Source organism: Arvicanthis niloticus, chromosome 14 (genome assembly GCF_011762505.2).
Source record: "Arvicanthis niloticus isolate mArvNil1 chromosome 14, mArvNil1.pat.X, whole genome shotgun sequence".
NCBI lineage: Eukaryota > Metazoa > Chordata > Mammalia > Rodentia > Muridae > Arvicanthis > Arvicanthis niloticus.
Genome location: NC_047671.1, coordinates 44,602,958 through 44,716,723, shown reverse-complemented (window position 1 = coordinate 44,716,723; position 113,766 = coordinate 44,602,958). Strand labels below are relative to the sequence as shown.

Genomic DNA, 113,766 nt, shown 5'->3' with positions numbered 1-113,766 from the left:
TGTTTCTAGCCCATCCCCAGCACTGGGGTTATGGGTTTACAAGTTAGCCATACCTATTTTTTTAGTTGGGTATGGACATTGGAACTCAGGTCCTTTTACTTACACTGCAAGCTCTCTTACCCGTTGAACCATTTCCTAGTCTCCAAGAGTTTCAATATATTAGGCAAAATGGTTTTCCATGCACAAACGACTGGAGAACGATGATGGTAATTTTATAATTATTTTAATAACCAGGTTTACATTAACAGTCACTTGATGAGCCTTTTTTGTTTGTTTGTTTCTTTACTCTCAGCTAACTCAATACACAGTTTTCTTCACGGTTCAAACCAAACAGCTCTTCAATATCCGAGCTTCTTCACAGCTAGCACAGGTCACAGGGAGACTCACTGTCTGTCCATAGCCACCAGACACAGAAATGAACACCCACACACCATGTCTCAAAGGGGAATTATAAGGAATGCTGGCTACCTGGACCAGCACATGACTGCATCAGGACTCAAGCTGGGGCTGTCTAGGGGGGAAGATCTGGGAGGCTTGTGGCAGGAAGCAAAGTTGGGAAGCACTCGCCTCTTGGAAGGAACTTAGCAGAATGGAGTCCAGAGTTAGGTTTCAGGCCTTGGGAGATTGACCTCTGCATATCATGATAAAGAAATGACCCAAAGAACCAGTGGACTTTGAAGTTAGAGAAAGGCAATTTTGGGAGATGACTATAATCCTAATAGTTTAAAAAAAAAAAAAAAAAAAAAAAAAGAAAACCCAAAAAATGTTGGAAGTAACAAATTTCTCCACTGGGGAAGCTGATTTAAGTGCTCCAGAGAAACCTTCCTACCACTCAAGCCTGTGGCCCTTTCAGAAAAAATGTCAATAGATTGTCACTGGGGGCTCAGAAATAACTTGGAGATTGCAGGGTATTCTTAGAGGGGGCTTGGTGGAAAGCCCCGATGACAAAGGTCCTTAAGAGAAGATAGTACCCAGCATGCTCTCCCACCCTCGGAAGGGGCTGTGAAGCAGAACCAATTCGCATTGAAACTTGTAACTCAAGTAACATGTTGCTTAGAAAAATTCTCATGTTAAGAAAACAGTTTGGGGAGCTGCCAAGGAACTCTCAGGATTTACTATGCTTGGTCGCTACTAATAGTGAAGGAGAAAAGGGACTCATCCTGAGGTGGCGCCTGCTCACCTTGCGGACTTCAAGAAGCTGCTCCTTGCATAGGGAACGCTTGAGAGGAACATAAGGTTCGGCACAGCGGCACACTTTGGAAGTGCCAAGTGCAGTGCAGATGACCCAGAGAAGTTTGTTTTTCACAACCAGAGAGACTCTGGAGGATCTTACGCATGGGAAACCACACAGTTGCGGAGGCCCAGAATTACAGTTCGTTTACATGTCTCTTCCTCCATCTGGTGGCCACATATGGTACTACAATCTATGCTGCTGCCAAGTGTGGCTATTGAGGTATTTAGTATATATTCTTCAGATCTGGCAAACTCCCTTCGCCTATAAAAAGTCTTTCTGTTTTCCTGGATATATCCCCAAATTTGAATTGTAATTCCAAACTTCTTTCTACTTTTTTTTCTGCTAAAGTCTCCTTTAAAATGAAAGCACCATGAGAGCTTTAAAGAAACAAGGTTCCTATTATGAGGTGAAAAAGCCTTTTCTATTAGAACAGAAGCTAGCTTTCTCAGGGAAATCCCCTTCCTCTGCTATTTCCAAATCCTTACATATCCAAACTGTTCCTATTTCTCTAGTTCTCAGCTTTATTACAGCCCACAGTCAGGGTTGGGGGCAAGGCTGAAGCACAGTGGCATAGTTTGCAATTGAAAGGCCCTGGACTCAGTTGTCCAGCTTCACAGAATGAAACAAACAAAAATCCCCCACCTCAAAAAAAAAAAAAAAAAACCCAAATACAACAAAAACACAACACCTGCAGGCAGAGACGGCGGGGTTTCCCGTAAGTACTTAGAAGGTGTACGAGGCCTGCTCTGTTCTTCAGAGTACTTAATGCACAGTGTGATATTTCTCACCAAGTGGGCCCCTAGAGCACATAAGTCTGAGCCAAGTTTGCTACCATGTTTCTTGCAGGAGAGTATCTCGGCTTCTACAGACCCCTTGCTCTCAGAGTCTGGTCCACGATTGATTTTGGAAATGGTGTGATAGGAATGTGGACTTCCAGCTCTGACAGACAAAGGGGGATGCTAACATTGCTGCCCACTACCTTATGTGCTGCGTACCAAGAAAGCTACATCATATTGCTTCATATATATCACCCAGGAGATTTAAGCACTAAATACAAAGTGATTCCCCTGCCCTGGGGATCGGCTAACAGACAAGGACACAGTTGGCTTGGAATTGAAAACGTGATCATACAGTATGCTCCTGCCAATCAAGCCGGGCTTCCCTAAATCTCTGCTGTGCTCCCACAGAAGTGGAGATTATTACTGGGCGTAAAGTTTGGGAACAACCGAGAAAATCAGTTCTCCAAGAAGAAATAACATCAGGAATGTGCTTGGGTCTGAGGTGAAGAGATTAGCCATTCACCACGAGCAAAGGAAGCCCTTGACTCTATCTCTGCCATGGTCCCTAACTCAGCAGGCAGGAGCACGTGCCTTCCCTCAGCTTGCAGATGGTGGGGGTGCCTCCCCAAGGCTGAGAGGAAGGCTGTCTAAGCTTTACTTTCTTCCCCTAAGTAGAACTGGGGCTGCACTCTCTATGGCAGCCTTTGAAGAGCCCCAGAGAGGCTGAAGAGGAAGAGACCTGTCCATTTGTCCTCCGGAATAGAAGCCTAGAAAGTAACAGAAGAAAGAGGGCCAAGCAAACACTGGCATTATTCAACAAGTGGAAGAAATGTCCGGATTCTGTCATTCAATACATGATAAGAGAAACAAGATCTACGAGGAAAGGATATGACAAAGTCCAGAACCCAAAGGCCTCCTGCCTTCTCTGCAGATCCCAGGGGAACGTGATGGAGCATCCACTGCCTTATGTGGCCAGCTTCCATGGAAATTAACACACATCATAATACAACACACGATGTCCTTCTTTTCACCCTGCCCACCCACCTCCCCAGTACACGCCCTACCCCAGCCCCTTTGTGCCCTCCATCTTGTCCTGGGCTCCCACCACCCAAAAGACCCTTCGTGCCTTCATTCATTTTCAGGACATCCCAGCTTTGTCTGTCCCCTTGTCATAAGATGCAGTGCTACATACACTCTCAACACTATAATACGCAGAATCTACCTTAGTGGCCTGTCTGATTGCATGCATGTAAGTGGGGGTGGGGGTGGGGGGTCAAAGAAATCGAGAGTATGCATAAACAGAAATCAAAGCAATTCATAAAACTAGGCAAGCGAGCATTACATTGGGAAACATAAGGCTTGAGGCTTAGTGATTCTTTAGATCTCAACTGTTTGGATTCATGTTCCTTCTTAAATATCGGTGTACCATTTTGGCTTCAATTTTTTTTTTCTTCTTGCTTCTGCCTCCCTCTTTGGAAGGGCTTGCTTAACTCAGGGATGTGATGTTAGAACGGCCTCCAGGAGGCGCCACAATGCGTTTGCTGGCTGAGCGGACGCCCTCATCCACTTGGGTGCCTGCAGATGAAGAAACAAGGGGGAAAAGAGATGTATGGGGGTGGGGGGACAGAAAGTGAGTAATTTTAAGAGTGATCAACAGTAAGTACTTTCCTAGTGCACAAGAAACTTAACACCAAATCTTGAACTTTGCATATTCGTGACTCTCCCCGGACCCCAACTCCAGTCCTGGAAAAAGACTTTCTTAATAGGAACCACCAGATTTCTTTCTTGAGTCACTCTGGTGCTAAACTCATCAATACTATTAGTAAGAACACAGAGATGGCTGTTTATATGGACTGTTCTTTGTTTTAAAGTCCAACTACTGTGGTTTAGGAGAAAAATATTTCATTGTTCCATGACAGAGGGATGTTGTAGAGGTCACCTGCCCAAGGCCAGGAAGCTACAGGGGTTACAGTTGGTCCCCTGTTTACGCAGGTAGAAGAACTAATGTGTACTTGGTTCCATTGAGCTCTGGATGCATTAGGACGGATGCACTAGAAAGCCACAGACAAAGGTGAACACACTCCAAATTGCTTGAGTAAACTCAATTGCTTGGAAAAGGTACCTGGAAACATTGAGCCTCTCTTCCTCTGTTGCTCCCTGGGTCTCCCACAGCCTTTCCTCTGTGGTCTCTGCTCCTTCTGCTCCCCACGCCCCACCTCTGCTTTCTCTATATGCCGAAGTCTCACTTTTAAATGTCTTTCCTGTCTTGTTACCTTGCTTCCCTCGAGTGTATATTTTCCACTGTAGGAAAGTGCACCTGCATTTACCTTCTCCCACTTTAAGACAACTATGGAGCAATTAAACAATTATCCTCTACATTAAAGAGTTCTTCGGAAATAGATGAGGTCTATAACATGGTAAGCACGTGGCAAACATTCAATCAGCAGATGTTATCCCTGGCATCATTTTTACTGTGAAGGGGAAACTAGGCTCCAAGAAGCGGCTGTTAGGAGAACATGAAAACTGTCTGAGCTCTATTGTGTTGGGATTTGAACACATACACACCACACTTCTCACACGCTGATGCCGGAGACCATTATCAATTCATAGCAGAAATCAGCTCCATTGATCCACGCCCAGTTAGATTTGATCCCTAAGTAGAATTTGCTATCATTTGAACCTGACCTCTAACTTGAGGATGCCTTGTTTGACTTTCTTACCAGGACCACTTGCTGAGTAGGAAACCTTTATGTCCTCAGTTCTCATTACCTTCTTGAAGGGGACATAAACACTGGCTTGGGAAATGCATTTAACTTTATGTTGTAGCTCAGGGATGCTGGTCTTTTCCCCTTTCTCCCTCTTCCCTCCCTTGACCAGCTCATTCTGCTCACCTGACAGGCTAAATCCCGACTGATGGAGGTTCCTCACTGGTGGGTTTGGCCGAGTGGGAGAACCCCGGGTAGAGCCGGCTGGGGTGCCCCCCTTAGGGGTGGTGGTCAAGTCAAACACTGGTCCATCATACATGCCTCTTGGGACTGCATGCAGGTCTGCCATCTGCAGCCAGAGAAACAGATCACCATCATCCTTCCATTCAATGACCCAACAGTATAGAATGTGCTCTGTAAGGTGTAATCGTGTCAGTGAAGAGTGTGTGTGGAGAGGAATCCAGGAGAAAACAGAAGAAATGGATATGAAAGAAGAGATAGTGCCAGAGGAAACTGAGGGTAGAAGTCATCCAGGAAGGCTTCTGTAGACATGAGATTCCATCTAGAGCAGTGGTTCTCACCCTTCCTAACGCTGAGACCCTTTAATACAGTTTCCCATGATGTGGCAACCCCCACCCATAAAATAATTTTGTAATAACTGTAATTTTGCTACTGTTATAGGTCACAGTGTAAAATCTGTGTCTCCCAACGGTCTTAGGTGACCCCTGTGAAAGGATCATTTAACGCCCACAACACACACAAAGCAGTTGAGACCCACAGGTTGAGAACAACTTGTCTAGAGGATCAAATGGCTGAGGGAAGCTAATCATTGATGTGGATGTCAATACAGGCAGTGGGGGGATCGGCACGTACAGCTAGCTAGAAGTAGGAACATGACAAATGGAAGAACTATTCGGACAGCTGGAGTGGAGCCAGTAGAAAGGGCAGGAGTCTTAAGATGAGGTCACATACACTGTCATAATAAGACCCCATGGGAGACCCACCCAAAGCTTTTCAGGGCTTTTCTCAAGTTGTGGCTTCAAAGCCCTAAACTGAGTGTCCGTGGTCCGACCCATTGACCTTTGGCTGTGAACTTGCCTGGGGACTATGCAGTCACTCAGCAAATATCAATCAACTTTGTGTTTTGTGCTGGGATTATGCCAAGGGCTGGGGTTTATAGCCTTGTGAAATATGCCATGTCCCCTAGGGGCATTTATGGCCTATGAGACAAGCATGATGGGACCACCCAGGTGGTAGCGTCCCACATCAAAACCCTGACACATCACTGGTTATAGTGAGGCAGTGAGTATGTACATCCCTATGAGGCTGACATGGAAGGATGGTCCAAGGTGAGACCTCTGTCAAGCCACCAGGCACAGTGCCGCTGTCCTCATGGAATGAGGGCTGTGTCTGTAATCAGTACCCTTCATCCACTAACACTACAGCAGTGGCATTTCTTTGGTCCCAGAATCTAAGTCATAATAAGAAAATGTCTACACTGGGGAAGTTTGGCTTTTTGTCTCTTTTCTAGTAAGCCAAAAACTCAAGTAGGAAGCTCCAATCTTATACCAATATCCCAGTCTCAGGGTCTGGGATAACTCATCTGTGAAGAGTTCCAAGAACATCTGGAAGCTAGAGAGGGGAGAAAAAGAAGAACTCAGCAAAATAACGAGGCCCCATCTTTAAATCACTCAAACTACTCCAGGTGTGTGTGTGTGTGTGTGTGTGTGTGTGTGTTTGTGTGTGTGTGTGTGTGTGTGTGTGAGAGAGAGAGAGAGAGAGAGAGAGAGAGAGAGAGAGAGAGAGAGAGAGAGAGTCCACATGAAACACAGTAGTTAAAAGCTGTAAGCATTCTCCCAGTGGAGCACCTTGGGCAAGCTAGAAGAGAGACAGCTGGGTGTCAGTCAACTTGTTCTTGTTTTAAACCTTTGGGAACAATTTTTCTATGAAAATATACTATCATTATGTCAAATGTTTACTATTTTAAACTGAAGTACTATAAAAATGTGTAAGAATTATTTGGGGAAATGAGATGTTTCTTTGGCCAAACATTTTTAAAAGTCCTCTTGTCAGACTTTGAATTCTGCACATCATTGCGTCAGGGCCAAACCGTTGCTATGGCTTTGTCTGGGAGGGTCTGAGGAAGCCTAGTCCCCAGAATCCCAGGGACTGCATTCGGCTCCACACCCTTTCTAACTCCCATGCCTTATTGGTACTCACCTTCCTCCTTGCTTTAATGCGCTTATAGACATAGTCAGAGAATGGGCTGCAGGGAATGAAGCGGCCAGCCCCCTGGGTCACGTGCAGGTTGCCATCTTCCAGCATGATCTTGCCCTGGCAGATAACCACCAGAGGTGCCCCACGCAGCTCCATCCCTTCAAAGATGTTGTATTCGGCAACCTAGATCAAGGATGAGGACAAAGCCATGCCATGGGTGTAGAAAAAGAAGAAAGAGGAGTGGGGTTATCTTCTGTGTTGCAGACACTCCTTTAGTGTTATGGAACAGAGTCATGTAGTAAAGCCAATCAAAGCTCAGGACACACCTGCCTGCCTTGATCAAAAACAGGAGGCTGACACATCCTGGAGAAGAATGCCTCAAGCAAAGCAAAATGCTTTGCTTCTATTAAGATGTTTAATTGAAATTCTATTTCTATTGCTGGCCATATCAAACTCAGCTACAAGATGCCCAGGAATGTGGCACATGACACCTGTGCTTAGTGGCTTAGTGGTGAGTTCAGTGACACACAACCCTCTGGCCCCTGCAGGTATACAACTCCGTAACTCCTTGTGATTTAGATGTAAAGGTCATTACTACCCAGAATAGAATTCCTGTCTTCCTTCTTCTCTTGTTCAGCAGGAAGACAACACTGCATGGTTGGGGATACTGGTTGGTGCTAGGGTTTGAATACCACTGCCAGCTACATTAATCCTTTACTTCCTCTGTACTTCTAGAAACTAGGAGAAACTACAAAAAGAAGATAACAGAACCCACCCAAACAGTATCCACTGGTCATGAGATTCAGTGAATGGTGCAAGATGCTTGGCACATAACCACTTCAGATATTATTTTTATGACCAAGTAATTAGGACCTTTTTTACAGTACTGGGTTTAGGTTTCAATCTTTTAGGTGAATTGGAGTGGATACTGAGGACATTTAACTTTCTTTTCATTCAAAACTAAGTCTTTTTGAGCCTGTGCAATCCTAGAAGCATTCAGAGAGGCACTGCTTCTCTGTGTCTCCATCCCTAAATGACTAGGAAGAGCAGAGCTCCTCTGTTGACTACCTCACTCATGAAAACAGGGGAAAGAAATAAATAGTTTAAGGTCTTTTATGCCAATAACAGTTAGTATAAACTGGATATAGGAGTGCTTACTGTCACACCAGAACCTGGGAGGAGATATATATATATATATATGCAATTCAAATTCTAAGCCTGCCTGAGCACGAGACCTTGCTTTCAAAATAAAATGAATCACAGACAAAACAAAAAGCTCTTCAGGGCAAGATTATTACTGCAGTCCATCTGGGTCTCTGAGATTGGCCCACCCTATAAGCTTATTCCTGAGGCAGCTCTACACACACATTTTCCATCCCACCAGCCTGTGCCTCACCGACTGGTGGTTCTTGGCAGAGACAATCTTCACGGCATCTGGATCCCAGATGACAAGGTCGCTGTCAGAGCCCACAGCTATTCTCCCCTTGCGAGGGTACAGGTTGAATATCTTGGCAGCATTGGTGCTTGTCACAGCCACAAACTGGTTTTCATCCATCTTCCCTGTGGCCTATTGAAATACAAAGATTGCATAACTGTGCCTGTCTCCAGATCTATGGCAGCTCTACCTATCAGATGTAAGGCTTCTGAGCCCAGAGTAAAATGACTTCCAAGGCCCAGGAGTACAAAGGAGTACAGATTCCATCTTTTCAGGAGTGTCAGCTGGGCAGTCTGAACTTCACAGGGAAAATATGGAAATGAGTGGCTTAAGATTTCCCTAAAGAATGCACTTTTTCTAGCTAACTTCATGCTGTTTACTTAAGCATTTACTTCTACTAATTCCAAAAAGAATCAAAGAGAGTTTACAGTAAAAACCAATGTGAGTATGAACTCCTCCTTTAGGTATATGTGTATATTTGTATGCTCAAAGGATACATATGCAAGCCTTGCTTAGATAGTGACAGTGAACACATCCTTGTGTTACAGAATCATGAGGTTTTTAAAATGTATGTATTTGTCTGCTGTTTCTTTATTGAGAATGTATCATGTTACCAATTAAAAGACTAAAGGTATCATTGTTAAATGATAAGGATATTCTCTGAGAACTGTGTTGTGCTGATTTTGTTGTCCTATGACCATAACAAAGTTCTCTTATATAGTAAATCAACTATGATTATCACTAGTGACAATCTTAGGGGACCAGTTACAGGCTCCATATTGCAGCATATATGTTTTATACTAATTTTTAATAAATTAAGATAGGATTTGTAAGATTCATAAAGAAAGAGTGCTCACAAAAATAGACAAAAGCCAACCACATGAGAGAAGAGACAGAGAGGTTATAATTTCTCTTTTCTTAAAACAAACAGCCTGAGTATGGAAAGAATTAACTTTCAAACACAGCCTTTAAATTTCCAAAAACAAGGGGCTTACTGGATTGCCCATGTAGATGGAGGAAGCATTAGTTCAGAGACACTGCACTAGCACTGCACATAGGGAGGGGACTGGACAATGAATTTCTTTTTCTTTTTTTCTTTTTTTTTTTTTTTTTTTTTTTTGTTGTTGTTGTTGCTGTTGTTGTTTTTCGAGACAGGGTTTCTCTGTGAAGTACTGGCTGTCCTGGAACTCACTCTGTAGAGCAGGCTGGCCTCGAACTCAGAAATCCGCCTGTCTCTGCCTCCCAAGTGCTAGGATTAAAGGCGTGTGCCACCACTGCCAGCAACAATGAATTTCTTACGATTTTACTAAAATCTTCAGGAGTGTCTTTATTGATATGACTATTTCTTTCATCAGTCTTTATGATACAATCAGGGAAAATAAAAAACAGTTGCTACTTGGCCAACAGACACTGAGAGTCAATCTCTTTTATAGCCTGGGGTATTCAGGAGCCTTCAGTATGGGATGCTACTGCTGTGACTTTGTGACTTTAGGGACAGAGGAATTGTTAGCCTTTTCAAAGTATCATATCCAACATTTTCAAAAGAAATTATAAAGCTCTTCAGACACAAAGAATAGATTTACTATTCTTTTAAGCACAGATCATTCATGAGATCAGATGACAGAACAGTGTGTATGGAAGCTGTCTTAAGAGTTTCTAGATCTCAAAAATCATTCCTAGGAGGTGAATTCACAAGCAACGTGAATCACAAGGCTCACTGTGTAGTTTTATAACAAAATCTCAAACATTTGATTTTGTTAATGAAGATGTGGGATCCAAATGTTGAGGTGAAAGCCTGCTAACTCAGGGAGGCAGAAAAAGCACCCAGATGATCTTTGCTGACCTCATCCACAGCTGATGTCCCAAAACAAAGTTTTCCTTGTCCATGCCTTCTCAATAACCCTTCAAACCAAATGTCCCTCCTTTCTACTTCTTGTGTCTCTCTGTATTCATCCTCCTGACTTCCTCTTACTCTCTGTTATTTTTTTCCCCTATGTTCACTTCCTGTCTGGTTGCTTGCTCCACCTTTTGACCAATGGTTGACTTTATTTAACCAATAAACAGAAAGCTCTTGGATTAAAGTTGTATGCTAGGGTTGAGCCACACAACGAAAAACAGGTTTTTTCCAGTAAATAACACAATCTCGTTGTACACAGTGTGATCCTGCCATATACATGGACATCTCAGTAGGTGTAGACCTCACCTACACACTGAAACTACTCTTCAGGTTATTCTGAGGGGCAAGTTTTAGTTTGATTGGAGCCTGAGGCTTTGATTTGGTTCGTGGATAGTTCTCCCTGTGTATAGTCCCTTACCACAGCTTTGTCCCAGATGACAGACATTCGCTCTTCCACGCCATTGGTGCCCTCAGGGATGGCTGTGAAATTGTCCTTCCCAATGGCTTTCTGGGCAGTGCTAAAGGTACAGTGGGCACTTCCAGAGAGCTGCAGATCCCCGCTGGAAAAGGAGAAAGTTTCACATGTTTAGGAGAGATGGCTGGAAAATACTGGGGGTCCAGAATCATGTCTTCATTTGAAATTTCTCTATCCCCTACTAAGCTGTGTGAATAAGCTTCCTCCCCTCTCTGGGCTGTTACCCATCCATGAAGTGAGGAAGTAAAACCAGATCATGTCTTCTGTGGCAAATTACAAAGAATCAGATGAAGGCTGGAGAGCCGACTCAGTGGTTATGATCACTTGCCATTGCTGCAGAGGATCCAGGTTTGGTTCTCAGCAGCCATACCAGGTGACACACAACTGGTTCTAACCCCAGTTCCATGCTATCTTATACTTTCTTCTGGCCTCTGCAGGCATCTGCACACAAGGTGCACATAAAGATATGCAGGCAAGCGTATACATGCGTATAAACACACAAATAGAAACAAAGTTGAATCATGTAAAGACTCAAATGATCTGTGGCCTGTTTTTTTTAATGTCCCTGTAATTGCTGACTAAGTGTCATTATGACAAATGCTTTGAGTTCTGACAAATAGCTTTAAGTGTCTTGACCATCAGTTGCTTAATCTACAAAATGATGCCTCACTCACAAAATTGTTATGAGGGACAAGGGAGAGCTCAAGCCTGGCACAGTTAGGCATCAACTGCTAGGACCATTATTCACGCTGAAGCTGTGTCATCAATTAAACTGTGATGTAAAAAGAGCCAGTTTTCTGTACTCAAGACTTCTGGAGGATTTGATGCTGTAAATTCTCATCTACCACCTACACCATCACAGGTGGCCCCAAGATGATCCCACAAAACACATGGCATTCCTACACCAACCTGGCCAGCAAGGAGTTGATGTAGTCAGGTGTGGTTGGGTCAGGGCTCAGAGGTGGGGATGTCACGAATGCAGCTGCCTTGGCCCAGTTCTTACTCCAGTAATGAGTTCCATCTATTCCCAGGCTGGCAGTGATGGGCTCGCCAAAGACCACATTTCCTGGAAGGAATGAATATCAGGTTTGTAAGAGATATGTACTGCTCTGGTCCAGCATATCTAACCAGAACTATAACTTTGCTCAAGACTGTGTCTCTGGAGAGAGGCAACCCTGGGCTTCAAGTGTCTATTCTTAGTTTTGTTTTGTTTTGTTTTGTTTGTTTGATTTTTAGGTCTGCTTCTCCATCAAATGTGAACAATGTTTTGAATGATTGAGTGAATAAATGAATAAATGTTCACAATAATAAGCCACTAGTTGTAAGCTTTGGATGTAGACATCACACTTTGAGGCAATTTTAAGTTTGACATGAAGAAAATAAAACTATATACTGGTTATGCAGATTATAAGAGTCATGATCATTTTTAGAATATTAAAGTGGCAAAGCATTATGTCTTAGAACTGATGACACTGTTTACACTCCCAGACTTGTGACAGGGCTTAGCATACATAAAGGGTCTGGCCCATGGTAGATACTCAATAGATACGAATTGTGTGTGTGTGTGTGTGTGTGTGTGTGTGTGTGTGTGTGTGTGTACAAATCATTTGACTAGGTATTTATACATGTGTATACATGGGTGTAAAGGCCAGAGGCCAATGTTCACTGCCTTCTTTGTCGTCTATTTTACTTTTTGGGTAGTCTCTCACTGAACTGGCAGCTCACTGACTAGATAAGTTTAACTGTCCAGTGAGGTCCAGGGGTTCTCTTGTGTCCATCACCCTAGAGCTACGACCATAAGATGCCCAGATTGTTACTCAGGTCCTCATGCTTCCATGGCAGATGCTTAACAGATTGAGCCTTCTTTCTAGTTCTAACTCCTCTCCTGTCTACCCCTTTCCATTGTAGAGGCACAAAGCCCCGAGTGTTTCTCACATTGTTGGGGACTGCCAGCTCTTCCTGCTCCAAGGACAAGATTTGATACTACAGGGTAAAACCCATTCTGTAGGATAAGGGGCTCTTCTATGGTTTTGTTGCTGCTGTCTTACATATTAATCATGGTTTCCCTTGACTATGCATTTTTTTTCACTTTGATAAACAGTGACATGAAACTGGAAACCCAGCAATCTGAAATACACCAAGATGGAACTGGACCTTGGATGCTATATCAAGCTTATGCTATACTTTTTCAAAAGAGAGAGTGATTCAGAAGGAAATGCTTTTTCCTAAAGTTGGTTGGCCCCTCATTTCTTTACATCAGCATCTTGGGACAACCATATGATGATAAGCCTTAGGCATTTTTTGACTTTCATTTTTTTTCTGCCTTCTGCCTCCAGAGTTTGCATAATCATGTTCTATGAGGTTTCATGGCCAGAGCTATAAAGAGATTTTGCCTCTTTATAGTTGATTGTTTCAACTTCAATCAATTGTTAGCAATTCCCTGGAATATCAGGTAGGGGGAAATTCTAACAACTGTGTCTGGTTTCACTAGAAGATATCCATGATCGGTTAGTTGTGTCCACTACAGAAAAAAATATGAGAATAGCAGTGATTGACATATGCATCTTTGTCTTCAGGGGTGGTGTCAAAAGGGATTGACAAAAATATAGGAGCAGGAAGAAATGTAGAAGTGAAATTCAAGAAAAACACTCAGCAATTATAAGAAACATATCCTTAAGAGAGGACCTTGGGACTACATTTAGAATACAAGTTGGAGAAAGTAATGTTCTCCATTATATTTGAATTTTGATACTGAACTACCCAGGTGGTTGTATGAATTTCTTCATTCAAAACAGGGTGATAATGATGTACATATCACATGACATGAGAGTTGTTTGAGAATTATGCATTAATAATATTCATGTCAGTGCTTTACTACACTACACTGTGTGAGTGTGTGTTTGTGTGTGTGTGTAGAAAGAGACTGGCCCAGTTCTCTTTCACACAAGTGCACCCCCGGCCCTGCCAGCCTTAAGTTGTAGCTTCCTTATATTCATTATGAACACCTGAGGTCTTAAAGAGCATTGGTGATGGATGATGAGATCCTTTGGGAATTGAATAAGAACAAATTCATGAGGAAGTGAGGAAGCCATACTCCATCTCCCTGTTGGAAGTACTCTTGATTCTCCCTGTGAAAGGCTGTCCAAAAGATGTTCATAGCTTCAATATCTGCAGCCACTTTTTTTTTTGTCCCAGAATTATACATCCCATTAACCCTGGAAGAGCATCTGGGTGAGTTCTCCTTACCAGACAATCATAAGTCAGAAGGCTAATGGGAGGAGGTTTCTATTGTGAATATGAAGTAAGGGCAGCTTCCACTTGAAAACACACCATCCTTGGGGTTATTCTGAACATAGAGCTCATGTGGGATACACCAGCAGAGGGCATGAGATGTTAATGTACTGTGTAGAGAGAGTGAGTGTGGTGGTCTCTCCTGCTCTTCCTTTCTCCCTCCTTTTCCCTCTTCCTATCCAGACCCCACTTCTAATGAGGAGAATTGGACTGCTTTCTTGGTTCTCCCAAATGCCTCTTGTTCAGGAGAGTAGGATCATTAACTGCTGAGGGCTAAAACATCAGGTTTTCCATAAACATGGAGAAGTGGGAAATACCCTAGAACCTCACCACTAGGAAGACATTCGGACACTGAGAAAGATTCCTCTCCCACTGGAAAAGGGTCACCTTTCTTCAGAAAGCCCGAGAGCTGAAAAACACTGCCAGAAGTCAGCTGTGCTGCCCTAAGCACTATAGTCAGTCTGACATGAAAGTTCCTCAGGACCACTTAGCTGCTGAATCACTCATCTTAGGCCTCTCTGCTGGGAGATGGCTATCAGCACACAGCCATAGCCATACATGACTGCCTAGAGAATCTTCGTTCACAGTCAAGCACAGCCCACATCTCTAATGTCTCAAACACACTGAGCCCAAGAGCCTGTCACTAAGGAAGAGGCACAACATTAAAAAAAACTCAAAAACAAAGCTTTGAACAGGGAGTTGAAGACACTGCAAGCCCTAATTAAATTAACAGCAGTGGACAGCATAGTAGAGGGCAGAAGGTCCAGAAGACCACAGCATAAAAGCCATTCTACTCCTTTCTAAAATAACTTGTTCTGACCTGAATGATCAGGTGGAGTGACCACACCCTTGTGATGAGCTCTCAGGACTCACCAGATGATGCTCTCTCTGGGGCAGCCTTTGATTCAGGGATGTACACAGATCCAAAACAAGATAACAACAAATTCTTAGATGCTTGATTGAGCCACTTCTCCATGGTTTCCTTCACTGAGAACTCAGGACAATAGATGCCCCCTGATATTATCTATTCCTGTCACAGTTAATTCTGATTGTGAAACCACCAGGGACATAAAAGAACCAAAAAACAGTGGATGGCTAGATAATAATGTCATCGCTGAAACCACCGAGCTAACCATGCCCCTATTACAACCAATATTTTAGTTGTTGGTGGCTTGTTTAAGACAGCTTTGACCTTGATCTTTGATTTCTATATTCAGCATAATATTGACTGGAGTGTTTACTTATGAATCTCAGATCATGTGAACTGACATAGGACAGATGGAAAGTGAGTGGAAGATGTACCAAGTCTTGGAGAAATTAATTTGTGCTGTTATTTCGGGCAAATTGTTTAACTTTCCTGAGCCTCAGTTTACTCCCATGGCAGATGGAAGAAACCCCAGAACTCTAGTTGTAGACAGGGCTCCCTAGAGAGCATGGCAAGGAACAGAAGAGATGCCATTTCTATTACAGTGGACAGCCAGGAGAGGTGGGGAGAAGCCATGTGGTGCAGTGGGAGGATCACCCTCCTGGGAGCACGAATCACCTTTCTTCCTGGCTTGTGAGATGAGGTCAGCCGCGCTCTTGCTCATGACCTTGGTGACATAGAGGGGGCAGTTGGTCTGGCTGGCGACGGTGATGGCACGGAACACAGCCTCAGCTTCCAGCTACAAATAAAAGTACCAGAAATCAGCAAAACACAGCCCCTCACCCTTGCCACGTCCTGTCTCTATAGCAGGTGGTGATAAAGGGCTTTGATGAGGCTAAGAACCACCCAGGAGGATCTGAAATTACATGGCCTGAATCTGCTTCTGGGATTCATCGTCCCTGTTACATTCCTGAGCCTCCCTGTGTCTCTCTCCCTCAACAAATGAGGGAAATAGCACAGGTTGTGTCTAGGGCACCACCTGTCATTGTGCCATTGTACCTCTCTCCTCTCCAATAGTTAGCATAAAGCTGCCCCCCCAAAAAAAAAAAGCCTCTACTCCCCAATCTCAGGACAGAGTCTCTGAGAAAGCACAATCACATCATCAGCAGATGAAGACGATCAGGAACAAGAGGACATCAAGACATTTCCAGCAGCTATGGGGTCAGCAAAGGGTTAGTTCTCTGAATGATTTCTTATTAGAATAGTTCCTAAGCTTCCCAGCCCAGCCACTGTTTTTATTACTCATCTCTTCTAGCCTACTCCAGCGTAGAGTTCATGCTTCCAAGTATGCCAACTAAGCCAGCTGCACTTAATACATGAGGAATACTGATTAGTTTCCTCTCCCTTGATTAACCAAGCGAGATCTGGGAGCTCCGGCTCCCTTGGGTGACTGAGAGTAAATCCTGGTTCTGTTATGTACAAGCCAGGTAACCTCGGGTCAGTTTCACAATCTCTCAGTGCTGCTGCTTTCCTGCCTAAGTGGGAGAACCGAAGAGTCCTGACATCTGGAGCCGTTGTGAGGATGAAATGATTAAGCCCTTTGAGAAATTAGTGCCCGGAACAGTGGCTAGTGGTGTGACTGTTGGTCACAGTTTCTGACCAATGTGAAATCTGCTATTGCCCAAACCCTGAAGCAAGTCCAGCTCGGCCTGGAGTAGAGACACAGTGGTGATTCCTCATTGAATCAGCAGCCATTCCTTTTCATATGGATATGACTTTCTGGGTTAGCTTGCACAGACCAATACTTTAAAAAATATGCTTCAAATAGCTTACAGATGTCTAGTGGCTGCATAATGCAAACCAGTCACTCCATGGTGAATGTGGCTCAGTTGCCTTGCGGAACTGGGCTGGCTGAGCTGGCATGCTCCAGAAAGCTTTGGGGTGTAGGTAACACTCTTTAAGCACCCAGACATTGTACCCTGGAGAATACACTCTCTATGCCGGTTGCTCTGCCTTCTGAACAGTATCACTTGAGACTACATGTAGGTTGGCTTTGAACTGAAAAGGAGCTGACTTTTCCTATGCTCACCCCTCCCCCTTCAGACCTTTGTTGACCACTTCAGCAGCCCCATGACCTCAGCCCTTGACCCTTTGATCCCATTCCCTTCCAGTGCCAGCACAAAAAGGGTTTTTTTTTTTTTTTTTTTTTTTTTTTTTTTTTTTTTTGCATGTTGACTACGTGACTATCTTTAGAAAGTTACATCATGTTTCAACTTTACTCAAAAGAGCTTTGAGGGTTGGAGAGGTTTACAGCTAAGTGGACTTCTTACTAAAAAGGAGAAGGGACTGGGAAAGGTTGAGGTGGTGGTGGGGGTGGAGCAAAGTTGAAAAAACAAACCAAGGAACAAAAATAGTCTGCTGTGAAATCCCCTGGCTGTGTCTAAAGAAGTACGTCTTGCCAGCCTATCCCTCCAGAGAGCAGCATTTCGACTTTCACAAACAGTGCTGACCACTATGGTCAGCTAACACCATATAAATGATTTTCCAGTCCTTCAAATATGATCAGCTCATGGCTGACCTCTAACTTTCAGGTCCTTTACCCTCGCAATGCCAGTACCTTGAATGGCAGTAATAATACCTGAGAAAATGCATGAAATTAGCACTGTCAGGAACAAGTGTCTCTTACAAAGAGCCTGGAACCATTAGAGCACTTTTTTTTTTTTCAGGAATGTTGTATATGACTGAAATGTCCATCATTAATTTACAGTTAGCATCAACTGACGACATCTAGAAAGCTGACCATGTTCTATGTCCCTGTCTGAAAGCACCTGATACAAGTGTATTATTTAGCTTGCAAAATATATAGCCTCATTGTAATAGGAAACATTCCTTATATCTGTGTTACATTTAAATTTCTTGCAGGCTGTAGAAGAGATGAGGGAAGAACTAAATGTTTGGGTTCTGCTTCTTCAGTGGAGTTTGCCATAACAGGGTTGGCTTCATTGACGTGGGGAGCCTTGAGATCACTCAAGTTCAGAACAACCCTGCTCTCCGATTGGTGGGCAATTAATTCCAAGTTCTGAGCCCCGTGCCAGTGGCAGTTGCTGACATAAGAGACAAGACTCGCTAGTCATATTGACTATGAAAAGTCTATTTAACCTCCTTTCCACATTGTCAGTGTTTTCCAAGAGTCATTACAATATGAAAAAGTGCATACGAATTTCTCTAGAATTTGGGATGATTAGCAAAGACTTAGGCATACAGCTCTCCTACTGAAGAAGGCCTAGGGAGTGAAAGGCAACCACAACCGAAGGTCAGAGATGAAAATCTCCGTTACACTTTCTAGCCAGAAGAGGTCTCTGAGAGAAGTCTCCCAGCAATGATAGATTGAATCATAGATTCTGTCACATTTTCCCAGCAGGACTTGTGCCTAAACTTTGAGGATATGGCTCAGGTGGGGCCAAACAGAAACATTCCAGATGTAAAGTGAGTAGCACCCTAAAATTGTGACAACCAGTCACCGGAAAACACTGGCGAAAAGAACCCTTACTGCCATCTTGGCTTTTCGATGTGCGCCCCACTCCCGAACTCCCATAAAACCCACCTCTTCCGGTCTGCTCAGAACGTGGCCTTCTGGGCCGGTTATCCCCATTTCCAGCATCCGTGCCTGCTCCTAAAAATAAAAGAAACAAAATGGAGAACATTCTTAGATGACTGATGCCAATATTTGGGAAAATTATGTCTGTATGCTCTGGGCTAAAATGCATTCGGGAGTGGGGGAGAAAATAAAATTTATATGTTATACAAATATATAATTCTACATTTGGAGCAGCAAAGTTGAATCTTTAAAAAGTTAACTGGCTTCTATTATTTCTTCTTCTTCTTCTTCTTCTTCTTCTTCTTCTTCTTCTTCTTCTTCTTCTTCTTCTTATTATTATTATTATTATTATTATTAAAAGAAAGGAAGATAATTTGATAAGAATGTTCATGTTTTGACTACATTACCAATAAAATGTCACTTACTCTTCACCTCTTTCAGACCCAACTCGATGGAAACATCTCCTTGCCTGACTTGCTGGCAGTTCAATCTGTCCTTTGTTTCAATTCTATGAAAGGTGTTAAACATCAGGTCTGACTTAAGTACTGGGATTAAGGCCATGTAGCTTAAGGTTTAGGGCCAGATTCCCCAGCATCTGGTCACCTGCCTTCTCTATCAGATTCATTTTGGGCTCTTCTAGTCCAGGTGCAGATTTCCAACCCTGCCCTTGCCTAATGAGAAGCTACAGTTTCAAATTCTGACAACTCATGTTTTAATATCAGCCTCGCCTCTAGGTTTGTGGGTTTTTTGGTTTGTTTGTGTGTTTGTTTTGTTTTTCGAAACAGGGTTTCTCTGTGTAGCCCTGGCTGTCCTGGAACTCACTCTGTAGACCAGGCTGGCCTCGAACTCAGAAATCTGCCTGTCTCTGCCTCCCAAGTGCTGGGATTAAAGGCATGTGCCACCACTGCCCGGCGGTTTGTGTATTTTAAATACTTGGATTAGATGAATAAATTCAGAATTCAAGCAGGAAAAAAAAATGCCTCTCAACAGCATTACCTTAGTTTTGACAAAATTCCATTTACATTGTAGGTATGACAGAAAGGCCTGTTTCTTATGGCTGACTTATGATTTTCATATCTATGAACAAGGTTTATGGAGAAGCAGATGGCTGGTGAACACAGGTCGGGGTGGCAGAAACTCTAGGCTGCTATTGTCTGCAGTTGCACCCTGAAATTATTAAGGCTAGCTCCTAAGAACCTCTGCTCTAGGGATACTAGCCTTGTGGCCTGGGAGATCCTTGAAAAGCAAGAGAGTTGGCAGCTGAAACTAGCCTGTCTCACCTAGTAACTACAAGGTAGAGAGTTAGTGTAAAAGGATACTTAAGCCTCTTTTTTGTGTATGTTGTTGTTAGTAATTCAAATTAAGGGGGATGTTAAGGAAAGTCCCTGTATGTGGTAATTAACCTTGATAAATCTGTCTGCTGGAATCCAAGAGAAAAACAGAGAACACTGATCTCAGTCAGACAGGGTCAGTTTATTGAACATTTGCCCCAGAACTGATGGATAAGGGCCTCAGGTCAGACTGGGGAGCTGTGACCTTGAGTCAAAATTCTATAGGGCTTTTTAAGCCTGAGACCTACAAAGATCTGTGCCAAGTTATTCCACCAATCAGGATGTAGAGATAAGGGTCTTCCTTAGGAACAAGTCTCTGTTGTGCATTTGTCCTTTCTCATTGGTTGGGGTAGTCAACTGAAGCTGGGGAAATGCCTTGTCTAACATTTATGTCGTAACTTGTCAAACGGGATGGGACTTGTCTAATGTTCATGACTTGTCTAATGTTCATGACTTAACTTGCCAACCAGGATGTCAGTTACCCACATACATGTTTCTTTCTGCCAAGTGTGGTATCAGTTCCCAAGGAGGTCTTGGGAACTTAAACTTTATTCAATCCCTACTCAAAATGGAAATCTTATTCTAAATAGGTGCAGGTGTCTCTCTTATCTTGCAGTCCATCCTAGGGGCACCTTATAAAGGCAAATACCATGCAAGCTCATACACAGGTGCAGAAAGTACTGCTGAGTGGTTGGCTCAGGTCCAGGCTTATTGTGGCTGACTGTACAAAGCAGTTCTAACTGACTTCTCTTGTTATTGGCTTCCAAGAACACCAAAGCACAGAACATCCTAGTGACAGCAGTAACAACATGTGAGAAAGTTTCCTTATGGTATCAATGAGAGCACAAAATGGCAGGCTAGACAGGTAACAGTTACCTCAGCCTTAACATTCCACCTACAATTTGATTGAATTTGTGATCACCTAGGAGACTAGATTGGTGAGGCATACTTCTGGGTGTGTCTAGGGATTAACTGAGGGTGGGCCAAATTGTTCCAGATAATTAAATCAACCAACAGAAAGCCAAGGGCCCAGCACTTGGGAGGCAGAGGCAGGAGGCAGATGTCTGAGTTCAAGGCCAGCCTGGTCAGATGGAGTTCAAGGACAGCTAAAGCTATACAGAGAAACCCTGTCTCAGAAAAACAAGCAAAACACAACAAAGCTGGAGTGGAGATGGTGGGGGTGGACTGGCTGGGGAACACACAGGAGAAAGCCTGCAAAACTTACTACATCACATACTATGAAAAATTTTCTAAACACCTCAGAGGCTGATTTTTCTAATGAAAAATCACCACCCTCATTTTGTCTTCTGGCCATTCTCATTGATTGAATTCTAAACATATTTTCTTCCAGGCTCCAGTAAGAGTCCTCCCTGATGAGGCACATAAAGATTAAGGTTTCCAATTAAATATCTTCTGCCTTATATAAACCGTCTTTGGGTCACATGTGTTAACCCAGGATGGAGCCAGTTTATCAAGGTCAAACTCTGAACTCCATGAGTAAATCACATCGATAATGACTTCACTAGTCTGGTCACAGCATAGCTGTCGCTTGCTCCAGTGAGGAAATAGCCCTTGCTTTGTTTTTGCTCAGAACATAGTAGATACAGAGTAAATATGCTTCCTGTTTAATTTTTTGTTTATTTTAATTCAAATATGATTACATTACCTTCCCCCTTCCCTTTCTTCCTTCCAACCCCTCCCACGTGCCCACCCCTCACTCCCTCTCAAAAGCATAATCTGTTGGCCTGTTATTTTTTCATTATAATTTTATTATAATATGTAATATTATATATATGTAACATATATCAAACATAATCAACATAATCAACCTTTTGAGTTTTTTTGGAGGGGCTTGTATGCACATAATTTCAGTGCTAAATAATTTGTATTAGATAACCAGCTTGGGACTCAGCCTGGGAGAGGCTAACTCTCCTTTTCTCAACAGTCATTTGTTGCCTGAACTTCTTTACCTAGGGTTGAGGCCATGAGATGTTGTTCTTCTGGATTATTGTATCTATAAGTGTTCTTGCCTGGGTCCTGTTTTGGCAGCCATAAGGTAGTGATAACATGGTAGACGTTTTCCTGTTGTTTCTAAGAGACACAATGTCTCACAGCTGACTTCCTAGACCTGTGGTTCTTACGACCTTTCTGAGTCCTCTAATAGCCCTTGAGTCTTAAGCGGAGCCGTCCTGTAGGTGTATCCACAGAGGCAGCATCCTCTGTGTTTGACCCGGAGTGGTTTTCCATGATTGTCTCTGTCTACTGCAGAAAGAAGCTTCTTTAATGAAGAGGATACATTTCTCTGTGGGCTTAAGGTCACTGCTCAGTGTGTCATTTAAGAATGCTCAGCCTAGCTTGGCAATTTGGAAGATTTTGAAAATTGTCCTTGTTTGTACCCGAAGGAGATTTCATTTTGCTCTTACTTTTGTAGAAACATAGCAGGAAAACTCTGAGGGTGGCAGCTGCCTTCATTTAGATGACGTGATAGAGTCTTCAGCTCAAGCTGAATCTAATAAATACATACTAGAAACTCATCCAAATGGGAAAAAAAAATGCCCCAATTCTTCTTTATGAAGAACAGATCTTTCCAAGGTCAGGAAGAGGTGGGATGAAGAGGAGCCGGGAGCATCTGCACTGAGGAGTCACAGGGGGGACATTTTCGAACCAAGCAATGGTGCTGCAGGCCCTGTAGTAGCTACTAGCCTGAAATACAAGGAGAAGGCTGGATTCCATGGCAGCAGAGGAAGAGCTGGGGCCTCTGGCTGCCAGGGTGACAGGGAAAGAGGGGAGGGGTGACCGTTTCCCACATGGAAACAAGGGAGGGGTGACAGTTCTAGAACCCATGGGTCCATCTCCTGAAAACAAGGCAAACCGAGCCCTCTGTGTGAAAAGATTTCATTAAGTTTGGGTGTTGGGTATGGGGGAGACATGGAAAGAAAGCATATGACCACACTAATTAGCTTTCTTGGTCACAAGTCAGAGGGAGTTGCATACTTAGCTCACCTCCCCCACTCTCAAGGCATTGCTGAGACTCTGAAAGCACAACAGGTAGAGTCCTGTATTATAGGACATGAAGAGCAAAGGAGCCCCAGATACACTATCTCTGAGTAAAGATGCCTACTGGGGTATATCGATTTAAGAGATGAAATTTGCTTCTACATTATGATCTATAAGCCAGTGATAACATCCCATTGAGCCTGAAAATGAGTGGTTCATTTTTTTTAATTAATTATTTACTTCCCAAATGCCGGCCCTTTCCCAGTTACCCCCTCCCAGAATTCTTCATCAAGGTAAATAGTCAATTAATCTGGAGGCTGTATTTGGTTTTATCCCTATGTTAGTCCCCAATAAATACACAAAGAAACAAAGCTTTTTTTTTTTTTTTTAATTTATTTTATTTAAAATGGGCATGGTGATGACATTTTAAAAGTTTGGAAGTCAGCCAGGTCCAGTGACCCACACATTTAATTCCAGCACATGGGAGACAGTGGCAGACAGTTCTATCTCTGTGAGTTCAGGGATAGCCTAAGCTACATGGTAAGAATGGAAGAGGTCAAAGAAGAACACAAGAGCTTGCCTACTCCTGTATGCCTGGTGAGCAGCATAGTCACTGACCTCTGGTTATCTTCTGAAGGAGAGTAGTTCGTGAAGGTTGAGGTATTAGAAGCCTCTGCAGCCAAGTGCCTGGCACCAGGTGTTCAAAAGATGCCGAATGAAGGAACCGACGATGAGTGTATTTTGTAAAACATGTCTGTGCATCCATCCCATTAAGCAGCCTGGGAAATGGGAAGCGAACGAACGGCTTCACTTCCACAGTGCGGGCCTCGCAGCTCTTGATTTCATCATTCCTTCAGCAAGTTACTCAACATGGTTTCTAGGAGGCCAGTGGATCCCCACATGACCTAAATTCATTATTATCCAAGGCTCTAGATCTGCTGTCCTGGGTCAGATTTCTGGTTTTGAAGAAATGCTGCCTTAGCACAGACAAGAATGTCACGTATCTTTGGCTAACTCTCAAACTTTTTTTCTAATATGGCCTGTTTCCCTAGAAGGCCCAGTCCTCTCCCTGATGGTTTGTTGTTTTCATGATTTGCTTTACCCTTTTTGTTTCTGGTGTTTGTTTGTTTGTTGTTCTTCTTCAAACAGACTGGGAGGCCCAAGTGTTAATTTCACAGATGTTGTTTTCTAAGTCAGGGTCTCCCTATGTAGCAGTGGCTGGCCTTGAACTAACAACTTGTTTTTCTTTCTTGATACTCAAATCTTCATTGCCGAATGGGGTTAGGTTGATCCTGGACTAGGATGTTACTCCAGGGTTTCTCCAAAAACGTTAGGGAAAGATATTTTGGGTACCATCAGGGGTACATTTGAACATTTTGTAGGCTCTGATTTTTCCTGTACTTGGCTCTTCGAATCTTAAACCAATGGTGCACTTCAGATTTTCCCAGATACAGCTCCCTTGCGAGGTTTTTCTCCGTGATCGCTTTAGGGTACTGATCGTTTTGAAAAACTTCCTCCAGTTTGTTCAGCTGCCAGGATGTGAAACCTCTGCGGATCCGTGGTCGAGTGCGCCGGGGCTGGAGTTGTGGAACTCTGACAAGTAGGTTCTCTTTTCCCTCCAACTGTAGCTGTCTCGGACTTGGATGGCTCCCTTGGCTCGAGAAGGTGACATCACTACCAAAGTCGTTCAAGTTGACCACGTGGTTCATATCACCCTGTTGGTTCAGGATGCCCTCGAAGCCTGGAGCATGTTCATGGAAAACGCTGTTTTCTTCTGCAGTTCTTACCTCTTCTTGCTCATCTTCAATTTCCACTTCAATCTCCGCCACCTCCATGTTGTAGAAATTGGAATTAGAGTTTTGGGAAGGGAGTCCCATGTCTTGAACTCTGTAGAAATAATTTGCCTTCACAAATAAGGACATGGTAGTCCAACAGTGTCTTACTCTGGAGACGTTGACAATCCCGGAGTTGGTTCAGTGCACGAAGCTGGATTTCTCCACAGTTTCAATCTGACGCAGAAGACTGAAAGGAATCTATGTTCTGCAGTCTTCCGTCTTTGTTGAAATCGCAAAGAACTTTCAGTGAACGAGCACCGGCCGACCAGCAGGACAAGATAACCCAGCAGGACAAGGTAACTCGCCAGCAAGACCGAGAAACAAGTGGCCTAAAACCAAAAGCGGCCTTTTATCTGAGTTGTGCCAACAAGCGCCGCCCACATTTAGGGAGGGGTCTCACGTCAAATAGTACAGGAAAATCTGAGTAGCTGGGCATAGTAGGACACGCCTTTAATCCGTGCATTCAGGAGGTGGAGTCAAGGGATGGGGTGGGAAGAAGAGGTAGAGGTAAGGGAGGGGATAGACGGGAGGAGAGAGAGAGAGAGAGAGAGAGAGAGAGAGAGAGAGAGAGAGAGAGAGAGAGAGAGAGAGAGAGAGAGAGAGAGAGAGAGAGAGAGAGAGAGAAAAGAGAGGAGAGAGAGAGAGAGAGAGTTGGGCATGGAGTTACTCAGGAATTTGTTTTTGTTGATTCCAGATGCAATTAAAAGGACAACCAAGACCACAGTCATTCTCTTTTTTCTAGTCTGATCAAAAGTTTCTAGATGTAAACTCTTTTAGGGACAGAAGATTTACTTAGCAGGTTACTTTTAGACATTTCTGTCTTCACTTCATAACTAAATAAATATCTAAGTTGAAGTTCTGCCTCAAAATTAAAAACAAGTGGAGAAGGCATCAGGTAAACCATAAACAAAAGCTATACATTTAGTAACAGGATTTATGGTGACATTAACTTGAAGATTCTTTTTTTTTGTTTGTTTGGGTTTTGATTTTCTGAAACAGGGTCTTACTACATAGCTTTGGTTGTCCTAGAGTCGTGGCTTAGAAGTGAGACATATAAAAGGCGAGAGGTAGACAGGAGAGTTCAGAACAATTTGGAGTAACAGAGATTCAGACACTAGGAGTAGGAGTAGACATTAGACACTCAGAAGAGTACAACAGAGAGTACAACTTGGAACTAGGAATTAGGCATTGAGGAAGAAGAAACTTGGAGGCACTAGGGACTAGGAACTCAAGACTTGGGATTTGGACTAGGAAGAGAGAATGAAGAATAAACGGGATTGAATCACACTCTGCCTGGTCTCCATTCTTTGAATCCATCCTCACTCTCTCTTTTGCTGAACCCCGACCCACAGACTGGAGCAGCTTGGGGCAGTGCAGGCTCTAACAACTTAGTCCCCAAGGCTTTTGGCAGTGCAGGTCCAAACATTGACAGAACAGTTCGAGACATTTTGGACCCCAAACGTGGGGTAGAGCAGTTCTCAACATTTTTGGCCCTCAAATGTGGGGCAGCTCGGGCCGCAACAGACAAGTATGAAGTGTCCTTCCTTTTTTGGTAAGTTTTCATTGAAAGTCGATTTTATTCGATATTAGATCCTCAGCATGCAGAGAAAATGGTGGTATGGTAATTAGTGTGAGATAAGCCCTGTGTTAGGGACCAGACATAGGCAGATCCAGGAACCTTTCTGGCCAGCCTAGCTAGCCAAAATAGGAGCTTAAGGTTTGACATAGCATTACCTGAGGACCCAGCTATACCACTCCTGGGCATATACCCAGAAGATGCTCCAACATATAACAAGGACACATGCTCCACTATGTTCTTAGCAGCCTTATTTATAATAGCCAGAAGCTAGAAAGAACCCAGATGTCCTTCAACAGAGGAATGGATACAGAAAATGTGGTACATTTACACAATGGAGTACTACACAGCTATTAAAAACAATGAATTCAAGAAATTCTTAGGCAAATGGATAGAAGTAGAAAATATCATCCTGAGTGAGGTAACCCAGTCACAGAAGAACACACATGGTATGCACTCACTGATAATTGGATATTAGCCCAAAATCTCCGCAATACCCAGGATACAAGTCACAGACCACATGAAGCTCATGAACAAGGAAGACCAAAGTGTGGGCACCTCAGTCCTTCTTAGAAGGAGTATCAAAATACTCATGGGAGCAAATAGGGGGACAAAGTGTGGGTCAGAAACTGAAGGAGGGCCATCTGGAAACTGTTCCACCTGAGTATCCATCCCATGTGCAGTCACCAAAGGTAGACACTGATGTGGATGCCAGGAAGTGCATGCTGACAGGAGCCTGATATAGCTGTCTCCTTAGAGGTTTGCCAGAACCTGACATATACAGATGCTCACAGCTAACCATTGAAATGATCATGGGGTTCCCAATGGAGAAGTTAGAGAAAAGACTGAAGGAACTAAATGGGTTTGCAGCCCTATGGGGAGAGCAACAATATCAACCAACCAGAGCTCCCAGGGTCTAAACCACCAGCCTGGGAACAGATAGGGAGGGACCCATGGCTCCAGCTGTATATGTAGGGGAGGATGGCCTTGTCAGGCATAGGTGGGAGAGGAGATCGTTGGTCCCATGAAGGCTGGATGCCCAGTGTGGGGGAATTTGAGGGTGGGGAGGTGGGAGTGGGTGGGTGGGGCCACATCCTCATAGAAGCAGGAGGAGGGGGGATGGGATAGGGGGTTCCTGGGTGGCAGGAAATGGTGAAAGGGGATAACATCTGAAATGTAAATATATATATAAACACACAGCTTCCAGCCAGGAATAAAAAGCTTACTATCACATCTAATTGCCTTGAACTTCTGATGATCCTCCTTTTTCTGCAGACCCAATGTTGGAATTAAAGTGTGAGCCCAGAGCTGTAAGCTTTTTGAGCATGATTTTGTCTTTGGCAATGTGTTGATGGCAAAGTCATGAACACTTGGGCCATTCAAGTCATGCTGAAGAGAGGAAATGGATGGGAAGCAGACCCAAGCTCACACAAAATGCTCACTCCACGTGGTTACCTGGGCAATGATATCTCCATTCTCGGCATGAACTTGAGCGATGGCCCCCAGCTCTCCCAGGCAGGTGAAAATCTCATAGAGCTAAAACAGAAATGAACAGTATCACAGCCTCCTTTAGCAGTGTGACATAAAGGCCAGTTACCAAAACCAGGACTGAAACTGTCTTACAACAGAGAGAATGTAGTCCAAAGACATTTTAGGAGGCTTTGTCTTTATAAAAGATTTGTCAGGACTTATATACAATCCGGGCCAATTTCTAAGAAGCCTTTTCTTAGACATCTAGATCTAATGGAGTAATTTTCCATTGAGGTTAGACATGGTATCAGAATTCTTTTCAACAAGTGCTCCAAAAGCCCCCAAGAGCCTGATCAAAGCTAACGCACATATTCAAACTCTTACTCTCAGCTTTTCAAGACAAAATTACCCTTACTCTTCACCAAGAAGGTAAGAGTATTCATGTTTTGCATTTCTCATGATGGTTTCAGATCTATCAAAACTCATGTACATCCATGATTTCCTAAGAAAAGGCGAACTGATACAAATATGACAGCCAAGCCAGTATAACTGGCAGGAAGCCCCACCTGATTCTATAAAGCAGAGAACTCCACATTTCCATCAGGTTTATACGAGGTTTGGAGACAACAGCTTTCTTTTTCTTATTCTTTAAGACAACTGTTGGCAGCAGAAAGTCAAGCACCTCTCTGCTTTGCCATAGGTAGCCAACCCATAACCTCCTTTAAAATGTAGTATGGACTGCAAGGACTTCAATAAACACCCTGGCACAGTGGCCTCCCACAGTAACCACAGTGACTCATGTCCCAGTGGCAAGGTCATCAGCAACAATAGGAAACCCATGCAGACCATCCAAACCACACAGCCAAATGGGTTGTTACCTCTGTGTTGGACACTTGATATAAATCCTTGTAGGCCATGTAGACCATGAAGGAGTTAACACCTGCCAGACAAGAAAAGGGAAAAAAGTCAGGAAAGAGACATTATTAATTATCACCACCACCTTCTCATGTCTATCACACATCGCTTAGGTGGCTGTCCAATAGCAGGTGAAGACATTTGGAATGCTTTTATCTTATCATGCCCTTTCTTGTCCTGTAAAATCCATAGTTTGTAAGTAGTGTCTTGGCAGAATGGTGTCTCCCTTCTGTACCTTTTGCTAACTCTAATTCCCAGCATTGCAGAGTTTAGAAGATCGATAATTGATATTTTTGAGGAAGCAGATACCAGAGAAGTTGCACGAACATACCATCTGTCCACAGACCCTAGTAGATGTAGCACCTGAATGTACCACTACACCACAATCACCTAGGAATGCTTACCTTCTGGACTTCTGTTTCCTCCACCTGGAAATTGGAAAATAACTCCCACTTCATAAGGAAGTAGTTCACTATTAAAGGAGCCAATGCTTTAAAGGCTTTTAGTTTCTATGAGACAAGCATTTTGCCTCCATGGAGTGGGTTTATTTCACTATTTGGTGAATGACTGTTGTATACTAAGCTGCAGGCAGATGTGCCTAAGAGGAGAAAGAGGACAATAAAACTAACCTTAAAAACTACTTCTGGGCTAGGCCTGGTGATGGGACAAACTTCTAATCCTATTATTGGGGAGGCTGAGGCAGGAAGATTGCTATAAATTTTCCTTTCTATCCCTTGGTGCACCCCATGAATTTTGCCAGTAGATTGGGCCACATAAAAAGTATCTGGCTACCCAGTAAGGTTTTGTATCAAAATAAAATAAAAACCAAATCTCTGAAAGTCCTGTGTCCTCCCTAAAAATCTATTTCTAAGTTGTAGAAGGTATGTATTTACATGATATATTATTGTCTATCATGGAACCTATACTTTTGAATACACACATGCACAGCACATGTACACATGCATTCACATGTACATAACACACATGCACAATTTTTCTAAGTATACTATTTTCCCTTCATTCTCTACAATTTGTTTAAAGAATAAACCAGGTAGTGGTGGCACATGACTTTAACCCCATCACTCAGAAGGCAGAGACAGGCAACAATCTGAGAGTCCAAGGTCACCCTGGTCTACAGAGAAAGTTCCAGGACAGCCAAGGCTACACAGAAAAACCCTATCTCAGAAAGAAAACAAATCTAGTTTTTCATCCAAAACAACATGACTTTTATAATAAAGGGGTGCAGACTATATACTCAGTGTGGTGGTTTGGATAGGAATGCCTCCCATAGGCCCAATTATTTGAATGGTTATTAGGGAGTGGCAATACTTGACCAGAGATTAAAGTGAAGTAGCCTTGTTGAAGGAAATTTGTCACTGGGGTTGGGGTTTGGAGTTTCAGATTCAAGATTCAGTGTCTTTCTCTCTTCCTGCTACCCACTGATCCAAACGTTTAACTCTCATTCATCTACCTCTCCAGCCCCATGTCTGTCTGTGTGGTACCATGCTTCTCAGCTAATGATAAGGGAGTAAAGCTCTGAAACTGTAAGCTAGCCTCAGTGAAATGTTTCATTTTTATAAGAGTTGCTGTGGTCATGGTGTCTTCACAACAAAAGACCAGTGACTAAGACACTCAGTTTGAAGAATGACTCTTTCACACAACATTATCTAAATTTCAAATGTAGAAACAGAAAATAGATATAAAACCTGGCTTCAGTGAATTAACAGAGTGAACAGATAGCAATTTGTGCCTTGCATCTGTGCCTTGTACTTTCATAACTAAGTCCTCAGCATTATAGGAAAATATCTATTTGATTTTCACCCAAAATAAATAAGTAGGTGGGATGGTGGAACAGAAAATCATTTTGAGGAAAGAAAAATAATTTTGGTTTAACCATTAGGGTCAGTTTAGCCACAATCTCCCCAGCCAAAAAGTAGATTATAGTTCAAGAATGTCCCTACTCAGCGTAGGTCAGCTCAGGGAAGTTTTCCACAGTATTCCCACTTCCAAAAGCCTCCAAGTCATCCTTCGAATGACCCAGGTTCTGTGTTTTCCTTAAAGCCACTGAATTTTCTACTGCAGTTAAGATATTCTGTGTGACAGGCAACAGAAACAGGGGTAGGGGTGGGGTGGGGCTAATTGCTTATTTTGTGTTCTCAAGGATTGGGCAGGACTTATAGGGTGCAGCAAGGGATAGAAAGGAAAAAGCATCCTCTTAGGGACCATCCTCTCCCTCCAGCACAGACGCATGATGTTTCCCTGAACTTTCTGCACAGTGGCCAGACAGGTCTTGTGTTTTGAAGTATCCAGTCTGCTGCCTTTCCTTCAACTGCTCTCCTTTACGCTGGGCCTTCAGCAGAGGCTGTTGCTCATCCATCTCTGATGTCCTTGATTGCCTTACAAAGCTAAGCACATGGCACACATTTGCATAAGTATGTGTGTTCCAGTGGGTGTACAGTGGCTAATGACTAGAACATAAGAAGAGACCAGAAGAATCTAAGATGATAATGGAATCAAAAATCATCATTGCAATGAGAGCCCCCCTCCCAAACACACACACACACACACACACACACACACACACACACACACCCTGCATTTTTTTTTTTTCCATTACTAACTGTAGAATCAATCTATCCTTGATCCTGGCATGTCTTAGACTTTCTTAGGGATCTGTCATTATTATATAATACTAACATTTTGGTCTTATAAAACTGATAGAGGTTAGAAAACGTTGTTCTCAGATTTGTTAGAAATGTGACCTCAGGGAGGATTAGTCACCTTGTCTCAGTTTCTTTCTTTGTACAACTGGTATTGATGCTTCGTGCTGGTTTGTTTTATGTCAACTTGATTGAAGCTAGAGTCATTTTGGAAGAGGGAACCCCAACAGAGAAAATGTTTCTACCTGTGGTCAAGCCTGTACTACATTCTCTTGATTGATGGCTGATGTGGGAAGATCTAGGTCACTGTGGACAGAACCATCCATGGGATGGTAGTCCTAGGTGTTATAAGAGGCAGACTGAGCAAGCCAGTAAAAGATGCTTCTTCAAGCTCTGTACTTCAATTCTGACCTCCAGGTTGCTGTCCTGCTTGAGTTCATATCCTGACTCCCGTCAGTGATAGGCTACCAGCTATAGGAAGACATAAACCCTTTCCTCCTTGAGTTGCTTTTAGTCATGGTGTTTAATCAGAGCAATAAAAGATACCCATGAAGGTGAAGAGCATCATCTTTGTGTAGTCCTACTGCCTATTAAATGTCACCCTAGGCAGTTATCCTGATGCGCCGATTTTCCAGCTGCAAAGTGACTAACAATATCCATCCCATGAAGATCCTACAAAAAGTAAAGTTGCATAAATATAAAGTGCCTGGAACAAAGCCCCTCACACAGCCTTCATGCTTAAGGTACCAGATTCTAAACTAGAAGAGTGGGATGCTGTGGGACACACAGACAAGGTAGCAAAGAGACAAGGCTGGAGAGCTTGCTTTGGCTCACCTTTTTCCTTGCTGAGGTTCTGCACCTCCTGCTTGACGCTGTCATTCCAGTGGGTGATGTCCACGTGCAAAGCATAGTCACAGCAGCTCTTCCCGTCCGCCCACTCACGCCACTTTTCATAGGCCTCTGTCAGGCTAGACTCAGGTTCAGGTACCACATGGTCAACTGAAAGACAGAGGTCAAAATGGGTGACTCAGAAACAGCTTGGTCTCCCCACTCCCATTTCTGTTCCTTCCTGCTTAGCTAACTCCAGGACTTGGAACAAATTACTAGCTTTCTGAAACCTCGGTTTTCTCTTCTAAAACATGGGTGTTAAGTAGATGGGGAACATGTTATGATAGTATTTTCCATCTGAGTTTGCCATATGACTAAGTGAAAAACGCATATATAAGGCGTTTCACTGACACCTGGCGCATACTAAGTTTTCAGTAAGTGTTAACTCCTTGTGACTACCTGCTATTTTTATGTTGTGACTACTGGCTCTGAGTCACTCTTAATGGCCAAAGTTGTGTTCTCTTCCCTGGATAGAAGAAGTTCTAGATGTATAGCAAGCATGAGTTACTAAAGGCCATGAACTTGCTAAGAAGAATCAGTTTCTTTGAATTCAAACCCACTTTTCTTTGCAACCATCGGTGATAAATATTTTTAAATAATTGTGGGTGTATCAGAGTCTGTTTGAGTCACCTGCTGGGTAGAGCCTCTCAGACGACAGTCATGTTAGTCTCCTGTCTGAGGCATACCAGAGTATCATTAATAATGTCAGAGGTTGGTGCTTGTTCATGGGGTGGATCTTAAATTGGACTGGTTATTGGTTGGCCTCTCCCTCAGTCTCTGCTTCATCCCCAGTCCCTGCATTTCTTGTACACAGGATAAATTTGGGGTCTAGTGTTTGGTGGCTAGGTTGGTGTCCCTATCACTTCATTGGAAGGATTGTGAGAAGGGGTACCAAAAAAAAAAAAAAAAAGGTTAAAATAGTAATCGAGCCATGGTAGTAATCCCAACACTTGGGAGGCTCACTGGAAGCTCAAAACCAGCCTAACCTACATAGCAAGATCCTATCTCAAAACAAAACAAACAAAACACTAGTCCTAAATTAAGGTAAAATCTTATTTGTATGTTTAAAAAATAATGGCTGTTATAGTAGGGATAGGCAAAGGCTCCACTCTCATCCATGCCCTGTCGAGCAGCTGAGGTAAAGTGTAAAATTGGTTCAACTTTCGGGAGAAGGACATTGAGATATGTATCAAAAATCTGGACTTTTCCCAGATCAGACTGTATTTATTCTCATGGCTGAGCCTCGTACCTAGGAAAATAAGTTGTAGCTGTCAGCAGCATCTAGTATCTAGAGAGTACACTGATGCATTTACGTAAATGCAAAATGGGAAGTGACCGGAGTTGAAAAAAAAAAAATTGAGAAGCTTCGTTAAAAACATAGAGACATTTCCACAGAGTGATGAGACATCTATTTTAAAAGCTATGTTAGAATGTGAGCAACTGACTGACTGGAGCAACATTCACGATCCACCACTCGGTGAAAAAAAAAAAAAAATCACAGCTTTAAATATGGACCAGATACTAGGATCCTACTGTGAAACTGGAAACTGCCTAGTAACAAACTCTAACAGTGAAGGAGGGTTATGTGGATGCTTTGCTTTGCGCATATCTGGCGTTTCTAAGTTATCAATGAAGGGCAAGAATGCATCTGTGGCTCCTTGTACGTTTTCTTCTTCACCTAAACCTCTCATCTGTTCTCTGCTCCTTTGCTAATGTAGAAGACCAAGTACAAGAGATTTTACAAGCATGAAGAACAGGCCCAATTCCTGGTCCAGATGGCAGCCAGCCAAACCAAAGCAAGACCATGCATTTCCTTTGTCAACAGAGCCCAAGTGCACTGATCGGAAAATAGAATGCATCCAGCTACATTACTAATGTCTTCAAGGACACTAGGGCTTTCCTGGGCAGACAGCTGCTGAGAAGTCAGCTGGCTTCCTCCTATCAGCTGGGGGAAAAGGCCCAGGCCTCCCTGGACTACACCGTTTATGGCCTTGCTAAAGTTGAACCCTCCTAGTGGTTCAGTCAAAAGCAAGGTCAAGACAGACTATAATTCTGCCTCAGGTTGCTCTGTGACTGTGGGTGGAGGAATAGGCTGTTAAGTAAATAGTGCTGTGTCTCTGAGTTTGAGGCTAGCTCTGGGCCAGTACCCAATTCATTGAGATTCCTTGGAACAGGAAGAACTGCCTGAAATACTATCAGTTCTGTACTCCAATAACATGCAATTTCCCAAGTTTCTCTGGAATTAGTAGTTACCAGAAGCAAAACAAAAGAAAAATAAAGGAAACCACACACAGCTTTTCTAATCTTAAAGATATAAATTGGTCAAAATAATAGCAAAGACCAATAGCAGTGAATCCACCGAAGCCCACTAATCTCCCAAGAACTGTCAGTCTCAATGATCATTCTTTTGGACATCTTTCTCTTGGTTGTTTTCAGCTCATGGACCTTCTTTGGGTAATTACAGGAAGTTAGCACTTGTCCTATTTTTCCCACGCCCAGGGACATAGATTCCATAAACCAAATTGAGAGAAGTGTGTCTGGTTTCAGTATTTTCAGAGGGCAGGTATTTGACACCTTTGTTAAACACACAGGGCTGGACAGCAGGTGAGGACTTACTGATCATGGTGGTGCCTCCCGCTAAGGCAGCCTTTGTCCCTTGGAAGAAATCGTCCACTGTGGTCATTCCCTTGTAAGGCATCTGGAAGTGGGTATGGACATCAATGCCTCCAGGGATCACCATCTTCCCATTGGCTTCGATGGTCTTCACACCTCCGGGGACAATCAGGTTGTCTCCAATTTGCCTGGTGATACAGTAGAACAACTGGCAATTAAATGGAGCAATGCTCATGACAAGAATAGGATATAAGGATTTTAGACATTGGGGTCTTCAAAGTCACAAGCCCTTCAGCCTCTAAACAATGACAGATAGCTGTGTATACAAAACTACTGACACACAATCATCTGCATAGGGCAACGTGTTATGGTTTGTACTGAAATCTGTAGATTGTCAATGTCTGGAACATAGTGCGTGACTAATATTTTTATATAACTATTTTCACTATTTCCTTCACATTATTTTTTTCTCTCTAATGTTGTGGGATAACACTGGGGAAAGCTACAAGGAGTGTGAAATAAATGATTGTGAGGTGCAACAGAAGGTAATGGCTCAGTACAACAACAGATACAGGGACTATGCCATCTTCTAAGCAGGTTCTCTGTGCCCTAATCAAAGGCGTCTGCTTGAATCACCACCCACCTCACGTTTTACTCACTCCACGGTTCCCTGGTGCCTTGTTACAGATGCACAAGGACAGAGACAAACATGCAGCTCTCTCCCACACCCACTGCTCTTGTATGGTCAGTATTTTAATAGAGGCTTCGGACAAAGAAAGATGACTATGGAGACCCAGAAAGGCTCAGAGCATCCCAGGAAAGAGTAGAAGAAGAAGCTGGTTGAACAATCAAATGAGAGTTTCAAAGGTTCATCTCACAAGAATATGATAACTATTCCCCACAAGGCTGTTTGCAGGTCACTGGTTGTAACATTGCTAGATTTTTTTAAAAAATTTTTTAGCTTTGATTTAGGCATCTGGTCAAGTATGTCCCCCCAATATACCTAGGATTCACGGTTTATACTAACACTAAATACCTCCTACCTTGGGCATATGTGTGCCCCACTATTTGTGGCGTTGAGTACTTTCCCTTCTGTACATAGCCCCCAAAATTCTCCTGGGGTAGTAAAAAAGTTCACCACTGACCAGCAAACTGTAGGTTTACAGCCAATGTGTTCCTGACATGTCTAAGAGTTCAGCTTCACCACATCACCATGGGGCCATTCCGGGCCACCACAATTCAAAACATACTGTGAGGGGAAAAAAATGCAGCCTCTGACTGTAATTCTACTTTAGTCCAGAGACTGCCTAGTCCTGTTCCTGTTTTTCTTAGTTTTCTTCCAGGAGAAATTGAGAACCAAAAGGATGAAGAACTGATGGACCCATGTGGCATATGTTTATATACATTTATATACATTATCCACTCATTCTTATAACTAGTGTAATATTCTATCTGAAGCCTCATCTACTTTTCTCCAACACACTAAGAAAGACTACAGTGATCTCTAACATCTCAGCTCTGTCTCCTCATGTAATCATTTTTCTGCTGGCAGCCATGACTTACCTATGTAGATGTGCTCCAGATAGATGCTACCAGGATTCATGGTCTTGACTCTGTCAGTTACCAACCATAGCCAATTATTATTTAATCTCACTATGCCCCAATTCTTTTGGTTTTTAAAATGTAATAATTCCTTAGTAGAGTTGTGTAGGTTAAACGTTAATCCCTGCTAAGCCCAGAAAAATACTATTAAACATATTAGGGATCAATAAACATCAGCTGTTGTAATTAATGATTGCTCCCTCTAAATTTCATCTAGCCTGCTATTTGGTTCTGTTATTGATATTACCTGATAATATTGGATCCTCTGGTCTTTTAAAAGACTATAAGGTCCCAAGGACTGAGGAATGCTGACTGGAGTCTGCAATGCCCATTGTAAAATGTGACACAGCAAGTGTCCTCCACTTTACACAAATGCTTTGCCATTAGCAAGTAGCGCTACTAATGAGATGAATTGGGTACTTTAGACATATATGACATCTTATTAATAAGATGCTGTAGCTTGCTGTTCATGACATAATACCATGTTGATTAAATCCTGTTTTGAAATTCACTATTTAAAAAACTAATACATGAACATTAACTGCCTGTGCTTCTTCAGTAGCAAGTTATTTCAAGAATTTGTGGATTCCTGATAAATGTATTTGAAAAATACGCCCAAAATATATACTCTATTTGTATATGCTCTTTTAAGCCTTACCATTTTGTCAAGTTCATTTTTAAGTATTTTCTCTAATGTAAAGCCTCATAGATAAAAAAAAAAAAAAAAAAAAAAAAAAAAAAAAAAAAAGTCTGTGCATACCCTGATTTCACCTTAGAACCTATTACATATGCCTTGATATTTTCAGGATGCTATCACTCATGCACAAGTTTCAACACCCTTAAGGATCGGGATTACATCATTCAGTAGTCTATGACCCTTGGCATTCCCTTTAGTCGAACTAGAATACATCCTCAGAATTTATCCTTTTGACCAAATTCAGAGTTTTACTTTATAAAACTGAAACCTCTTCCTCAGCAGAAAGGAAGTAGAAAAGAAGTAGAAGGTTTCATGTACATACTTTATTAAGCCATCCTCCATGTAAATATCAGCATAAAAGGACTGATCATCGTTGACGATTCTCCCGCCCTTGATTAGAAGACGGTCACTCTGGAAAAGAAGGAAGACATGAGTCACAATCATAGTACCTCAGGGAAGGGTATGTTCACCTTTTGAGACATCTAGCAAGAACACACTTGGTAAATGCCTTCTGTGTGCTCAGTGAACTGCACATTTGTTGTGCTCATTGGTTGTTGCTCATTTGTTGCTCAGTGCTGCATTTGTTGGAGATCCAGTTGTAATTCAAGCTAATCTAGTGTTTCACTTCCTGTAACTGCAAGCTGTCATTGTCATAGGCCTTTAGGAATATTTATATTACCTATATTGTCTTAATGAAACACTCAGTTCATGTTACATCACAATTTTGTTAGCTGATGAAGTTGTAAAGTGTAAGAGAACCATTGTTGGAAAAGAGAAAAAATTTGCTGTATTTATTTAACATGGGGAGGGGGAGAAAGTATGGTTTAGATTGGCTTCATTATACTCAGTATCTCTCAAGCATCTTAAAGCATTTCCTTTTTTGATATCTACAATATGTAGTATTGAGTTTCATAAGAACATTTTCATATAACTAAATGATGCACTTTGACTATGAATGAATACACATTTTTATTGCTTTAATCATGAGAAAAATAAACTCTTTTTTAAATAGAAAAACTGCAACTTAGATGAAATTTAAGAGATATCCAACGTGGAACAATAAAAATATGCTCTATAGTTGGTCACAAAATACGTATGTATGTTCTGTATGTCAGAGGAATATAAATCAATGTCAGTACTGCAGATCACAGACTGCACTGAATGAATGGAGATGAGTACAAGGTTATGAGCTGTGCCTTTGTTGAGCCATGGACTAGAAAAATATTCCCAGAAGACTAGCTGAACAGAGCTATGGCATGGATAAAGATGATCATTTGATTGGATTTGATGAAGAATTTAACTTACAGACCTACATTTTACTTCATCCGTTCATCTGTCTGTCCATCCATCCATCCATCCATCCATCTCTCTGTCCATCCAGCCATCTGGCCACTGGCCCCTCACTGATTCAGCAAATAATTATTTACTATGATATAGATGGGGAACATGGAGCTGTATAAAAGACTCAGGAGGTCACTGCCTTCATGGAACATAAAGGGGGTGTTTAGTAATAGAGAGCTGATTCAAACCAATGTAGAATTGGATTCAGTCATAGGACACAGGGAAGTGGGATTAGTTCAGATACAAACTATGAAGGGTCTAGTAAGGGGAAAGAAGTCTACATGGGTGGCAGTATAGGATTTTTCAGAAGGGACAACATGTATTAAGGCCTCAAGGTAGAGGAAATACTTGTTTCTTTGAAAAGCTGTTTCTTTCTGCAAAAGCTTCATCTTTGAGGAGGTAAGTGGAATGAGATAAGGTTAGGGAGGCAGGGTGGCTACTCACACTGGAAATGTTAAGTGTTTAAGTTTGAATAAAAATACATTGAGACACATGGGATAGTTATAAGCAAAAGAATGAGGATCATGTGGAAAATGCAGTTTTACACTTCAGTGTTCAAAGATGATACTTGTATCCACTACACAGAACTTAGGCTATAGACCAGGCTCAAGGTCAGAACCATTTAACTCTACCCTTACTTTAATGTTTCTTCCCTGTCCCCTCCTGAAGAAGACAGCTTTCAAATAGGAGAGAGGTTCAGAGAAGAAAGTCCAGTTGATGGATGACTTTGAGATTCAGGAATGCAACTTGTGATCAAGACTAGAAAATGGGAGATGGCTTTGGGGTCCCATGTGGGATACAGAAAATTACCTCTTAATTTCTGCTTCTGGGTGTTGCGTGAGAATAAGAAGTTTCATCATGCCTTTATCACCCAGGGGAGCACATTTTGCAAACACACAGATTAATTATTTAGAAAAACTCTACATGTGCAGCAAAGAAGCAACATGGAGGTAAAAAAGGAGGCCCCACCACACATGACCTATACACCTCTGTTGTTCTGAGTTCTATCACCATGTCTGCCCTCCTTCTGCTTTAGCTTAGTGCTAAGAGTATAAACATGGGATTTGCATTATATATCAAACTCTGTGGCCCTTACAAATATGTCCTCAGTGCCTTATTCTAAGTTCATCTGCTAGTGACCATCTTTGTCACACTGATAGCTTAAATAATGCATTTGCCTGACTCTAAAGCAAATTTTACCAGCTTCTACTTCAATTAATTCTGCACAGTTCTCCAGAGGCTGATTTACTATCTCCTGTCCACGATGAGAACATGTGTCTTTTGATCCTTCAGTCTTCATTCTCCAGAGATGTTATAAGTTCATCGAATAAATGAAAAAAGGCTGAGACGTGGACAAGGATTCTATTTTGTTAATGCAGATAGAATAAGGTAGAAAGGCATCTACTGCACAAATTATATGACTTGACTATACTGTTTGACTTTAAAGAGAGAAATCCTGAGCCATGAGTGCTTTTAATTCTAGTGCCAGGGAACAAGAGGCAGGTAGATCTCTGTGAACTCAAGACCATCCCAGCTTCTACATAGCAGCTTCCAGGCCAACCAGAGAGATATAGTAAGATTGTCTCAAAATAAATGAAAGAATTTTAAAAATTTTATAATTTCAGCTTTTAACAACACTGCATAATTATGAGAAGGCTCTAGGTCTATGCTTCCAAACTATCATACACATGAGCAAATTATCCATGCCCTGACTCTGCCCTAATCTACAAATCTGTATTTTATGAGTTCTACACATGACTCTAACATAGCCGCCAGTTAGCCTGAAGCCAAGACACAGAGCAGTACCAGAGGGGGTTAGAAAAAAAAAAAAAAAAAAAAAAAAAAAAGCCCAGTTCTGTATGTAAATGAGGGCAATATTTCCTGTAGCAGCTGCCTGAAGAAGTAATCATCATGGTTAACTACACAAGTTCATCCCCATGTGGTGATCCAGTTTTTGGAAAGAAGCCACGTTCTACCTGAACTAAATTATGAAACAGGAATAACCTAAAGATCCTATGCCCTGAATCACTTTTCTGGACAAGCAGTGACAATCAGCAAAGGGGTAATTTTCTCTGGGTAGCCTTGATGTTCCACACAAGGAGAGCAGCAGTGGACCCAAGAGGAATCAACACTATTGGAATCACATCATTGGGTACTCTTCAAATGGTAATTAGATAAACCCTTTCTGGCTTAATGAGGAGGAATCTAAACAGAGTCCAAAGACAAATGGTAAATTTGGGGTTGGGGCAGCAGGACCCCTGATCCATGGCTTATAAGTGTTGTTATTGATACTATTGCTTGTTTCCATTATGCAGAGCAGAATATGAAAAGTTGAACCAACAGGTCACAAAAAAATATACATTCCCTAGAGACTCTTCAACTTGCTGTCCATTTCCCTCACAGCAACCCACTTGACTCATTTTATTCCCATATACAAGGGCTCCATTATGAAGAGAAGCCTAGGCAAACTATTAGACACTGAAAATTGGAAATTCAATTGAGATTGATACCAAGGGACTGTATGAGAGAGCTGTAAAGAATGGAACTACTGGTCACCCCCAAACGAGGTAAGAATAATTATCTTTGCACATACAAAACAATGTTTGTTATGAGTTCATGGACTAGCCTCAAAGATACACATACGACAGAATCAAAACCCAACAGTAAGAAAAAACCCAACATCTGTGATTGTAACTGTCAAAAAAGAATATACGGGTTGTGGGTTTTTATTTTTTATTCTTGGCACTGAATCATCTGAGCCACGACATTCTAGTTCAGAATGCCCAATCTTTGTCATATAATGCTAAACATAAAGAATTTCCAGAACTTTCTGAGGTAATTTGAATGGTACTCGTGGTGGTGGATTGAAAAATATCCATTGGAGACTCTGGGATTTGACCACCTGTTTTCCTGTTGGCGGTGCTGTTTGGGGATGTGCTCCAGACTTGTTGAAGGAAGTATGTCACTTGGGGTGGGCTTTCAGAATTTATAGCCTTGGCCTACTTCCACTTTGCTTTCTCTGCTTTGGGTCTGGTTTTGCAGATAGGATTTCTCAGTTTCTTGCTCTGCAGCCTGTTGCCATGCCTCACCCACCATTTTGGATTCTCCTTCCAGAATTGTAAGCCAAAATAAACTGTTTCCTCCATAAGTTGCTTTTGACCATGATGATTTATCACAAGCAACAAAAGAGTAACTACTTTAGTATCTATACTCAATGGAGTTTGACATCAGTAGCTGAACATATTACTTTGGAGCCTGCTTAGCCACCGTAGGCTAAGCTCCTCAGAGTCTTGCAGCCCAGCAGGAGTTCAGGCAACCGGTTGGTCAGCTTGGATCCAATTGTGTTTCTACTACTATTCTGAGAACAACAACAAACCAAAACAAAACAAAAACACTTCCACAGGTGTATGACTTTGAGTTAGAATTTACCCTCTCAGAGCCTCAGTTTTTCAGTTTGTTAGTTTGTTGTTTTCTTTCCTTAGCACAGAGTATAAAAATAATACCTATTTTTACTTCCTAGGGTTGGTGTCACGAATGAAAAGAACAGAAGAGAGAGCATCCCACTACATACCATAATACAGCTAATATCAGTCCTATTTATTCTTTTACTAGTATATCTATGTTAATTCCACTAAAAGTCTTTTTAAGTAACATATGTTAGAGACAGATTCAAGTTCCTGTTTTCCAGATAGGGAGTTACACACAGGGGTGATTTACTCTAAACAATAGAGTAAGGCAGTTATAGGTGCAAGCAAACGGAGTGGTCCCGGTTTGGCACAACACTGATCCTCACGCCAGGCTACTGTACCAAAAATATTCACATCTATGTCAAAGTCTCTTTGTGAAGGATTCTCTTCTTTGATACTGAATCTGAGTCTTGTGGGTGTTTAAACTGCTTACCAGTTCTCTGCGGTAGGTAACTTTAGGAATCCATTAACTTTCAGCCTCTGCTTATAAATCAGTGCATTAGACCTGCCCTTTATGGCCCAAAAGTGTTAATGCAGTTTATCAGGGAATTGATTTATGAGCCAGGGTAGTAAGGACTTTTAAAGTGTGGTAAAAGTCTTACTTTTTTTTTTTTTCTAGAGTTTAGTAATGATTAGAGAAACTAAAAATTCTAAGTTTGTGAGAGGACTTGCAAGTGACAGAAGACTAAATGAAGGAGGGGAAGGAAGGAAAAAATAATATTAAAAAACCCTTTAAAGTTGCTAAGGACAAGAATGAATGGAGAAATGGCTATTTCAAACTAGAATAGAGAAAGAGAGGGCTAAGTTTCTAACTCAAGGCTAATGGACCTACTGTTTGACAGCTTTCTCCTCTAGTCTTTAATGTACAGAGTGTCATGTGCTGCTTCTGTCTAAGGCAATGAAGACATATCCAGTTGAAGCCAGAGCCTTTCTCATAACTTATAACTTCTTTCCAGTCATTAGGTCAGCCAGAGAACAGTACTTAACTCTGTGTGTTCTATACTCTGCTGGCAGCCCAGCTGCTCAGAATATAAAGCTACAGCCCCAAGAAGAGAAAAGGAAAACTTAGGAAGAAAAATGAGTTTTCCAAAATCAAGTCTCTTGTGACCTGGACTCAAATCACAAACAGACTCAGATCCTTCGTGGAGATTCATGATTCTTTTACGATGTAGATGAAGGCACAGGTGGTTCTTTTAAATAAATTCCCATTTGGGCAATTAGATCTTACTTCCTAAAAACACGTTAACCCTGAAGAATAGATCAGGATGGGTGAAGTAGATGGATGAAATCTTGTTGATGTTCTTCCCCCAAGCAGCGTCATTCAAAGGAGAGAGAGAGAGAGAGAGAGAGAGAGAGAGAGAGAGAGAGAGAGCTGGTTTTCTAAGATAAAACTGTTGACTCATGGACGGTGGGTGGGGATGATTTCAGAAAAAGGTACCAGTGAGACTGTAAGCATTCAGAGTACTCAGCCTGCCTCTGAATACAGTTCCTTTAGAGAGGCTTAACACGGCCTGGGTTTGGACAAATTACTTTACCTCTCTGGGTTTCTTGGCACTTTGTCTGTAAAATAAGGACCATCAATGTCATTTTCTTGTAACTCTGGTAAGGACTGGGGGTGGGAGGGATACTCTGTGAAGTACTAACCCCTGCTTGAACACTAAATTCCTAGTGCGAGTAATTATCGCTCATATTATTGTTCACACTGCAAAGCTCCTGTCATAAAGAGTTGAACAAACATTTTTTTAATCAAAATATAACAGACCTTTCCATGTAGGGGATGATTTCAGAGTCTCTAGACCCTACCCTGCCCTCAGAAGCTGTTCTGTGTTCTTACCAAGGGCAGCCAAAGCTTCTCCTTCTAAACTCACCACCACAGGGCAAGTTTCCATGTTCCTTCCAGGTCATTCTTTCTATGCAAATAAGTCCTCATGAACATAGGACTCTATCCCCTATCTGCAGAAACTGGGAGTGGACAGTGAGGTATTGAAACTGGCTCATGCCCACGCTCTTTACCCAACACACGAATCTATTTCCAAGGCCCAGGGTGACAATCATGACTTTGAGACAGAGAGATTAAAAGCTCCACATGAAGACGGACAATCAGGGGCAATGTAAATTCTTAGCTCTGAGTCGTCCCTGAGATAGAGCACAGTTTGACACGGTAACCCATCCTAAACTCTTAAACTGGTAGGGATAAAGGTCTCAAAACCCACTTTCTTCCTCTTGTCATTTAAACACACAAAGGACCACAGAGACTTGCTGCATGCACATGAACTTGAGAGACTCCCTTCGAATGTAGCCCACTATGCAGAGTACACAATGTACAGAAAGCACCGTTTTCATTTATCATCTTGGGTTTGGCTCTGAATGGATAAAAGTGGGAAGAGAAGAAAATGGATGAAGAAGGCAATAGCTAGCAAGGGTATGGTAGCTGCCCCGAGAGCTAGATCATCAAAGCCAGCCATGTGCATTCTTCTCTCGCTAGAACTTCACGTCAACCATTCTGAAGATGTAATTATCAAAGGGCTTGATGAATGATGGGATCTGTCCCAGGTCATAGTGGACAGGGGAATGAACTCTAGACGGTCCTTTAATACCAGCTCTTTGATAACAGTCAATCTTCAATGGGAGTCTAGACATGGATAAACTCAAGTGGATGGTCAGGCAGGATAAAAAAGCCTGGAGGGAATGATGCTAGCACAGGACAGGAGGCCAGGAGGAATTCCCATTCTTGTAGATCAGCTGGATCTGCAATGGTCAGAGTAGTCATTTGCACCCCTCCTTCATGAGGCTTGACATATCCTTGTTGAAACTATGCTTTTATCTACTTATGTTATCCTTATAAAATGCCTTTAAGCCCAAATAGTAAACCTAGGAATACATGCAACTAAAACACTCCAAATTTATCTGTAATCAGCTGCCTTGAAGAGTGTTCAAAAAGATGACCTCAGTAGACTATTTCACTTCAAAGATTGCTAAGTGTATGGGAAGTGTTAAAAAAAGAGACAAGTACCAGACTGAAACTTTCCCCTTGATCTAAAAGGGAAATGATGTAACCACAAGAATTCTAAGCCTGGAGTTGGCACAATGGTCCCGTTAGTATAAATTTGCCACCAAGCCTGACATCCTGCATTCAATGCACATGGTGGATAGAGGATGAACTTTCTGAAATTATCCTCTGATTTCCATATATACATCATGGCATGTGCTCTTTCCTCACAAATATAACCCCCATATGCACATACAGATACATGAATAAATAAATGTGTTTTAATTAATTAATTAATTAATTAATTAATGTATTTATTTATGTTTTTTGAGACATGGTCTCTCTACATAGCCCTGGCTATCCTAGAACTCACTACATTAATCAGGCTGGCCTCTGCCTGCCTCTAACTCCAAAATGCTAGAGTTAAAGGTATGTACCACCACTGCCTGGCAATAAATTATATATATATATATATATATATATATATATATATAATATATTATATATATATAATATATATATATAATATATTATATATATTATATATTATAATATTATAATATATATTATATATATACTTTAGTGTGTATATATACACACACATATATATATATATATGTATATATACACATACACATATATGTATATATATACTATTGCTGCACAAAAACACAGGCCAGTCTAACACAGGTTGCATGAACTAAGATGTACCAATAAGAATATGTGTTAACATGGACCAGCAAGAGCAGGACCCAAAATAAAATGGAAGCGACTTCTCAGATATTAGGCATCTGTTTAGAGAGAAAGGATTATGGGGGAATCACCTTACAGTCAGCTTGAGGGTAAAAGGGTAAGGACAAGAATTAGGATTAAGTATAGTTTATCAGAAAATAAAGTATTTCAAGCAAGAAAGGAGAAACATGGTGTAGCCTTCACTGGGTGTTTGATTGGAGGAAACTGGAAAAATTGTTCTCTGGACACACACACAAATGGCACTTTACAGAGCTGCCCAGGACTTGGAGCTGAGAAGCAAAGGCTGCATTTGTATCCTGGCCACTATGTTGGTGTGTGAGTTTTAGACAAGGGCTTTAATCTGTCCCTGTGCCTTCAACTAATGGCTGGGAGAAGTCTATGCCTCTTTAAAAGCACATTCATAATCTACAGAGCACAGGTAAGAATGCTGTCATGGGCAGGAGAACTGATGGCATAAGAGAGGGCTGAGCAGACAAATGGAAGCTTTAGAAGTAGGATCACAGATACTGTCCTATGACTTCCACTTTATCATTTTCATTATGTAGATGTCGATGAAAGTTGTGCTGGTTAGTTTACTGTCCACTTGACAGAATCTATCATCTGGGAAGGGGGGACCTTAGTTGAGAAATGCCACCATCAGATTGGCCTATAGGCAAGCCTGTGTATGTGTGTGTCTGTGTGTATATAAATATACACACATATATGTATATATTTGATTGATGATTGATGCAGGAGGGTCCACTTCATGGTGCATGGTACCCTGCCTGGGATAACGATGCTGGGATGTATAAGAAAGATTGCTGAACTTGAACCTCAAGGAAGAACAAGTCAGAAAACAGCTTTCCTCCATGACTTCTGCCATGACTTCCCTCAATGATAGACTGTAAAGTGGAAGCATAAGCCAAACAAACCCTTTCCATCCCAAGATACTTTGGGTCATGGTGTTTATCACAGCCATAGAATGCAAAGTAGAACAAAAGCCAAACCCACAGAGAGTAGCACAACAATAAAGTAGCTGTTTTCACTATACTAAACCGTCTAACGAACATCGCTCTCAGAGCATACTGTGAAATCCAGGAAGGACCCAAAAAAGTCCAGAACTTTGATGACTGACTTCATACCATCTGCTCTGGATTTTGCATTGTCTCTTGTATTTTGTAATGATTAATTTTGAGGGTCAACTTCACAAGATCCGGAGTCAACTGAAAGATACATCTGAGTGTATCTTTGAGAATTACCAGCAATGATCAACTGAAAGTTTAACTAAAAGGAAAAGGTCCTCTTTCACAGGGAAGAGAGGGATGCACATTCTTGTGGACCACCCAGATATAAGGATGGCCAAGAAATCAGTCTTGCTTGCCTGCTGGACTTTGTTTCTTGCTGGTGAATACATCCTATGCTCCAATTAGACCCAGATTCTTCATCCTTCTAATGCAGACTGAAGAACAGAGACTCTTTTGGAATGTTCTAGGGAGATCAGGCTTCATGAATTGAACAGCTATGGGGGTTTCAGCTATTACCAAGTACAGATGGCCATTATTGGACAATCCAGCCCTTATTGTGTAAAAGCATTCTAGCACCACGCCCTTTTATACCATACACACATTCTACTGCTTCTGTTCTTCTAGAGAATTTTAAACCCACCCATGTACATGTACTATAAGTGACCCCCTCTCTCTCTCCTCTCTCTCTCTTTCTCTCTCTCTCTCTCTCTCTCTGTCTCTCTCTGTGTGTGTGTGTGTGTGTGTCTGTGTCTGTATGTGTTCTAAGTGTTCTAAGGAAGTGAGATTGAGCTGCTATTGAGCAGAATCCATGTCCTGTCAGCACTGTGCCTATGTCATCAGGAAATGAGCACAAAAATTTACCTTTGGCCTTGATTCTAAGGACAAACAAGCTTAAGAATTCAGTACTGAAACACTGGCTTCCACGACCATTATCAGGGTGTCAAGCATAGGCAGAAATGAAACAATAATTAAAGTAATTCAGGAGCACACATAAAAATGCCAAGTAAAACCCAAAAAGGGGTAAGACTGGAAAGAGTAAAAGTGAGTGGCAGTAGATAGGAGTGCAAGGGGCTGAGTGGGTAAAAGTGGCATATTGAGATTTTGCATGGTGGTCAAACTCTTTGGGGTGATGCTGCGATGACGGGAAACAATGTCACACATTCTGCAAAGGGAGGGATACTAGACAGAAACTGAACTGCTATCAACAAAAGTATCAATGGATGGGGAGGGAAACAGGGTAGGGGAGGGAGAAGAACATAGAGATGTGGTCAGAACAAATTCTGGTCAGTGTCGGGAAGTGCTGGTTTATAACAGTATTGATTACTGTGATTTACAACTTTTACTGGGAATTTGTTAGATGTTGAGATGGTTTTAAGTTTTATTCAAGAACACCTCAATAGAATGCTGACTTACATGCCTTCCTCATCTGATGGGGGTGACCTCACAGTCTGATGTCACAAAGCCGGTAAGTGGAGGGTCAGTTTCCAATGTAAAAAAAATGCATTTCAGTGGGAAACTGAGGACCTGCTGTGGATGCCTGATACCAAGAATATTCAAATATCGGCCAGAGATGGGAGGTAAACACTTAGGGAGTTCAAGTTTTATTCTGGGAATATTAGAAAACTCTTAGAAACATTTTTTTTTAAAGAAAGATGTATGAAATTTAATCCCAGATTTTAAAAAAAATGTAAAAATTATTAGGTTGACAGAATGATTATGCTGGAGATAAAGAAACTACTGGGGAAAATAGTAGCCAGCAGGAGGAGAAAAAGGACACTCTAAAAGTCACCTTAGCACTCAGGGAAAAGAGCAGGAACTGGAACTTAACATTGACCTTGAGTTATTGAGCAGAGTTTCATGATGAGATTGTCTGACACGGTGTGGACCTGGGTTAAGGACATTCACTGGACACCCACATCCAGGGCCTGCCAATGGCAAGAACTCAGAACTTGTAACTACTCAGCTTTGAAGGTCACAGAGGAGGAAGTGGCTCCTAGAACTGCGAAGGGTTGCTATGTGTTGATGCTGAGCTCTGAGTGGTAGAGGGCAGGGAAGGAGTACATTCAGCCACATCTGCCCGGCCGCAGGAAGTAATCAAGGAGGAAAAATACTCCTACTTCCCAGTCCCTGTCCCTCCAGACTCCTGTTGACACCATGTGAATGAAATGAATGAGATCCTGGAGGCAACAGAGACAATTAATGCAGGCCCTAAAGCCCAGGGCTTGGAGCAGGGTGGAAAAGGAGGAGAGGGAGAGAAGCAAGAGAATAAAGAACATCCAACAATGAGCCACCACTTAATAACTATGATAAAACTGTGGCATGAATTACTAGTAATAAAATACAATGTTATTAGTGGGAGATTTTGTCTGTTTTCTCAATACTGGGAACATCTCAAAAGTCTTCAGCATGCTATGTAAGTGACTAACCAGTGAACCGAACCCAATCTCCAAAGCTGTTTTACATTTATTTAGTGTGTGTGTGTGTGTGTGTGTGTGTGTGTGTGTGTGTGTCCATAGCATGATTGTGAAGGTCAGAGAGCAACTTTTGGGAGTTGCTTCTCTCCTTACACCATGTATCCAAGAGCTCAAACTCGGATGTCATGCAAACCAGCAAGCACTTTTATCCCAAGCCATTTCTCTGGCCCCAAATTATTTTTTTACATTTATTTCTTTTGTGTGCCAAAGCAAGTTAAATCTATATTTTGAGCCAAAAAAAAAAAAAAAAAACCCAGAAAAAACAAAAAACAAATAACCACACTACATTGGATGAGCAAAATGGGATGCAATTCTTGTCAAAATGCACAGAATAATTAAATCTACACATGAATAGGTACATGTTTAGGGTGAGGTTTCAGACCTCAAATGATCCAGATTTATTTAGGTCTTCCTTCCTCAAATAATTCAATAAAAAAAAAAAAAAAATCCCTTACAGGTGTGCCAGATGCTTGGGATTTAATTAGTCCCAGATGTAATCAAGTTAACAGCCAGGATTAGAGATCACAATTTGTTTATCGTGTTTTTGTGTGGACAGGAGGAAGATCTGGAAGGATAAAACATCAATTGCTATCTTGGTAGTATTATGGGATGCAGAAGGCAATATGAAGAATAGCAAAAACTCTCTACTTGCACTCTTTAGTTGCTAAATGTACACGGCACTTTATAACTTTCTGAAGAAATTTCATATGGCAAATTACAAAATGGATAAAGATCGAATTGATTGCTGACATGACAGGAAGAACATAGATTTTAAAAATGCCTAGCAAATTATCAAGGGCAATTTGATTCCTAAAGGGTGGAAGGAGAGGGAGTGGTGTATGAAAATTCACCACTGTTCAGCACAAGATTCTCATCAACAATGCAGAGGGGCAAGAGAGTAACAAAAGTGAGATACAAGACTGAATAACAGTTTTGAGGCACTGGACAACCAAAGAGACATGTAGCAAAGATGGTGTCCTGGGATTTAGGGAAATGATATTAATGGATAGACTTGAGTTAATAACACACTGGAAATTCCTAAGTCCGTAGAAAGACAACAAATGATGACATCGTTAGGAATCAAGAATAAACTTGGGGCCCCAGCAAGTGAAGTCTTGCCTCTGCTGCTGTGTGGATGAATGGACCCCACTGCCCTGTTAAGAGGCAATTCCCCTCTTTAATCATTTCTGACAGACAGCTAGCTTTGACTGGATCTTTACAATGTCAGGGAAGCCTAGTGAATTCTCACCCCATTGCTTTTCAGAAACAAGAAACCTTTTCACTAAATCTGAAAGCCAGCCAAACTGTAATTCCCAGAAGTGAAATGCAGACTTGGGCCTTGGAATATGTGAGTGGCACCTTCAAATGACAGGCGATTGCGCCCAGCAATTTGTAGAGGCCACAGGGATCCTTTTCCAAGTCTGAGATTATACTTTAAAAGTTGGTGGGGACTTCCTGGGAACTGTGGTTAAAAGCTTGCAACCACTGATTTATGCAACTCCCTAAAACTGTCCCATGGTGGACACGTTTATAGAAGGCACAGCTTGCAGTGTCCCGGCTCCCACCAGGGAGAGGGCCTGGAGGAAAGGGTCTTGGAGAAAGGCACAGTTTCAAAGACCAGAGATGGTCCCAAGCTTGCTGTAACTTGGAAGTCCAGACTTGATTCTTCTGAACAAGAGAACAAAGAAGGACTCCTCTTCCTCTGTGCAGTTCAAGAACCCAAGCCATGGGTCTATGCCAGGATAGCCTGACAGAAGAAGGAAGAAAGGCCTTCAAGAAAATGATTGTTGCCTTCAAAAGACCACCATGCTCTTAGATTCTTAGTACAGAAGACATTCAACAAATGTCCGTTCCTTTAAAAGTGAGAACCCACATCTCAAGATGAAGTCATCAATCTTGTTGTCTACCTGGCTCCCTTTCCTCTGTTCTGAAAAAAACAGTTTAACCTCTCACTTATTTTTTTTCTTTTTAAGTTTGGTTCAGCTTAGTGAAGAAATAAGCCTTAAAACCAAGGGCAGTTCTCTCTCTCTCTCTCTCTCTCTCTCTCTCTCTCTCTCTCTCTCTCTGTCTCTCTCTCTCTCTCTGTGTGTGTGTGTGCACACTGTCCACTTCCATTGATAGAATAACTTGTTGTGGAAGAAATATAAAAGCAAATATTTGCTTTCTGTTTTTGACAGTTCAAGTCCTTGTATTAGAGAAAAGCTAAGAGAAACTCAAAATTTGTCCTGGCTACAAGATGTGCAAGGATAAAGATGGAACAGAGATTAAGGGAATGGCTAACCAATAACTTTCCCAACTTGAGACCCATCCCATGAGAGAGAGCCAACCCCTGACACTATTAGTGATACTCTGTTATGCTTATAGACAGGAGTGTAGCATAACTATCCTCTGAGACTCCACCCAGCAGTTGATGGAAACAGATGCAGAGACCCACAGCTAAACATTAGGAGTAGCTTGGGGAGTCTTGTGGAAGAGTGGGCGAAGGATTGAGGGAGCTGGAGGGGTCAAGAATACCACAAGGAGAGCAACAGTGTCAACTAACCTGGGTTTTTGGGGGTTCACAGAGACTGAACCACCAACCAAAGAGCATAATTCTTAAAAAAAAAAAAAAAAAAAAAAAAAAAAAAAAAAAAAAAAACACCTTAGGGTGGGAAGTCAGACTATAATTTCTATAGTCCTTTCTTGACACACAAAGCATATTACAGTCATGAGTAATCTCTTGGTCACCATCTTCTATCTAGCTGAAAAACCTATATGTACCCACAGCCTTGCTTTCATCCGAAAGGGCCTATTAAAGCAACAGCTATTTTGACTCACTGGACCCAGACTTCCCAAAGTTATATTGACAGGGGAAATTACAAATGCTTTGAGAACAAGGAAGGCCTGGACTGAAATGAACTCTGGAAAGAAATACAAAGGAGGCCGCACTTAAAAATCATCCAAACTTATGACAACGCTTCCTTCATCTTCAACAAACTCCTCAGTCTCTAGGAACAAGGGGCAAAACCCAGGGCATTCAAGATTGCTTTCTATTGGCCAAGGGCATGCTAACATTACAGGATTATGTCCCCATATTTAAAGACAAGCTGACTTCATCCTTACCCACAAAGCCATGAAGCTATGCTCCCTCTTCTAGGTCATTACTTAACATTCTATTTTCCTAGCATGTGGGAGAACAACCTTTTGGAATTGTTCTGCAGTAAATTCTTGTGGTGCACATTTGGCCAGAAATGCTTCAAATTCAAGTTTACAGTTGCCCGCTTTTTATACCCAACAGATATACACTGTGAGGTGTATTAAATTGTGTCTAAAAAAAAATAGCCAAGTATGATTTAGACACACATCTGTTAGCACTCCCCGGCTCGCCTGCACTCAAGTCTTCCTCTTTCCTTCCTAATCTCACTCGTAAGGGTAGACCCAGAGGCCTTGCTTAGACAGCATGCAACATACTGTAGATATGGTCCCGTTATCACTGAAAAGATAGTCTAGTGGCCTTTTCTTATTACAATTAACTTTTGTTTTTTACATTACTAATGTGTTTCCTTATGGCATTTTCATACAGATGCTTCAGTATGCTTTATCCTAATTTGTTCCTCCCCTCCCACCATCCCTTCACTAACCACCCCCTACACACACACACACACACACACACACACACACACACACACACACACTGCTCTCCCTAGGCTCCTTGGCTGACTCTGGCTGTTTCCCTTCTCTAAATGGTCCCACGGTCTGTCTTAATATATCATTTTTTTTCCCTTGATGCCCTTGAACCAGTTAACCTGGGAGAGCACAACAGTTTAAAGCCAAGGTGCAGTGTGATGTTTTATTCATGCATGTACCTGTTCCTTTGTTTGATGTTTGCAAATGTATCTAGTGAGATGATAGCAAACAAAAAACAATCTGCCACTATGATGATTGAAAAAGGAAGGAAGAAACAAGGGTCTAGACAGACGTTATAATCTCAGCAGAGACCAGGGACATTTAGAAGACAGGAGACAGAGGAGCTGAGAGTGTAGAACTACTTTTGATTATTTTCCAAGAAGGTACATATACGAAGTTGTCAGTAAAGAAAGATTTGAACCGTGCAGTCTTAGAAAAAATCCTATGGTCACTTTGAGACAAGAGGAAATACAAACACTATAAACTAGAGGCAGGCACATGCCTAAGGAAGAGCAGGATAGGAGGCCAAGTTGCTGGAAGCCAGTGGCAGCAAGGGGCACATGTAGCCTGGGGAGCCAGGGCCTGGGTTTTATCTGTGGTACTACAGAAGACATTTCACCAAGACAGTCACTTGGCCTGGGCTATATGTTAAAGAGGTGTCATGATTAGACATGAAGGACAAATTTAGGGATGAGCATAATGGAGCACGGGGGGGGGGGGAGAGTGACTTCTTACTTCTTTCATTAAGATGAGGGCCTTGAGCTAGACTAGCAGCAGCATCTGGTTTAAAGATCTTGCAAAGCTGAGGCTTGCAGAGGTTAAGCCAACAAGCAGATTAAGCAAATTTAACACATCTAAGCAAGCATCTGTCTGCAGACTCCACAGTCACAAACCAAGAGGGAGCACTGGCTGTCCGGTTTCTACTTTCTTCTTGCTTTTCATTAATTGCATGTTCATCATCTTATTATTTCAATACAAGTAAAACAAGTCTTCAGTTTAATTGAAAGCATTCTAAACTATGTTATGGAAAAGTAGGGTTTCTCCTCATGATGTGTCCGTATGAATTTGGCTTGCTGCTTTAGCAAAGGTAATTAATTCTCTTTTGGAGGGTCAGATTTCTTCAGGGTCATGGATCTGTCACTAGGAATGCTAATTCTTTTACATGTAGATATGTATCCCCTAATTTTTTGAAAGTCTAAACTCTAGAGAAACCCAACTATATTGTCTGCTTATATTCCCCTACTTCAGTTTTTACTCGAAAATTAGAAGCTAAACTTGTCTAATCTCAGAATTGGCTTCAAGTTCACTGAGGCTCTGGGGTTGTTTACTTCTTCCTCCCAACATTAAAGCTCCTGGTTAAGGGTTCTCCACATCCTGGTGAGCATTGTCTCTGGAAAGGGGCACAACATATTAAGTGAAGACTTAAGGTCAGACAAGAAGGTAAAGTTGGGCCTCCTTCCATTAACAACCACAGGTCTTCGATCCCTGTTTGTGAAGTACTTATATCTAGGCATGCTACAAGGTTTGAATATCATTCCATCTCTGAATATAATTTCTTATAAATAATGATTCCTGTCACAAGATAAGAATTCAAGTGTTCTTATTCTCTGACTTGAACCTTCACCCTGTGTGGCCATGTGAGGACCTGCAGGTCTGAGGCTATGGGCTATCAGGTGTGGCTGCTGAGTTCCTGCATCACCTTCTCTTCTTCTGAGGCTCCCTCCCTCTTGCCTGTATATGTATATGTGTGTGGGACTGTGGTGAGATGGTGTGCCTGTATGTATAAGTTATTTTACTCATACTGAGTGGAGACTGGCTCGTAATGGCTTCTTTTGACTTGTTTCTCATTTTAACAATCCTGACTCCAAACAGAAACACATTTTAAGGACTGGTTCTCAGGAAGCCAATGTACGGATCTGTGTGGGTTAGGAATGGTTTAGCTTCTAACATTCTCCTCTCCCTTACCTAAAATAGTGTGAGAAAAGTCCCCAAATCCAGCAAGGGGAAATGCCACTTAATGGAAAAAAAGGGGAAAAAAATCTTATATGACCTTTGGCAAGTGGCATTACCTCTTACCCGAAGTGTATTAAGCCTATAAACAAAGGGGCTGAAATAACAGGACGTTCGTCTTCCTGCCTTTACCCGAGCAAATCACACCATCCTGTGAATTCTTGTAGCAAAAAGAATCTGTGATGAGATCAGGGAAGGACTGAAGCACAAAATGTATCTTCATTGGGTATAAGCCTGAAGGAAGCCTCTAGAAGCAGAACATTATATCCAATTGCTTTAAAATGGCTTGACGTTTCCCCCTCTCTATCAGGCCATAATTTAAGCCTGCCTTGTTGGATACAGCAGAAACCCATTTCTGAATTATCAACATATCAGACACAAAATGATTTCCTGAAGCTCTGGAGCACAAATCAGCCCTGAGGGAAAGGAGGGGATAATTTCAGATGTAGATTTCCTGGAAAGAATAAAGGAAAGAAACGTAAACCTAGAGAATGGAAACTGAAAACCAGCTTCCAAGCCTCCAGGTTAAGCCCGAGAGGAGAGGGGCAAGACAAAGCCAGTCAAAGTCTCTCTCCAGCCTTGTAACCTCAGCTTCCTGGACACTGTGCACTTCCAGAGATATCACCACTTTAAGAAAGATTCCAGGCAAGATTAAGATTCAGATCTAGCTTCCTGAGACCTCTGAGCTGAGTGACTAGACAAATTATTCTTCTCCTGACATGGTAGCTTTTCATTTGATCTCAAATATAAACCTAGAGTTTAAAATGAATGACATTTCAGTTTTTGTTACTAAAAAAATCTTAGAGAAAATTCGAACTAAAAAAAAAAAAACTGGATTAATTTAACTGGGTTCTTTAAGCAATGGAATAATATATTGAGCAGGTTAAAAACAATTTTATGGAAAAGTATTTAAAATAAGAAAAAAATGTAATAATATTGTAGAAAGACAAAGGGGACAGTAAAGAACATGAACCCACATGTGGTGCTGTTCTAATAAATAACGCACATGAGCCGGGTGGTGGTGGCGCACGCCTTTAATCCCAGCACTTGGGAGACAGAGGCAGGCGGATTTCTGAGTTTGAGGCCAGCCTGGTCTACAGAGTGAGTTCCAGGACAACCAGGGCTACACAGAGAAACCCTGTCTCAAAAAACCAAAAAAAAAAAAAAAAAAAAAAAAAAAAAAAAAACACACACACAAATCCTTATGGGACATGCTAATAAGGTTCCCAGTGGCTATTTCTTGCTAATTTCATTGGCACATATGCTTATTGCCTTTATTTTATTTATACCTTTCATAAATTCTTCTACAACTACTTTTTTATGGAAAAAAAAAGTTTAAGTTCAAATGCTCAATAATCTACCATGGGGAAAACCATTATTCAATTGAGTCTTTGTTTCCTCACCTATAAAGAAACACTGAGCTTTCAATGACAACTCTAGGGCTATTTTGACTCCACGAAATTTTCAGAGTCACATTAAACCAAACACCCCCGGAACCTTGGCTACAATGGTGTGGAGTGCAGGACTTCAGTGAGAAAGTGAAGTTCCCATTGCCAAGGAAAACCTCTAGCTGGCATGGTATTTTCTCTATTTTACTGCAGAGTAGCCTTGGGGATGAAACTGAGGTCCCGCTCCTTGCCAAGTTGTTCCTGTAAGACAGGTTGAGACTGGTTCTCTGAGTGTGAAGGGTGAAAAGCTTCTGGACACAGAGCAGTGACTACTGGACCAACCCCATGCTTGGGAGAGTTACCAACTAGCTGCTCTTCCTAGTTCTTGTACCAATTATGCCTCCTGGAAAACAAGAGAAGACACAGTGTGGACTTGAAAAGAGACGGAATTCTGTGTCTCCAGAAATGTGACATTTTCCTAACTGTAGTATGTGTACTGGCTGGGTTCCTGTGTCAACTTGTCACAGGCTGGAATTATCAGAGAGAAAGGAGCCTTCCTTGAGGAAATGCCTCCATGAGATCCAGCTGTAAGGCATTTTCTCAATTAGTGATCAAGGGTGGGAGGGCCCATTGTGGGTGGTACCATCCCTGGGCTGGTAGTCTTGGATTCTATAAGAAAGCAAGCTGAGCAAGCCAGTAAGTAACATCCCTCCATGGCCTCTGCATCAGCTCCTGCTTCCTGACCTGCTTGAGTTCCAGTCCTGACTTCCTTTGGTGATGAACAGCAATGTGGAAGTGTAAGCTGAGTAAACCCTTTTCTCCCCAATTTGCTTCTTGGTCGTGATGTTTTGTGTAGGAATACACACCCTGACTAAGACAGTATGCAAGTAAGGTGGTGGTGTTGTACAAGAGTTAAAAATGTGGATTCTGAGTTAGATAACTCAAATTTGACCTTGGTCACTTGAGGTTTATGTGCACTAAAGGGTTAATCTTTACATATTTGTTTTCAACAATAAAATAGAAAGATCTCTGCTGAGACTTTACCTAATCAAGCTCTTTTCAGGATTCAGTGAGGTACTAAATGAAATAGCTTAATATAAGGCACACTAAATATCAAATCTTCTAGGAAAACTAATGCTTTTTATATATTATCTACATTAGATGTTCCTGTGACAATCTTCACATAGCTAATGGCCAAGAAATACTAGTAATTCAACAAAAGAAAAATATCAAAATGTTTCTGTTTCATCTGCTTATATTATGAAGCCATCATCATAATCCATGGAGTACTTGAGACAAATGTTTTCAGTGTTCTAGGCCCATGGATACAGTGACTGCCCATGCTTTTCCTTATCCTGTAGAGCAAAGTGGTCCAATGACTACTATCACAATGAAAATACTCTGCCTTGAAATGTCCCTCATAGGCTCCTATGTGGGGTCACTGGCTTTGGGGAATTAAAAAGTGGTCCTGTCCCTTCCCATTCTCAGCTTCCTCTTCACTAGGTTGTGAAAAGGTGAGGAATCTCTCCCATCACTAGAGAGGCACCTGCTGCAATGCTGGTCCTTCATGATAGACTGGATCCCCTCAAACTGTGAGCCAAAATAAACACTTTGCTTTTTAGGTTGACTTTTAAAGATATTTTGTCACAAGCAAAAACAGACTTATTGCCACTGCATGGTTCATGCTGACATGAGCACCTTAAAATGTGCTTTAACTGACTGTACCCTGAAAATCAAAGAAGGAAGTGTGATGGTTAATCTAAATTACTAAGTTCTCTGGGTTTAAATTTATCAACAGGCACCTCTCAGCTTGTGTTTCCAGAGAGGTATAACTGGGAAGGCCCGGGCTGGATGTGTCCAGCACCATCCTATAGGCTCTTCCCGAATGAATACAACAGGGGACATGAAAAATCTTGATTTAGGCTGGCATTTCTCCCTCTCTACTTTCTGTTCTGCAAGGATGTGAGGAGGTATAATGTCCTAGCTTCAGGCTCTTACTGCCTGAAGCTGACTGGACCTGTCTGCCACTATCCCTCCCCTAAAAACATAGACTATGAACCTAACTCTGAACCAAAATAAACATTTCCTTTTCCAACAAGTTGCTTCTTCTTAGGCATTTGGTTACAGTGGTGAACCAAGTTAACTAATATATGAACTTTACTAAATAATCTAATGCCAAGAATAACTCCAAGTATAAACTCAAAAAAGATGACAATTGTCATAGGGCGAGACTCTGAAAATCTTTGAAAACACATGAGCAAACATAAAAACTTTCTATCTGCGTGTCCAACTCTAATGGGGAGTCGGGGAGCAATGAGCTGCTTCTTAGCCAGTATTTCTATAAGACAAAATTAGCTGTACATGTGCCAATGGACCTAATTGCTGCAGATAATCCTAATGACTTCATGGTTTATGTACAAAGGCGGATAGAGATATACATTAAGATTTATATTATATTCAAGTTCAAAGATTCATGTCGACAATTTCTTTTATCTGAAAGAAAAGTTAACAATCTGAATGAATTCTTTAAGTCATTTATAGTAAGAGAAATGATGTCTCTATTTACAACCAGAATTATTCAAGTTGACCCCTAAAACATGCTCAGAAAGGGTACACAGATTTTGAGAGGCATGGACCAGGAAAAAAAGAGGTGTAAACGCTGAAGGGTTTTCTGGCACATGTGCCCAGAGCAGGCTCAGTCCCATAGTAACCTGTTTGTTCTGCTAATGTGTCCCATTTCTCTTGGCTCAGTGACTTGATGCCAGTTTCTTACAATTGGACCTTATCTTGAAGTCTTAAGAATGAATATTCTCAAAAGTTGTCAGTGAAAGGGAGCCTGGTGTTCAGGAGCAAAAGCAAAGTCTTTCATGTCATCTTCCCCATTAAAGTTAATGCTGCAGGTCAAGGTTAAATGTATCTATTCAGTCAGCATTGCTCGTGGATTTTTATTTTCCCTTAAACAGAGGACCTAATGTGTGCTGATCAACGATTTAGGTGCAGGAGGCTTCCTGATAACCTCACACAAAGCCCATGCTATTACTGGGTATTTGAGAAGAGAGCTATTTCCATTGGACAGCAGCCATCATATTTAAAATTTCAGCACGGGCAGCCAAAAAGGCTCTGGCGAGCACAGTCTCAGAGCTGTTTTCTGTTTGCTTGTTTGTTTGTCTAGTCTAGATTTGGGGGCAATTGTCGCCTTTGTGCCTTTATCAATGGCAGCCTTCACTGGAGGAGACACAGCAGTGGCAGCAAATGAATCATGACATCACTTTAATAATGCTCGTTTTCATTGATCTAAAGCTCTGCTTAAAGAAAGGGGACCATCCCTTATTATGACTCCACTGTCCTCTCCTATAGTCTATTAGCTACGTCTACTCCCTAAATAAGAAAAAGGCAAAGACCTTAAGGGTGAAAAGCAACCAGAGTCCATTATATCCAACACAGATGTGGGCCGGTCCTGCCTAGCTGATGCCATCTCTCATGCATCCTCCTGCTCACGATTTCCTCGTGGGAGGAAAGAGCTTATAATTCTTCTACGTGAACAGAAGAGGAAAAGGCTTGCTCCTGGGGTCATTTGCATTAGCAGGGACCTCGGGGACCAGAGACTGCAAAGATCTGTTTGTCAGTGCAGATTCTGAGGTTGCCTAAAGTCTCAGGTAAATGAGAGGCAAGGGCAGACCCGAGGGTACTGCCTACCAGGGTCCTCTTGCACTGTGGTTACAACTGAGGTTCTTCAGACAGCTGAAGGAACCGTGTTAGAAGGGCATACGCTCAGCTGTTCTTCCTGAAGTTATGTTCTTCCTGCACTTGGCCAGCTCATCTCCAACTCCCCTCACACCCCACAGCAAACATTTGATATGTGAGCTACCAGGCCTAGAGGAGTAGAGGGGAGAAGAAAGGGACCAGTCACGTGTGTCCATGGAGCTAATGCTTTCTTGCCTAAGTAACTTGTCCCTCTGTGGAACAATCCCAGCACCTTTCTTTTTACCCAGGTGACTTTAGTTAAATGAGGTAATCTTTGTGATCCCTTCCCTTGGATGAACAATAGTGAACTGTAACTGTATGCACGTGAGTTCATATAGTGAATATTAGAATATTAGTGAGTTCATATAGTATGCATATTAGTTCATATAGTGAGCTACATGAACTAATCCGTGCATCTTTTGGTGAAGTGCATGTGACAATTCTAGGAGTTTGTGCTCAGTCACTTACTTAATGAGCTTTTTTTAACAGCTCCACTGTGATTAGCGTCACCTTGTTAGTTCAAAGGATGCCTCCCTCAAGAAAAGTCCTAGATCTACTCCATGAAAGGAGCGTGTCTCAAAATAAGGTGGAAGGACTCATCCTATTTCCCCAGATGAGCTTTTATTTTGGTATTAGCTCTATTGCATAGGTTGACACAGACATGTGCCAATTTGGTTTCATTAAACAGGGACTTCCCAGAAGACTCTGTTTTCCAAAGTCTTTGACTACACTTGTTTCTCATTGGCCTGAGGGAAGATGGAAGACAGGTGAAGCTGTGCATGGACCAAATGGGGGCTTCACCAGATGTAGGGGTGGTGGTTTCTGCTCATCTTTTCACATCATCTAGCAGCAGAAGATGCTTCCCATCTTCTTGTTCCCTGGCTGGATCAAACAGGCACACTTGTACCCTAGGGACACGTTCCTACTTTTGTTAACATTTTGCAGCCTTTAACTGTAATACGCAGATATAAATGGTTCTATAAAACACACCAATAGCTAAAGAACAAAGGGTTGTATAGGATATACGGCGGGGGTCTGCTCTTTTTCAACTTTAAGTTAATTTCTGTAACTTTAGAAGAAATGATAGAGAAAAATCCACTAGAAGTTGAGTTGTGAACAACCTGAAGGAAAGGCGATCTATCCTATGCGGCTCTAGATTGAGGCTGATTAGGACAGAAAATAGTAGAATGTAAATATATTTAGGAGGGTTCTGGGTCTGCCGAAAGGCAATCTGGTAGCCTCTTGTCTGGTTGTCAGAAATGAATGACAGGCACAATTCTATAGAGTGTTGTCACATAACTAAGGCAAGAAAAGCCAGCAACTGTATAATATCATTTTCATTTTTTTTTTCTGTTTAAAAACATATTTTAAAAGTCTCCCAGGACAAAATCTCTACCAGACTGTTGCCAAATGTTCCTTTATTAATGTCCACACTCAGAAGCAATTGTGATCCTATAAAGAAATATTTACTATCTTGAACACATCTGGGTGTTCACAGACCACTTTCAGAGGTCGAAGTTCATTTCCAACTGCTCAGTGAATGAAAAGGAAAGGTTTTTGTTTTTTTGTTTGTTTGTTTGTTTGTTTGTTTGTTTGGTTTGGTTTGCATTTGTTTGTTTCAAGCTGGTGATTGAAGCCAGGTAAGCTTCAAATTCTGTTAAGAAAACTCTCTGGAATTCCCCCTAAGTATTTTGCTGGTTTGGTCGTAGCAACTTGTACTCAAAGCCTGAGGCATTTTGCTTATTCTTCAGAAAGAGTAGCATGGCTAGGAATGGTAGCATACCTGCTCAGAATATAAAAGAACAAAACAGATACCCCAGGCATGACCTACATCAACATTTTCACAATCAGATAGCTCAAATGTTTCCCATTCCTAAGTGCTTAAGAGTTTTGGTCTGTCTTCCACTCTGGAATTTCCCTTCCTTGGTGCTCTACTTGGATAGGCTGGCTCCATCATTTGGTCTCCAAACTCTAATTCTTTACCTCCTAATACTTTCTTCCCATGAAGTGACACCTACTGAAGCACAAGGAATACAGAGGTGCAAGCATTTGGGGAGGGGCAGAGTGCACTGGCTCCTTCCTCAAAGTCAAGTCTAGTCCCCCAGCTCAAAGACCACAGGGCACTCTTCCTGTTTATTGGACACCCCCCCCCCCACTTGTTTAAAAGTAATTTATGGAATTACTACCATGGAACCTACAGCCTGACAATATTTCCTTTCTAACATGATCTGAGAGCTCAGGCTCCATGCTCCATATTAAAACTGGCAGCTGGTATTCTTAGATATGTAGCCCAGCAACGTCCAAAGATCACACAGGCGGTGAAACTTCTAGAAAACAGAGATGTAGTTATCTACAAGACACTATTTACAGAAATTCATTAGTCACTAGAAAAAGCCATCTCTCTATGATTGGCGAGAGAGAGAGAGAGAGAGAGAGAGAGAGAGAGAGAGAGAGAGGAGAGAGGGAGAGAGAGGAGAGAGGAGAGAGGGAGAGAGGGAGAGAGGGAGAGAGGGAGAGAGGGAGAGAGGGAGAGAGGGAGAGAGGGAGAGAGGAAAGGAGGCAGAGAGAAGGGGTGGGGAGAAAGGGAGGAGGAGGAGGAAGTGGAGGAGAGGAGAGGATGAATTCTGGGGCTCTTTATGTACCTCTGGAAGGCAGCAGCTGCATAAAAGTGACTTTGAAAGCCATCAGGCATGATTTCTAGCTTTTCCTCCCAACTCTCACTGTGTAACTCTGAATGACTGACTTGGTCTACCTACGTTTCCATGCTCTGTGGAACTATGGAGTGGTTTTCTGTCAATGCTCAGATAAGAAAATGCACAGGAAGTTCAGGGGTCTTCCCAATCCTGTAGTCAGTTTCAAGTTGGAGCTTATATCAGAGAAAGAAAATGGCTGACAGTTAACATAGAAAAGTGCCTACAAAATAAATATGGTAGATATCATTCCAAATGCTATATATTTATTTGAACATAATATATAAAAGAGATTTTAAATTTTTTAAAAATATGGATAAGTATACTATCAGGCTGTATTGATTCTAGGCTTGAATGGGAAAAGCATGCAGTATACACAGTCTTGGGACAAAATAATACCCAATTGATATTCCTTAAATATTATATACCCAACACAGTGTATATATAATATCCAACTGATAGTCCTTGGGTATTATATGCCCAACACTGTGTGAGACAGTGGAGCTAGAAGGTTGTACCTAATCTGTTGAGCAACCCAGAATGCCCAGTGTCTGAAACTGAGAATCAAGGGCTGTCGTTCAGATGGATAAGATGGTTCACTTGCTGCCCTGACAAGGCAAAGTAAGATCCAAGCCTGAACAACTCACAAGGAGAGCCCCTTCCAGATCCACCAGAGGCAGCAAACCCTCCTGACACCAGGAAACAAATGCACAATTGCCAGTAGAAGTGTTTTTACCTCAGAAGAACAGCCAGAGCAAGTGGAAGGAGAAAAGCAATAGAAACAAAAAACAAAAACCCTATTTCCAACCAAAAATGGTTGCAAAAGGCGCTGTCTAGAGAGACAAGTGGATCAGGCTCAGTGAAGACTGCCTCCTTCAGTCTACAGCCTATAGTGACACTTGAGCTACTGGGTGGGGCTGCCTTAACAGAAGAGAAGACAGGAACTAGGATATTTAATTAGAATTTTAGAAGGTTTGCATTTTTAAAAAATGAACCAGTATCAAGAGTAGGAAACACATGTTAGATTTATATCTTTAATCACATTTTCAATCTATGTAGAGCTGTGTCCATATTTTTATATTTTTACCTATGTTTGAGATCCTGACCGAGGAAAGGTATTTTAAATACTTGAAGTCTGAAGACAGTCATCTTCTATAGTCACACAAACACACAGAGATGTTTTATTCTAAGAAAGAATCCCTGTTCACAGGAATGCAAACACAAAGCATGAGAAAAATCTAGAAATGGATTCCTTATCCCCATAGACCAGCCCCGCCCCCTGCCATGCCCTCCTTGTCATCTGCCTGGTTCTAACAATGACTGCCAGAGAGCCTGGCTTGAAGAAATTCACACCCACTGTCCAGTCCAGCTGCCGGAGATGCAGCTCCAGCTTCCAGCACAGGCTGTATATAGCACCACGCCCATGCACAGAGAAAGAATGGGAGGCACACTGAAAAAGAACGAAGTACCCCACGGGAGAGCATCCAAGCAGAGACAAAAGGGAATCCCTTATAAACCCAGTCCTGAGAACAGGGCAGGGCACAATCACAGTCTCTGTGTATCTTCAGGCAGGCTCTGCTTCCTGAATGTCTTTATCATTCCTTAAAGGTGGCTTAAATGATACCTAGGGGAAAAAATGGGTGTGGTCCTCAATGCCATGTCACAGACTGGGTCTGTAAGAAGAATGACTGAAGCCTTTCAAAATTGGGAGGGGCAGGGGATGGTTCCCTGCCTGTCCCCAAAAGGAGATTTGGCAAGATTGCACATTAGGTGTAAACAAGTGGCCTGCAGACCTCCAGCTTCAGTATCAGGAAGGATGTGGTCCTAACCACTTCATTAAAGAAACCAATATAAAGATGAAGCTGGGATCCTGATTAGATTCTTTCTGGTGATACCTTCTATATCTCTTTGCAAAGACTACTGGCACCAGGCAAATACTGACACTGCTGAAACTGCGTATTGTTTTCTCAAGGATGGAGAGTCAATGTTCTCAGGTAGTGACACGGGAGTATATCCTTTAAGCCCAAAGCCTCTTAGGCAAAAGGATCCCCAGCCAGCTCAACTGTTCTCCCTGGGGAGTGTTTCTTCCCCGGGATCAGGTGGACAGCTGGTAGGGGTGGGGTGCAATTGTCACAAAGTAAAGTGAGGCTCAGGTGTCAGCTGAAGGTGAGATGCTGCAACAGGAATAAGTCACTTAACAATGCGGTGCCATAGGAACATGAAGAAGGTTCTTCACTGCAACTGCACGGGGCATTCCAAAACGGAAGAGGAGCAAGTGGGCAACTCAGGCTCCTGGCTAAATCTAGGCACATCCCCAAAGAGTTAAGTAGGTGGCAGGTAGAAGTCAGCCCTGGGGCAGCTGCAGAGCCTCCCAGAGGCCAGCTATCTCTTCCTTTGTTCCTCTTGCGAAGATGGAGTAGCCAGCCACCCATTCCTCTAACACACACACACACACACACACACACACACACACACACACACACACACACCACCCATCTTAATACAACCATACTGCGTCCTGCTAAACTACCAAATGCCATTGGCTCTTCCTTTTTTGTTTTAATGCTATCCCAGACTGCCATATGTTCCTACTATTCAGGACATTAAATCAACTCATCAGGGAGGAATCTCAGGCTGGGAGGTGTTTTGTCCAAGACAACACCTAGCTGGGAACTGGTGAAAAGGTTGCTTCCGAAGCTAATAAAGGCACGTCCCCACCCTAGTTGCACACTCTTACAGCATGACACTAGCCAGCCTGCGACGGTTCACTCTAGCACACAATGGCAGTTGGACACCGCATGCACTCGGCATCCGTGTGCAACTGCAAACTAAAACGTTTTCGGCAAACTCCGTTTTCTCTGGGAGAAGGAATAGAAATGGCATGAAAAAGGTCTGCAATCAAGGTGGAAATAAAGTTAATCATTTTTATTGCACGTTAGCTATTGAGTCTCGAATCTGACACACCCAAATCTATATGTGGGGAAGGAGGATACCCCCAGGACTCGTAGTCCAGGCACCCATAGCGCCCTCTCAGAGGCATTGGGATCAAAACTGTAAGGCCCGAGCAAGGAGAGGGGCGCGGTCCGGCTGCCAACTACCAGTGGAGAAAGGTGTTATCTCTCATACCCTACCAGATCTAAAAGACACACCAACAAAAAAAGCACACCTCCAGCTGCAGGAGAAATCCCCCGTCTCCAGCGAGGCTGGGTTCTACGGAGCCCCGTGAGCCATGCGCTCTCGGCAGTAGAAAAGGACAAACAACCCGAAGTTCTCCGCGTCAGTGTTTAAGGTTTTCCTCTTTGTTTTGATTTCCTCAAACCCCAGGGTCGCTGCACCAAGTGTGGCGCCGGCTGCGCCGGCTAGACTGACCGCTGCACTCCAGTACCCGGACCGCGCCGGGTCCCTATTTCCCCCGGGACCCGACCGGGCACGCCAATGGCAACCAAGCCACCCCGCCCGCGGCCGGCAAGGAGCCACCGGCGGACTTACCGTGATCCGCGGAATGTTCTTCTTGCCCTGGTAGGACATGGTGGCGATTCTGGCTGCAGGGGATGCCTGCCTCGCTGCTACTGCTGCTGCTCGCGCGCCTGGCTCAGCGCACAGCGCCCCAGATCAGGTGGAGCGAATGGTGCGCTGGCCGGTGCTGCCGCCTCCTCTCGCCTCCGCCCCCCTCCCGGGCTCCCGCGGCGGCTGCCAGAGACAATAGTAAATCTCCCCGGTCCCCCTTCGCCCCGACCCACCCCCCGCCACTCGCACCCTCCTCCACTGGCGTTCACGCCCGGCTTGGGGTTTCTTTCTTTTTTTTTTTTTCTTTTGTGGTGCCAGCTGGGACCCCGTAAGGCAGGAATGGCTGATCTGAGACTCCTCCCTCTTCTCTCTTATCCCTATTGATTTTCTTCTTTGCATCTGCCTCACCCACTTTTTCTTTTCTTTTTTTTTAACCGCCTCCCCATCCCACTCCACCCCTCCCTCTACTTGCTAGCTCCGCGGAGTCAGCCTACTTCTCGACCACCAGAGGGCGCGAGGGACTTTTCCGGACAAGGATGCTGTAGCCGGCAGCGAAGGCGCACTAGTGGTTCCCTAGCCTCCAGGGCCAAGCCCCTCTGAACACCTACGCCTTCCACCAACCCCTACACCAATCTCCCATCTTCCAAACTATGCTTTTAAAAAGGAAACAGCAGCAGACTCCCCTCTGGGGGTTGGCAGTCCTCCGCCACTAGCGGACCGAGCGTGGCGCCGCCGCCTTTGTTAGAACCAAAGACTGGGCGGCGCCTCTGCTGCACTTCGGATATTTGTAAAAGGCAGATACAGTCCCTTGGAAAGCGGAGACTTGGTCAGACTATATGCAATCTGACTCGGTGTCTGGTGCTCCTAGCCCATGAACGTATGCATTTAACAATATAAAGTAAATTCAACCCGGAAATGGGTGTGTGTGTGTGTGAGAGTCACGGTTTCTTGCGTGTACTCTGTATTTTGAAAATGCCCTCTGTCTGACTCTTGCAGGTCGAGGCATTGTGCTGCTCTGTAGGCACCAAGAAGAGTAGTGGAAGGTAGAAACCCTGCACGGTCTGATGTACAGTCAGGGATTTGTGAGAGGGATCTCTTTTGCAAATGTTGCAAAACATTTTTGGTTTGAGCAACCAGCCAGGTGTGCAGGGAGAAATTCCTAGTTTATTGTTGAAAAACACAATTTACAAGAGCGAAAGGTGGCTTTTGAAGCACTGGGATACATAATGTCCTTTAGCTACCTGAAAAGGCAAAGAAAAACCAGAGAGGCCACTGTGGGTAGGTGTCTAAACAGCAATGGGGTGGGGCTTTTTTTACAAAAAAAAAAAAAAAAAAAAAGTAACCCCAAACAATTTAAATAATATCCAACATTTTCCTTGCTATGCAAAAAATAGAAACTCTTAGGTCTCCTATCACCACCCCCCACTCTCCAATTCTCAGCCCAAATGTTCCACTAAACAGGAATTCTGTGTATGTCATTAAGTATGATTCAGTCTGTTAAGGATCTGACATTGACATTGCTATAGGCAGGCCCTCTACACTTCTTGACATCTTGTCATTAAATTGAAGATTTTCTTGCAACAGGACAGCTATAAAAGGCACCTACAGAAAGAGGGTTCCAAATGCCTCAACCTCTGTTTTCACCACCCGGAAATGAGGTAGCACGATCACATAATCAAAGGGCACACTGACTGCCTGAAACACTCCCTCTAGTAAATTAATCCAAAGGCTTCCGGTTAGTCACGGCAATTGGACCAAATGCACTTTTTAAAGGAAAAGTTGCAACAATTTCCAGTTTATTTCTGGCCAGGAGGAGGAATGCCAAGCAAAGGTCACCACCTTAAATTCTTTTGCAAGACACAAGAAAGAATAAAAAAGACAGGGAGAGAAAAGACTAGGTCAAAGAAACACCCGAAACATTTTGGTTTGCTCTTACATAGATGCTAAAACTACTAGACAGGAGTTGTGAGATCACAAAGCATTCTGGGACTGACATGCAAATGAGAAGGGTTATATTTAGAGTGGAGAGAGAATTAACTCCATGCTATAAAACTAACTCTCTCTCTCTCTCTCTCTCTCTCTCTCTCTCTCTCTCTCTCTCTCTCTCTCTGTGTGTGTGTGTGTGTACACACACGCGTGCCCACGTGCATGCGTTTCTGTTTCTGTCTCTGTCCCTCCTGGATTTTACTATCCCAAACTTAATTCTAACTGGAAGAGATCTTGATAAATTTGCTTAGGAAAAACAAAGGTGGATACGGAATGTCTACAATCTTAAACAAAACCTCCTCCTCCTATTCTTATTCTTTGCCTGAATTATGTATCCTTTGCCTTCCTCCTCCTTTTCCTCCTCCTCCTCCCTCTCCTTCTCCCTGACCTTCTCCCCTCCAGTCTTTACCAGATTCCCGCCACTTTTTTAAACCACTTGGTGATCATGTGTTATGTATGTGTGCTGCTTTAAATCACAGGAGTTGACTAAACCTGTTGAGGTCAAGATTATATGTAGGAGGCCAAGCTCTCGGTAGGAGCTGTGGTGTGTTCCTGGGGTCAGACTGCCTTGACAGTCCAGGCCCAGGAATGTATAATAACCAACTGATTGACTCAAGCTGTTGCCCTCAACAGAACCACACAACAAACAATTCTTCTGCTATGCTACCCCTTCAATCATCTTCTTCTTTCTTAAAAATAAAGCCTTCGGGATGAATTTGAAGAAGAAAGGCTTCCTTGGCTATTCCAGGAATATGAAAAGCAAGACAACCATCAATTCAGGCTGCCTCTGTGTCTGGCCAAGAAAGCAGTGGAATTATCGTGATGTTTTCCACAGAAGGATTCAGAATGCTATTCCTTGGACACACAGCAGGATTTGGCTTCAAGTATCTCAGGAAACCTTGAGACAGACACACTTGGACACAGAAATACAGACTTGGTGTAAGTCCCAGAGAAACTGAATTTGGGGCTCCAAACCTACCACACCCCGAAACTTTAGTCAGTGGTTACTCTAGTCTCATTGCTCGGATGGAAGGTTTGTCTTCATCCTTGGCCCCTCTTCATCAGTCATGTCTCAACACTTCATGTAAATCTTTAGCAAATCTGGTCAGTGTTTGCCTTTGAATACACCCAGACTATGATTCTTCTCTCTCTGTCAAGTCCTCATCTGCTCTATCAGCTTACAGGAACAACTCTTGGCAGAGCTCTTCCGCATCTCTTATTAACGCACCCCGTAAAACTCACACAATGTTTACCTTGTGCTTACTATAGACTGTCATCTTTCTAGATGATACAGTGAGCACGGTGAATGGCAACGCTGCCGTTTACAGAGTTCGCGTCCCACTTTCATTCAGAAGAATACTACCTGTCATTGCTAGCCCCGGTCTCTGACTTATCCTCCCTCCTAGTACTGTTTAACATGTGACATAAGAATGTTATGCTTGCCACTATTGCTGAGAAATAGCTCTCTTCCCCTCAAGAGAATGTAGACTCGCTGAGAGCAAGAAATGTGCCAATGTTGTTCAGTAAATGGCTCAAACAGGTCCCTGATCATTGAACTTTCTAAAAACTTGTGAATGTAAGAATTTTAAAATACATACTTTAAGAAGGACTACACATGTGGAAGAACTTTCCTGCAACTATTCTGATAGTAGGAATCTAGATTTTAAAGTATTAGTTTTGATTCTCTGTGGCTTATATTGGGGTTTCCTGATTTCAAGATTCAATTCAAGAAGGTGGAGAATCATTTTACAAACATGGTGGGACCCCAAATTTCCAAGGCAGCATATAGTCTGAAGAATAGCTGAATAGAATACACCTTGTCTTTGAATACTGATTAAGAGGCCATGGCTTTGAGAAAAGCTTACATCCTGGCTTACGGAGAAGATGAAGGGTTTGGTTGTGTGGTTTGAATGAGATGTCTCCCATAGAATCTTGCATTTAAATGCTTAATCCTCAGCTGGTGGTGATATTTAGGGAGGCTTGGGAGGAATGGCTTTGTTGAAGGAAGTCTGTCTCTGGTAGTGGGCCCAAATATATTTTTCCTATAAAATTTCTTTTGGCCATTGAATTTTATCACATCAATAGAAAAATTAAACACGGCTTTAATTAGAAATTTTGAAAAGTTTTGATATTGGATTCCAAGGAAAAAGCATGGGACCAGAAGGTTGTGTTGCTTAAAACCTGGACTTGGAAGCACAAGGAGATTGGGCCATAGGACAGTGGGCTGATTCCCTGTTTCTATGATCTTCACCACTTCACTTCTACTTTTTGAACCTTGATTTCCATGGTGGTTTGAATACAAATGCCTCCCATCAGCTCATATATTTGAATGCCTGGTGCACAGTTAGTGGAACTGTTGGGGAAGGATTAGGAGGTACAGCCATGTTGGAGGAGCTGTGTCACTGATAATGAGCTCTGAGGTTTCAAAATGCCAGGCCAGGTGCAGCGTTGTCTCTCTCTGCCTGCTGACTGTGGAAACGATACAAAGCTCTTAGGTATTCCTCCAGCACCATGCCCCAATGCTCTCCACCATAACGACGACATGGCTAACCTTTTGAAACTGTAAGTATCCAATTAAGTGATTTTTTAATAAGAGTTGCCTTTAATCATGGTGCTCCTTCGTAGCAATAGAGCCATAACCAGGACAATTTCCTATTCCTTAATTTAAAGATTGCATCACCCACCTGACAGTTAAGTGGCTTTGTGATGACTTATCATATCATTCAACCAATATTTAATGAATTTTAGTTGTGATTCCAAGGTAAGGGGAATACAAATATTGAAACAAACCAGATAAAAATCCCTTCTTTCATGAAGCTTGCGTTCTAAGGAGGTGAGTCAAGAATATAACATTTATATAGTATTTAAAATGGTTGCTGGAAGAATCTGACATGGGCTAAGGACAAGGAAATGGGCTGCTTGTCAGGAATATGGCTTTGGCCAAGGACACAGAAGTGGGCTTCAGGCAGGAATCTGACATTAGGCTAGAACAAAGAAGTAATTTTAGGCAGGAACCTAAATCTTAGGCTAGAACAAAGAAGTAATTTCAGGCAGGAATCTGAATCTTAGACTATAACAAGGAAATAGTCTTCAGACATGAAAATGACTCTGGGCTAGAATAGGGAGGTTGGCTCAGATACTTTGGTCATCCTGATACACCCTTAGAAACAGTGATGGATCATGGGAATGTTCACAGAATTTTGTTTACTGCCTTGCTTGTTCTTTGACTATCTGTGTTTATTGTCTTGCTTGTTCCTTGACTATTTACATCTATTGTATTGCTAGTTCCTCAAGCTAGAACTGACCTTAATACTTGCATGTAATTAAAATGGTATAAAAGTAAAAAGGAGGAGGAGAAGGAATGGGATAGGGAATTTCTAGGGCAGGGAAGTGGGGAAACAGGATGGCATATGAAATGTAAATAAATAAAATATCTAATAAAAAATAAAATGGTTGCTGGTACATTGGAGATGCATGACATTAGGAAGTGGAAGAGGAACTCATTTAAATTCATTCAGAATTGGGAGAAAAGTTTACATATAGGGGTCACCAGAGGTGCTATGAAATGTTAGTTAGCTTGTACCTAAATAACAGAGGAACAGAGAAATACAGACTCATATAGGGTGCCTTTTAAAGTAAAACCATCAATACTTGCTGGTAGATATGACCAGGTTATGAGAAAGGATTACACTTAATATTTTTCTTATTTGAGCAATTCAATGAAGGTGAAGATGCTGTTGGGGTTCAAAAAACTAGGTTCCAATGATGAATGCTTTGATGGATCAAGATATTTCAGGCCCGATCTCCAAAGAAAAGCCTTTGCTTCTTCCCTGTTGGCAAGGCTTGAAAAACGTTATGCAAAGTTTCCCATCTGCCGGAGCCAGCTAGTTTTACCATAGGAGAGAGAATTGCCTCATTCTCCTGACTAAAATTTTATTAACCAAAATGAAACTCTTATGCTAGGAAGAAACACTGAAGTCTGTCGTTATGCCCGGATGTTCTTGTTGCACACATGCCTATTTCAGTCCCAAAAGACATCCACCATCTACTCTGCACATCATACAGTCTTTGTCCTTAGCAATCATTATGTTCTTTCTAAACCCGTTTAGTTCTTCTAAAATTATTCACTAGTCACCTAAAAATGCGCTGCAATCCCTATTCTCTGCCACTCCTGTAGAACCAGGGTACACAAGTATGTGAATCACATAGAGCTCGTGCATGATTGCATCACGACTGCCTCTGTGCACAACATGAGTGTGCATGTCTCTTTTCCAATTAGCCTGTCAGTTGAGTCCTGTGAACCTCAGTGGGCAAAGCAAGGCAAAACAAAGCAAAAACTTTCCTTCACGTCCAGTCCAATCAAACAGATAAAATCAGCACTGGAAATTGGTGGAAAGAATGAGAGTGGGAGGGGAAAGTCAGAAATGTGTCTGTGAGCACAGCTATAAAATGTCCATGTGAAAGGCTGAGAAAGTGGGAGAACAGAGATGGCTCAGTGGTTTAGAGCACTGTCTCCTCTTCCAGAAGTCCTGAGTTCAATTCCCAACAACCACATGGTGGCTCACAATCATCTATAAAGGAATCTGATGCCCTCCTCTGGTATGCAAGTGTACATGTAATACATACGTACATACATACATACATACATACATACATACGTAAAATAAGTAAATCTTTTAAAAAAAGAATCTTAGGCATCTTTTAAAGCAACGATGCTCGAGGAGGTGAACCAATAAGTGTGTGTGAGAGAGTAAAGCCACTGTAAGGGTGTGATGTTCTGCATGTCACGGAAAAAAAGATGTGCTCTCTTTTAAAGGAAAGCTAAGTTATGGTAAACAGAAAATGAACTTCTCACTGGGAGAAAACACTTTGAAGATTACACTGACTTTGACCAGAGCAACTCTAACATGAGCATTTTACAGTCACCCTACAGTGTTATGGGGCAGTCAGTGTGGGCATGTACACATGAGATGTGTGTGTGTGTGTGTGTGTGTGTGTGAGAGAGAGAGAGAGAGAGAGAGAGAGAGAGAGAGAGAGAGAGAGAGATAGGTAATGATATAATAAGTTATTGAATGATTGTGTTGGTTAATTTACTGGTGAAGAAACCAGCCTAAAATGTGCACAGATCTAGGTCTAATTCCCAGCATTCCTTAAAAAGTTACTAAAGCAATATTTACTGGATACCTATATTGCCACAGCAGGATTTCGGTTGTTTTTGGATAAAACCTCCCTAGAGCCTTTTCAGGAGAAAATAAAGGTAGAATATGCAGATATCTAATACAGACAAGTATTTCAAATGACTTACGGTAAGCAGAGAGGAGAAAATGGAGGAGTAGCTAGCACATCAAGCAGATGACATTCAGCCAAGAAGAATGTATTTATATTTCAAATGGCAGAATCAATAAGGGGACACTAAAGAAATGAGAAAATAGCTTCATAAAATCCTTGATCAGACAGCACAGGTGACACCTAGTGTTCAACTTGAAGGCTTGTCCTAAGCTTGGAAGCAGATGGCTCATCCACAGTCACCGGAGAACAGGGTCACAGAGACAGGCAGCTAGGCAAATCTGAAGAGTTTGTTTACGGAAATTGTCTTGTTGCATGTACTTACTCTGCCATCCACTGAGACAGTCTACTAGAGGCAGTAGTGGAAGTAAGAGGAGAGTTGGAGGAGGAGGGATAGGGTTATTGTACAGCACAATGAGGTTTATCTACAGCAGATTGTCATGCGGATAGAGCCATTGCTCCATCAAATGGTGATTTTCTTTTTATTGGAAAGAGCAATCAAAAGCACTTTACACATTCTTGTTCTCAAATGTATAGTCTTAACCCCAGATTATACTTACTGTGTGTCTCTCTCCAACACAGTATGAATGATCCCGACTGCTGTATAACTTGAGCGTCTAAATGGTACAATTTATTGATGACATAATATAAATCTAACTAACTGAGTAAGTACATTGTTGGCTTTGGTAAGCTTAGGTGAACTCTAGAGACAGGAAGGTAGTTTCCAGTACATCCAGAGTAGAAGATGGATCATTGTACTGAGCAACATTGTCTTTTTGGGTTTTGCTGTTGTTGTTGTTGTTTTTAAGACTGGTAAACCTCCACAGGTTTTAGTGACCACATATTTCATTCCTAAAAATTATTAAAACCCACTCTTTCAAAAAAAAAGTTCTCCTTTGAATGGTGTGTCTAGAATAAGAACAGGCTCCATAGAATGATCTAGCTGCAATTTGAACTTGGCCTGATACTGTGGCAATGAGACCTAATGACTCCTATAGTATCAGGATGGTAGGAGATGCCACTTAGAGGCTATATGCCTTCTAGTAGGAGAATGATAATTTCTATTCTTCTGACTCTGTAACAGGAGAAATATACCTTAATGGAAACTTAAATCCTTGGATGGTATTAGCCATTGGTAAAGACAGAAGCTTTAGCAGAGACAGCAGACCATGAAGCCAGAAGCCCACCATGAAATAGGTTTCATCAGAGCAGAGACATCAAACAACTATTTAACTCCACAATCAACTCATTACCAATGGAAAGATATCCACTGGGCATGAGGAGAGCTGAAAGGCACAAGTCAGGCAAATGAACAGGTCATACTTTCTCATGCCATCCATTGGTATTCTTAAGCATCTTTCTGTCTGCAGGCTCTAGAGTCCCTCACAATGAGAACGTGGAGGAAGAAGACACATGGGTTTGTTTTATATATAGGTCATCTTAGCATGTGGGGAGAAAGGAAAATGGACATATGATGGCTCCATTTAGGGGTTGCCTGAAAGGCAATGAAAAGGAGATAGTTTCAGACTGTGAAGCTCATAGTCTACTCTGTATAGAGGGAAAAATACCTCAAGAGAATATATATATATATATATATATATATATATATATATATATATATATATATTAATGATCAGTGTTGACTGGGACCTAGAAAGAGAAAAATCAAAAGAATAAGGAACAGCCTTTGATATAAGCATATGGGTATGCCTATTTGTACGGGTACTCGGAGTGAAGGTCTATTATATGTTGGATGTTGTTATCTTTCAGAGAACATCCATTCAGAAAGAGGCACTAAACAGTAAGGTAGACAAAGTGATTGTCACTCGACATCAGCCGGACTGTCATTAGTCACATCAGTGTTAGAATAGGAACATCGGTGGAATAGACACAGTAATAGGGCTAGAATCTGCATGTAACCAGCAAGCACCCACTCATCATTACTAACCCAGTTACTGTTGCAATCAATGCTCACCTTGCCAGCAACAGAAAACAATACTGGTTGGGTCCCAAATATGCTACCATCTGGCAAAGACACAAGAGCCACTTGTTACAAGTTGAATACAACTGAAGATACAATGATTCATCGTTATGGAAATAAACCTTTTTTTTTTTTTTTTTAAATATGGACTTGGTTTTCATGTTCCTAGGGTATCACAGATACCACTACATGAGGATCTCAGTAATGACATATACTGGCGTGAAATCCCACGTAATATCACATCATAAGAAAGCATATGGATGATAGTAAACAACTTGCAAGAAAGGCCACATGGTCATGTGGTTTTTCCAATACCACATGACTATATTATTCTGAAATAATGTATTAAAAAGACAGGGCAATAACTCCTCGGAAACAATGCACATTTGATATTAATGTCCTTAAGTGATATTGAATCCATAAAGATGTCCAAAAAATGGTTTTGGGAACCAAAACAGAAAGAAGGTTTTGGTTACCTTTACTCCCAGAAGCCAAGTGAAAGATGCGTATTTCCTACTTTTGCAATTCTAGGTTATTAGTGTCTTTTCAGCAAAAGATATTTCCACCAGGGGGCAGAGCAAGGGTACTACTGAACCATAAGTTGAAACCTCTACTTGTGTTTTGTGCCAAAAAAAAAAAAAAAAAAAAAAGCCAAAATCATAGTAGCACCCTTTCAGGAAGAGATGGAGATTTCTGACTTCTGCTATACCCCAGGGGCTCACAAGTTGCCCAACTTTGATGGCACTATGGACAAGCAAGACATCTCAAAACATCTGATTTTTGACATCTGGTGAGACACTTGATCCAGCTAAGAGGGAGGAGAATCTGGAATGGTTGGTAGAAGACAACACTGGGCATCATTCTAGTCTAAGCCCAGCTGTAGAGGGGAAGCTAGGAGACTCTCCAGAGAGGAGACATCTAGAACCTGAAGTAGTTTCTTTCAGAATTTACACAAAGAAGTAAGTATTGGAGGCTGGGAGAACGGCTCACTCAGCAAAGCACTTGCCTTCCCTGACAGCTATAACAGGCATTTAAGCGCCTTCTAGTTCCTTCAGACTGAAAACATCCTACCAGAGGCAGCTCTCCACAGTCAGCTGTCAACCCTTTCTGGAAAGTGGCCTGTGTAAGTCATTTAAGACGTGCTCATCAAGAGCAGTTATTCCAAGGACTGACTGATAGAAGCACAGCAGGGGCGGCTCCTCCGCTCTGTTCCAGTTTTAGGCCTGCCCGTCTCTTCAGAGGAAGCTTTTAGTTAAGCTGTATTAAGGCTCAGCTTGTCCCTCTGCTCAGTTGCTCTTCCCTTCCTTCCTCTGTCCTTCAACACAGGATGACTCCAGGAAGACCTCTAATCAACTTCTTGAATATGCCTTTCAGAATCTGCTTCCTAGAAAATCTAACCAACTCCACAGCAGATTGACATCAGATGATTAAAATGAATGACACATTTTTTTTGATTTAGCAGTATTTTGAAATCTATATATTTTGTATTCAGATTCATATTTCTTTATTGATTTTGAATTTTTGTATTCTTTGGTGTAAGATCTCTCTATGCAGTCCAGGTTAGTCCCAAACGGAACAATCCTCCTGCTTCAGCCTCCCGAGTACTGGGACAAGAGGTATGTTATACCACTCCTGAAGTATTTAGAGATGTAAAAAATATAGAAACCTGGCAACTTGGATCTCACTGATAAATTAGCACCCATACACTACTTGCCACCCCCCGCCCCCCCGCCATCTGGTGTAGCAGATCTTCAATTAACTGGAATTTCTGATGGGGGGGGGGGTTCCTTTACAAAACTCTGCCTTCCATTTCTTTACACCACCTGCCTGGTTTGCTGTCATTTGAATTTCTGGCAGCAGACCATTTGTAGACCCTATATTGTTTTATTGCAAATGCTCTTTTAAACAGAAGCAAGTGGTCTGCATGCTGATGCCTCCTCCCCAGGACACCACACTCTACCCATGGGAGCCCTACATCACAAGACTGAATCTCTGAAGGATGCTGTCTTTTATCAGCCTATTTCATAAGATGTGCAGGAGCTGCTGCGTGCTCCATTGAATGAATTCAAGAGAGCGAATGGAAATCCAGTGAATGGACTAAGATCCCTCCACCCTCAGCACACAAAACAGTGCACTCCCAGATGAAGGCCATGAGTGTCACTCCTGAATGGAGACTCAGAATAGCAGACCAGGCAAAGCACAAGGCTGCAAACTCCAGTCTCCAGATTTCTTATCTGTCTCCAGGAAGGAACCTAAGTTCCGTGTTTTTTCTCTCATTTCCTGTACTCAGCTACAGTAAGTGTTCCAGCACTAAAAGCCCTGTCAGCCTCTGGCTCATTATCTTTAGAGAAGCAGAAGGGAGGAAACAGTTACTCCAGAGACAAGTGATGCTGAGAAAATTTCTAGGGAGCATGGAGTGAAAATCAGGCTTCGCTTGTGCATACATGCTTTATTAATAAATGATTACTTTATTACTGAGTTAGTTACCTCTGTGTTCTGATCCCCATAGAGACTTTTCTATATTCACAGCAGCAGCACGTCAGCAGTTTTAAAGATCTACTCACTACTTTTTCCTTAACTAAGTGGACACAAGAGGCAAAACCCAGGACATGTTTCTAAATTGTTGTCAACATTTTGCCATAGGAATCAACAACCTGAAAAGTCTTATAAGCCTACTTGTCTCATCTGCAAAATGGGTAGACTAGCTGAGTAGGTATTGCTGATGTAAGCATGAGACACCAGGCCTTGAAAACCAGAAAGATGTGTTGTTGCATCATTTAAAAGGAACAGACAATGTATAATGTTAGTTATATCAGAGAAGTATGGTGCTTTGAATGAGAGCTGTCCCTCTAGTCTCAGATACTTGGATTCTTGGTTCCCAGTTGGTGGTGCTGTTTGAGGAGGCTTAGGAGGTATCTTTGCTATAGAAAGCATATTTCTGGGGAGAGTATGGGTGGCTTTGAGAATTCATAACCTTGCCCTGGTTTCAGTTTGCTATTCTGCTTTGTGTTTGGGTTGAAATGTGACCTCTCAGACTCCTGCTCTTACCATCATGCCTGTTTGTTACCATGCCTCCACACCAAGACAGACTCTTGTCCTTTTGGAGGAGTCAGCCAAATAAACCTTTAATTTCTATAAATTGCCTTGGTCACTGTTTTTCTTTGCCACAGCCAAAGAATAAGTAATGCAGAAGCTATAACTAGAGAATAGACTTGAGAGCTTCAGCAATAGTGAGTGAATAGAAAATAGACCCCTGCCCTTCCTAGAGCCAGGCAAATCTTAATCTGTCTTCACAGCCACATGCGCACTTAGATAAGGAGGTTCTGTGTCTGGAGTACAAAGCATTACTACATCTTGTAAAAACTAACTAGACTGGATTTCTGCTATCTGATAGCTGCAAAAAAATATACAATAATCTCTTAACCAGCCCCAGGGCATGCAAACAATAGAAGCAATTGTTTGACAATAGGAACAATTGATTTGCTTCAGTCTGTCATGGGGATTATCTTGGTTTATTCCAGCTGCTGTTACAAAATATCTTATATTGGGTAATTTATGAACCACAGAATTTTCTCATGTTTCTTAAGGCCAGGTGTCCAAAATAAATATAATCTCTCAGAGTATGTTGGTAAGACACTTATTCTGTATCCTTCTGGGGTGGAATAGACAGGGCCACTAGCTCCCTTCAACTTCTTTTAACAGGGCATTAACCAAATGCCTTATGGTAGAACCGTCATAGTTTAATAATTTTCTACAAGGACCCAGCTTTGAGTACTATCACATGGAGTGTGGGGATTGCACAAGTACTTTTTGGAGGGACACTATTAGTCACACAGCAGCCAGGGGTACTCCCAGCATAAAGGAAAGTGATGCATAAAAAATGCTAATCTGTAGGATAATGATTCTGCCATATTGAGGGTTTTAACCAGAGCCACTGCTGGTTTAGAAAGAGAATTGGGAAGCCAATGAGTGTCTATACATTTACGATAAAATTTAAATTGAATCTATACTATATTTTGCCTCTATCAAGTTGAGTTTCTCTTTACGAATCTCTGATTTTTATAACAGCCGAATAACTTTAACTCAGCTTTCATTAAAATTAAACTTCACTTCACCACTTTACATTGTGTTCCTAAGCAAGCACTTTGCAAATCGCTTGTGTGATAGTTTTGAAAAAGGCACTGCTACAGGGCTGGTGAGATGGCTCGGATAAAAAAAGATTGCTTGCTACCAAGCCTGAAGACCTGAATTCCATCCCCAGGATCCACAGGGTGGAAGAAGGGAACAGATTCCTTCAAGTTGCCTTCCTATGTGCCCTACCTCCTCCCCTCTCCCCAACACACACACAAATAAATGCATAGATTCAGGACTGGATCAATGGCTCAGCAATTAAGAGCACTTGCTGCTTTTGCAGAGAACCTAAGTTTGGGTTCCAGTATCCACACTGGATAGGAGGGTCACAATGACCTGTAATTCTAGCTCCAGGGCATCCAGTATCTGGTTCTGGCATGTCTGGGCACCCACACTCATGTCTACAGATATGCACACAGATACATAGATGTAATATCTCTTTTAAAAGAAAACACCATCGTGCAGTTTTATGATGATTGTGCTCTTGGCAGTTTTCCTTTGTTTAGAAAGAGATTTGGGAAGACAATGAGTATCTACATTTACAATAAAATTTAAGTTGAATCTATACTTACTATTTTGCTACTACAAAGCTGAGTTTCTCTTTACACATCTCTGATTTCAGACAACTTTCTGTACTATTGATAGTGTTTTTTTTTTTTTAAAGTATGTCCAAGCTACATAAACACTTTTTAACTGTGAAAGTTTTCAGGAAAGAACTAGATAATCAGAGTGCTTGTTACAAAAGGACTTCCTCAGATTAAAGACAGAAACTCTGCTTGCCATAGAAAGTTAACTTCCTATCTCTCTGATGACTCCTTTATCACAACTTGTTAACTGAGTTTTGTAACTAGTAAGAAATCTGGATGTAGCAATGCATAGCTGTAATGCCAGGGCTGGAGAAGTGGAGACAAGCAGATTCCTGGAGCTCATTGACCAGGCCATCTAGCTGAACTGGTAAGTTCTGGGTTTAGTGAGCAACCCTGCCCCAATAAATAAAGTGTGGAGAAATGGAGGAAGACACCTGATGTCCTAGCCTGCCTGCACATGCAAACATGTGCACTCACATACATTTGCATACAAACATGTATGTAGCCCACAAATGCTTCCCCCACCACACACACACACACACACACACACACACACACACACACACAGAGAGAGAGAGAGAGAGAGAGAAACCTGATCGACAGAGCCAAGAGTATTCACATAAACTATAAAATTTATTTTTAAAAAGAAAAAAATAACCAGACAATTAGCATAATATAGAGTCTTTCTCTTTTCTATTACACCATCAACAAAACTGAACGGAGGTAGTCAATGACCTACCTCCAGAAGCAGGTAGTAAAACTCCCATGATGGCTGGGCCACTTTTAATCTAACAGCCTTGTGGTTCAGCCTTACAGTTCAGACTCTGGATCTATCTGTCCAGTGCCAAAAATCATCTTTCTCAGCAACACACTACATCACTGAAAGATGTCATGGGATGGTTTCAATAAAGTTCCTGGATAGAGCCTCTTTGTTTTCCTCCCTTCTTGGCAAGAAGCTATTTGTTGCCTTTATGGTCCATCATTATGGGGACACATGGTTTCCACCATGGAGCTCAGACATGAACTTTTACTCCACTGTTTAATTTCTACCCTTGCCTTGTGGTGACAGAGGTAGGAACCCAGATATGTTCTCTTCTGTAAAATGATGAGAACGTGGCTCGATGTATACCTGCTGTGAAGTGCAGGTAAATTAAAGGATAAGTTCTGACATCTTGTGGGTGCTTCCAGAAACTGACTAATTCCTTTAAATAATTAATAATTAATAATTGCATGATGTTGTTCAAGGTATAGTATCAGTGAGTGATCTTAAATAGAAGAAAACAAATACCCAGAAATCCCATGGGTATATATTTCAGCCCCATTGAGGGAACAGAGAAGGCTCTGCTTTTTATTTAGATCCTCAAAGGATGCATGAACCCCAAAAGGCCACACAGTCTCTCATCACTGATGTTATATTCAGAACATCCCTCTGCCCTGAGCTTCAGGCTGATTCATGTAACTACCTATGTAGTGTGTCCACTCGAATGAATACATGGATCCTAATTCAAACCAGGTGAGCCTCATGGTCCAGTGCTCAGATCTCCTTGGAGAATGAAGGGCTATCTTTTGACTACAAGGCTCTCCTCTGTTCTTAATCCCCCGCAGGACCAGCTGAGGCTCCATTCTACCCTTGTATAATTCTGCCTCCATCTTTTTCTTCCATTTCCTTACATTGATGTCAATTTTAAAGCACTTTTAAGTAGTGTCTTTTGCTTTCAAAAGTACTCGGAACACCCAACAAGTCTATCATAAGTTTCAGAGCTTTCCCTTGCATCTCCTTCCTGTAAAATTCAGCTGGTGGCATCTCCTCTCACTTGGCTGAATCAACTCAGAGAAAATCACTATACAAGATCTCATCATAAATGCCACATCCCAATTCACCCCTATGGCAGCTCTGTCAGGGTAAATCCAAGATCTTTAATAGGATATATGAGTTTCTATGTATGAACTACACTCATTTCTGAAGCTTTATCCCTCCACTCTTGAAGTGCGTGATGTTTTCCAGTAACCGCAGGAACTTCAAGCTCCTCTTTGACATCCTGCTGTTCTTGTTTAGGTACTTGCTCAAACGATAGCCTCTCTCTGGAATGATTATCGCCATTTTTGACTTATGAAATGCCAAACAAACCTTAGGTCTCAGATTCAGCACATCCCTTCTGAAAAGCTTTTCATACAATCTATAGTGTTCCCAGGGATTTCCAGAGTTGCTGTTGACCTCCAGAACTACAATTGTAAGGTGTGTTGTTGTTATATATTTTTATAAGCATCTTCTTTGAACTCCTTGGATGTTGTCTGCTTATACATCAGTCTAGTCACTGTATGCACTATAGAATCTAATATACTAATGTTTCCACCAATGTGATATTTGGTAAATAATATCTTTGAATAAGTATAAATGCATAGTGCTTTGGTGCAAGAATGAATACATACACACATACATACATACAATTAAAAATATACATATAGAATTTACTTGATTTCTGACTCAGGAAAGTTTTTGATTTATTTGTGTCTGTGTGTGTACATGTGGGATACATATATGTGAATGCCAGAAGAGGATATCAGTGTCCTGTTACAGCACTCTACCTTATTCCTTTGAGACAAGATCTTTCATTGAGCCCAGAGAGGTCTGAAACAAGTAAGCCCCACATATCCTCCTGTCTCATATCCCCAACTCCACAGCACCGGGGTTATGAGTTTGTGGAAACACAGCTTTTAATGTAGGTTCTAGGAGTCTAAGCCCCTCATTCTCGTGCAGCAAGCAGACCTAGCCACTGAGCCATGTCTGAAAAATATTTTATATGAACTTACTTGTGTATTAACAAGATGTGGGTTAATTAGTCAGTTGTTTTAATGACAACATCTTGTTAGAAAATGTTAAAAGTAACAGTCTCAGACAAATGGGGAAAAAAGCAGGACATAGAGAAAGATGCAAGCATGGATATCAACCAAGCTGAACTCAGTATCTGTCAGACTCAGTGTGTCCTTCATTCTCTGAGGCTCTCTCATGCTCTCTGCTTCTGTGTTTTTATTATCTACAATTCTTCTCTCCTTCCCCTCTACATTTGACAACTTTCTATTTCTTCATCCCATTCACATTCTGAAAAAATGAAATGAACATCTATCTCTTGGCTCCAATGCCATACTGTAAGGAATGTGATTGGTTGTATTCAGGTCAGTTAATGGGCAATCTTTAAGGGAGCAAGAATAAAGAGTCATTGTATAGGCACAGTTATCATGCTCTTACCCATACAGACCAACAGACATTTACCAGAGAATACAGAGGCATTATAACCTTGTGAGCACTTTGCACACACCACACACACATGCACACATACACACATACTCACACACGCACATATGAACCCACAGCAAGAAAAACAAAATGTTATTGTCAGAATTCAAAGACACTTAACACTCATTTTTAATCTGCTATTCTCAGAAAAGAAGAAATAGGTGGGTGTAGACACACACACATCATTCATTACTTATAGAACAAAATGTCAGAGCCACCCTTAAGAGAGGAATGCTCTAACAAGAACATAAGAAAATAGAAAGGAAATTAATTTTTAAAGGTTAAAAGAATGCTTAAAAGTGCCTATTTACCATAAGAAATGTTTTCTAGGAGAAAATTTATAATATACAGTCTTTCTCTCTCTCTTCCTGGGCCCTTTCAGGCTTCAGGGTCTTCATCTCTGACTATCTGCTTTCTGTAGAACTGTTCATTTTTTAGATTTTGGAAGAAACTGATCCTACATGATCAGTGACCTCACTCACTTAGCTCAACAACATGAGACTGAAAAAGACTCATGGTTTTCTTACCCCTTGCTACTCCAGTTGGTAGCATCATTATAAGGCTTGAACTTCAGACTCAAAGGCTATCAGTCTTGACATGTTGCCTTGCTTCATCCCAATGAGATAGGTGGGATGCAGGTGAGAGTATATTCCTGCCACACTCAAAAGTACAATAATGCCAAACTCAGTTTAACAGGAAATAAAACCATGAAACACCAGAAAGAGGTCAGTGCTGAATCACTGTGTGGAGATCCAGGGCGCAGTGGCAAGAAACCATGAAAAAAATGGGGAGTTAAGCAATTCAGATTTTAGTCCTGTGTTTTGGTAACAAAACCTTTAATTTTAAGCAACCCACTTAGCTTTTTCTTATTTCTTCAACTAAGAATTTATTCTTTTCCTTTGACCTTTCTGGGCTTATAATCAAATGAGAGCATGGAAATGAAGATGCTTAGAAAAATGTATCTTGAAAAACAACAACACACAAATACCAACTTTTAGTATTCTTTTCCCCCATTGTGTTACAAGCATGTCTGGGACCAATACTTACTCAAATGTCTATTTACCACTGCTGTTTTCCAAGTAGGAGCCTACTGCTAAGAAGAATGAAACTGATTTCCTTTGTTTGTTTGTTTGTTTTGTCCTATTCTGATTTGTTTGGGTTTTTAAAATCTCATTTAAAAATATTATTTTTTAGAATGCTTGCTTGTTTTCTAACTAGAGACAGAAAGGGTATAGATTCAGATGGTAGGAGAGGTGAGGAGGAACTCAGAGGAGTCAAGGGAAGGGAAACATAATCAGAATATATTGTATGGGAAAAAACCTTTTCATTAAAAGAAGAATAGAAAGAAAGAAATAAAGAGAAGTAAAAGAAAAAGATGAAAAAATTGAAGAAAGAAAGATAGGAGAGAGAGAGACAGAGAGATGGAGAGAACAAACCCTTCTGGTTTTTTTATCACGTCTTTCTCCAGATGCATGTTTCCAGCTTTCCGTGCTGGTCTCCTTTGTTCATTTCTTGACATTTCTTTAGCGTGCTCTGCACTGTCTCTTCCCAATTGGTGTCTACCACACCATCTTATTTACCTTCATCTGTGGATATAATTACCCTAATAGGTCTATGGCCTCCTTCCAAGCCATTACTTGCAATGCAAAATGAGACACATCTGAAGCTGGTCTCTGCAGCATCCTCCCGGAACTTGCAGATTACAGTTTGTCCTTCTCATGGAGCATCTCAGCCAATTTTAAGGTCACTTCTCATGCTTAAGAGAAGCCCCTGGTATAACCCAAGACTTTTTTTTTCCCCTTTTAACCAAATAGGAAACAGACCCTGTTTTTATTGCTCACAATAAAATAAACTAAGATAAATCACAGCATGCCAACACATGAAGCAGGGCACTTAGAGCTCTGAGAATAATCTAGTGGGCTGTCGTCCAGAGCGCTTCATTCATAATGCCCGCCACCAGTGAGACTGAGCAGTGTGATTCTGCCTCCCACATGAGTCCAGGATCAGAAAGACCTGATTTTCCAAATAAGCTTCCAAATCCTTGAGTTTTTTTTTTTTTTCCAGAAGAGACTTATAGCCAAGTTTTTCCATAAACCTGAGAAATGAGATGCATAACTTTTGAGGCTCACTACAAAGGAAGCAACTTTCCTTTGTTGTGTTTCTCAATAAACTGGCTGCTCTTACAGACCCCTTCGGCTCCGTTACAACACTTGACAGTTTCTAGAGAGAGAGAGTTTGAAGAAGAAAAAGAAAGAACACAAAGATGAACTCAAGAGTGATGAAACTGCAGAAATAGTTGTGTCCTATCATTGAAATTAAGTCTCTCGTTTTTCATTTCGAAGTTTCTTTATTCTGTTTATGTTTGAGTTGAGCTTGGCATGGAATACTGTTTTCTTCTAATATCTGAAAAATATTTCTTTGTTTCTTTCTGGACACTCTGAAAAATAAATTTTTCCAACTCTGGACTTGCCTATTTGCAAATTGTGATTCAACTTCTAAACAATGGCAAATCCTCAGGTTCCTTTCGCAATGACTGCATTAGGGATCTCCCCCATCGTTTCTCTCTCTCTGTCTCTCTCTCTCTCTCTCTCTCTCTCTCTCTCTCTCTCTCTCTCTGTCTCTCTCTGTCTCTCTCTGTCTCTGTCTCTCTCTCTCTCTCTCTCTCTCTCTCTCTCTCTCTCTCTCTCTCTCTCTCTCTCTCTCTGTGTGTGTGTGTGCCAGCCAGTCATAGATTTGCTTTGGAACTAAGAATAATATTGAAGTCCCAATCCTTTCCTCCACTTTCCATGTGCTGTTACTACATGTGTGTGCCAGATGTACGGCTGATATTTCCTTTTTATTATATATTATATTCTAAACAAAATAGTTGAAGTGTTAATATCTATTTCCCAAGTAAAGAGAGAAGAAAAGCTTTAAAAATTTTAATATCATGTTAATTATAATATTTCAAAAGGAGTCTCATATCAATCCCTTTTGTGTATGGAAGAGGAAAACCGTGAACTCCAGAGAACAGAAAGATCTATTTTTCTATCTTAGTTACATCAAATATTTGCTCTTTGAAAGTGGAAATTCTCCTAATTCATTTGAGATTGTTTCTTCTCTTATAAGATGAGGATAAATAGCAGACTTATCATGTGACTTTGTGTGCAGGAAATGTATAAATGTATGTGCACTAATGCAGTATCTGTGTGTAGTAGGAATCTCTAAGGGTCAGCTGCTTCTCGCTCTTCATGCATACAGTGCAAATCTGTCATCTTTTATTCATACTCATGGTTGAGTCTCTCATAACACTATTACCGTTCAATTACAAACTGCTAAGAGGAAAATGCCTTCATAAATTTAATAATGATAATGGCATTGCACAGTGTTCTAAGTGCTTCAAATCCATCATTTCAGGAACCCTCATACAAAACAGCAATCTCAACATTCTTATTTACACAACAAGTTCTGGAGGTCTTCATTGATTAAGTGACAAGCTAATTAGTGATGAGTTGAGATTTGAATTCAAGTAGTTTGGTGCTGAAACATTACTATGGTTAATGATATATACTGTGACCCAGTGTGACAGTGTTTATGATGACTGAGTTACATAATGCATGTCACATGGTAAATTTCTTACTACATTGCAAATTTTCTAAAGAAATGAGATATATTTTGCAATACAATTAAGTCTTCTCTCAAAGTAAACTTTTAAAATAACATCTTTATTGAGCTAAAATTACATAATCATATAATCCACCCCTTTAAATTCCTTAATTTACTGGGTATTAATGTATGCTCACAGAATTTTGCAATGAGTATTGTGACAGAAGTATAGAATATCTCAATACCCAAATGATTCTGTATTTTCATAGATTAAGTAATTAAAAGAAAATTATATATATTGAAATTATATATATGTATATATACATATACACACACATATATATGAAAATTACAATTTCTCTTACAATGTTAGTTGAATTGAAATTACAATAATATTCTTGGGTATTTTATTCCAGGGAAACAAAAAAGTTAAATTTGTAAAAAAAGTTCTGCAGAGAAAAAAGTGTTCATGTCAAGTCCGTTGATGATAGTGAAACACCAGATATGTTTATAAGTGGTTGGATAATTAAATTCTGATAATTAGACACAATGCAATAATAAAAAGTAATAAAAATTATCCATTTATAATAACAACTTCACAACTTCGCATTGCTTGCTAGTGTATGATTCTATTTAGGCAGCATCCTCAAAGTCAAACTGCTTCAAATAAAAATGAGTTCAGAGGCTCCACACAAAACTAAAAGTAGAACTATGTAATCCAGGTCCTCCACTTTTGTGTCTCCCTTCCCCTTCCCTCCTCCCCAAACTCCATGTGAGCATACTCAGAGACACCGCACATCAGTGTTTATTGCAGCACTGTTCACATTAACTAAGTTATAAAACCGACTTGTATGTTCATCAATTGAGCAATGGATAAAGAATGGTTTTATATTCACAACGGAGTTTTCCAGCCATGAATATGAATGACATTGTGGTATTTATAGGAAAATGGATGCAACTGGAGATGATCATATTATTTGAACTAAGTCAGTCTCGAAAAGACAAATACTGTGACTTTCCTCTCATTTGTTGATTCTAGGTTCTCTAGATGCATGAAATCACGTGTTAAAAATGACTTGCAAAACAGGAGCAAAGGGGAACAAAGAGAACTAATGGAAGAGGAGGGAGGAAGATGATAATAGACGGGTATGAGGGGACTGGCTCCAAGCCCATTATATAATTGAATGAAAATTGTATTTCTAAGTCAATATAATAAACCAAATAAATGAAATTGTAAACTATAATATACACAAATCATACTACACACACACACACACACACACACACACACACACACACCATAAAAGGTATGCTAGTAAAGGCAGAAAACCAGTACAACTAAAACAATATAAAAGCAATCCTATTCTCTAGTGTCATGAAAGTTACATGGTTAACTAACCATCATACTAACTATCATTTAATTGACTTTAAGGCCTGCTCTAATTCTCTTGTAACCCTGACCAAGAACCCATGACTAGAAAGGTCATAGGCCCTAAAGGAGAATCTAAAATTATTATTTTAAAAAGTTGTTAGAATATCAACCTGACTTCTAAATACCCATAGACTAGCTCTTAGCCCTTACCAGAGAAACTTCTTTAACAGTAAGTGGCATTGTTAATACAGAGTCAAAACTAGTCAAAGTATAAAGAATAGTTGTTGGTATTCAAAATGCAGAGAAAAAAATTATCTACGGAGTGTTCTCCGTCCTAAAGGAATACCTATATATGTCTTTTCACTGCAAGGCTCAGGTACTATCATAGAAAGGTGGTAGAGTCTTCATAAACCCAGAATTCAGGGAAGACCAGAGAAAAAGCAAGTGCCTTCTTGACATGATAGGGCCATAGCACTCAGAAACTCTGGCACTTGTGCTTGCCTGCAGATCAACTTAGTCAATTTTCCAGCCTGGACAGAGGAGGGTACATAGGCTAGATGTCTACTGGCAAGCTATTGGCAGTTGGTAGCTACTAGGAGAGGAAGTGTCATTTTTCCTCAGGAGTGTGGCCCTTGGCTGGATGCCTATTTTCTCATGAATGTCCCAGTGATATCAACAACTCTGCTTGGATTTTGTGGGTTTGAAATTAAAACAGGAAATGAAATCGGGAGTGGACTCTTTTTGGAAAGAGTGTAAGAGGAATTGGAGGGAGGTTGTAAGGAGAGCACCTGGTCAAACTGTATGCACCGATAATAGTCTCAAAAAATGAATGAGAACATTAAAATAACAAAAGGGAAAGCTAATCCCATTTCTTAAAGGTATTATCATACTGAGAAAGGTGGCTTAAACTCTTGACAACATTTTAAAATGTTTTGCAAGGGAGTTATTGTAAAAAAAATAACTGAAGAAGTTAATTTACTTCTGTTGTATAAATGATCACAAAGTCACAGTAATGCACACTTCCTCAAAAATGAAGACATGATTTTACCATTCTACAGATAACTATTTGTAAGAAATGAAGCTATTACTATTCAAAAGTAATAGTAGTGAAAAATAAATTATCCAGTACATAAATCTGGGAGCTTGTCTAAATGCTTTACATGTATCAACTTATTAAATTTTCCAAAGGCTACAGCTAATAGTATTATTAGGGCCATTTCTTAAATGAGAAAATTGAGGCACACTGATTTGATTTTTATTTTATTTAGTGTACAACAGGTTAGTGGTGGAGTTGCAATTAAAATTGATTAAGAACTAGGTGGCCATAGATTACATTTTAAATTCAAAATTAAATAAACTATACAAATTACTCTATAATTTAAAAATGGAAAACATAATCTTCAGTGCTAATGATTTCCTCAATCATCTAGTGATACAAGAAGAAACAAACCAGTTTTATTATAATGTACATAGAATATCAATTATCCAGGGTTCAAATGGAGGACAAATTATTATGAGTATAAAAAAATTAGTGTTAATCCTGATGAATTGAGTAGAAAGATGAGGTCCTTTTGTCCATAGTAAAACAGGAAGGATTGGAACAGAGGCTTTCATAGAAACTTGGTTTCTGGGAGGAGAAAAAAATTAAGCTAGAAAGATGTCATAAACACAAGGTGATGCTATGAAGATTTTTTAAAACTTGGTCCATGTTCTTTATGGAATGTAACGGGGGAAGTCCCTTCATAATGGATAACATGGGACAAATGCCCACTCAAAGTCAGGTGGTATTTATATCTCTAGAAATTTCTGAAGTAAAACATCAACATTAGCAATGGACAGGACAATGGCACCACTGGGTTACGTACCACAATGCAAAACAAAGGACCAGGAATCATTAGGATTTTTCAGGAAAAAATTCCATTTAATGTGAGTTCACAAGATTTATCAGGTATATTTAATACACTAAGTCCCTTAAAACTTCACAAAAGAAAACAAATGTGTGGATAAAGTCAAGGTACTTAAAGTGATGAAATCTCAATATATTTTCAGACACTGAGAGCCAATCCTCGGGGAAGAGGCTTCCAGGTCAATTTCAGCTTGATTTTTCCAAGTCCTGAAGTGTATATGGTGTGTCCCAAGTGTCTAAAGTATACAAGGTGTGTGGTGTGTGGTGTCGTCAGCAACAGAGTATTACGTCCAAGTTCTTAAGGACAATGCTAATAGCTTATATTGACCAACTACTCCAAGGAAGGTTTCTCCTGCTTGGCACAGGACTTTTCCTAGCTGATCTATGGCTTTTGAGGGGAAATATTATCACTCCATCTGGTATTGTGACTAATTCTTTCTCTCTCCACATAGGTAATTCATATATGAATTTTTATGAAAGCTGGCAAGCGAGAAAAACAAGCAATAATCCTACCTAGCTCTAAAGCCTGTAGACAACAGTGACCAGCCCCACAAGCTATCTCCAATGGTGCAATGGAAACTTACAACAGGATTATGCCTGGTACTATAAACTAGTCAACTACCCATAAATGCTATAGGATCACCTATGACTGACACTTTCCTAAGTCAGTATATTTTTAAATTATACACTAAATATGGGTCCTCAAGCACACAGATAAGTATAGCTCTCACCCACCATCAAAGAAACTTTCTTTCTTTTCTTTTTGTTTGTTTGGTTTTTTTTTCAGGAGAGTGAAACAATTACAGCCCATAACTGGTCAATATACAGAGAAGAGATACTCAACCTCACTTGAAACATATACAGTACAGCCCCTATATATAAGGATCAAAGAATGCCTTAGCTATGTTTTCTCTTGCTGTGGTTAACACCATCACCATAAACAATCTGGGGAGGAATGGCTGATTTTATTCATACTTCCACATTACAGTTTATTACTGAGGAAAGTCACAGCAGGAACTCAAACATCACAGGAACCTGGAGACAGGCACTGATGCAGAGGCCATGGAGGAGTGCTACCTGATTTGCTTGCTTCTCATAGGTCGTCACTTAGCCTGCTTTCTTACAGCTCCCAGGACCACCAGCCCTGGGGCAACAATGTCCACAGAGACCCTCTCACATCAAAACCTTCTCATGTCAAACAAGGGCATTTTGTTTTAAAAGGGTTAAACGGATGATTATATGTGTCTGAAGAGGGGATTTGTAAACTGAAATGGAAATACGACTAATTAAACCTCTCCATGGCAGAGACAGGAGTGGTGGAAAGATATGCTCATTAGAGAGAATGTTCATCATGAAGTCAAAGGATTTCCAAGCGGAGTGGAGAGGGGTTCAGAGATCACATAAGCCTATGACATTTCCTGAATTCTCAAATGTGTTGGATTCAGAGAGGAAAGCAAAAGACTTAACCCTTTACTAACATTGTGGAACTTTAAAGAAAAGCATGATATTAAAGGCTCTCTCAGAGCAAAATGAGGAATCATGTGCAAGGAATAATAATTTCCAAACCATATGAGGCTTTGAGAGACAACCAGTGACATCTTTAAGGAAATGCCAAACATTATGGAAAGCAAGGTCATGCTTAGCATATATAATTTGCTTAAAAAGTCACATGTAAATGGTTTCTCAGATCTTCTATGCATATCCATGTACTTTACAGTACATCAAAATGTCTTCCATGTGATGAGCTCAGTCCTAATTAAAATCCACTGTCTAGAAGATTTATGACCCAGAAAAAGTTAATCTTTCCATTTCATTTTCTTCATCTGTAAATAGGAGCTCTACTAGGTTACTATAAATTTTATGTGGTAAGTGAAATGACACTTATAAAATGTCTAAAACTGCTGGGCATACAAGAAGTAACACATGTCATCTACAACCACTGTTGTAGTTTATTGAGTGATCACAATGTCTCTGTGGACGAGGTGTTGTTTCTATTTTTCAGGGGACTGTCCTGTTTGATCGCTAACATCCTATCCACAATGACAATCAGGCCTTTAGACCTATGACCTGAACTTGTACCTCCTGAATCCTAGTATTCTGAGCTCTTTCTTTTCGTTACTCTTCTTATAAAAATTGCTTTTCAAAAAATGATTTATTGTAGGCTCTTTACTGCAATAGATAACATGTCTCTAGATCTCAGAGTTTCAAATTATCTTTTTATTCCCCAGTCTATTGGAAGGGATTCAGGAACCCTCATATGTACCCATGCTTTACTCTCAGCTACTCTCTGGACAGTATACACTAATGCTGGTTGGGATTTCTACTGGGTTGTGTGCATTGCTGTATTTGTAGGGGAGACTTGAAAATGTGGTTTTTAGTCTGGGTGTATTGTATCTCTCAGCAAAAGCAGGGATGGCTTGGTGAGAGAGGAGACACTTTATTATTGTTCAGATAAATGCCACAGAATAAATGAGGTGTGAGGTGGAAGCCAGGCAGCACCTTTGGAAGGAAGGCCACCAAGAACATCTAAATGACCCTGAACATAAGGTTCTGAAAATCTGGCTCTGGCTGACTTCTGGCTTTGTGCCTTCGGGTTCTTTTACTGATCTCTTCTTGGGACCCTGTTCACTCCCTTCCCTATAGCATGCATTCCTACCACCGTAGATCACACCCTATTTTTCAAGGCTATCTCACATGGGCAATGAGGTTATGAGTGAACTCCTTCTCTATCCCCAAAGTTCTGGTTTGAGCCTCCATCTGTCTACCAGTGGGCCTCTGGGTGCCACGGGCACCCTGCCATGACAATGTCTGCCTCATTGTGTTTTAAGCTTGTGTTATGGCCAGCCTTTCCTTCGCCTGCTCCCCAAACTGTTAGCACTTTAAAGGCAGAAAAGCTATTTTTATGAGGTTGGGCTTAAAGTGTGCTAATTTTTCTTCATCAGTTGTTTACACAGTATCTAGCATTTGTAGGAGAGCAGTAAATATTTGTGATATACATAAATTAATAAATTTTATTTTGAGCTTATTAAAAACTTGTTAAAAAAGAAAAAAAAAAGGTGTGTCGAGAGTGATTCCAGTCACTTTCTGGAGAACTTAAAAAGGCATGCTGAGTGTACAGGGGTACAAAGATTTTCTTTTCTTTTTCTATATTGTATAACTACTATAGTCATTTTACAGAAGACAAAAGCAAGGATCTCAGAGATGAAAAAGGAACTAAATAAAGAGCTGAGACTCAAAGATTACAACGGCTGTGCCTACTTTACAACTTACATCCATATTCTTCATGCTGGGGCTGATAACATGGCCCACATAGTTGTCTATCCTGGGGAAGCGTGCCACAGGGCTCCAGAGCTCAAGGCAGTTGCCTGGGAGAATGAATCTTTCTAATTCCGTGAGGGGTATTTTATCTTGTCGGAGGACAGAAGGAGATGAGAGAAAAGAAAGGAGAGGGGTTTTATTTTGAGAAGAAGAGGAAGCAGAAAGACAAATGAAATAAACCGAGAATCCCACATCAGAGCAAGCAGAGATCCCATCTAAGACAGGCATTTCATCCATCCTCACTGTTCTGACAAGCAACTAATTAAATCTCTCTGGGGAGAAGGTTTCCATCTTGACTCGGGGGGGGGGGGGGGCCAATGCTGAGGCCTAAGCCTGCTCAACACATGGGGCTTAGAAAGGACAGCTTCCCAGATGGTATGATAATCCCTCGGCAATCCTGACACCCAAGTCCCACTGGGAAATGAGCAGAGGCAGTGGATCATACAGAAAGCAAACAGCATAAGGAGAAACTCAAAGGCCTGCCTTGAGTGAGCACTTGAAATCAATCTCAAGAAACGGAGTGGTCATTTCATAGGCTCCTCTAAGAGAGTCTGATGGAGTAGGCATTATCCTGTTTACAGATAGGAGACCAGTTATAGCTAGCGACTGTGGATGCTCTGTGCCTGTCACTCAGCTCCAAGCCCATATTCCTTTCATCATTTGTGTTCGGCTCAAACTTTGCCACTGTATGACTCGGGATCATTAACCAGCCACTTCTCTATTAGCTTCCAAAACCAGAAGAGCCAACGTGTAGACTTGCAGGCCAAAGAAAAGGAAGCTAGATCCTCGGTTTCTTTGTCCTGGTATCATCAGCCTCGTATAAACGCTGTAGTCTCCACCTAGGATTCTCTCCTAGTTTTTCTCAGACCCACTCAGGAGGACCAGAGGCAGCTGGGTGGCTCAGCCTTTTCAGAAACCTGAGCACTCACCTCGCAAGGGCAGCTTTACTTCTGTGCTCACTCTACTGTGGGTGGCTGCTGCTTCCTCTGGTTGTACCTGTGCTGATCTGTGATTTCAGCTGTCTGTATTGAAGCCCCTCTGACTAAAGCTCCTGCATCTCTTTTATGACTGACACAGATCTATGAAACTTCCTGTTTTATGCTGTGTAGCCGGTGGCCATCAAGGTCACTACTAAATCTAGAGATTTCCATGTAAGTTGAGACAGACAGCTCTGCTGCAAGGAACAAGGACCATGCTCGATACACAATTGCTAAAATGAATCAGTGTCTATAGTTTTACTAAAATAGTAACATGTGTACCCTGCTTTGATCATAATTTCAATATCTGGAGAGGTAATATATTATAGGTATGGATGTAACTTTTCAGACAGAACAAGGTTAATCTTAGTTCTGCTGTGTAATAGCCACATAAAGTTTAGCAAGCTACTGAATCTTGCTGAGACTTGTTTTTCTATCTGTAAAATATGGTCCCTCAGAATGCTGTAATAACTTAGTTACTATACATCTCGAGAACTCTGTAGAGTTTAAAATTGTTTTACTACTTTATAGCCTAAAGGGTAGTTCATTATTATATCACAGATACTGGCAGAAAACAGGAGACTCATGGTTAGGGACACAGAACTTTCTCATTTAAGACAAAAGCATTAGCCAATACTTCCCATGGTGGACATTGGTTGTTCATGACTCCCAAGTCTCACAGGAGTCCCATCATAGATGTCCACATACATAATAAGTCTGCTACAGGAAGAGATCACTAAGTGGGAATTCACTACTTTTACAGTAAGAGGAAATAAGACTAAATACCTTATCTGGGAAAATGTCACCCTAGGCCACATGATTCATTTAATAAAAAATAAAACCATAAGAAGTAAGGGCTCTCAAGTCTTTTCATTTCTGAGGCAACCAGCAAGAGCATGCTAGGACACTTCTACATAATTTACCAACAGCTTATTAAGTATAGGAAATGGCAGCTGCCATCACAAAATTCAATCGCAAAATAACATCTTCCCTAATATATATATTTAGAAGCTGGCCAGAGAAGTGGATGGCTTATTCAAAGATACTGTTTGGGGACCTGATGGTTGTTGATTCAATAAATGAGGCATGAGGACCTTGGATTCTAAGTCTTTCCTCTCCACTAGGATGCCTATCTGTTGAGAAAAACTGTGTACATCATCAGTTTGGGCTGCTGAATGGGCTGTCAGTCCCAGTTCCAGTGTCTACACCACTCTTGAGCCTTAAACCAGTGACTTAAATATAATTTTTTTTTTCTGCTAGACAAAATGAGAACACACCAAGCTATGTGTTCTGGGGTCCATGTTTCCCAATGAACTTCCTCACAGGGCAAGAAGTCAGGGCTGGGATAGGGTATGTGAAGGAGGTGGCAGGAAGAGTTGTGGGGAGCTGACAGAAGGCGGCTATCATCCTTGCAGCCATCTTGAGCAATATACCCTGACAAGAGACAGAGACTTGTTTACAACAGCCTACAACAGCTGAGCACATTCTGATAACATCTTGTTTTAGATACCCAGGATTTTCCCTTGGGTGTGTGAGACTTAAAGGTGTGAGACTTAAAGGCGTGACTTAAAGGTGTGATTTAGGACAAGACTTAAGGGCGTGACTTAAAGGTGTGACTTAGAAGTGAGACATATAAAAGGCAAGAGGCAGACAGAAGAGAGTACTGGTAACTTGTAACTAGGCACTTGGAACTGGGAACTTGGAACTGGGAAAGAGACTAGCAATTTAGAACTGGGATTAAGACTTGAGATTTATTACAGCACTAACTAGGATTAGGACCAGAGACTTAGAATTTGGAACTAGGGACTTGGAGAGAAGAAGAGAGACTGAAGAATAAACAAGATTGAATCACACTCTGTCTGGTCTCCATTCTTCGAGCCTGTCCTCACGTCCTCACTCTCTCTCTCTTGCTGAACCCCCGACCTGCAGACCGGAGTAGCTTGGGGCAGTGCAGGCTCTAACAATCTAGCCCCCAAGGCTTTTGGCAGTGCAGGTTCCAACATTTGGCAGAACGGTCCCGACACTTTGGCCCCCACGCATGGGGCACAGCGGTCCGAGACAAAGGGTCTCCAACAAGGTACCTTCACATTCATTGAAATTATGCTATAAACTACCTCTGATAACTCTTTTAAAGGGAAGGAATGACCTGGGAAGAAAATGTGTGCTTACAGTCTCAAATAATCAGGCAGGAGAATCAGTTCAGCCCATGAATTTGAGATCTGCCTGGATAATTTCCTAAGACCCGAAGAACTAAAAACTGAGAGGTGTGCATCTATAGTGATCCCCTGCTAAACTCAACTAATTCTTTTTGCAAAGGGAGAAATGAAAATGAAAAGATTTGGCCAAGCTTACCCAGTTAGTAATACAACCACTTCTTCCCTGTTCTCCTGGATGTCAGACCCACAAGTGTTCTCTGCATATATACTGAGTTGCCCCCTCTAAAACCAAACAATATCAAGCTAAGGAAAGGAAGGCTTGTGCTTAGACTTGCCTAGCCAGACATGACAATGAACTCCTACCAGCTAAGGTAACATTGTGTCTATAACTAAAAAAGCTTAGTGTTACAATCTGATAGCAGCAAGTAATAAGCTGATTCATTCACTTTTCCATTAAAATATTTCTCGAAGGCTTGAACATACTAGACACTGTGTTAACTCTCACAGATACAGCTACACGGACAATCAATTTAATACATTAACTGGAATTTCTTATTCATTCCTTTATCAGAAGAATACATTGAGGACCATAGAGTCAACCATAACTTGGTGCTAAAGATGTTATACTCAAAGTTTCCTCTCCCAGGCTAGTGGGGATGGGGGGAGGGAACGTTAGCTAATATTTGTATTACACTATAGTCATTATTAAACAGATGCACCAAAGAACACTGACAGAGGTAATCCTCACCCAACTTTGGGGGTGTGGGAAAGAGGCCCTGAAAACAGTCAAAAGGGCAGGGAGCTCTAGAGAAGAGGGAGGGAGAACTGCCTGTCTCCTCACCTGTAAAACAGGAATAAGAACGCCTTGCCCTCAGGGATACTATGCAGGTGTGATGCGACAATCCTGTGAAAGGGCATCCCAGACAGATGCGAGCTCTTACACCCAACTCTCTATCTTTATACACACCAGGCTAACCAGGACATTAGGGCTCTCTCCCCTGTGGCTGGTGGACTGGGAGATCAGCAGCCCACAGAGGAATAATCCTTTGTCTGTAGCTTCCTTAGTACAGGGGCCTAGCAAGTAACCTACTCCAGACATTAGCCTTGGAGAGCCGCCCATACCATTAGCCATTTTACTGGGGGGGGGGGGAGGGGGGAGGAGGTTCACCCTGCGACTGCACCAAACACAATTCTTCTCCTAAAGTGATTTCCTCTCCCACCATCTCTTCCCCCACCAAGTGATTTATGGCTCACTTAGAGCCTTTTTCCTTATAACCCATCTGGCCTCCCTACCTCAGCCTGCAGGGAGGGTGGAAGTCTCTGTTTGTAGCTTTGCAGACGGTTTCTATGGAAATTATGACAATATTACAGCTATTGTGGAGCCACATCACTGCTGATTAAACAAGGAGATGTGACTTGAAAGGGGAAATAAATTTGAAATCAAACATCAACCAAGTCCTTGGAGACAATGAATAGTTTTCATGAAGTTGTTCCTATCAACAGCAACAATAACAAGCTAATATTGTTTTTGTATAAACACTGCAGAGGAGGGTTATTTCTCAAGGCCTTTGTAGAGGCTCCGCAGTACAGACAGAAGCAGGCCCCAGGCCAGTGCTCACTGCAGTAACCTGAAATAACTGCCGAGGATTTCTGGGTATGTGTCAAGAGGGTTGAGCTATATCATTTGAATAACTGAATGTCTCACTTTGCCAGCGTCACCCACCAGTGGACTATAAGCACGATTGGGCATGGTTTGTTAACTATCTTCTCAAATTAGCAGGGCAAACTGCAAAGTGGAAATGCTTATTTAGGGAGGAAGAATGGTCAGCACCTATTAATGAGCTCTCTCAAGTGTGGATATGGTAAGGAAACAACCCACAGACTGCATCTCCGGGCACAGACTCTGCCTTTCATGTTTCCTCAGTTCTCTGTGCCTGGCATGTGCGTTTTAGATTCCTACATCTTGTTGTGGCCCATGAGAGAGGTTTAATGTCTTCCTTTGTATTTATATAGATGTATTTATTTCTATTTTATGTGTATTAATGTTTGCCTGAATGCGTGTGTGCACCACATGTATTCAATGCCTTAAGATGCCAGAAGAGGACGTCATATCCTCTGGAATTAGAGTTGTAGGTGGTTGTGAGCCCCTCTAGGTACATGCTGGGAATTGAACCTGGGTCCACTAGAGGAGCAGGCAGTGCTCTTAACCTCTGAGCCATCTCTCCAGCCACTGTGTTTCTTTTCCTTTCACAAAAAGAAGTTTATTGCTTTTTAATCTAAATTAATTTAATGATACTATTTTTGTTTGTGTCTCTTTCTGTTTCTCTCTGATATATATATATATATATATATATATATATATATATATATATATATATATTGTGTGTGTGTGTGTGTGTGTGTCAAGAGTTGTCTCTGAAGAAGACAAAGAGTAGCACGTGACATGTCTCACTGCAGAATAAGCTGGGGGAAACTGGAAATAGCACTCATTGAGAAGAAGAAAATTTAGATCAAAATTCCGTCCTTTAGAGATATTTCCCACTAACTGTGTAAGCTGATACACCACAAGCTTTCCACCATGAGGGAGACATTGACCTGATGTCTCTTCCTTTATATGTGAAGTGGGATAACTATGGTGGTTCCCTCTGAGACTGTGTGTGTATACAACTAAGTTAAATTAATAAATAAACAGAACTTTACAAAGTGCCTGAAACAAGGCTATTTATGATGAGTAAAATGTGAAAAGGATGGAGTGTCCACAGTAGATAAATAATCTCTGCCATACACCTATGGTAGGACATTATCAGCTTCCCCAAAATAGATACTGATTTGTCACAGAACATAGACTATGAAAATATTACATCAAATGAAAGAAAGCAAACAGCAATATACATATCATTCAATCCATTAATGCAAAATATCCCGGATAATTAAATTCATAGCAAGGGAAAGTATTGTAGTTGTTGGAGGCTAAAAGGAAGAAAGAATGGAGAGAGAATGTAGAAGCATTCTTTTGGGGATCATTAGAAACTTCTAGAACTAATTATTTGTCATGATTGTACAATCTTATATGCCTTGTATCACTCAAAGGAAATTGGACATTGTATGTATTTTATCACAGTGAAAACACAGAGTGCTCACATATAGTAAGCACTTACTTTTACTTTCATCCTTATCCCTCTATTGTGATTTTCTTTTATCTACATGTAAACTGAGAGAGAGCAGAACTGAACTTTTAGATTGAATTTTAAAAATTGTTTCTAGTCGAGAACCCACAGGAGAATCTGCTTCATGGTGTCTATCTTTCTGCAGTTATCAGTCTTCTGACTTGCCATCTTGTGACCTGAAGGCTCCTCTGAGCCTTCCTATGTGAATGTGCCTTTGGCTATAAAGTCTCTTAAAGAACTTCATAGACTGGTGACTGACCCATGTAGGGGCAAATGACAGGAGCTCAGTCAAATCTGATGGGACCACGAACAGGCCAAAGGAAAAGTGTGGAGGGAGAGGGAGAGCCATCTATTTCCACTGTATATCTCCAGGAGTCAGTCTCATCTCAGGCTGAATTTCTGATCTAGGACAAGTTTGCTGAAGAGTGAGCACATATCTTCTAATGTGTAAGCATCTATCTCACTCTCCCAAGGAGACCCTCCCTATAAAGTCTGAACCACATGCTTCAAGAGTAAATTATTTCAGCTCCCCAAACAACACTTATTTACTCAGTTGACATGTCTTAGGTGTCAGTGAGCCTACCCTAGTCCCCATCCACTTCATGATATCATGCAGCATTCCCAACTCCAAGAGAGTTTCTTCCCATGATCCTCTTCTCCATGTAGCCACAGATATTTATAGCCTTCCCACCTATCCCTTTTCTAGCAAGGCTGGTGAAGCTTTGTCCTTCTTAGTCATCGGGCTTCCTTCATTTGTTTCTTTCCCTCTGTGCTACAGATTGTCCTCCTCACCTCCCCCATTCTCCCGCCTTTGTTTCTCAACAAACTTAGTTTCACTTCATAAATCTGCATTCTCTGAATGTCTTGCATTTTTCCTCTTCAATTCTACGAATGCATTTAGTTTTTAATTTCCCTCTCCAATCTCAGGCATCTGAAAGGTGAACAAGTACCTTTCAGATTCCCTTGCTCAGTTGCAATGTTTACCTCAGAGGTCTAAATCCTTTCTTTAAAAAATTTGTTAGGGTTTGCTTTGCCTTTACAATAGAGTGTGAGCATGCTTGCTTTAGCATGTGTGCAAAACACACACACACACACAGAAGTATATAGAACTATAAACCACTCTGTGAATAATGCACCATTCGCATATAGTTTGTGTATGTGTGTGCTCCTTGTTTATGAATATTTTTGCTAAACACAATTGAATGGTTGAGCAAATATGTTATCGCTTAGAAAGGCTTGAATACTTACTATCTGGTTTTTATGGAGAAAGTTCACAGACTTCTCTTCCACACAAATGAGAGACATCTTTTGTTTACGAAGCCTTAGCTTATAGCATGTATATTGGGTGCACTGTCTTCATTTAAGACCCCTCATACCCAATGCAAATTCTCCATTCCCACTCCTTGTCCAGTAAGACTGAAGTCTCACTGAAAAGATTTTATAGTGTACCACAAATCGACTTCATAACTCCCCTTTGGGTAGTGTATAGAAGAAAACTTCATTCCTAACAAACTTATGATATATTGTCATTCATCAGCTACATTTTTTCTTCTCAAGCCATATCCATTTATCTCACAGCTTTCCATTTCATTGGTTTTACTTATTACAATCTAAGTGCTAGGAAGTGGGAATATTACCCAGAGGAAAAGAACCCCTCCTAAGCACACTTCTAACCCAGCACAAGCATGGCATGGTTACTCATTAGAATACTTTAGTTTCTTGGAAATAAACCAAATGGTTCTGCTTTCATTAGAGATCATTTACAATAACAGCGTGTGGGACCCTGGGTCCTGTGGACTTGGATTAAGCCCCATCTCTGGCACCATTCTTTGAGTAATAGCTACCCTTAGTGGATGCATTCAATCAATAAAATGCACCAGAAAGTCACGAAGCCCAATGACAATTGACAATGCTCACCAGGAAGCTTGGATATAGAATGATACCTGTATGCTCTTTTTTCATTTCTCTTTACCTTTGCTCTAGGTTTCAGTTTCTCTGAATCTTAGAGACTCTGTAATTTTCCCTTCTGCTTTAGATACAATGACTTCCTTTGGGATTTGATGAAATTCTGTTTCCCTATTGATCTTAGTACAAACTGCTAGGTATGCCATTTTCAATATTCATCATATGCTAGTGTCACGTGTTGGTTTCCATTCAACTCCAATGCTTTGCTGACTCCATACCAGAGGAGTATAAAGATATATAGAAAGCAACAGACATCATTAGAGAGCTCATGGGTTTTGAAAGATTAATAAACAGTTATTATGAACAAGAATTTTGATAGTTTAGATGAAAGGAACCAGTTCCCCTGAAAAGCAAAATTTTCAAACTCACACCAGAAGAAATAGAAATTCTAAGAAAGTAGACCTCTATTTATTAAACAAGTTGTGTTAATAACTAATAACCTCAGACCCAAAGTGCAAAGACTATATGGATCCACTGATGCATTTTCCAGACATTTAGAGAAGAAATTATATTAATACTCCACTAGCCAGTATAAAAACATACATTTCCTAACTCATTATGGCCAAAATTATCATGATACTAAAGCCACGGGAATAGACCATATAATAAAAGAAAAAAAGAGAAACCTACCATCTAATATTTTTGCAGATATAATTGAAAATCTTCAACAAAAATTAGTAAATCAAATCCAATAATAAATGTAAATAATAATTATATACCACAATCAAGTGAAATTTCCATCAAATGTGCATGGCTTCTTTAACATTTGAAAGTCACTCAATGTAATACATAATTACAACAGGGTATACAACAAAAAATCAGTAAATTATATGGATGAGTGCATGCAAAGCAATTTACTAAATCTAGTATCATGCATGATCAAAAAAAACCCTGGAAAAGTCACAAAAGAGGAATTGTAGCCTCAGCTTGAGAAAGACTTGTGTACAAAAACAAAACAAAACAAAACAAAACAAAACAAAAACTACAGCTAACATCACACTTAATGGAAAGGAAAGCAAAGCCTTAGCTCAGGAATAAGGCATGTTATATAGGAAAATATACCCTCTCACCAGTTATATTAATCAGTATAGTGGAATTCCTAGAAAATGAAATTAGATAAGGAAATACAGGTACACAGATTGGGAATAAAGAAACTGAGGTGGTGACACAATAAAATAAGAAACTAATCCTGGTTGTCATTTACCCAAGAGTAAGAAACTTTTGTCTTAATCTTTTACAGGAGTTTCATAAAGAGAGAATTTTGTAACTATATAGACTCAGCACACAGCACACATAACTAAATATTATCAGTCCATACCCACATGTGGCTTTCAACATTTGGAGATATCTCGCTTTCAATGCCTTGCTACATAGGTCTAGTCACCATACCTTACACACACATACATCTCTATGAGTCAAAGACATGAATGGGCCATGAAGAAGAAATGGGGAACATGGAAAAATCACAGGTATGCACACAGCTTAGCTCTAGTAGGAGTAAATTACATTGCAACCAAAGTATGGTAAGATTCATAACATTATTTTTCTTAAAGGTCAGTTAATTTTAAATGGCTGGGTATAAAATATGTAAGCAGAATGAATATGTAGTTATAAATGATCTCAAAACACAATATTGATTTTGTTACATGTTGGCTGAAAGACTGATTTGTAAAGAAAAGCTACAAGCAGCACTATTCAGAAGTCATTCCCACAGAAATAACCCATATTTTTCCATAAATAACAATCATTTATGTAGAAAATAAAACATAATTGATGCTCAAAAAGTCTTCCTAGGACTAGTGATTATATAAAGAATACAGAACTCAAGATTTATGTACAGAAGTCAAGATTTATGTATAAAAGTCAATTGTTTTCTTATATAACATTGTTGGACAGCTGAACTTGAATAAAAAACTATTATTTACAATAGCACTCTAGGAACAAAATATTATTATAAATCTAATAAAATATGTATACGATGTATAGGAGGAAAGGTAATAAAAATATGAAGTAAGAGATAAATGAATGGAAAATAATACATCTTCATAGATATAAAGACTCAATGTTGTCAAATTTTAAGTTGAATCTTACAACTGCAGATTCAATACATGTATAAATTTCAGACAATTATTTTGTGGATATTGTTAAAATTACTGTAAAGTTTGTATGGAAGTACAAAAGACCCAGAATAACCAACACAATGTTGAATGATAAGACTAAAATTAAAGAAATTGATGCTATAGAGCTTTCAAACATAGTACAAAACTACAGTTATCAAGACAGTGTGGTATTGACAAAAGAGTAAATACATGGATCATGGATCCAATCAGTAGCCTAGAATTATTTACATTTTGAATAACAATCCATCCGATGTGTCTTTTGGAAATATTTTCTCCCATTGACTTTTTTTCTTCTCTTGATATTATCATTCAGAGGACAAGTTCTTAGAGCCAATGAATCCCATCTTACCAAGTTAGTTCTTTCATGAATTGCAAAGTCAGTATTGTTTCTAAAGCACCATCTGGTTCCCAAGGTCATCTGTGTTTTCTCTTGTGTTAACTTGGAGTTTTAGAGTTTTTCATTTCACATTCATGCCTGTTATTTTTCAAATGAATTTATATGAATGAAATAAAGATTGTATATATTTTTCACGTGGGTGTTCTGTAGGTTTAGCACCATTTATTGAAAAGACACTTACTTTGATTCTTTGTACTGTTTTTTTCCTCTTTGGAACAATCATTTGACTGTGTGTCATATGTAGTTTTCAGACTTTGTAACTACTCTTACTTCTTCCAGAGGTAAAACAAATAACGTATGATATGGCCAAACAAGAGAATATTATTCAGTACTAAAAAGAAATGAGCTACCAAGCATGAAGAGATACAGAGGAAACTAACATTTGTATAATTCTCTGAAAAAAAAAAGAATCCCAGCTTATATGGAAAGGATGAATAGTATTTTATCCTAATTACACCAGCTTCCTGAATTTATTAGTCTCCTACCAATGAATAGGAAGAACAGACTTAAGGGACTGGAATACCCATACATGCTAGTATACAGGTGATCCTAGAGCTATTTTCCCCAGGGAGTTTGGAGGTGGCTTGTATCTGAAATCCTAGGAAGGTGAAGACTAAATCAAACAATGTTTAGTGGTTGTAAGAGGCCATGGGAAAGTAGGTACAGCACAAAGACATTTTTAGGGCAGTGCAACTACTCTGTAAGATGCTAAAATGGTAGAGAAATGTTGGTCAGTTTGTCTGAATCTATGGAATGTATAATACTGACAGTAAATCCTACTGTGAACTGCAGACCTTAGGTGCTAATGATGTGTCAGGATAACTTTATCAATTATGGAAAATATAACACTCTCCTGTAGGGTAATGCTAGTAAAGACTGTTGTGTGTGCATGGGGACAGAAGTGCAGTAAAATTCTGTGTTTCCACCTGTCTTCACTCTAAGGATTTGTTAGGGTTTTGTTGTTTCTGCAATTTGTTTTGTTTTCTTTATTTGTGAGTAACTTAGTCACATCCCTCTACTGTAACACAGCACTACAACTATGTGGCATGTAAACAACAGAACTTCAGTTCTTATACATAAGTAGAGAATCAAGGCAGATTCCTTGTCTGGCAAAGGCAAGCTTTTTGGCTTACAGATGGAGCCTTCTTGCATTGTCACGTGATGGAAAGGCCAAAGCAGCTTTCAGGATCTTTTTCATAAAGACAGCAAATTCTGCTCATTCACACGAGCTGTGCTCTGAGGACCCAGGTTTCCTAAAGGCCTTACTTCCTAACAGCCATTGCACTGAAGGTGTGGGTTTTACAGACTGGGGTGTGGGCAACGACATTCAGACTCTGGTGTGTGGGAAAAAGGAACCTGATCACAGAAATATCACATCTTTCCATTTAGTTTGGAATGCATGTGGTGTGTGTGGGTGGGTGTTGCAAAGGTAGACACCAGGGCTTGTAATTGAGATATCTTCTTCAAGTGCTCACTACCTTATATTTTGAGACAACATCTCTGTTTGAACCTGGAACTCTCTGTTTTGAATAGCTGGCTTGCCAGACATTCCCTAAAATGTCCTTGTCTCTGTGTCTCAGTGCTGGAGTTACAGGCACATGCCCCACACCTGGATTTGATGTGTGCACAGTGAGCACTTTATCCATTTGAGTCCTCTCTGCTGCACACAACACTCTTATAGTTCACATTGTTGCTTGCATTTTTAGCTTCTCATACTCTACAACTATGGGATTTTTGCATGTAATGTGTTTATGTGCATATATGCATCTATTGGTATATATAAATATATGTGGACATATCAATCATGTACAAATATTTTAGATAAGACCTTTCTTCGGAATCAGAAAAGTTTATGCACCATTACCATAGTAACCACATCTGGACCAGCCCTCTCATTTCAGGAAGGAGGAAACTATAGCTAAGAGAGTTGGCAAAGCTACAGCTGGTAAATTTGTTGGGGCTGGAAGCTGAGATAGCTAATAATGTTTCTGGTTTTGTTTTCTCTCCCTATCTTTTTTTTTTTTTTATTGTTCTCTGATGAAGGTGAAGTGTCTTTCAAAATTCTACAAGAACACATAAAGAACACAGATATATCTTGACTTTTTTTTTTCCTAGAAGTTTAATCTAGAAAGTTTAATCAGGCCAAGCAGAAGTGGAAATTCAGCTCATATTCCTCTCAGTCAGCTTCCTACTCTTGATAAGTTTTGTCTCATCTCACAGGGGCATTTTTTACAGAGTGATCCCCAGCAGAAATAAATCGTGACCAGTATCAGCTACAGGAGTCGCTGACGGAAATTCTGACAGCACTCCAACCATCTTAGACATTACTAGAGCAGTCAGCAAAATCAGGTTCTCAGGGAGCATTAGTTTGAGGGAACTCTGCCAATTGCAGCATTACTTAGAAGACACGTTTTGCATGTTCCTCAAAACCCACTGTCAAACTTAACCAGAGTGCTGAGAGTTTTCACATACTTCAAGTTTGAGTCCAGGAACACAGGACTCAAGCCTATCCTGTCAGTTGGGATAGCAGTATCACTTTTCCCCAAACAACATCTACCCTCTCCTTTGTTAGAGTACCCACATTTTGCACTTGCTGGGTCCCGATAGCAAGAGGACTTTGTAGGTCTGGGCTTCTATTTCCAGTGGCCATCCTTTATGTGGGGCAAGGAAGGGCACAGCAACCAAATTCGAACACTTAAAACTCAGGATGACAAAGTTATGGGTTCACATCTTATTCTGTTCAAATTCTCCCTTCTACCCGCAGAGTTGTGGCTGTCTTCATAGAAGAAATATCGTACACAGAAGAGCTGCATGTGGGAAGCAGCAATGAGCCAAGATCCCTGGAACTGAGTCACTAGCAAACCCATGCAATCAAACACCATGGCTTTGTTTTCCTAGATGACAAAGCCTTTGAGGTATCATTTGTTCTCCCAGGACTCTGTGTCATAATTCTGCTCCTCTTCATAATTTTCATGTTGCCTTGAACATTAAACATGGGTGGAAAAAAATAGCTTAAGAAATTATTAAAACACACACTTTTTTTTTTTTTTTTTTTTTTTTTTTTTTTTTTACTGAAAATTGCTCTCCTATGCACTTAGTGTCATTTTATGAGTATTAGTCAATTTTGGTAGACTTTGGCAGTGTGAGTATCTATCATGAGAAAAAAACCTAAGCACCTGACGAAGATAGTCATTTGTACCTAGCTTTAGAATCACAAAATTGGCTTATAGTGATGGCTGAAACTGAGACTTTGACATTCCCTGTACAATGTAGAAAGAGTTTTACATTTTTATTCTGCCAAACACTTGTTCATGAACCTATTCATAATTTCATAAATATACACATTCCCTTAAGAAGGGTGTGGTAATTATTACGTCAGAGGTAAAAATGTATCTGTTTTTTATCAGCATACTTTTCGATGATCCTTTAATAGATTTAGATGGACTTAGACAAATAAGGATCATGTACCAATTGTGATCATGGGCTGAGCAACCCATTTCAAAGTTCTCTAGGTAATGAGCGAGAGACAGGGTAGCAGAGGTTTTGGTAGCGTTGATGAAAAATCTGTTCTTGCTTGGTTTTATCTTGACATGTCAGGAGCTAGCATGATACTTAGACTGCTGAAATTAAAATAATAATATCACTCACTGCCTAAAAAAAAAGCACTTATCAGAGAAGTCAAGGGTTTGGGTTCTGATCAATTAGAGGAGGGAGCTAAGATAATGGAAAATCTACAAGGAAGGAAATAAGATCCTATAGTTTGTTTTTCTTTTAATCCACCTGAACCATCATTAAATGGGCTGTTTCAGCAGCAGAGGAGCTTATGAGAAAGAGTTTCTGAAAGCTTGAGTAACAAGGAGCTTACTATGGAGACAATAAGACACAGATAATTAATCACTAGCTGTAATCTTGTACAACACAAGCATATGCTGCATGTAAATCCAGGAAATTAAGCAGCCTAATGCACTTTGCTATGGCTGCATCCCATCTGGAGCTCCAGATTCAGCTTGTAAGCCAAGGCACTGTCTTTTCAGAAGAAAATGTATACAGTGCAGCATAGCCTGAGAAAGAAGTCACAACACTAGAATGCACCTATGGGAGGAAGGCAAGGACAAGGATGCTGTGGATAACAAGACTGATAAGGATAAGCTACTTATATCCAAGCACTCAGTCGGCAGAGGCAGGAAGGTCATCACATGTTTAAGGACTTCAACTACAAAATGAGTTCCTACCTACCCTGAGCTATACAACAAGACCTCAGAGAAAGCCTTCAGAGGTAGAGAAAGAGGCAGAAACAGACAGATAAAGTACATGTGTGTATGTATTTGTGTGTGTGTGTGTGTGTGTGTGTATACACACAGACAGAGATTGCCTACAAACATATAAAGATAAATGAAGTTGAATAGTAATATAATAATAATATATGCTAAGTTCTAATTATAAACAAAGTAGTCAGTGTAATTATCATTTTGTAGATGAGAAACTTAGACCTAGAGCCCAAGGAGTCTTGGTTACAGGCTTCAGTTATATATTTGGTGAAGAGATGAAGTCAACCTTTCCTCTCAATAGTACATCCCTAGTTTTTTGGAAGATACTAGAGTTGTTTAAAAGTTATTCCCAGCCTTACAGGATAGTGATAAGCATGTATTCCTCTAGTCCCTCTGAAGTCATGTGTTTGTTTTAACCAATGAAAAGTAAGCTTCCGTCCTATTCATTACTTCTTCAAGAAAGTTCCCGTGTCTGTGTGCAGCATGTTAGTTAGACCGTTCCCATTATTGCTGATGTGTGGAAATGGTCCCTGAAGAACAATAATGAATACAGTTCTGATAAATACAGAACTTCCCTTGTGACCCTGTAGACAACTGGCATGGGCCAAAAAGTGGTTGTTATTGTTTTGTTAAACCACAGAAGCTTAGGTCTTCTTACCATGCCCTTATCCAATTTTGTTTGTAGACAGACATGAGAGTCAAACCCATATACTTAAAATCTCTTTAAATGTCTCTGAATAGGGAAATGTTTATTTTCTTAGGAATAAACTGCAGATACTACATAGGTAGGCAGATTTGTAAGATGTCCAGAACTTGCTTCATGAGGTAGTGAGTAGTAGACAGCAGATATTTAGAGCAGTGCAGATGCCATTTTTACACCAGTCTAACAAAACAGATGTTTCAAATAAGGAATTTTAATATCGAACATGTCTTAAACACCTCCAGTGTGCCAGGCATCCCAGGTCCAGAGATAAACCCAAACACACAGTCTTTAGCCTCAAGGGAATAACCATAAATACAGAACTAGATAACCTCTGTGTATATGTGTGGTTTTTTTTTTTAAGCAGTGTGATTAAAGAAAATTAGAGATAATAACATGGCCTGCAAGAAGCAGACAGCAAGCCTGAACTTAAAACCCATGTAGCTCTAGAAACCCTGCTGATGTCTAAGTCGTATTATTATTTTTCAATTAAGAGCCAAAAAGTATAGAGTTTGTGAAAGGGAACAAAAAAACGAGAGAATTGCTGGATTTAAAGGAAGACCATTTTTCCTTTCTCTAGTTACCATGCTCCAATCTTGCAAACCAAGCATATTATCTGGCTTACATCAGGGGTGTTCCAGCGAGGGGAATATACTGACTGACTCACAGTAATTGTTCTGGCCTTTTCCACTCCCTCTTTTCCCCTTTATGCCAGGAAAGGAGCATTTTAAGAGTCATGAAGTTAGACATGTAGAGGAGCAATGAGCTTTCTGTAGAGGGCTATTCTTCTGTTGAGGAATCTCCCCAAACCTTTCTCATATACCAGAAGCGTTTCTTAAAAGGCCTACAGGAGTCTTATACTCAGAGGAAGATGTGAACATCATGAAGCAGATAGGTAATTCCTAGGCATACTGACATTGTCTTACAAAGGATCCCTCTACGCAGGACTAGCTTCGGGTCTTGCTTACCCTGGTTAGAAACAAAACTTAAAAGTTTGTTTAAAAAAAAAAAAAACTATCAAAACTCGAGCCAGGGAGAGATAAGCTGTCCTTTTACCACCTCATTGCATTTTAATGGAAAAACAGCTCAAAGCAGGATGAGTATTAACTGTAATCACGGTGAAGCAGACATTTCCATTGCAGGATATTATTCATGATGGCATTAGGGAGGAATAATACATGGGGGATGGACAGTACAGACATTGCCTAGACCAGGGTGAGGTCATCTGATTACTACTGTTCCCCAACTCAAACCCTATGAGCTGAACTTCTTCTACTTCCCCAGATCTACACCGACTCTGAATTTTCTAAATCATGCCTCTGACTTTTTTTTTTTTTTAATGAGATAAACACATAAATCATCGCAGTAAGCTCAGGCAGTTCAGTACGGCGTGAGTTTCTCTAAAACACACACAGAAAAAACTAGCTTTGATACATGTAAGAGCAGCGGAGGGCTGGCAGCTCATGCTAGTTTAATATGCACTTTAATGCCCCTGTCTATTTTCAAATATGTAATATATTTTTTTTTTTACAAAGACAGCTGCATCCCTTGAGACCCAGGCTCGTGCCAAGCTATGTACACAAATACACTCTTAATAAACACAGATGTGAAGCGTCATGCTACAACAGAAGTGAGGCATGGAGATTCCAATGTTTAGTGGCCCCACACCCAAAAGTTTCAGAAGAGTCAGAGAGTCATCCCATTTTCTTAGCTTCGGTCTGTCCTCTGCTCTGGTGACCTAGATTAAGTTTTAATCCGGGGCTAAGGGGAACCAAGACAATTGTGCTGTTGGTTCATCAGAAGTAAAGGAAGTCTGGGAATCACTAAGCCTTCCCAGACCAGGGTTGACACACCCACCCAGAACTAACAGGCCAGGATGCAGGTGGGTGACTGGGATAACGACCCAGACCCGAGACCCTTGCAGTACACACAAGAAGATGCCACAGTTGGGGACACGTGGGATCCCTGGGCCTGTGGAGGATGCCCCTTTTTTCAGCCCAGCTGCCCATCCTCTTGTAAAGAGTGAGCAAGAAAGTTGTACCCACGCCATGGCGGCTGAGGCTGGGAAGTGGGCCAGTGCCAGCGGGGAGAAGACCCTGGGCTCCCTTACCTTGTCCTTGGGACCGAGGTTCTGCAAGACCTCCTTGCCGGTGGCGCTCCGGATCTCTACCCCGGCGGGCTTGGGCGACTCAGGCGCGGGCTCCCTGCTCTCCTCCCGGCCCGGGCCCCTGCGAGCGTCCCCTTCCACCACGGGCCGGTTCCCCGTGCCGCGGCCGCTGCCCTGGCTGCTCCGGGGAGTCTTGGCGCCGCGCTGTCCCACGCTGAGGGCATCGAAATCCAACGTCTTACTCTCAAAGGCGCCCTCCACGTTGCAGAACATGCCACCGTACTTCTGCCGTGGGACCTGATCTGTGGTGCCCGGCCGGGCCAAGTACACAGGCAGGTCGTCCTCGTGGGAGCTGTCCCAACCCCTTCGTCCCGAAGCCATGGTTCAAGCGACAGTGGCTCAGGGGCTTTCTTCTTCAGAGGCTGGAGAGAGCAGCGGCCGGCAGCGCGCACAGAGCCACAGTGATGGGGCGGGAGGAGGCGCCAGAGCCTTCGCGCCAGAGGCGGCAGTGCTGCTCCGGTTCCTGCCTGTCCCCCACCAGCCAAGCTAGTGATCCGCAGCCCCGGCTAGGATCACCCCCGGAACCGCCTGCCTGCTCCAGCCTCAACTCCTCGATCACCCCCAGCCCCACTGCTGCCTCAGCTCCCGTCAGAGGTCGAAATCCAAACTTGTCGCGTACTGACACACGCTCACGCAGCTATGGGTACTTGATTCATACTTAGATACAATTCAGATGTCATAGAAATAATTAAACTGAAAAACTTCAGGGGCATAGAAACTCTATCTATTTGAACTCTCTCTCTCTCTCTCTCTCTCTCTCTCTCTCTCTCTCACACACACACACACACACACACACACACACACACACACACTTTAATTTTTGATGTTTTCGTGGGCGCAAAGCAAATTGCCCAAGATGTTTGTATCTGGAAGTTAACTACTCAAACTTAGACTCCTGGCCCTAACCACAGCCTATACTGCATCATCCAATCTCAAAATTATACACAATTCCAGAGTCTTCCTCATAAACCTTCGCCTTCACATAACATGTTCCTGAATCGCGTTACATATAAATCTTCAACACAGGCACGTGCACAAATATGCGTACATACACGCACGTGCTGGGGAAAGAGGAAATCCTCTCATTACAAAATTACAAAAGTAATTGTGTAATTATGTCACCAAAACCCACACTTAACTCACCTATGCCATCCCAGACTGCTTTTTACCCAACTTCAATTCGCCTCAGACACAATTACATTGAATCACAGACAAGACTACATGCCCAGATTTTATTTTGCAAAGTGTTTACGATAATGTCTTGTCCATCAAACAAGCTACAGGCTTATACCTCATATAGTGACTGAAGCCAACATTCACCTTAGGTAAAACACAAGCCTAGATTTACCAAAACAAAACAAAAACCCCCCCAAGAAACAAACAAAAAAACCCAAAACCAAACAAAAAACAATAACAAAAAACCCCAAGCCCAAACAAACAAACAAACAAACAACAACAATAAAACCCAAGCAAAAGCAAAGGTTTTGTGTTCTATGTTCCCTATACCCAGAGGCTACCTAAGAGTGAATATGTGCTTATAGGCTTTCCCTCACATCCACCCACATACACTCTGACCTAGGTCTTGGCTATATGAAACAGAAACCACCAACCATAGAGTTCACTTTGAACTTACGCACACAGCCTAGGGCAAGAAGAAACAGTACCCCAATTTAATTGGGTCTGTCTCAGAAGTGCTTTGTTTACTCAACTGACACGAATCAAGTGGCTTTCTGCTCTTGATGGAATTGTAGAAGACAGTTATACAAACAAATGGGGCCTGTCTTCAGTATGCCTGAAGCCTTCCCTCTAGGCCCAGCATTAGCTGCACTATGCTACATACCTAACTCGACTCTCTGCACTCATTTCCTTCCACCTCCCCAAGCCCCACAGAGGCAGAAGTTTGGTTTGTTAGCTTACCTTTGCATATGTTCTGTGTAGCACTTGTATAGGTATGTAACAGATGCTCCATGAGACCCTTCTTAAAGGATGACAATAGCATCAAGGGGCATCTATGGAGCTCCTGTGACTGCTCTGTATAGACCAATGTAGTGTTTGAGGGTTTCTTTGTGGACATAGGTGATCTTCAAAGGCATCTGCACTGCCTTTGAGGAGCCAAAACACTAAGCCCCCAGTTTCAGAGTGGAATATAACTTTAGTGACTATGATACTAAGAAGCCTCAATGGCATGCAAGTCTCACAGGATTGGGAATGTAAGTTGGCTTGAATTAAAAGCAAAGGCAGATGTGTTAATGTAAGCCATGCCTATCTATACACAAGGGAATAGAAAAG

At 41.3% G+C, this 113,766-nt stretch overlaps 1 protein-coding gene across 2 annotated transcripts; it reads right to left on the bottom strand.

Moving 5' to 3' along the window:
- Nucleotides 1-207: 207 nt before the first annotated feature.
- Nucleotides 208-111,884, bottom strand: Dpysl3 (dihydropyrimidinase like 3). Of its 2 annotated transcripts, none has more exons than XM_034517835.2 (14): nucleotides 111,421-111,884; nucleotides 37,403-37,491; nucleotides 34,785-34,969; nucleotides 32,115-32,279; nucleotides 28,584-28,645; nucleotides 27,691-27,771; nucleotides 18,503-18,571; nucleotides 15,577-15,697; nucleotides 11,652-11,808; nucleotides 10,686-10,827; nucleotides 8,332-8,502; nucleotides 6,939-7,118; nucleotides 4,905-5,067; nucleotides 208-3,588 (listed from the first exon to the last, which is right to left on the bottom strand). In XM_034517835.2, exons 1-14 carry the CDS (start codon nucleotides 111,796-111,798, stop codon nucleotides 3,500-3,502), a joined length of 2,052 nt encoding a protein of 683 aa, XP_034373726.1. In that variant the 5' UTR covers nucleotides 111,799-111,884; the 3' UTR covers nucleotides 208-3,499. The 2 variants fall into 2 exon arrangements, with proteins under 2 accessions (XP_034373726.1, XP_034373728.1); XM_034517837.2 differs by lacking the exon at nucleotides 111,421-111,884 and adding an exon at nucleotides 66,096-66,334.
- Between the last annotated feature and the right edge of the window lie 1,882 nt (nucleotides 111,885-113,766).

Coding starts and splice junctions, on each gene's coding strand:
- Dpysl3 (XM_034517835.2), bottom strand. CDS start 111,798: ATGGCTTCGGGACGAAGGGGTTGGGACAGCTCCCACGAGGACGACCTG. Junction 27,772..28,583: donor ATCAAGTGTCCAACACAGAG/GTAACAACCCAT, acceptor TTTCTGTTTTAG/CTCTATGAGATTTTCACCTG. Junction 18,572..27,690: donor ATGGAGATATCATTGCCCAG/GTAACCACGTGG, acceptor TTTTATTTTTAG/GAGCAGGCACGGATGCTGGA.